This window comes from Capricornis sumatraensis, chromosome 1 (assembly GCF_032405125.1).
Source record: "Capricornis sumatraensis isolate serow.1 chromosome 1, serow.2, whole genome shotgun sequence".
Classification (NCBI taxonomy): domain Eukaryota; kingdom Metazoa; phylum Chordata; class Mammalia; order Artiodactyla; family Bovidae; genus Capricornis; species Capricornis sumatraensis.
The window spans coordinates 171,778,440-171,905,482 of NC_091069.1; the positions used below are offsets into that span (position 1 = coordinate 171,778,440).

The 127,043-nt window shown below is 38.9% G+C and overlaps 2 protein-coding genes and 1 non-coding gene across 5 annotated transcripts; 1 reads left to right on the plus strand and 2 right to left on the minus strand.

The window, feature by feature from the left end:
• Window positions 1–7,132: 7,132 nt before the first annotated feature.
• Window positions 7,133–44,254, minus strand: RABL3 (RAB, member of RAS oncogene family like 3). Of its 2 annotated transcripts, XM_068975061.1 has the most exons (8): window positions 44,209–44,254; window positions 37,858–37,949; window positions 23,081–23,210; window positions 18,505–18,619; window positions 16,538–16,688; window positions 12,243–12,314; window positions 8,964–9,002; window positions 7,133–8,370 (listed from the first exon to the last, which is right to left on the minus strand). In XM_068975061.1, the coding sequence occupies exons 1-8, from the start codon at window positions 44,252–44,254 to the stop codon at window positions 8,305–8,307; spliced, it is 711 nt and encodes a 236-aa protein (XP_068831162.1). In that variant the 3' UTR covers window positions 7,133–8,304. The 2 variants fall into 2 exon arrangements, with proteins under 2 accessions (XP_068831162.1, XP_068831171.1); XM_068975070.1 differs by lacking the exon at window positions 12,243–12,314.
• Window positions 44,255–44,423: 169 nt separating this feature from the next.
• GTF2E1 (general transcription factor IIE subunit 1) lies at window positions 44,424–78,742 on the plus strand. Of its 2 annotated transcripts, none has more exons than XM_068978440.1 (5): window positions 44,424–44,539; window positions 49,061–49,538; window positions 66,152–66,353; window positions 72,196–72,437; window positions 77,056–78,742. In XM_068978440.1, exons 2-5 carry the CDS (start codon window positions 49,091–49,093, stop codon window positions 77,478–77,480), a joined length of 1,317 nt encoding a protein of 438 aa, XP_068834541.1. In that variant the 5' UTR covers window positions 44,424–44,539; window positions 49,061–49,090; the 3' UTR covers window positions 77,481–78,742. The 2 variants fall into 2 exon arrangements, with proteins under 2 accessions (XP_068834541.1, XP_068834533.1); XM_068978432.1 differs by lacking the exon at window positions 44,424–44,539 and adding an exon at window positions 44,610–44,715.
• On the minus strand, window positions 58,178–58,318 carry LOC138093845 (small nucleolar RNA SNORA70). The gene has a single exon (XR_011146161.1). It is a non-coding gene; the product is annotated as a small nucleolar RNA SNORA70 (small nucleolar RNA).
• Window positions 78,743–127,043: the final 48,301 nt, after the last annotated feature.

Genomic DNA, 127,043 nt, shown 5'->3' on the forward strand with positions numbered 1-127,043 from the left:
AGTTCAGAGCGAAGCACTCCAGTTAAAGCCAATTTAGATATTTACTGTTGTTCCACTTAATTTCTCAAATGTATTTAGTGTTCTTATAAATTCCTTAAGAATATTATTTCCTTATGCTTGTATCCCTCTGACTTCCCTGGTGGCTCAAAAGGTAAAGCGTCTGTCTATGATGCAGGAGACCCGGGTTCGGTCCCTGGGTTGGGAAGGTCCCTTGGAGAAGGAGATGGCAATCCATTTCAGTACTATTGCCTGGAAAATCCCATGGACAGAGGAGCCTGGTAGGCTACAGTCCACGGGGTCACAAAGAGTCAGACACGACTGAATGACTTCACGTTAACGTATCCCTCTAACAAGAGACCCAAGGGTTATTTTCCAGCCACTTTTCCATGACTCCCTTGTCCTTCATCTTGGCTACTCTCCTTAGCCATGGTCAGGTATCAACTTCATGGCTAATGGCATTCAGGAAGGAAGAAACCATATATTGAGTGCTTGTCATGCCAGATTTTCCCACAGACATTACCTCATTTAATTGCACAAAAACAATCTTGTAAACCAGGCTTTATTATCATAAACTCAAGTGCAGCAGACCAGGCAGAACATGTAAATGGGTAAGGTAGGCTAAGTAAGTTTTAAAGATATATAAATGAAGTTCCAATTTTTAAACACTGGCAACTTACATAAGTGAATGGATGAATGAATGAATGAAGTCATTGTAACAGATTGTAAAAAATGCCCACAATTTCCTTTCATCCTTGTATACATGCTCCTTTGCAATGTGACTTTGCTGCTCCTCCCAACATGAGATGGAGTCTTTAACTTATCTCCTTGAATCTTACTTTGGCTAATAGCAAACATAACACAAGCAGAGGTTTGAAAAATGCTTGTGCTTTAGGATTTTCCCATTTCTTGCTACTTGAGACCACCATGCAAGCTAGCCTCCTTGAGAGTGAGATACCATCTAGACAAAGAGAGTGAGATACCATCTGGACAAAGAGAATGAGATACCACCTGGATAAAATAACTTTTGGGTCTTTTATTAGAGAGATACAGGCATAAGGAAATAAGATTCTTAAAGAATTTATATCATGTTGCCTTTGTTGAGTTGTCCAGGTACTCAACAGCCAGCACTAGTTGCCAGATGTGTGAATGAAGCAATGTGGCTGCCAGATGACTGCAGACACATATGTGATCCTAGGTGAGACCAGCAGGAGAACCACCAGCTAAACCCAGCCCAAATTGTGGACACACAGAATTGTGAGTAAATAGAATGATGTATTTTATGCCAGTAAAGTTTTGGGGTGTTTTGTTAAGCAGTGATAGGTAACTGATACAATTATGTCAAAAAAGCATGCATATAGATGTGAGTGACTGGGCTGCCAGTTTGACACCTTCTGCTTTAGATAAATGGGTCTAAGCATCTTCCAGAGGTCCCCAGGCTCCAGCATACTGCAGTAGCAGCAGAATGATTTGTGTCTGAGGTGTCAGTGCAGAAAGACCAGCCCAAAGGTGCCATGTTGATAGAAACAAGTGACAGGTTGGAAGCACACTGTGTGGACTGACGCCTGCAGACCAGGGAACTTATAGCACATCTCAGCATATGTCAGCACAGACAGCTAACATTGTGGTATTACATAAGCTTCCCTGGAATTTATATGCAAACCTGGGAGAAAGGGGGAAGGTGTAAACCCCAGCTTTACTGAGGCTAGGTTTTTTATTATTCCTGCAGTATGCAGACTCAAAATCAAAAGTGAATTCAGGAAAAATATTTCTTGCATATCTGAGTTTATGAGTACATTGGCTCTTGAACTGCTATTGATCCTGGAAGCCAGAGTTTGGTGATTAGGGGGGAAAATGGATGGGAACCAATACGAGACAAAGGAAAAGGTTTACTGCTTTGATTTTCCATAAACTTCATGTGCTCTTTCTGAATCAGCTTTAAAGGCAGATTTAAGAGGTGTTTCAGTTCTTTCCTAAGATGTGAGAGATTTCTGAAAGAGTAAGAAAGTGGTAAGAGATCCTTGACAGAATGAAAATTATTTTAGGGGCCTGAAAATATTTAAAATCGAATAAACCTATCAATTTCCTATTTAGGGGTTTTTCCCAAGTGAGTTCACTTTATTTCCTGTCTTCTGTTTTTGTAACAATAACTTAATAAAACAAGTATTTGCTTTGGACCACCATATGCCAGGTATTGTGCCATATACACACAGGAGAAATGAGGACACATCAAACAGAGAAACACATAGCTTTGATTCTATGTCTGATGGCTTTCTATTTTAATCTAATCACATATTTACTTCACAGCTATTGGGGACCTGCTAAATGCCAGGCCCTGTGAGGTGCAGGGGATACAGAGATGAGCCTGGTCCTCTAGGAGGGTGCACATTGGAGAAGACTGACCAATAAATGGGCCATTACAATGGGGTGCCTGGACTCTTCCTGTGACAAGGAAGAAGAGTCCATGGTGTTATGGGAGGGATTAGGGACTGCAGAGCTCTGACTAGCAGGGCAGGGAAGGCTTCCTGAGGTGATAGCTGAGCCAAGTCACATACAGAAAGGGATGGATCAAGGGAGGATTGTGTACAAAGACCTATTTTTACTACATTGATGGAATAGAGTGGCGTCTAGTGAGGGAAGTCTTTCACAAAGGGGAGTTTGGGCAGATATTTAAAGCAAGGGAAAGAGGCAGAGTGATTAACATTCAAAGACACCCAGTGGAAGAAGCAGGTTGTGTGTAAGGCACACACTGTACTGGGTAAGGCAATCATATACTGGACCAGAGAAGAATCACAGGACCCAAGTGGCGAGCAATAATAAAGATGCTAAAAACCAGGCAGAGGGAGAGGGATCCAGTGAATGGATGTGGGGAACAGGTGAAGTGAAGAACTTGCAAAGGACCAGGAATTGGAGACACCAGGTATAGGCCACCTCTGGATTCTGGCACAAGATAGGTTTCCTCTCTGAGGAGGCTCTGGATTCACACACACCAGGGAGTGGGAAGAACCAAAACCAAGTGTAGTGATGATGAAATCTCCACTTTCCTTCTCTGACTGTACTTCCAGAATGCTACCAGCACGTGTCTTACCCTCCAGACAGGACCCTGGAGGATTCTTCTCTAGGACAGTGTTACATAAATACTATATATTTTGATAAATACTTATTAAATAAAAGACAAAGTCTTTCTAGAAATGCTTCTTTTAATGAGGTGACTGGCTCCCTCCCACCTTAATTTATATATTCATGAATTAATAATTCTTATTTCTAGAAAGACACAGGATTCCACATCTTTTAATCCTAGTTCTTGCCTTTACAGACATAAATGCTGAGAAAACTTGTTCGCATAAGTAAGTGGTTATGAATGGAAGGGATTTTTTTATATCACTGAAATTCCTTCTGAATTAAACACCAAAAATCACACACTGATCTACTGTTAAATATTATTTTAATGACTTATCAGTTAACAACTCAGCTAGATTAATTTTATTGCAAGCAAATAATTGGAAACCTGATTTGGACCAGCTTTGTTACCCAGCTACTGGAATCACTGCTCTAACTGTCACCTTTTCACTTGGAGGTGCTTTGTCCAACTCATTTACTCGGAAAGGGTTAGGAAAATAAAAATGTTAATTATATAGACTTTGCCTGTATAATTATTTTTGATAAAAATGTTACTTCCATATTTTGATAGATTTCTTTCATGGTAAGAAGGCTTGACAAGAAACAAAGTGCCATATAGCCACGGATGTTTCTGACAAAAGCTCTTTGCTTTGTCCTCGGGAGCTATTCCTTAAGAGCTCTGCATTTTTTTTTTTTTTGTAATTGTGAGGAGTGAAACAGACAAAATCCTTAAATAAAACTAGTATTTAGAAATGCCCTTTTGTTGGCATCCTGAAGGCATTTACACCTGGGGCAATAAGCCATATTTCTATTGCACTACTTGGGAGATGCTCCTTTTCTGCCATGGGCAAAGGGCAATCGTGAATGTAGAGGTGAGAAGCAAGAACCGGCACTGAGCTGCTTCACAAGCACTGTTAATATACATTCATGTGCGAATTAGTGATCTGGAAAACGATTCCCTTAAACTATCTGTGCCTTTGTACCTTTTGGAAGAGATACATGCACACATCCCAGTTGGAAGACCACTGATCCACACCAAGTAAGTGGAAAACATTGCATCCAGGAAGCTGGGGATTGTCACAGGGTAACGAGGACGAGCGGCATGCCTAGAGAGCAGTCACTCCAGAGTGCAGTTAGAGCAGTGGTCCCCAACCTTTTTGGCACCAGGGACCAGTATCGTGGGACACAATTTTTCCACGAATGAGGCAGGGGGGATGGCTTTGGGATGATCCAAGAGCATTACATTTATTGTACACTCTATTTCTATTTTTATTACATCAGCTCCACTTCAGATGATCAGGCCTCAGATCCCAGAGGTTGGGGACCCCTGAATTAGAGGATGGAGGACATCAGAACTGATGTCTCCAAGAAGAAAATGAAACTGATAGATTAGCTGATCTATTTGATGGTACTGAGCAAGATTTTAGATCTTTGTTGATGAAGTTTAGGGGTTTCATTCTTCACCATGACTTGTTGATGACCCTGGTTAGCCAGCTGAGAAAACAAATATGGTATAAGAGAGGGGCTAGGGCTTCCCTGGTGGCTCCCACGGTAAAGCGTCTGCCTGCAACGCGGGAAACCCGGGTTCGATTCCTGTGTCGGGAAGATCCCCTGGAGAAGGAAATGGAAATCCACTCCAGCTCTCTTGCCTGGAAAATCCTATGGACAGAGGAGCCTGATAGGCTACAGTCCATGGGGTAAAAGAGTTGGACATGACTGAGCGACTTCACTTTACTTTTCATGTATAAGATGACATGGCATTTTATTAGAAATAGATATACTCAGGGGGTAGAAAGTGCTAGTAATAAAAATGGGTAGTAGTACATCAAAGATAAATATCTCCTGTTTTGTGCATAGAGGAGGTGACAATCAGGTTACGATTGCTGTGGTGTGTATAGTCTTGAGATGGAGGCATGGCTCAGCTCATTACAGGGTGATCGTGCAGAGGAACCCAAACATGGACTTTGATAACTCTGCAAAACTGGTGCCATTAGAGTCTACAATCCATGTATTCCTTACTTTTTTAGATATGAGTTTGTTTTTTTCAAAGGCTGGATTCTGAACTACCTGCATTGAAATCACCTAGTTTGCCTGTTAAAAATACAAAATCCCAGCCCTATGTCATATAATATGGTTGGCCAAAAAGTTCATTCTGTTTTTTCCCTAAGACTTTATGGGAAAAACCAGAGACTTTTTGGCCAACCCAATACATAGAATTGTGTGAAGGGGGCAGAAGAAATTTCAGTCTTTGCATTTTAAATAAACACTTCAGAGGACTTTCATGCATTTTTGAGTTTGAAAGTCATTTCTTTGAGTTCTTAAATGAAGGTGCTAATTGTAACTCAAAGTTGGATCTCTTTCCTACTCTATGAAGCAGCCCTGGTAGGCTCCAACTCTCAATTCTGCATCTGGCCAACATACTGGGGAATATGTGAGGTTCAGGGTTCTCCCAGGACTAGGCTTCCTGCAACCCTTTCTCTCCTACCACAGTAATTTAACTCAGTTTTGGGGTTAGGGAGAAATGAATTTTTTATTTCCTTTTCCTCCTTCCCCCAAAGGGTATCCACCTTTGAATTTTAATAGATATTAAATCAATGCAGACATCCTGTTAGACCTTCAAAGTTTTGAAAACAGTTGCTACCTGTGCTTTAAACCAGCATTTAGATACCCATACAAGGCCCTACCTGGGCTGGGTGCTAAAGCACACACTATTGAAATGAAGACTCATAACCTCTGATCATAGAGGTGGGTTCGGAGCTCTTCACCTCAGTCTGATGGCCCAGCCCAGCACATCAGTTCTATTAAGTCCATTTTCAGAATGGACAGAAAAACAGCAGTGTCAAGGCACCTGGATTATATCAAAGATGCCTCAAGTGCAGGGACTTCTGAGAACCTGAATAAAGCTGATATTGATCAACCCCTTTGGGAGCAGCTCTTTCCTTAGAGCACTAAAGTAGAAAGACCAACCCATATCCTTAGCTGGGTTGCAAACCAAGTAACCTGAGGGACAGATGAGTGGACAAATATTTTCATATCTGGTTGCCTCCACAGTGAGTAAGAACACTGGCTAGACATCTGAATCACAACAGGGGAAAACAAAACACTTTCTCTATTGCTAGCAATTTGTTCCATCAAGAAAGCAAGAAAATCGAAGATTTAATTAACACTTCTAAGGAAGTATTTGGTATTTATACTTGTTTATTACCTAAAAGCAATTTTTATGACCAGGTCTCAGGAAGTCTTGGCAAAAATTATGCTTCAAAAGATTCTTTTTGAAGAACTCTGGCTAGTAACATTCATTTTGGCAAACAACCTTATTTTGCTGCTACTAATACTGCAACAAACTTAGTGTAGAGTATTAAAAATTATTTTTCCTTAGGAAACTATAATTTAGGAGTCAAGCCTGAGAGCAAGAAGAAATGGAGTGGAGTACTGTTAATTTTTCAAAGTTGATCCTGAAGCCATCAGGGATGGGTTATTTTTCAATAAGGGAGAAAATATAGAAATTAGAATAGATCTTTTTCTTAATTAAGGGAAAGAAAGAGGAAGAAAGGACTATTGATTTATTTTTTAAAAAAGGAACACAGAGAACTTCAGTTGGTTTAGGTCTCTGTGTATGCATTTGGTTTCTGCTTCCTAACTGCACAGCCTGTGTCACAACATACTTGTGCCAAATTCCACATACAGATCCTGATTTACATAGCTCTCCTCCATGTCAAAAAAGAAATCAGGGCTAACTCTTGTGGGGGAGGATGTGAAGAAAGACTGGAGAATATTCTAGCTGATGAAAAGTGCTTTAAAATCCTTTCTCAAATCCCCAAAACTGCCTTACTAAAAGCACTCTCTAACACTGTGATTTTGATATCCATTTTCAGCATACCTTGACTTCCAAAGTACGGAACAGAAAGAGAATTTAGTGTTTTTTCCCTAGTTTTAAAATGAGAAGCTGAAACTGTGTATTTACCATTATTATACTTTAATATGAAACAAAATCAGGAGTGTGGAGTCTTACAGCAAAGCCAGAGAGAGAATATGTGTGAAAAGGTGTTGTTGAATAAGGCAGCAAATTACAGTTTCTGTACAACAGGTTTATATATTAATAAAGAACTGGGGCAAAGGGAATTATACAAGCAAAAAAGATGGGTAAAAAAAGTAACAATGAACAGTTATGCATATATACACACACACCACCCTGAAAAACTTTAGATTATGAAATCCAAGAATCCTAGTCCATAATTCATGTAAATGTGTTGCTGTGGAACTTATTTTTACTTCTCTCCATAAATGCATTGTTAACACAAAGAATAATATTCATAGTTTATGCACTATAGTTAAGGGACATTTTAGGAGTTGACTTTTCCTTCAAAAATAAAAATAAAAACTGAAGAGGTTGTAAATCCCTCTTGCTGCTCGTGCGCAGGTCTTAGATTTCACCCTGCCTGTTTTCAAACAGAAAAAAGTAAGAGGGTGCAGTCAGCTGTAACCTAAAGAGTGAAGGATTTAGTGAGCTGTCAATTTCTTGCAGAATTCTTCTTTACTGGTACTGCTGTTCTCTGTGTATTATTAATCTATTTATATTTAACTCCAGCTATTAGTCTGCCTCTTCCAGCCACTGAGCCATTTGCAAAGGAGAAGAGAGAGAGACAACTGCTATTATTAGGCATCCTTGTGTGTGTGATGGAGGTGGAGACAATTAAATAACACCATTTTGCTTCTTTGAAAATGACAGAGATTGTTTGGGGTGGACAACTCAGGGCTGGTTAACATAACCTTTCCCCTCAGAAGGTAAAACAATGGAGATACATTTCTGAAGTACTTAATTAAGCCTTCAGCAATGAGTGTGGGAAAATTACAGACCCATAACAATCCTCCAGTTCTAGGCAAGAGTAAATGTTCTCTGCAGCATTCTGTCACTGCTCATTTACTGCATCATTTTGACATCTCATGTTTCCACAAGGTTTTTATATAATGTATAAACAGGGAAAAAGGTGAAAAATAGAATGAGGACCAAGTCTGGACCTCCCACGCTGTTACTTCCCTTCAGTTTTCCATTAAAGGGTGAGGCTGAAGGGTGGCATTTTTAAGATGATTTCATTAAAAGGCTGAGACAGTAATAATCGACACAGGAAGAAGAAAGCTGTGAAAAACTGCCACTGCTTGCTCACTCTTCCAAAGGATGAGTGTCATTCAGTCATAATGTAAGCTCTTTAATGTTCCTCCCCCAAACCTTTTTCGATCAGGAAAGCCTGGAATCTGTAGGCAAGAAAGATAATCATGTTAGGACTCAAAACAGGCAGAGTTCAAATGCTAATAGCCTTTAAAATGTTTTCCTTATTTTTTGTTTCTGTATATTAGGCTGTTGTTCTTTAAAGAGCTATCTTTTTGAGGTTTTACTCAGAAAACCACAACAGATTAAATAATAAAAATAAATTCTACTAAATGAAAAACATTTGCTGAGCAATTGGTGAGTGTCATCTAAATCAGACAGGATGAAGGTGAAACTCACAATATTCACCTGCTGGACTTTCATATGAATTATCTGCATTGTGATAGACTATGGATATGTACCTTTGCCGTCTCAAGCAAATTATTTCCTATTATTTTATAATGTAACTTTATCTCTGGATTCTTCTTGTTTCTAAGACCCTTATTTTCCCTTGATCTGAGTTTTTCTTCTGTATTTAAGAAGACAGAAGAAAGTCAGTTGGTTGGGCCTGCAAAGTACTGCCCCGTCACCCCAACTTCTTAAAAAAAACCTCAAAAATGAATTTGGAAGTTAATTTCAGATCAATCAAACCTTTCCACAAATTAAAGAAATCATTTTATCAAAAAAGATAGATACAGACCTGATTACCATCTCTTAAGAAGTATCTCTTCTCTATAACCTGTTAGAAACAAAGATATTAAGGGCTTAGCATGTATACCTTGAAAAAGCAGTAAGCGCACTGAACACTGATGGCACTAAAAGGTGTACACCCAAGTTAAAAGTCGTTTCAATAGCAACAGACATCTACTACACTGAGTGAAGCCTGGTGCTAATGGGATCAGGATTGTGGAAGTATTTTTATAAAAACCTGTCTCTAGTTTCAAAAAGTGTTAACGATAGGTCAAAAGATAAATGAACAAACAAAAACAACTAAATAACGAGAGAAAATGACATGAGATCCCATGCAATTCCCAGTGTAAATCTGGAAATTTGGCTGCAAATTTGGTTCAAAGCTTTCTAGCAGTCAGCCCCAAAAGATACCAGACAGAATCCATAAGATAATTCACTCTGCTGTATTGCAGAAACCAACACAACAGTCTAAAGCAATATCCTCCAATTAAAAAATAAATTAAAAAAAAAAGGCAAAGCACTTTTGCTACTACAATAGCACAACTATTCTTTAAAGAGGTCTCTGTCTGTATACTGTAGTCAACTGCCATATCCCTCCAGTAACCACAGTTGTAAATTCTGTAGGTCCTTAATGGAGACAGATGACACAATATCAAAATCGGTCAAACAATTTCTTACAGACTTAATTCGCACCCTTAATTCAGCAGTTTCAGAACTATATTTGGTCAGTGGGAGAAATAAGGCAAAATCCATCACTATTACTGAAAAGAAGCCTTCAAAACATATGCCTTAATATAATGAATTTAAGAGTACCACATGTCTATATGATGAACGCTTGAGAAACTGCAATGTCAACAGAGGCAGTATTATTTTCTTTACACAGAGCTGTTGTGATTAAGAAAAGTTCAGCAGATTAGAATACAGATTATTTGGAGATTAAGAGATTAGAGTCTAGAACTATGAAGCTAGGAATCTCTCCTGAATAAAGCAGAGTATCTTCTTCCAGGCCTGTACCAGCTTGCTCCCACTGGCCTGACAGTCATCTCACCTGGATTCTTTTTATCTTCAAGACTATGGCTCAGTTACTTTGAGCCACAAGAGATTCAGGGTAAGGTGGCATTCACTGGCCTCAAAGGCAGAAAAGCTGGTTCGTGATTTGTATACATCTAAAATACCTGACCCCACAAAAACTATGACAGAACTGATTCTCTTTCTTCTCTCTAGGGTAGGACAGGAAAATTCTATTACTCTAGAGTGGAGAGGAATTACTATTAGTGAAGGGAGTGTGGAAGAGGATTAGATACCCTCTTGGAAAAGAAATCCTGTAAATTCTGGAAGATAAGATGCAGAGAAAACTGGGTGAAATTTAGCTGCCAGGGCCCTTGCTTTCAGCCAACCACTGCAATCTGGAGGTCTGGCCAACCTCTTAATCCACCTATCTTTTGTTGTGATTTAGGAAACCAAAAGAGGAGTAACTTTTCCCTTTTGCTCATAATTCCCTGCCCTCAACTTGTGTTATTATTCTCCTATTAAATCTTGCTCTCCTCTTAAAACCAACCAAATTCCCTCTAATCTCTTTAAGTAAAACTTTGCCTGACAACTTGAATCACACTGGCCTATAATCCATTGTTTCTCTGGGATATAACTTGTCACATTTTATTTTTTTAATTTTAAAATTAATACATGATTTAAGTGACTTCCCTGGAGGCTCAGAGGTTAAGACTCTGTGCTTCCAGGCAGGGGGCATGGGTTCAATCCCTGGTGGGGGAACTAAGATCCCACATACCATGAAGTATGGCCAGAAAGTAGGAAAAAAATTTTTTTAAGTAAAAAATAAAATTAATAAATTATTTAAATTTAAGACAACATCCTGTGGGATCTTTCCATGTCAGATACAGATCTATTCATATAAGATGTTGTTCCTAGGGGACACAGATGGTATATGTCGGTCACGCAGTTGTGTCTGACTCTTGATTCCATGGACTCTAGCCCACCAGGCTCCTTTGCCCACAGAATTCTCGAGGCAAGAATACTGGAGTGGGTAGCCATTCCCTTTTCCAGGAGATCTTCCCAACCCAGGGATTGGGCCTGGGTCTCCTGCACTGGCAGGTGGATTCTTTACTATCTGAGTCACCATGGTGGTCATGGATCTAAACCAAGTAGGAGCTCATATGTTTTAACTGTGAAAACAACGTGGAAAGAAAATTTGGTTCCTTGCAGTGCTTCCTACCATTTTTTTTCAGTCATGGCACATTTAGAGAATACTAATATGTGTGTGTGACTTGGGGTAAATGGTAGAGCCAGTCCAGGGGCCTTGGCTGCTCTGAGAACTGAGGGGATCACCATTTCAGTACACCCGTACCTTTTCTGCCACACACCAGTTGGGAGTTTATGCAATGAAGCAAAAATTTCCCAGTGGTCTAATTTTAAACAGGGATGGGCTGTGGGGCCTATCTTATGTTGACCTATTGGACAAAAGAGCCAAATATTTAGATCTCTAAATAGCTAAAAGAAAAGACTCATAAAACAGAGCTTTGAGGAGGGAAATTTTTTTCTTGGGAGATTTACTTAATATAATATAGAAATCAATCTTTTTTCAATAATAATATAGAAATACATCCTATTTCACTTTACTGCACAATGTCAACATTGGGTGAACAGTTTAACTTGTTCAATATTATATACAATGCAGACATATGGCCTTGTGAAGGAAAGACAAACAGTGCTCTAATTTACCAGTATGCTGAATCATTCTACATTTTCCTTCCAGTTCAGGACAATAAGATGATGCTGGTAAGAGTCAATTACTGGAATGCAAAGGTTTCTGATAGGGAACATTAGGGAATCAAGAAGATGACAGAGCCTTAAAAGTAATAGTAACATTTATGTGGGAGAATATTAGTAGCTGGGTGAACAAAATAATTCAGGACTTTAAGCAGAATCTCCTCAGTTTAGTGCGTTTTATGGGGGCTTGAGAGTAGTCAATGAGTACAAAGAGAGCTAGAAAATATGGAAACATAAATTGTTTTAAGGAGGGAATTCAGTACCTTAAAAAAAAAACTATTTGAATCTAGTAGGTTTCATCCTTCACTTAGAGAACACTGGTGATAGAATAAACACGTCACCAGGTGTTGAGCAATTATACAAACAGATAAGAGAGATCAAAACAAGTATTATTCAAGCTGTGAAGTTCAGGATGAAGGAATAAAAAGACAAAGCATTCTGCAAAGAATTTAAACTCTCATGGTACATAAATTAAGTTTAAAAATAACTTAATTGAAGCCATTACCTTATCAAAAAACCTACTGAGCTTGACAGCATTGGAAGAACCTGCAGCTAAGTACCGTGGATTTGTGCAATCCTAGGAGATAAAACGTAAGATCCACAATTAAACGTTAGGAAACATAAGCTTTTTGTTAGTCATTACTATTCCTCTTGCACATTTATATAACAAAATATTAGCCATCATACTCTCAAGTAGTTTGTCAAACTATGATACACAGAGCAAAAAGGAAAGTGCTAAAGGAAGATAAGGCCACTTACTCTTTGTTATTTAGGCAATTTTAGAGGACACTGAACCAATGTATTCATCATCAAATAATTTCATAAAGAAAGACAGGATTGGTAATGTCTTACTAATAACAAAACCAAGATACTACTTACGTGACTTACCTATATTTACCTTGAAAAGCAGAAACAGAGCTATCAAAAATAAATAACACTTCACTATTTAATACAAGTTATTTACCAGTACTCAACTAACCTAAGTAGTATGAAGTTCTTAGGAAAAGTAGGAAGCATGAAAATAGGAGTAAAGGAGTAACAGCTGCCAGGGGTTTCTCACTCACTGAATGCAAGGCACTACATCCTTGGTGGGCCACAATAGATATACTTGTGATAATAGTAAACAACAGATAATAAGTTTATTTTAAAATATCATTATTATTTTTAATAATAATTAAATAAGAAACAACAGATATTACTAGAATAAAAAGAGGAGAAAATAGGGCTCTGAAAAGACAAAATAATCTGAAATAGTATAATGATAGTACATTGCAATGGTTAGTAAAGACCTTAAATGGTTTACTATCCTTTTCTTGGAAATCCAATGTTGAATTGCTTTCACTTGTCAATACTGACTTGCCACCTCAATAGACTGACTACTTCAATTTTTACCTCAAATGCCACTTAAGACCCAACCATGGGGATATGATACAGGCTTCTTTGCAAGAACAATATTTAATTTTTCAGTTATAAATCATCTGTGTTCCTTGGGACCTAATTATTTTTGGATTTATCCTGACTGTAATTTATTTGTAATTTATTCTGATAAATACCCACATGATTCCTTTCCAATATATTTTATAACAATCATCTATTTTACCAATATACAACATTTCAAAGCTCACATTTTAAATTTTGGCTAGAAGCTAAAATACATTTTCCAAAACCACAAAAGAAAAAAGAGACAACAATAACTTTTCAAAGACGGTAGAGTAAAAGAAAAATCAGAGGTCTCAGAAGCCAGCAGGCTCTGAACATGAGTATCTATCTCATATCTCTAGATTGTGTTATACTGGTTAGGTTACAAAACCTTTAAAGTTAAGCTTACTAATTTGTGAAATGGGGATAGCAATACTCATCTCATAGGATTTTTGTGAAAATTAAAGGAGATAATGCATGCCCAGGACTTTCCTGGTGGCTCAGATGGTAAAGCGTCTGCCTACAATGCAGGCTACAGTCCATGGGGTTGCAAAGCTTCGGACACTACTGAGCGACTTCACTTTCTTTCATTAACATAGCAGGTACTGAAATATTAGTTTCCTTCTTTCTTCATCCCAAGAAAATGCCATCAGATTGAATTTTTAGACACAAATGCACTTAACATAATAAAAGATAATTCTATATACGGATTAAATAGACTGAAATATTGTGTAATCCGTTGTATTTGAAATAATGTTTGAACATTTATATAGTAGCTGGGGCATATAAAAGACAAACCTTAAGTAGATATGTTTTACAAAACGGATATTGATTACATAATCGTCAGACTGTTAAAAGACTTCAGAGGTGATTCCACATAGAGCTAAAGTACTAAATACAAAAACTAAATCAAACATCAAACAAAAAACAAAACTTCTCCAAAACTTAATCCAACAATTTCAAGGTGATCAGGCTAGAGAAATCCTATAGTTTTAGGATGAGAATTTTAGATCTCAAAGAACTATAAACTATCTGCTATTGATCGTGGAGGTCAAAGCCTGAAAACTAAAGCTCTAAATGCTTGCCTAAGCTTGAGAAAGAAATCTTAACTAGGGAAGATGCTTCAGAATGATCACTTTGAAGTAAACACGTAGCAGAGAAAAATTTGTGCTGGACACAATAAGCCTGGTGGTGATTTAGTTGCTAAGTTGTGTCCAACTCTTGCGACCATGGACTGTATCCTGCCAGGCTCCTCTGTCCATGGGATTCTCCAGGCAAGAGTACTGGAGTGGGTTGCCATTTCCTTCTCCAGGGGATCTTCCCAACCCAGGAATCAAACCTCGGTCTCCTGCATTGCAGGCAGATTCTTTTCCGACTGAACTATGAGGGAAGCCCACAACAAGCCTGGCAGGATTTAAAACAATAAGTAATTGCCTCCCTGTTTATAATTTAAACAATTTGCCTTCTCTCCCCAACACAAGATAGCTTTGATTCTATCTTTGGGGTATACAATTATGTTAATTCTTACTGTTTAATAATGTTAAGTAAATTCATATAGGAACCAAAGATGTTAGCATTAATACTGTTAAATCAGTTTTTACTTGAGACTTTATATATACTTGCTGAGTCTTTTTGATTACTGTCTCTTTTTGAAAAGCTTATCTAATTTTCCTCCTCATTTTTTTCTTCTCTGCATCTTCAAGACCCCCTTGTTGTTTCTTCTGTGCTCTTGAAAGTGTACGCTGATAGAAGGCTTTAAGTATGTTGTATGTGAACACTGTGGAGACCACGTGTGCCAAAGTACCACTATTTGAGTACCTTTACATTTTGTTAACAATTAAAGATGGCCCTGCCTTTGCAAGTATAATTCGAAAAGCATATAGCTAGGTGATTGTCATAGAAACTCACAGGCACGGAAACAGATACATTCTAAAATGCATTAAAAGTAATTGCTGGAACAAATTAAGCATATTCAATGGTAAATTTCCCTTTGGAAACCATGTTCAAAAAAAGTAACCTCAGCGCTTCTTCAAGAAGGACATTATGTATTCTATGTAATCGGAATTCTCTGGACTGTGATGGTCCAGTCCTCACTACCTAGGACATAATGCTGGCAGCTGAGGAAAAAAGGCACCTCCACTGCAAAGCAGATTGTTAAAAAAAAAAAAAACCAAAAACCGTGGAATGTCAGGCAGAAGCTAACTCAGTTATGGGGGCAGAGGTGGGGTTGAACCTAGCAGCGTTCACCGATGTTGAATCACAGAAGAAGGGCTCAGAATAACCTGAGTCATTTGCTAACATTACAGAATCCAGGTCCTTCTGTCACACGTTATGAATAAAAAGCTCCAGTTGTAGGGCACTTATTCAAAAATTTTTTCAAATACTGTTGGTAATATGAATATGCAGTCAGGTTTGGGTACTTGGTGATCTAGATGATTTCTAACAACTCTTTCAGATCCAAGATTCTAAACGTTAGTTGAAGGATAATTAAGTGGAAAATAGGTTTAGTTGTAGAGTACAGGCTCTGGAGTTAGAGCAGCTGGTTCCACCTGTGTAACCTTGGTTTAGTTACTCCTCTCTGCTTCTAGTCTTCATTTTTAAAATGGAGATATTTATAGCACCTATCTTCTAGGATTGATGTGACGATGATGCATGTGAGACAATGTACATAAAAGTACTAAAATAGTGTGCCTGGCACTAATAAGTGCTTAATAAATGTGAGCCACCACCAGCACGGCTGAAATACCAGTACACTGACATATTGTAGAAATCTTACTTGTGAACAGTGACATATAAACCATGACTGAAACTGCTGGCCAGGATCACTCCCTCAGCAACACTAACTGGCTTATATGAGAACTTTCCTAGCCTTTTTGAAGTCTAGTTTTAATTGAGCTATATATCTCAAGAAGGGACGCAATTCATGGTATATACATAAATATATATAAACTAATGCTTATGAAGCACTCCTAGTTTACAGTTTGTAATTTTCTCATTTATATGTCTGTTTCCCTTTAAGGTAAACTCTCAAGTTTAAGAAGCTAAGAGGCTTTTCTAAAGCAAGAATAAACAACGCACAGTATCAGTGACCACTCTTTGTCTTCTTAGTTATTTTGATTTTGGTGTGATTTTTAAAGATCTTTTCAAGAAAAAGCCTGTGACTTACATTAGAACAAAGTCTGAACATTGCAACAGATCAGCACACAAGGAGGCTGTGCCCATCTCATAATTTGTATGGCTCTAGTCTTCACTACTGTTTGGATTAAAACCCAAATGCCTGATTCAAATATAAAGCTTCTTCTCTGAGTATGTAATTTGTGAAGTCTTTGGTTTTGCCTTTTCCCGATAATAAAACAAGCATGCATTAGTGAAAATACACACCAAATTGATCTCTTCTGCATTGAAATCCTCAGCCAGGAAAGCAGTCCTAGTTAAAACTTCATGACGCTTGTTTTCATGAATCTGATCCAGTTTAGTCCCTATTACCAACAGTGGGATTTGGTTATCAGCAAACTGTTCCCGGTCATAATCCCTGTGATAAATAATAATGAAGAGGTGAACAGAATTTACCTTTTCTGATGCAGATGTGTAATATTTAAATGTAACTAGCTTATACTATTTTACATATACATCACTAACTCTTGCTCACCCATCACCTGTAAACCTACTTTTCTCCCAATTTCTTCCACATGCCTGTTCATTTTTCAGTCTTCAGCATCTTTCAAGTTCCAACTATTAATTCAACTACTCAAAATTTGTCCCTGGGTCTTTACGGACTACTTGAATAAACTGAGAGCCCACCAGGTATATGAAAGTAGGTTGACTGACTTCTAAAACTCTGTCTTCTAAGGCTAACAGCTAAGGAATTTTTCTGAGGAGATATAGAGAGTGGATTCAAACCTCAGTGGATAGAAAACCCAGAAACCTAGCACGCAGTCAAGCCTTTTGGCAGAGGGGAATGCCAAGCTTCTGGGTACCTTCTGGAGTACACATAAGCTTTATATCCACCATATTTATTTCTGTCTGTGAATAGCAAAGAAAAATAGATCATTTCAGGAAAATAAGAAACAGGAATGCTGAGGCCAGAATAAATCACCCATAGCTGATGCTACCCTGGGGAAAGATGGATTCAACAAATGGAAAGGGAAAGAAACAGAAAACAGCTTAAATGTAAAATGAATAGTAAAAGGAAAGAATTAAGCAACAAATAGTTGTCTGTCCTGACATGACAGCCATGGAGTCACAGGACAGGCAGTAAGAATCACTTGGGGTTGGTGGCCTTGGGTCACTCTATTACTGAAAGGAACATAGAGCCCAATATTATTCAGTTAATATAAATTCTACTCATGTATGAGAAATAAAACAGATTTGGATTTCTGACATATTATAAGCTCAGTTTATAACAGTCAGCAAAATCTGGTTGCAACACCGTATGTTAGTAAATCAATATTGCATAACCCAACCAATACAAACCAGGTGAGCATAGCTTTTTCCTTCTTTTGGTATTACTTTTCTTTCTCTTTAAATAATCTAAATCTTGTGTGTATGTGTGTGCAAAATTACCAAATCTTTTTGCCCTTCAACCTTACAGAGCCTCAATTACTGTTCAGCCTTGGAGCACAATTATTTGAACTATTTTACCTCCCATTTCATAAAAATATTATCTGTTCTCTCATTTCTTTTTTAAGCTTTCCTTTTCGCTCATTTTCTTTCATTAAATCTTATATCCAATTTGAAACTTGGTAATGAAATCCTTTTTTTCTTTCTAAATCATTAGGTAAAAAACAAATTAGGAATTTTATCATGAATGGATAAGGCTGATAACACCTTAACATCAAAAGAGACAGATAACCAGGTTTTCGTATTATACGTACAATACCACTTTGGCAAAAACAAAAAACCTTGCATCTTTCAGACTACTGTATTTATCTACCATTTTGGAGAAGATAAGAATTCAGAAAAACAAATAATTTGGAAATGAGACACTCAGATACAAAAGTCATCCTCAACTAAACCCTTACAACATTGTAACTAATTCAAAGTGAATCACAGATCTAGAAGGAAACCAAAAACTAGAAAACTTCTAAAAGAAACACAGATTAGGCAAACAATTGTTATACGTGATTCTCAAAACACAATATATAAAGGAAAAAAAAAGAGAAACTAGACTTCATCAAAATGAAAAACTATTGTTTTGTGAGAGATACTGCTAAGAGAATGAAAAGACAAACTGCAGACTGGGAGAAAGTATTTGCAAATCAAACATCTTCCAAAATGGTTATTTTGGAAGGTACATTCTTGTGACTGCTATAGCATTTCAAACCAATTGTGAAGTAATTTGGGCTTACCCATTTGTTACCAAGACTCCAGTTGGCACCAAATCCCTATTTAGAGCTTCCAATGACCAACGGTACAAGTTTTGGGATGACTTCTTATTTGTTAAGTCATGCACTAAAATAATACCTAAAATAATCAGAGAAAATAATGTCAATACTTTAACATTTCCTCTTCATTTCACAAGTGTCAAAGCATTAGATTCCTTAATGAATGCATTCTGGTATGACTAACAAACACAGACATGATTATTTAAAAATTTCCTCTGTAAATTCTTGCAAATAATTAAATTTTTTTCTTTGTCAGTTCTATAACTAAAAAAAAATTTTACAAGGGCTGACAAAAATTTCATTAAGCTTTTAGAATGTCTTTTCCTCCTTCATTAAACACTTAATGAGTGCCTACTCTGCCTGGTCCTAATTACAGAACTACTTCATCAATAAAAAGAATCAAAACTACTTTAAGTATATAGGAAATTATATTCATTCAAAAAGATTATTTTTCTACACTATGCATCTGTCATAGACATCATACATACACCTATTATTTACAGTCATTAAAATATTTAATAATAAACATTTATTTAAATGGTATTGATTTAATTTGATACAAATTCCTATTCTTTAGCTGACAAGATGTTTTCTTGTAGGTTACCTGGACCTAAACTTAAAAGTCTAATCATTTAGTTCTCTGAATTAATGCCTAGCTATGTAAGCTTGCTCAATCTATAAGAGATTTAGTTAAAACACAGGAAAAGAAATATGCCATAAGGAGATAGGAAAAGATAGTTAAGAAGTATGAATAGTAGAAAATAGATGGACTTTCTAGAGATTGAGAAAAACTTTAAAATATAATGAAGTTGAGAAGTACAATTAAATAGAATCAGCTAAGATCCTAGACAGAAAGGCAAAGCAGGTAATTATGATGCAATATATACAATAGAGGAAATGTTTTAATGCCTAGTGAAATTTAGAGTATCATCTTGTGGTCGAGACTACATGTTTTTAAATAAACCCCAACTCTTTCAAAAGCAGAGACATTACTTTGCCGACTAAGGTCCGTCTAGTCGAGGCTATGGTTTTTCCTGTGGTCATGTATGGATGTGAGAGTTGGACTGTGAAGAAGGCTGAGCGCCAAAGAATTGATGCTTTTGAACTGTGGTGTTGGAGAAGACTCTTGAGAGTCCCTTGGACTGCAAGGAGATCCAACCAATCCATTCTGAAGGAGATCAGCCCTGGAATTTCTTTGGAAGGAATGATGCTAAAGCTGAAACTCCAGTACTTTGGCCACCTCATGCGAAGAGTTGACTCACTGGAAAAGACTCTGATGCTGGGAGGATTGGGTGCAGGAGGAGAAGGGGACCACAGAGGATGAGATGGCTGGATGGCATCACTGACTTGATGGACGTGAGTCTGAGTGAACTCCGAGAGTTGGTGATGGACAGGGAGGCCTGGCGTGCTGCGATTCATGGGGTTGCAAAGAGTCGGACACAACTGAGCAACTGAACTGAACTGAACTGAACTGAACTCTTTCCTATATTACCCAGATTCTACTGTGAAGAGAGAATGTGAAACTGATGATTCTCCCATCTTCAAGATGTAAGATATGTAAATATGAAAAGAGAAGGACATGAGAGTTAGAATTATTTGGCTCCTCTAGGTTTTACAGACACTGTACAACTAAGGTGCTTGCACAAGTTATAGCTGACTAGTCCCAGGTCGCTTAAGTTAAATCTGCGTTTCTCCTGGCATCTGGAACAAATAGAGATCTGACACTGGCCCCCTGGTCCAACTGCATTCACTCTACCTTCCTCAATGAGGGGCTCTAATACACATTAAGGCAACAAGGGCAGACTGAAAAAGGAATAAAGAGCTACTATTTAAAATTATAGCTAATATTTATTCAGTATTTATGTACTACATATTGTGCTTTCCGTGTGTCATCTAATTTGACTTTCAGAACAGTTCAATGAAATAAGAATTATTATCTTTATTTTACACATGTGGAAACAGGCTCAGAGAGGCTGGTAAGTGGGGCAGCCAGGATTTGAAATCAAGTAATCTGACAGTAAAAACTGGAGGAAAGCAGAATAAAGTCACTTCAGGGCAAAGGAATGGCAGATACTTTCTCCTCTCCTTATTTCCTAGGTATAAATACAAACATATGAGTGGGTTTGGCTGGGAGAGTGAAAAAATTACAAAGCCCTAAATGAGTTATTAGATGTTTTGAGGATCTCTATTTATGGCTTTTGAGTTTTTAAGAGCACTGAGCACCCTCTTCCTTATGTCCCTTCTTTCATTTGGGCTGAGAGTCCATGCTTTGTAGACTATGAGCTAGAAGGGACACAGTGAGGCCCACAGAAGTCAGGGTAACAGCTGATCAGAATATGTGCTAAAACTGAAAGCGAGAGACACTTTACAGGTCTCCTTTAGGGATTATCAGCCTCAATCGTCACAGTGGGAAGAGGTAGGATATTGAGGGAAGAAAGTTATTGCTAAGAACAGACTGTGTATTTGAATGGAATGATCCTTATGCTCTGTTTCTTAGAAAACTAAGGATGGTAGATTGAGTAAAGAACCTTGAATGCTTCTAACAAGAGAAATGTTCCAGAGGTAGGCTCAAAGAACTCAGAAACCAATTTTTCTCTTTTTTAAAAAAATTAAAGTATCATTGATTTACAATACTGTGTTAGTTTCAAATGTACAGCAAAGTGATTCAGATATATTTATACACATATACATATATATATGAGATTCTTTTCCATTATAAGGTCATTACAAGATATTGAATATAGTTTTCTGTGCTATACACTAGGACCTTATTATCTATTTTATACATAGTATTTGTATCTGCTAATCCCAAACTCCTAATTTATCCCTCCCTACCTTTCTCTTTGGCAATCATAATTTTGTTTTCTGTGTCTGTGAATCCCTATTAAGATTGTTCTTAACAGGGATTATTTTTTAAGAAGCAGGATTGTATCTCAGTCTTACCTGTAAAACTAACACAGGGTATATGAAATTACTTCAATAATATTCAAGGAAGACACAAATCACTAATGGATAGTAAGTATAAAAAAGATAACCAAATAAATATGGATTTAGATGGATTTCTTCAGTACTTACTAAGTTTACAACTCAGAATTCCATGAAGTTTCTAGGATTTGAACAGTCCTTAACTTTATTATTTATTTATAATTTTTATCCTAATTCTTTCTAAAAAAGATCAAACAGCAAAAGTGTCATTTATTCAAACTTCTCTTTGCCAAATCAGATTGATACCAATGTTGACAAGTCATTTGACCAATATAATAAACCAGGCCTCATTTCTTTCTCTCCTGCTCTTTAACATTAAGTCACCTAACACTATACCTGTCTTATTTGTTTTTTCACTTACATACATTCTATTAATACATGCTATTATCATGTACTTTATCATGTATTATGATATCATATATTAATGTCACCATCTTTAACTCCGAGAAGGCAATGGCAACCCACTCCAGTACTCTTGCCTGGAAAATCCCATGGACGGAGGAGCCTGGTGGGCTGCAATCCATGGGGTCGCTATCTTTAACTATTTTGTTTCATTTATGAATATTTTGTTTCTTCAGTTAGATTGTGACACTTTCAGATAGAATTCTGAGTTAAATGTGACACAGGTCTGATACAACTAACACAACTCATCCTGTAATCTATAGTACGTATCCAGTGACAAGAGCCTTCTCTACTTTTTGTAGTATCTACAAAACCTTATGATATGGGAGATAAGACATTGAAAGAGGAATATAAGTAATGAAGATGGTACTGAATAATTACAATGCTTACCTATTATTGAATAAGATCTAAGTATAGTATAAATGAAGCCCAATTAATAAATAAGCATCTATCAGAAAGGAAGGGTAAGATGCTAAATCTGTTGGTAAATCAATCAAAGAGAAGCTGAAATTATATTTCACAGTAAAAAAAAAAAGAGATAAAAACTGAATTTAAAAAAGATTAAAAAAAACAACTACAGGTAAATCACAGGTGCCAACAGTTTAGTTCCTTGACACAAAGTAGGCACTCTATGAACTGCAATCATGTCTTATTACACACTTCTATCTGGAAGTCTGCTCCAGGTATTTGTACATAACTGGATGAAATTTCTGCACCCCTGAAAACATCCTTAGGTAGCTTTTATAATTACATAGGCCTCTCTCTAAGGAGCAGATGAAAGAATTCTCAGGATCTCTGTGACATCTGGCTTAGACCATGAGACTCCTAATGGTATATACTCAGTTGACTAAAGCAACAGCAAGCACTCCCAGGGAACAGTGTTTTGAAAGTTCCATGTTTTATGTCGAGTACCTAAAATACAATTTTATGTCTCAATATTTAGTTTATGACAATAATGTAAACAGAGGCACTTAGACAAAGCAAATATCTAATGTTCTGAAATACATAGTCAGAATCTAGAAAATACAAACTGGAATGTGTTATGCAGATTTAAGAGCTGTGACTATACTATATCTTTCTTAAACTGAGTCCAGCATTCCACATCAGATGATCTGAGACCACTAAAATATGGTAAAAATAAAAAAAGCTTTACCATTTACAGAGTTGTAGAATACTGCTCTTGTGCTTTTCACACTGCTGGCACTGCCCACAGAGCCTCCAACATCCCATAATTCTATATAGTAGGTCTTCTCTTCTGGAGTTCCTTCTTTGTAGTCATGAACCTAACAAATCAATCCATCAGAATAATTATTATAGCCACTAAGAAAACTGGTAAGCCTCCTCATTCCAGCTTAAAGCACTGGACCTTTCCATATCAGCAGCTTAACCTCTGACTTTGATTACCACCTCCCGTCTTTTCAGCTTCTCCCTACTACTCCAACTCTAATGATAATTTCTGACCCCAAAGGTTCCTACAGTTCATTGTTCCTAACATCTTCCAAAGTTCTCCCTTCCACTTCCAAATCTTCACTTCCTTCCTAACAAAGCAAAAGTTCCACTATTTGTCATTTTTGTCACTCCTTCCCCACCCCACAACATAGTATTCACCAAACATTTCAACCTTGATTACATCCACCTTTTCCTGTATTCCATGTCTGCAACTGGATATAATGTTCAGAAAAATATAAATTCAAGCTAACTGGATTCATTTTAAATTCCAGTCTACCTTTGAAGCTGTCCTTTAGTCAGTTCCATAGTTGATTTCTACTTTTCCTCTCCTAGATAACTATTTCACACTTACTCGTCTTTTTCAAATTTCCAATAACTCTCTCCTATCCTCAAGCACAGCTAATAAGCTTGCTTCCCAAGACAGAAGCAATCAGAAAAGAATGTCTACAACCTGCTCTTCCCTTATCTATCTACTCTCTGCATCTGTACCCATATAATCTGCTTTCCTTGCAGCTCTTATAGATAACTGTCTGTGTCCCTAAGGCCAAATCCCCTTCTTAAGCATGAAATCCCATTTCTTCTTTCTTATCGAAGAGGTAGCTCTATCAATTCTCTTTTTCATAATCAAAATTTTCCTATCTGTTGGATAATTCCCATCATCAAACATGCCATAATTTTTCCCATCTTAAAACTTGACCTCATGTCTTCCCTTAGCTACCATACCACTTCTCTATTCCTTTTTATAACAACAGCCCTCCAAAGAGTTGTCTCTTCTCAACTGTCTCTGGTTCTTTTCTTTACATTCTTTTTTGAACCCAGTCCTGTCATACCATTTGTCCCAATCACCCCACTGAAATATTCCTTATCAAGGTCACTAATAGTCTCCATATTGCTAAATTCAATGATCAATGAACAGTTTTCATCTTACTCTACTATCTGATAAAACTAGTCACTCCTCTTTCAGTACTTTTTTCACTTAACTTATAGGATATCATACTGTTCTGCTTTTCTTCCCACCTCACCGTCTAATCCATTTCTGTCTCCATTTGGGTTGTCCTCATTTGCCTACCCTCTAATTGTTAGAGTGTTCCAAGGTTTAGTTCTTGAGTCTCTATCAACATCTGCTTTTTTGACAATATCATCTAACCTTATGATTTAAAATGTCATAAATATGTCGATGAGCTTCCCTGGTGGCTCAAATGGTAAAGAATCCGTCTGCAATTTACATCCATGCTGGATCAGTCCATTCCACCTCAGACTTATCAGTCCATATCACCAGACTACAATTGGGATGTCTAAAAGGCACCTCAAATTTTACATATTTAAAAATAATATCTCAATCTGCCTCCCACACCCATTCTTCTCCCATTTTCTCTGCTTCAGTAAGAGGCAATTCTAGCCTTCTAGTTAAGATTGAATTCTTAACTTAAAACTTAACTCCTGTCACACTACATATCTGATTGTCAGAAAATCCTGTTGCTTTTGTCTTAAAAATATACCCAAGACCCATTCATTTCTCACCATCTCTACTATTAACATCCTCAAAGCCTCTAACCATCTCTTTGCCTGAATTAATGTAATCATCTCCTAACTGCTTTCCCCACTGGAGTCTCAGTGACTCACTTTCCCACCACTCTCTGTTTGTTCTAGTGTGATCATTTCAAAATGCAACTTAGATCATATCCCCCTTCAATTCAAAACTCTCCAATATCTTTTACTTAGAGTAAACTCTAAAATCTCTCTCTCATGGTCTAGACTTTATAAGCATTTATTGCTTGTACCATATTATTACTCAGAAATGAAATCTGATATACAGCAACCTTATCTATTAGAATATAAACAAGAACCAGATTATAGCATGATGGTTCAGGGGTGTACATCGGAGTCTTTCAAGAATTTGTCTGTTTTAGAAATATACATGCCAACAAAGGCAAAAAAATAAACAAGTGGGACTGCATCAAATAAAAGAGCTTCTATACAGCAAAGGAAACAAGCAACAAAGTGAAAAAGCATCCTATGGAATGGGAAAAAATATTTGCAAATCATATATCTGATAAAGGGTTAATATCCAAAATATGTAAAGAAATCATACAATTCAATAGCAAAAACACCCCCAACAACCCAATTTTAAAAATGGGCAGAGTTTTTCAAAGAAGACAAATGGTCAACAAATACCTGAAAAGTTGCTCAATATCACTAATCAGAAGGGAAGTGCAAATTAAAGGATTGAGACAACACCTCCTACCTCTTAATATGGCTGTTACCAAAAAGACAAGAGATAACGAGTGTAGGTGAGGATGTGGAGAAAAGGGAACCCTTGTGCACTGTTGATGGCAATGTAAACTGGTTTAGCCACTATGGAAACAGAATAAACATTCCTCAAAAAGTTAAAAACAGAACTACCATCAGTTCAGTTCAGTTCAGTCACTCAGTCGTGTCCGACTCTTTGCAACCCCATGAATCGCAGCATGCCAGGCCTCCCTGTCCATCACCAACTCCCGAAGTTCACTCAGATTCACGTCCATCGAGTCAGTGATGCCATCCAGCCATCTCATCCTCTGTCGTCCCCTTTTCCTCCTGCCTCCAATCCCTCCCAGCATCAGAGTCTTTTCCAATGAGTCAACACTTTGCATGAGGTGGCCAAAGTACTGGAGCTTCAGCTTTAGCATCATTCCCTCCAAAGAAATTCCAGGACTGATCTCCTTCAGAATGGACTGGTTGGATCTCCTGGCAGTCCAAGGGACTCTCGAGTCTTTTCCAACACCACAGTTCAAAAGCATCAATTCTTCGGCGCTCAGCCTTCTTCACAGTCCGACTCTCACATCCATAACCCAGCAATTCCACTTCTGGGTATATAGCCAAAGGAAATGAAAACAGGATGCTGAAGAGATTATCTGCACTCTCACATTCTACTGCACAACAGCCAAGACATGACAACAATTCAAGTGTCTGTTAATGGATGATGAATGAACAGAGAAGATAGGATATAAAACTGTGGGAAGGGAACATTCTTCCATTATTCAGCCATGAGAAAAAAGGAAATCCTGCTATTTGCAACAACATGGTTGGATCTTGAGGGAATTATGCTAAGTGAAATAAGCCAGACTGAGAGAAAAAATAAAATACTGCATGCTATCACTTATATGTGGAATCTGAATAAAAGGCTAAACTCATAGAAACAGAAAACAGAAAAGTGTTTGCCAGGGGTTGCAGAGGTGGGGGAAATAGGGAGAATTTGGTAAAAAGGTATAAATTTTCAGCTTTAAAATAATAAGGTCTGAGGATATACAATGTGGTGAGTGTAGTTCAGAACACTCTACTGTATAATTGAAATATGCTAAGAGAGTAGAATGTAAATGTTCTCAACAAATAAACACGTGAGGTGATGGATGTGTTAATTAACTGGATGGGAGGAATCCTTTCACAATGTATAAGAATAAAGTATATTATCACAATATACACTTTATCTTATAATTTTGTTAATTATATCTAAACAAAGCTGAAAAAAGTCCTTAAAAAAAAAAAAGAAGAAATATACATGCCAGACTTACTGAATCAGTTACTTTTGGGTCCAGTCTTTGGCATGCATAATTTGAAAATTCTCCAAATGACTTTGCTATAACCCCTAGGAATTAAGAATCACTGATTTTATAGAAAGTTGAAACTATTTTGCTATCAGGAGGCCCGACCATACTCCTTGACTGTTACTGATAATCCCTGATATCTCTGAGTCTGTTTACTTGCTTATAAAATGAAAATGAAGAAGTTATACTATGTGTATCAAATGTCTTTGAAATAAAAAGTAAGACAGTTGAGTAGAATGAACTGGGAGATTGGGATTGACATATATACACTACTGATACTACGTTTAAAATAGATGATGAGAATCTACTGTAGAGCACAGGGAACTCTATGTTCTGTGGTGACCCAAATGGGAAGGAAAGCCAAAAAGAGATGCATGTATACATATAGCTGATTAACCCTGCTGTAACAGTAGAAATTGGGCTTCCCTGGTAGCTCAGCTGGTAAAGAATTCACCTGCAATGCAGGAGACTCCAGTTCAATTCCTGGGTTGGGAAGATTCACTGGAAAAGGGATAGGCTACACACTTCAGTATTCTTGGGCTTCCCTGGAGGCTCAGATGGAAGACCTGAGTTCGATCCCTGGGTAGGAAGATCACTTGGAGGAGAGCATGGCAACTCAATTCAGTATTCTTGCCTGGAGAATCCCACAGATAGAGTAACCTGGCGTACTGCAGTCCATGGGGTCGCAAAGAGTCAAAGACAGCTGAGCAACTAAGCAGAGCATAGCACAGAGTAGAAACTAACAACATTGTAAGGCAGCTATACGCCAATAAAAATTAATTTTAAAAAGATAGCTGAGCAGTTAAAATATATATCATAAAATACTTGTACTGTATTTAACAGAATGATTCATACTTTTTACTTATTCACATTTTTTAGATCCAAATCATTTTGTCCAAGGAAAATTTTAAATAAACAAGATATTCTACAGATAGCCACAATGACATTAAGAGAAGACAATGATTAGAATGGCAACAAAGAGGATAGGAAACACAAATGACAATAGCAAAATCACAGTAGTTGTGGACCACAGTGGATAACAGAAAGTAATTCTGTAGAGTGTGATAAAAGTTATCACTATTTTGCAATTATATGGCATAAATAACAGATAACAAATGATCATGTTAAATCATCAATAAAAAGATTAAACTACATGAATTCTGTTTTTAAAGCAAGAAATGTTTAATACATTTGATCAAGATTTCTAAGCACAAGCACTGAAATGAACAATATGAGATATTATAAGGCATATCTGGTATCAAAAAGCTCAACCACTTTGATGAAGCTCTCTTGATCCTGCCACCTTCCCTGGCTCCAAAACCAACCAGGGCTGGTTAGGTACTCCTCCTATTTGCTCCCATAATATGCTGCACAGTTCTATCATTTCACTAACCACACTGTCATTTATCTGCCAGTATCTCTTCTATTAGATTCCTGAACTTAAGAGCAGGAACTATATTATTCAACTTTGTAAGCCCAGAACATAGCATAATACCTAGCACATATTAGATATCTGGATATGCTTGCTTAAATCAAGGAAAAGATTCAGGGTGTCTCATCCTCTAAGGTTTTATTATATTCTGTTTATTATTTTACTGAATTTCAGTGATTCTCAAGTACAGTTCTGAGAATAAACTAAATTAGAACCAATAGGAAGGCTTATTAAAAAAATATATTCTTGGACAACTCCTGATGCTTCCGGGGTGGGGCTCAAAAAAAAGATAGCTCCCTAGGTGATTCTGATACATAATTAAGTTGGACAACCATTTAAGTACATCACTTTTGTCTCTAATGGTATTTCAAATGTCTAATGTTGCCTCCCCTAAATGACTGTAACTCCTTCCATAACAGCCACCATGTAACACAATTTCCAGGTAGCATGCCCTCCTAGCCTTGTAATGTACCAAGCCTGTTAGACAGTTCCCTTCTGGCAGTATATACTCCCAAACTGGACTGACCTACTCATCTATACTCTTCACCACAAAATACTTTCCTTAATCAATCTTTTCATGTTTCCTTCCAGAGTTAGAAGAGAAGATGCCCTTCTTTCTTTCCAAACTGCTGAATTAAACTAAGTTTAATTTACTTCAAATGTAATGAGTCCTAAGAACTTTAAACCACAGCTTGCAGCTATGACATTGAATCTTTTATGTGGGTGAGTGATCTCCAAGGGAAAGCGTGACATTATAACAAGTATTGCTCTTGACACAGTAAGTGGTACCTTGCTGCTATACTAAGAGTTCAACACGATGGAGAGTAATGCCAAACTCTAAGAAATGTGTTTTATATTTAAATCAGGTCATCAGGGATCCAATATTTAGTCATGACAAACTTTATAGCTACAGAAGGAATGGTTTTTCTCAACAGGCAGCAACAGTATGTGCTGACCATTAAACGGGAAAAGGAACCATACTGTAACTTTGGTCCTTCTCATTTATTCACCTCTTTACTTTTTATTGGCCTTCCCTGGTGGCTCAGATGGTAAAGCGTCTGTCTACAATGCCGGAGACCTGGGTTCGATCCCTGGGTTGGGAAGATCCCCTGGAGAAGGAAATGGCAATCCACTCCAGTACTACTGCCTGGAAAATCCCATGGACAGAGGAGCCTGGTAGGCTACAGTCCATGGGGTCACAAAGAGTCGGACACGACTGAGCGACTTCACTTACTTTTTATTGGAAACCAAATCAAGATCAAGTATAATAGATTTTGTCTCATTTGAAGAGTTTATTCATTGTTTGTAATTTTTAAAAAGAACAAATTTAGTAAAGAAAATGATACATACCAGGAAAGAGCAGTGTATGTTTTAAATGTTCTTTAATAAGTTTGGTTTGATATGTGTGCCTGTAAACTATTATTAAAGACAGGCAGGAAGGTAGGAGTCTTAGGAGACAGTCGGGAGAAAAGACAGAAGGATAGAAAAAAGTCAACAATGTGAGTGTATCAGGGGAACAGGAATTGAATTTGCTTCATGCTTCACAGTGTCCGATACCCAGGAGGTATGCAATATATATACTGAACAAATGAATGCATGAATAATATTATGGAGGTTTCTGCTAACTGTTTTGCCTTCAGCCAAGTGCATTTCCTCTATTAAAAAACCCCAAAACCTTCACTTTCCCCTTCTATTCTGTACTCACTTGCTCCTTTATTTAACTTCTAAACTTTGTGAGAGATTGATTTAAACCTCTGTCTATATTTTCTCTCTGCCTACTCACATCATTTGGTTTCTATTAACCTTCCACTGCATTTTAAAAGGTCAACACTAACTGTGTCATTACCAAATACAGTTTTTCCTCTCAGTCATTATCTCTCTATACTATTTCACACTAAAAATCAATCCCTTCTTCACGAGAGTCTTGTCTCTTTTTTGCTCTTGTGGTTTTTCATCACTTGGTTATCCCTCCTCTCTCTTCCTTTCTCTGACTCTGCTTTTCACCATCAACTCCCTAAATATACCTCAAGGCTCTCCCTCAGCTCTTCTCTTTCTAAATTTTCCTTTCTGAAAACCTCATCGGCTCTCATGGTTCAAGATTATCCCACAGAGATGATTCCGTCTCAGAATTCTCTCTTAAGCTTCAGCACATCAAATGCTTTCTCGGCAGCTTCAGGTGGATAGCTCATAGATCCCTCCATTCATCATGTCCAGAGTAGAATTTCCATTTCCTTCTCTTTCACCTGTAATATATATCCCCCTTCTTAAGGAACAGTCCAGCTGTCTGTTGCCCAGGCTACTCATTCAATCATTAACACTCAGTATAATTTTCTGTTCCTCACAAGCACTTCACTTTTTCTCATCAACTGCTGTAACACTTATATTCTATTTAAGAGCTATTCCACAGAACTTTCTGTGATGATGGAAATGTCAAATATAATAATTACCAGCAATATGTGAATTCTGAGCACTTGAAATGTGGTTAGTTCACCAAGACAACTAAACTTTTTATTTTAGTTGATTTAAATTTAAATCTGCACATGAATCTAGTCATTACTATATTTAACAACACCAGAATACCTTTTTCTTAATACCATTCTGGAATAAAAGGTAGTACAGAGTACACAAGCTCTTGAACCAGACTGTCTGCGTTGGAATTTCATTTCCATTACTTTCTCGCAGTGTAACCATGAGCAAAGCAGTTAAGACTTCTGGGCCGCAGCTACCTCATGCGTCAGATAGGGAAGCTCACAGTATCTACCTTGACAGGTGAGCATTAAGGGTCATGGATTAGTATATTAAATAGGTGCCTAGTCAAAGTAAGCACTAAAAAAAAAATGTTAGCCATCATCTCAATAATACTATTATTTTAAAGATCATTTATATAAACCCTTGGCCCACCTACTAGTTCCCACCTCATATTCTTAGTGTTAAGAAGACTGCCTCTAAAAAATTTTTTTCTCCCTACTGCTTGCATATTGTTATGCTGCCCAAGAGGAATTCAATAAATATTGATTGTATGCAATGTGTAAATTAGAGTTAAAAATCCCATTAAAATAAACTAGAAATGATGAATCAATTTCCTTATTTATACTTTGTGAAAATATTAAATTCTGTAAGTCTTATTTTCATAATTAAGCACAGCCATGCATTATATTGGTCCCATTAGACTTCGGGCAACAAAATAAGAACACAGTAATGAATGAAGGATACCACAAAATAAAACTTTTCTCCTTTTTTCCTTCAATTCAGTTATGAACACCTCTGCAGTGCATTCTAAATCCAAAATGTTAATAATTACTGAGTACATACTTTCGATCCCTGGGTTGGGAAGATCCCCTGGAGAAGGGAACAGCTACCCACTCCAGTATTCCGGCCTGGAGAATTCCATGGACTGTATAGTCCATGGGGTCACAAAGAGTCAGATATGACTGAGCGACTTTCACTTTCACTCACATACTTCAACATCATTAGCTTCACCCAGCACTTGAAATTAAACAATTATCTTATCACCTTTACCATCTCTATTTTTAGCTGGCTCTTAACAGATGTGAAATGAGCTAAATGGGGCAACTGTTTTTAAGAGTTCTGAAGAGTGTATATTTATGGATCCTTACTGATTCTGGACATCCTCATCACAGGTTTGAATAATACAGAGGCTATAATTGCAATATAAAAGCTGCTAGAGAAGAATGTGTTCTTCCAAGTTATCTGGGTAAGTCTTACTAGATTTAATCATTTTTGCTGGAGGGAAGAACTGTTCTCTTTGTTATAACAACAGTCAAAATAATTTATATGTCTATCAGAACTTTCCTTAAAATTATTGTTTAAAAATGCCTTTTACTTACGCTGTCACTCAAGAAATACATTTTTCTCAAAGAAGACAGATCAACCAGCCCAATTCAATGAAGAGTAATAAAAGCAAGGTCATTTTCAGCCCCACATGCTCCACTCTTCCATAGTAATACAATTCAGGCCAGCCTGGCTTTAAAGGAGTCAGTAACACACTCATTCCTGGAGAAGGAAATGGCAACCCACTCCAGTGTTCTTGCCTGGAGAATCCCAGGGACAGAGAAGCCTGGTGGGCTGCCGTCTATGGGGTCGCACAGCGTCAAGACACGACTGAAGTGACTTAGCAGCATCAGCAACACACTCATTCCAGTAAAATCTGTCACATTATTCCACGACACCATCTTCATCTACTATAGCCTTTATTCCAGACTCCCTTTGGGTAGTTTTACATCTTCTCCAGTGTTTTCTGGAACTATGGAGGGAGTTCAAAACTCAGCAGTCTTTCATTAGCTAACTCAAGGAAACTTGAATTTCACTTTCTTCAAAAGCAGAGGTTTCTGAAGGAAACCTAACTGTATCCTATTTACAAGAAATACACTATAAACATAAGGGTATAGGAAACATAAGAGATAGAAGTAAGATATACCACAAAACATTAACTAAAAATAAGTTGGTTTATATAATATAGTATTATTAGCTATAGTCACCATGTTGTACATTATATTCCCAGAGCTTATTTATCTTATTATGGGAAGTTTGTACCTTTTGACTACCTTTACCCACAATAACCCTCCCCTTTTTCCACCCCTGACTCTGGCAACCACCAATCTACTTTCTGTTCCCATGAGTTTGTTTTTTTCCAGATTCTACAAGTAAGTGTGCTAATATAGTGACTGTCTTTCTCTAACTTAGCATAACTTCACTTAGCATAAAGCCCTCAAGGTCCCTTCTTGTTATTTCAAATGGCAGAATTTGCTTCTTTTTTATGGCTGAATAATATTTCATTGCATATACATTTTATCCATTCATTCATTAATGACACTTCTTAAAAATTCTCATGAAAATAAGAAAAAAACCTGTTACTATGTGAGGTGATACATGTTAAAAAAGACATTGTGGTAATAATTTCTCAACATATCCATGTATCAAGTCATTATGTTCTACACCTTAAACTAATGCAAAGTCACATGTCAATTATATATCAATAAAATCGGGGGAAAAAGTGGATTTAGCTGTTTTATTACCAGACAAAACAGACTTCAAGGTACAATGTATTACTGGATACAGAGAGGATATATCATGACGATAAAATGTTAAATCCTTCAGGAAGTTTAAACAGTCTTAAATTAGTACACATCTAGTAAAACAACCTCAAAATATATAAACAAAAAATTGGCAGAACTAAAATGAGGAATAGACAAATCCACACTTAAAGTTGGAGATTATAATTCTCATTCCTTAGCAATTGATGAAACAAGCAAAGAAAATCAGTTGGGATAGATAAGATTTGAACAAAAAGATTAACAAACTTGACCTAATTTATATAGTTAGAACAATGTGTGCCAACAGTTATAAAATTGCATTCTTTTCAAGTGCAAATTAAATATTTACCAAAACTGGCATGAAGCAAATGTCATCAAATTTCAGAAAATGAAATCATATATCGTATGTTCTAAGCACAATGAAAGTAAGTTAGAAATCAATACTTCAAAGGTAAAAAAATTCTCAAAGTTGGGAAATTAAGTGGTACATTTCTAAACAACCTATGAGTCAAAGAAGAAATCATAATGGAATTTAGACAGTATTCTAAACTGAATGATAATGAACAAAAGTTCAGAGAGGCAACTAAAGCTGTGCCTAGACAGAAAGAAATTTAGAGCCTTAGAGCTATAAAAGGAAGCCTGAAACAAACCCAACAAAACAACTACCTAGTGCAAGAAGTTAGAAAAAAACACAGCTAATTAAACCCAAAGAAAGTATGGACATCATAGAGAAAAGAGCAGAAATTAATAAAATAGAAAATAAACATGTAGTAGATAAAATCAACAAAGCCAAAAAGTGGTCCTTGATAGACTCTGGAAAGACTGACCAAGAAAATAAGAGAAAAGCCACAAATTACCCCTATCAGAAATAAAAAAAAGAAATATTATTACAGATCCTACAGATAATGACAGATGACAGAGGATATAAAAATAATTTTTTTTGACAATTTACACAAAATAGATAAATTATTTAAAAAACATGTTACCAAAATTGATTTGGAAGAAATATAGTCATTTTCATATTTTCTTTAATGTTATTTAAAAACTTCCCACAAAGAAAACTTTAGGCCTGGCGGTTTTTAATTGTGAATTCTTCCAAATACCTAGGGAAGAAACAAAACCAAACTTACGTAAAGTCTTCCAGAGAACAGACACAGAAATAAAACTTGCCAACTCATTTTACAAGACTAGCATAATCCTGATACTAAAATCCCAGAAGGAGACTATAAGAAAGAACGGTGATAGGCCAATGTTTCTCATGAGCTTAGATGTAAATATTAGGGGAAAAAAAAAAAAGAGGGCTTCCCTGGTGGCTCAGACAGTAAAGAATCGGCCTGCAACGCAGGAGATCCAGGTTTGATCCCTGGGTCGGGAAGAACCCCAGGGGAAGGAAATGGCAGTCCACTCCAGTATTCCTGCCTGGGAAATCCCAGAGACAGAGGAGCCTGGCGGATTACAGCCCATGGAGTCGCCAAAAGTTAGATACAACTGAGTGACTAACACACTAAACATACTACATTTGAAAGAGTATTAGCAAACTGAACCCAGTAATATTATGAAAAGAATGCATCAAGACCAAGTTGGATTTACTCCAAGAATGCAAAGTTCATTTCACATTTAAAGATCAATCAACCTAACTTACCATAAGTTACAAAATAAAGAAGGGAAATTATGATTACCATGCAAAAGCACCTGATAAAATCCAACACCAGTTTTGTGATACAAACTCTCATCAAAATAGAAAGAGAAGGTAACTTTAATCTGATAAAGTATATCTACAAAAAGTCCTATAGCAAATACCATATTTAATGGTATTACATTAAAAATTTCCTGAGACTGGGAATGAGACAAAGATGCCTGTTAGCCCTGCTTCTACCTAACCGTGTACTGGATGGAAATTTAGCCGATTCAATAAGAAAAGGGGAAAAAACCCCAAATAAGACAAAACATAAATTACATGAGCAGACTGGGCTCTAGATGGATAAGAGGGCCAAGTGGAAGCAGGGAAGAAAATTGAATTTTAAGTTCAATTTCAACTTCAAATTGTAAAGCACTAGACCGTAACTTCACATGTTTTAAGCTTCTCTGATCTTCCCTACAAACCTGTAGGCTAGATAAAGCAGGTATTATTAACCTTTAGTTTGGAAATGACACACAAGGCTCAGAGAAGTAAACTGATTAGTGTGTCTCTCTTTAAGAAGCAAAGGCAATATGGGGACTGACCAAGGAAGTGGGAGTTCAAATTTAAGTTTCTTTTCAGTATGTCATGCTTTCTCAAGGAAAAGGAGCTAGAAAAATCCAGAGGGAAATCATGCCCAGAACTTACTACTGGGTGTACCAAACTTAAAGTTGCCACTGAACTCATCATCTAGAATTTCTTTTTCTTTCCATAGCTAAGAATCTGGGAACATGGTAGGCTGAAACGACACAGACAAGTCCCTTTTGACTTTAACTCATAGAAAGGCCACACAAAATATATATATATTTTTTAAATAAAAAAGAGAAGCTCAAGAGAGAATGAGTGAGAGAGAGAGAAAAAAGGAAATTTCCCAGATGCTAGAAATGAAGAAAAAAACTTCAGAATGTAAAGTGGGAGCTGACCAGATTCAGATATAGTTTCAAGGGTTGGTCCCCAGAGTTAGAGTGCCCAGACAAGAACAGGGATCCATTTTCCAGCTTTCAAAGCGAGAGTATATGTGGATGAGTGACAAAGGACAGATTCGCTTCTTAAAATGTGGACCCTTCATGAGCAGCCCAGTCAGTGAAAAAGAGTAGGAAGAACAGTTCACTGCATCAGGAAAGCGGGAAAAACTTTCTGTCAGGGATCCTGTAGAGAGCAGATGAAAGATCTACAAAAAATAAACACCATAACTGGATACTGGGGGACTTTATATTATTAAGATGGCATGGACATTCCAACCCAAGAAATTACAGGGACCACTGAAATCTCTGGAGCTCTACAGAACAGGAACAAAAAGGCATTGTACTCTCAAAACATAAAACATAAGACTTCAAAAGGGAAGCAGGAAAAAAAATTCTGTTTGAAGATGTGGTCATCTTCAAAGAGTTACAAACCATACAGGAGGTACATTTCCACGAGGCTGAGTCAGCATATATAGCAAGCAGATCTGCCATCCACCCAGAAAAAAGAATAGAATGCTCCAAAGAAACCATGAAATATTATGTTGAAAATGATTAAAATAAGAAACATAATGAAAGATCAGAATATTTTGAAAAATTTTGACATTTGAAAAAGAACCAAAGGAACAACTTGAAATTAAAAATTACAGTTACTGAAATTAAAAAAATTGAGTGGATTTACTAAAAAATGGATTAGACATAGTTGAAGAGATTCTTAGTTAATCAGAAAGTGAATATGAATACATTATCCAGAATGCACCACAGAGAAATAAACAATAGAAAACACGAAAGTGCAATTAAAATATGTGAGGACAAACATCCAGCAGAAGTTCAAAAGGAGAAGTTAGAGGGAACAAGGCGAGGCAAACAGATAACAGCTAAAAATTTTGAAAAATGAAGAGAGACATGAGGTGTACAACTTTTGATCAAGATGACTAAAAACTAACCTACCCCCATATATAGGTCAGCAAAACTACAGAACATCAAAGATTAAAAAAAAATTTTTTTTTCTAAAGCAACTAGAGAGAAGAAATTATCTTTAAAAGGAATACTTAGGCTGAAAGATTTCTAATCTTCAGCAACATACATCACAGACCATGGAACAACAGGTGCAATGAACTGAAGGAAAATATAATAGCTGTCAATCGAGCTAACTACTATTCCCTCCTCATTTATTTCTTAACTCAATGGAGAAAGGTATGCCAGCGTAAGAGGGGCTTGGACAGGACTAGCTGGAATTAGCAAGACCAAAATATCTGGAAGGCAGTTAATTCAGTGGAAACAGCACTTGTGTTTCCTAAATGTGAGGTGGAACAGATGACCTAGACATAAGACTCCAGAAGCTTTTGTCTTTACACTGTATTTCTAGCCAAAGTTGGCTATCTTAGTGGTAAAGGCTTAGGCAGAATTATTTATGGAGCACATTAAGTGAGCTCTAGATATATAGCACAGTAATTAAAAGTGAAGTCTCTGGAATCAGGCTAATGAGAATCAAATCTTGACTCTGCTTCTTATGAACTGAATGAATTTCATCAAGTTACTTTACTTCTCTGTGCCTTGATTTTGGTAGCTCTATTTCACAGTTTAAAAATGACGAAATAAGCAAAGAAATGTAAAACATTGGGCATAGTATCCAGCACACAGTAGGTATTTAATAAAGGCTAGTTATTCTTATTATTTAGTCTTGACTACAGGGCTGTAATCTGACCACAAGTTTGAAGAAGTTATCTTTAATATGACACTGAAAAACTAAAATATAAGAAACACATACTCTGACATCTACTGAGCAGCCCACAGTCCACGATGGATTTCCCAGCACTTGATTCTGGCACAGGAGATGAACTAAGGAAGATTTCCCAACACCTGTAAAAGATACAAGCACTCTAGTCATATAAAAGACATGCTGAGAAGACTGAGAATAAGCAGTAATAACGTTATGCAAAGCACAGTTGTTTAAAGGGTGTTCATACCATACCGATGATTTAATAAGCTTCGCTGATAGAGAAGATGGTTAACAACACTGGTTCTCTCAAATTTAGTATCAGGATCCTCTGAAGGACTTGCTAAACAACATAGAATGCTGGGTCCTGTCCTCAGAGTTTGCAATTCAGCAGGTGTGTCATGGAAGCCAAAGATTTGCACTTCTAACAAATTCCCAGGTAATGTTGAAGCTACTGATTCAGGGAACTCACTTTGAGAACTATTCATCCAGGGCAATTTCAAATTAACTAATCCTTTTCCTTTTGAATGATTTCATCTATCCAGCTTATTTTAGAATTGTAGACTCTTACACTTTAGAGGTAATCTCCTCTATACTGACCACCAATGCAGAGGTCCCTTTCACAGATCCTGTTAGTTGCTCTTTTGGATTGGGCTTGAACACTGTCAGTGACAGGGATTCACCATTTCACAAATTCATATTTAGATACTTCAGTTCTCCCATACAGTGATCTTTGGAAAGCAGTCAACCACTTGGCTTAGACTTATCTTTTGGAAAAGAAGAACAACTTTCTCCATCTACATTATGGCCCTTTTTCTTTACAGGCAGCAGTTTTCTTTTTATTGAAGTATAGTTGATGTAAAATATTATGCTGGTTGCAGGTACACAACATTTAAATACATTATAAAATGATCACCACAGTAAGTCTGGTAACCATCTGTCCCTATACAAAGCTATTACAGTACAATTTGTGATATTTCCTATGCTGTAGAATACATCCCTGTGACTTATTTATAACCAGAAGTTTATAACTCAATTCCCTGTACCTATTTCACCCCTTTCCCCACAGCTCCTTTCTAGCAAACACCAGTTTGTTCTCAGTATTTGAGCCTGTTTTCATTTTGTTTTGTCTTTTAGATTCTATTATACATATAAGTGAGATCATACAGTTTGTCTTTCTTTGTTTGACTTATTTCACTGAGTATACCTTCTAGATCCATTCATGTTGTCATAAATGGCAAGATCTTGGCTACTGTCAATAACGCTGCAATGAACATAGGGGTGGATACCTCTTTTCAAATTAGTGTTTTTGTTTTCTTCAGGTAAATACCCAGAAGTAGTTGCTGGATCATATGGCAACTATTTTTAATTTCATGAGGAGCTTCCATAGTTTTCCACAGTGGCTACATCAATTTACAAGTACACCATGAGTACACGAGGTTCTCTTCTATCCACATCCTGGACAACACTTGTCATTTGTTGCCTTTTTGATGACAGTCATTCTGGCAGGTGTGAGACAATATTTTGTGGTTTTGATTTGCATTTTCCTGATGATGAGAGATGCTGAGCATATTTTCATGTGTATGTTTTCTTTGGAAAAATGTCTTTTAAGATACTCTGCATATTTTTTAAAATTGGATTTTTTTTTATATTGAGTTGTATAAGTTCTTTACATATTTTGGATCTCACCTTATGGGATATGTCATTTGCAAATATCTTCTCCCATTCAAAGGACAGTATTTTCTTTTATTATAGATTTCCTGGGTTTAGGATAATATAGTTACTAATGTTAGGGCTAGTATTTAGAGATCTGTAGGACGAGGAAAGGAAATGAACTATCCCATGTACGTCTGTGTGCAGGGTTACTCATTCAACTAACACATTTCAGGATGCTATTATAACAAGCACATCTGGTGAGGCCTCGTGTGTCACTAGTTGTTATAAAAGATAAAATATCTCTTTGTGTGCTTTATTGCGTATGGACCTATCACTTTTTATAAGTTTTATTTTCAGACTATGTAGAAAGTATAGAAAAAAGAAGAAAAAAATCACCTGAAGAGCACTTCTGTCAGCATGCAGATTTAATATCATAAGCAGAGTTTTTCTATAAGCAGGTTGTTATTGTGAACATATACATGTGCGTGTGTGCTCAATCCCTCAGTCGTGTCCGACTCTTTGCGAGCCCATGGACTGTAGCCCGCCAGGCTTCTCCGTCCATAGGATTTTCCAGGCAAGAATACTGGAGTGGGTTGCCATTCCCTTCTCCAGGGGATCTTCCCAACCCAGGGATGGAACCCAAGTCTCCTGCATCTCCTGCACCGTCAGGCAGATTCTTTTACCACTAGCGCCACCTGGGAAGTGCCCTGGTAGCTTAGACGGTAAAGCACCCGCCTGCAATGCAGGAGACCCAGGACAGATCCCTGGGTAGGGAAGATCCCTGGGAGAAGGGAATGGATACCTACTCCAGTATTCTTGCCTGGAGAATCCCACAGACAGAGGAGCCTGGCGGGCTACAGTCCATGGGCTCGCAAAGAGTTGGACTGAGTGACGCAATGCAGGTACTTAAAAAAAAAAAAGAAACATAAGCCTTTGCTTACACAGCTGGTTTTGTCTGAAATATTCTACCCAGCCTCTCCTTCTAGTTCCCCTCTCCCACTGGCCTGATGAATTAATCTTTCAAGACTCAGCATCATTCTATATAAAAAGTCTTTTCATATTCCATACAGGCAGAACTAAGCACATCATTCATCATCCTCTGCAACTCCACTTTTCATGCTCCCATAGAGCACTTAAAATGCACTATTATATTTGCTTGTTTAAATTTTATTCTTGCTGCTTAATTTTAAGTTCTTTGAGGCCTGGGACTGGTTTTACTTATTTTTTATTTCTAGTACAAAGAATAGGGTCTCGATTAGTACTTCTTTATTGGCTAAAAATTTCCATGTTCTTACAGAATCTTCAGAAACATTTTTAATGTCTCCAAGTTCAGAGAGTAGACATAATGATTTATTTAACCATTTTCTCATTATTAGATATTAGGGTGCTTTGAACTTTTCACTATACTAAGAAAAGGTTTGTTTAGACTTTTGTTTAAAATTAAAAGTATTTTGTTAGTATACCTTCCAAGAAATGAAATTAACATGTAAAAGGAAACCAACATTTAAAGTTCTTGATATACACTGACAACTTGTATCTGGTTACTCTGCCACCAGCCATATACACAAGCCTGCAGGTCTTACTGCACCTCAACAGTGTGCAGTTGCTTTTTCATCTTTGTTAGTCTATAAGAGGAAAAAAGTGACATTTTTGTTTTAGTCTGCGTTTGTTTACCTTCTGGTAAAGATACACATTATGATCATCTTTGCAAGCCAGTTGCTTTTCCTCTCTTATTAATTATCTATTGACATGCTCTACCCATTTATCTACTGGGTTTTAGTGACCTCTTCATATAGTAGATGCTCATGTAATTGAACCAAACATATTCTCAGATTTCCCTTTCATTTATTATTTTTATATAGAAGCAAGGAAGACTTTTGAATACTCAAACTGAGCTTTGTCTTTTATTCATCGCATTGCGTTTGCATATGCCTTTAGGGCATATTGTTGATTTTTGTGTTTGCAAGTAGGCTTGTTTATGTTGGAGGCACATAGCTAGGCATTTAGTTATCAGCTTGATACAAGGCTTGAATTTCAAGTTAAGTTTAACTCTGTCAGAGTAGACATTTCTATGCAATAATATTGTGTAGCTCTCCATGAATTAACTTTTGGGTATTTTCGGTGACAAGAGTTAGCTAACACGGGATGCACTTTACACAGTAAGAACAACTTAAGAGCCAAGAATAGTGGCTAACTTTAAGAATCTAAGGAGGTTCTAATTCTATGTTTTCATCAATAGAACTAACTTAGATCAAAAGAATGCACTTGATTTGCTGGGTAAAAAAGTTCAGTATAATCAAATAAATGCCAGGGCCAAACAGAGTTGGTAATGTGTTAAGATCATTCCTTATACCAAAGGAACAAAGAGAAAAGAGTATGTGCATGTTAGATTTTCAGGATTCCTTACTCAATTATCAAGTAACTCTACAGGATACAAACAGATTTCTAAATCCAGTCATTCCTTTATATATTTGTGAAACCCTCAAAATTTCACAGGAAAAATAAGCCTTTATTCAAAAATAAACTTTGAAGTTTAAATACAAAGGCAGATGAAGTGTAAAAAGTATATACTAATCTGTCAGATAGCATATCACTTAAAACGGAACTATAAAAAGACAAGAACTGACTTTGCAAATAAAGCCTAACTTCAGTGAATGTGTGACAGGATCAATCACTTTTCTGGTGGGTATGGCTATGTCTTCTGTTTTACAACTAAACTATAAGAATAATTTTAAAAAGCTTTCTATTGATAATTGCCTGATCACATTTCCACATTTAATAGAGCAGCCAATTCAACCCTGCTGCATAATGCCTTGATTCCACAGATATATCCCTACCACTTAACTCACTGCTTTGTGTAATAGGTGTTTAAAAATTGGGGTAGGGGAATGGACAGTTTGCACAAGATGTCAGCATGAAGGGGTTGCTACATGCAGTAGCAAGGGAATTAAAAAATGAGAGAGAGCACCCACTTTTACGTGTCAAGCTAAAAAACTAAAGTTGACATAAACTGGATTATGTTCACAGGGTTTCATTATGCAACTTTCTGAAGGGAATATTAAATAATTCTCTCTGCAAAATATTTTGTAATACAAAATAATCTTCAGGTAATCTGAAAAGGTACTCAAACTCCTCCCCATGGCAATTTTACTCCATTTGGTAAGGCTCATTTTCAAGCTCTTTGGAGTATGTCCTCTCCACCTCCAAGCATCTGACACAATGTTTTTGCTCATAGCAAATATCCAAAGGTCAACTTAGAAAAGTACATCTATGATATGCACCAGGCTGCCCTGGTGGCTCAGAGGTAAAGAATCTGTCTGCAATGCAGGAGATGCAAGAGATGTGGGTTTGATCCCTGGGTCGGGAAGATCCCCTGGGGTAGGGAATGGCAAACCATTCCAGTATGTTTGCCTGGGAAATCCCACGGACAGAGAAGCCTGGTGGGCCACATACAGTCCATGGGGGTAGTAAGGGTCGGACACGACTTATCGACTAAACCACCACCACCACCACCTCCACCACCACCTGAAAAGCAAGGTTGTCATCTATTCCAAGTTTTTTCGAAGATTAGGAATGGAGGCTAGGAGAAACAGAAAGATAGTGAAGGGGAGAGAGAAACACAGACTTCAATTCCAGTTCTCAAGTGCCCAAGGTAAGAATTTTAACACTAGGATTAAGCTGGGCTCAGCATTGTTCTAGCTGCTTCACAATATGGCCTCTATCTTAAATTTTCTATTTCTTACAGCCTAGATCCAACCAGTCCATTCTAAAGATCAGTACTGGGTGTTCTTTGGAAGGAATGATGCTAAAGCTGAAACTCCAGTACTTTGGCCACCTCATGTGAAGAGTTGACTCACTGGAAAAGACTCTGATGCTGGGAGGGATTGGGGCCAAAAGGAAAAGGGGACGGCAGAGGATGAGATGGCTGGATGGCATCACCGACTCGATGGACATGAGTTTGAGTGAACTCCGGGCGTTGGTGATGGACAGGGAGGCCTGGCGTGCTGCGATTCATGGGGTCGCAAAGAGTCGGACACGACTGAGCGACTGAACTAGAAGTAGAACTAGCACATAATAGGTTTTCAGTTAAGATTAAAGAGAACAAAAAAAAAGAGAAGTGCAGCTGAAAGTAAAACAAGACTACCACCTGTTATTTTATGAAATAGTATCGGTTGGTGTTTTAGCTACGTGGACTTGCAGCTCAAACCAGTTCTGTCACTTACAAAGTAAAAACCATAAATCATACATCTCTCCACCTCGCTTTTATCATTTGTAAAATGGTATAACAGGCCTGATCTCGGGATTAAATGAGTTAATACCTGCAAAGTTTGGAACAGTGTCAATAATACTTGGAACAGTGTCATTCTTCCTACTGAATGTTTGATTTCTTTAATTAAAATCTCCCAAAGGCATCTGCGCTTGTCTCAGCCCGGCGCTCAATTCAACACTCAGTATCTGCGCATCTTTTAAAACAAAGAATCACTGGGCTGCTGTCACCCTGGAAACCGACGTAGAAACCTGCGAAAGCAGAGAAAAGGCCCCGGGTCCGCGGCCCCCACCCGGACGACGCTGCCGCTCCGTTAAATTGAGCAAAGTCCTCTGGGAAGTGTAGTTTTAAGACTTAAGAAGGAATTCAGCCACGAGCCGAAATCAGTTAGTCGGTGGCTGGATGGAGGAAGAGTGAAAGGGGAGGATTTTCGGATAACTCAAGTGTCGGGAGCCCCAGTGTTGTGTTAAGACGCTCACCTGAGTCTCCCAAAACCAGTACCTTCACTCGATCCAGGGACGCCATCTTGTCATCGCCTTCCTGAGGTTAACGCCTATTCCGGGATTATAGGCCAATCAGAGCTGGGTTTGAAAGGCAGCGCCTTCAATGTTATTGGCCAATAGGAGCGTGACTCTTGATTGAAGGCCTCACTGTGCCGATTGGCCCTCCTAGTTGAAAGTAGCGGGTGGTTTCTAAAGCTGGTCGCAGGAATAAAGCGTTTTCTTTGACGCGCAAGTGGCGTGGCTCGGATAAGCCGGTAGTTGAGGCGCTGAGGGAAGCTGTAGTGGGAGTGTTCGAGGATTCGCTTTGGTAAACCTTGTTCCCTGTTTCTCGGTTTCCTGGCCAGGCGCCGCCTCTTAGGGTGCCTTCTCTTTTTCGCTCCTTTCTTAGCTATCCTCCTCCCCCTTAGCTACTCTCTTGATTCGATTCTCTTCTTGGTCTTCCAAAGAACCATTGACCGCGGAGCGGCCCATGTGCGACCTCGGGTAGGACGGGCTTGACTGCGCCGAGTGTGTCCTCAGCTGATAGAGTCCTAGGGAATTTAGGGTGTCGGGGTGTCACAGTGGGGAGGAGGAAAACGTTACCGGGCGCGTGGAGGCCAACTGAGCCGGAGGTTTCGCGGTATTGTGCCACTTTGTGTACGAAGGCATGGAGAGTACCGTGAAATGTGGCAACCGAGAAAGCCAGTTGGGTGTGTAAATCCAAGTTTTTCTGGAACTGGAATAGAAGTAAACTGAAATAATCTGACAGGACTCCCCACATCCACTCCTTCCATTTTTTCTTTTACACGCTGCAGTCAGCATAAGCCCTTAAAAACACGAATTTGATGCTGTCGCCTCCTGCTTAAAACCATTTGAAGTTTAAGAAGAGGATTTACAATACCCTGTCTTTTTCTACTCTGGAAGCCGCAGTAAAGGAAGTGAATTGAGGGGAAGCTGGGTAGGCATATTTGAAGAACAGGTGCTTAGCCGATCTGTTGAAAGTTTTGTGGGGCACTTGACCAGCTGTGGCACATGCTGGAAAGTCAGTGGTGGACAAGATCAAGCCCCTGGTCTCCGAGGTAGATATGGAGAAAGTATGTTCACTATATTCTCTTCACTGTGAAAAAATGAGGGGAGAGAACTGTGGGAACTTGGGAAAGGGGGCTCATTTAATCTACTAAGGGGAACCTGAGACGGTGTCTCTGAGGAAATGTCATTCGACATGTGAAGGATTGTTAGGAGAAGGGACTTTGGGCTTAGCTGTGGGGGCATAGAGAACAGCATGTGCAAAGGCCTGGAAGTGGGGAACGCATGTATGGCTGGTGGAATTGGAGAATGCCTGGAAATGAGACTGAGGAGGATAGACCAAGTGCGAAGAGTGCATTCATTTCATCTTTGTTTCTCCACCTCTGTGCCCAGTGTTTGTATGACTGTAATACATATGGTTCAAAAACAGAACCGACTTACCTTTGGGGCTCTGGGCTGGGTAGGGTCATAGGTGAGGCTGAGAGGTAACTGATGAACTCTGAGGCTAAAAAAAGAGAAGCGTGGGCTGGTCCCCAGAGGTCACACACTCAGAAGTTAACAGAGGCCAATCCAACTCCTTCCCTGTTTAGAAGTGTCAACTGCTCTTTGTTTCTATGTGGGAACATGGTCACATTTTCCCCTCAGATGTTTCCAATTTTCAAGACTCTGAAAATTGAAATGTGAAATCTCATGATTTTTAATTGTTGACCAGTAATTCAGAAAATTTTCAAAACGTTCTTTAAATCAAGTGATGTGGTAGATGTTGCCAGTTTGAGACCTCTGACCTCAGTATTATGAAATCCAGAGATTGAGGAGATTCAGCATAATTAGGTGAGTAGAGGCGACTTAGCAGGAGCAGAGGCAGTTAGGGGAGAACACATGGTCAGAAAGGAGGATTTTAGAATGTAGAGATTTTGAACAAGGTGATTCTTTGCTGAGCTCCAGTTTCATTTGTCCACTTACCTCCTGGGTATCTTCACAGTAATATCCTGTGGTATTTCCTCAAAGACAAGCAACTAACACTGATTGCTTCATTTCTTCCAAATCTGTTTCTCTTCAGGTGGTAATGTACTTCTCATAGTAGTACTTTTTTCTTCCAGTTACAGTGGCTTAAAATGAATAGCTGTATTTTATTGTTTAATAGGTATAATGTTTCAGTTTTACAGGATGAAAAGAGTTTGGAAGTGGTTGGTGATGATAGGTGGATAACATGAAGAATGTATTTAACATTACTGAACTATTACTTAAAAATGCTTAACTGGTAACTTTTGTTATGTATATTTTATCGCTATTAAAAAACTGGGGGGAAAACCCCAAATAGCTATTTAAAATTTTAAAAATACTCGATTTCCAGTATATTATTGGGGCCTTTTGATTTTGTTTCTCTAATAAGTTTCATTCATCCTGTCCTCTGGTAATTTCTTCTCTTCTGTACTATAAGTCTGATGACTATAGCTTTTAATATCAGTACTTCCATATGAATTGTCTCATTTAATCTCACACATCAATGCTATGAGGAAGGCACTGTTAATCTGATGAAATGGAGGCTGAGAATTTTCCAGGGTCATAGGCTAAGAAATGGTGGAACTGGGATTCAAAGCCTAAATCTATTGAAGTCCTCATGTCACTCCCTTTTTCAAATCTTTAGTGCACCCTGTGATGTTTCAGGCAAAAGTAACAGACTGAATGATAAGTAGTACAGGGTTCTTCCTATGTGCGATGTGCTTTGGTGGCGGTGTGTAATAGCCAGGTACCCAGTTTGTTGGTAGCAGTAGTCACGGACTTATTCTGTATATTTGTCACCTAAGGAGCTTTAAAAAAAATCAGTATGATGCTTAATCTGGCCCTCCCAGACCAGCTAAAACAATCTCTGGGAATGGGTCCAGAGTGGGTATTTTTAAATGCTCCCTGGGTGATTTGGCTTTACAGCCAGGGTTGAGCGTTGTTGGCCTGGAAATGGAGTATATGGGGTAGAAGGTCAGGGAGGGGAATACAACAGTAGGAAATAATACTAGAAAAATAGGTTATCTTCATATTTGTCTGCGATCCTTTGGTCTGTTTCTGAAACCACATACTATGTTCTGCCAGTTGTTGAGCATGTAAAACATAACCCCCAAAAGTAGGTTCAAGTACAACATATAGACCAAATTGGAAAGGAGAACAAAATACGTCTCTTAGTATATTATGATACTGCTTTGGTGTGGGCCCAGACACTTGCTTGGCATCCTTAAGCCTTGGAATGACAGAAAGCCTCAAGGACCACAAGTTTGAATCTAGGTGCTACTTTGTTATCTCATATTTATTCATGCCTGAGTATTTATAATCCAAAATAAATATTTTATTATAACTATTTCCTTTTATTTTTCCTTTATTACAGGTCAGGTATTATATCCCTTCCCCTGTATGTGTATGTTATTGGCTATTTAGAAATACCTTTATAGTACTGTGGATATAAATATATTTCTTATAAAAAGGTATTAAATCTAATAAGGTTAATAACTACTGATTTTAAATAAAAGGGTCAGGAGAAACTAGTATTAATAACAGTATGATTCCCTATTGAAACAGTTCAACAGGATGTCTGTTAGAAATTTTCTTGTAGTGTAGGGACACATTAAATTGATATGCAAGCACTTTATTAACAAGTGCTTTCTAAGCACGTTGGACTTTCCTGGTGGCTCAGATGGTAAAGCATCTGCCTACAATGCGGGAGACCCAGGTTTGATCCCTGGGTTGGGAAGATCCGCTGGAGAAGGAAATGGCAACCCACTCCAGTAATCTTGCCTGGAAAATCCCATGGACGGAGGAGCGTGGTAGGCTACAGTCCATGGGGTTGCAAAGAGTCGGACTTCACTTTTTTCACTCTAAGCACATTACATTCTCATTAATTCACCACAACCTCATTGAGGCAGTTGATATTATTCTTATTTCTCAGGGAGTAAAGTGTGCCTTGAAGTTGTTAAGGAATTTGCTTAGAATCACACAGCCACAAATTCAAATCCCAGGCTCTTTAACAATCACATGGAAGTCTAGTTTATGCCGGTTTGGGCTTCTAGAAGACCGTACTCTGGGTACAGTTAGCGTCTGCTTGTCCTGCAGGGGATCCAGTATTTAAGGATATCTTGGTCTTTGTTGTTAAGAACTGTATAGCATTTGCTTATTTGGTCATTTATCTTTTCAAGGTTGGTAAAGTGGTATGTAGTTGTTCATTTCTTTCAGATTTTTAACAGTAATTTTGCCAAACCCCCCAACTGGTCATTATTTAGGTGTTTTATTGGTTTCTTATGAGTTTATTATGAGAGCATGACTGTGTAGAACATCCTACAATCTATCCTGGTAGAAAAATTTTACTCAAGAAATAAAGACGTTTAAAAGAGTATGCTAACTGCTAAGTTTCTCAGGGTTTTTTTCCCCCCAGCATTCCCAAAGATGTGTAGCTTTAAGAATAATGAATGAGACTTTATTTAGCCTTTTTGTGTTTCTCTTTCTGAAATAAAGTGGGTTTGATACAATATATCATTGTATCATTGCTGTAAATAATGTTGCTTTTTGGAATTAAACACTCTGTAGGTCATGAAAATAACCATTTAAGAAATATGTCAAGCTTTTTATGTGTAATCTTTTGTGTACTCTAAAGGAATATCTTGTTCTCTGTTACATGCTTGGGCATTATAAGTCTTTTAAAAACAACGTTTTGAGTACTATTGTGGTACTCCAAGAATACTGGTTATCAGCTACTTAATGGGTTGATTATTTTAGATTTAAAATGACTGCTTTGTCCATATTCTAGATAATTTTCTCTTTTTTTTTTTTTTTCTGACAGTACATTTGAAGTTGAAGTTTGCTGCTAAAGATGGCAGATCCAGATGTCCTCACTGAGGTTCCTGCAGCATTGAAGCGGCTAGCCAAGTATGTGATCCGGGGATTTTATGGCATTGAGCATGCTTTGGCCTTGGACATCTTGATCCGAAACCCCTGTGTGAAAGAGGAGGACATGCTGGAGCTTCTCAAATTTGATCGGAAGCAACTTCGATCAGTCTTGAATAATTTAAAGGGAGACAAGTTCATCAAGTGCAGAATGAGGGTAGAGACTGCTGCAGATGGGAAAACCACTCGCCACAACTACTACTTTATCAATTATCGTACTCTTGTTAATGTGGTAAAATATAAATTGGACCACATGAGAAGGAGGATTGAAACTGATGAGAGAGATTCCACCAACCGGGCTTCCTTCAAATGTCCTGTCTGTAGTAGTACTTTTACAGACTTAGAAGCTAATCAGCTCTTTGATCCCATGACAGGTGAGATTTTTCCAGTTAATGAATCTTTCTTTTAAGTAACTTTTTAGAATAAAGTGTATATCCTTTATCTTAAATTGATTTACATAGTTTTTAAACTGATTATATATATCATTGTGTGCTCAGTTGTGTCCAACTCTTTGTGGCCTCATGGACTGTAGCCTGTCTGGCTCCTCTGTCCATGGGATTTCCCAGGCAAGCATACTGGAGTGGGTTGCCATTCCCTACTTCAGAGGATCTTCCTGACCCAGAGATCAAACTCTCATCTTTTACATCTCCTGCACTGACAGGTGAATTCTTTACTACCAGCGCCACCTGGGAAGCTCTATAGTATAGTATAGTATAGTATAGTATAGTATAGTATAGTATAGTATAGTAAAGTGAAGTCGCTTAGTCGTGTCCAACTCTTTGCAACCCCGTGAACTGTAGCCTACCAGGCTTCTCTGTCCATGGGATTCTCCAGGCAAAATTACTGGAGTGGGTTACCATTTCCTTCTCCAGGGGATCTTCCTGACCCAGGGATCAAACCTGGGTCTCCAGCATTGGAGGCAGACGCTTTAACCTCTGAGCCACCAGGGAAGCTATATCATTATAAAAGGGAATATATTGGTGTAAGTAAGCATATAGTCATTCTTAGCCTTAATGTCCGATTTGTCATACTACTTTTAGGAGCTATTGCAAAGCATTTCTCCTTTACAAGGGAATTTACTCATCCATGGACTATTCTTTCACCCATGGCCCTTCCACCTCTCCTTCCACTCCCATCCCTTGTTTACAACTGCAGCCTAATCTAAAGGGTTTACTTTCCCTACCACTTTGAGGCTATTCTGACTTTACTGAGTTTACTTTTGACCTGTTCATTCAACAAATATTTGAGCACTTTCTTGTGCCAATCACTGCCAGACAGTTATAATAAATGCTTATTATTAGTACTTAAATACTTGGTTAGTAGAAATGCAAAGTGCTCTCAGGAGGACATAACTAGGGCAGCTAATCTGGTTTTGGGAAGGCCTCTGAAAGAAATTAAATAGCAGGGGCCTAAAAGATAAGTTAAAGTTAACCAGATGAAATAAGAGCGAGCACCCTTTCCGCTTAAGTTAACAATATATATTTAGTTTCTTAGCCAGTCATTGATGGAAGAGAATTGTCAACAAGAGTTATAAATTGCTTCATTTCATTAAATACTTAGTTTTAAGGATTTTTCTGATCAACACAGAATTTACAAAACGTGTTTTCTGAAAATACGACGTCTAACATTAACATGAGAAACTTTAAATTGCTGACTTGTATAGTTGTGTTGCTATTTGTAAATTGGAAAATAGACTATAGTTTTACTAATTACTCAGTAGATCAATCTTGTATTAAAAATCTGTAAAAACCTATAGAAAGAATCACTGCTGCTATGTTAGATCGTTCCTTTGTTATGACTGAATTCAGAAATACAGGTGACGTTTTCATTCATAGATCTGACTTTAAAATAACTTTCTAAAAATATAATCTAAATTTTTCACATATGAAATGCTTTATTGTAAAAAATATTACAGGTTTGTGAACATGTTAAGTTGTATATATATTATATATTGTACATTGTAAAGAATTTTTAAAGATTTTTAATGGGAAATAATACCAATATCAATTAAGATTATTCACAAAAAGAGCATGATGGCCTATGACTTTCTCCCTTATCTATCGAGAAGCAATCATTTTGGATGAAAAGTCATTTAAAGAATTCACATTTGTGCTAAATATATAATTTTTTTAAACCTAACTATTTACTTTGAAAGGGCTTGATTAGGAGAGGTCTTAGTTATAAGAAAATCTTAACCATCCTGAGTATTGATGAGTGTACTATAGAGGAAGATTGTAGATTATATCTGGAGCTCTTTAAAATAGACTAGAAAGTCTCATGATTTTTTTGCTGTTGACTGTAACAGATTTCTTAAAGGAGCTCTGGGTTTTGGTTTTGTGATTTTCTGCAGATGTTGGTGTTACAGTGGTCGTCTTCGTCACTCTTGACTGCAGTGGAAGGTGTTATCCAGTCCCTCAGAGGGGGTAATTTAAAGTAATATGCTTCTATTACATTTACTCAATTTGATTCTTATTTAATTTCATGAAAGTTTCTAAAAGGAAGTTATCCCACTGCTTATATATCAGTATTCAGGAGTTTGATTCATGATATCTTCAAATTTTACCTAGGGTTTGTATCTGAAAGAAATTAGTTGTAATTAACAGGTGGTTTGTAGAAGAAGTGACCTAACCAAATACAGTCAAGATTATTTGGGTGAGGGAGTTGAGATAGAGTAGGGAGCATGAAAACCTTTTATAAAAGAGAGCTAAAACTGAAACAGTTGTTTGTGGTCAGTGTGAACAGAGGCCTGTTCTGTTCACTGTATTCTTAATACAGGGATTATGGTCAATGTGAAGCTGGAGAGAAGGGGTTCAGCAGAGCAAGAGTAAGTCCCTTTACATTGGTGTCACTCATGGGAAGGTGCCCCGATCAGCCAACAGTAATAGTCAACTTAATTGGCAGTTATGTCCCTTTAGTGAAGCCTGTATGTAACACCATGATTGAAAATTGTTAATCATTGGAGATCCCCATTCTGAGAAAGTACTTGCCTTTTGATTATGATTTGGTTTTTCATTTGACCTTTTCCTTTATGGAAAGAATATGCTGATTGGTGATATTAGACTTCTCAACCTGCTTGTCAGTTTGGTTTTGTTTTGTTTTTCCACTATTAATACCTGGACACCCTCCCTTGTTCTGCTGTATATTCCCTTTAGAAATCTTGGTCTTTTCCCATCTATTTCCTTCCTGTTTTGCTCAGTATTCATTTCTCTCCCTGTCATTTTGAAGAAGACAAGAAATAAATTTTTGGTATGTGTATCAGAGGAGAAGGAGGGAAGTTTTTCTGCTGTTAATATACTCTATTTGAATTGGTACAGTTTTCATTCTAAGCTAGAGCTGTACAATGCTATTTTATTTCTTGGTTGCTGTTAGAGATTGATGGTATTTCTGACAGTGCTATCTAATGGGCTTCTATTTCCCTTCCCATTTCAACAGTTCTTAGGTTTATACACTGTGATTTATGTTAGTAAATAGGTGGTACTCAGGAATTAGATGAAGCCCTCTAGGTTTTACTTCTTCCCTGATGAAAAGTTCTTAACTGTGTATGGGCAACTCTGCCACTGGACAGAGAGTAGTGACTCCTAGATGAGTATCCAGAAATTCTGGGCTCAGGAAATTGGGTGCAGCAAAAATGGTTTTACCAGGGTTAATTCACATATAAGCCAGTGATTTCTCACTTTCAGTTCAGTTCGGTCACTCAGTCGTGTCCGACTCTTTGTAACCCCATGAATCTCAGCATGCCAGGCCTCCCTGTCCATCACCATCTCCCAGAGTTCACTCAAACTCATGTCCATCGAGTTGGTGATGCCATCCAGCCATCTCATCCTCTGTTGTCCCCTTCTCCTCCTGCCCTCAATCCCTCCCAGCATCAGAGTCTTTTCCAGTGAGTCAACTCTTTGCATGAGGTGGCCAAAGTATGGAGTTTCAGCTTTAGCATCATTCCTTCCAAAGAACACCCAGGGCTGATCTCCTGTAGAATGGACTGGATGGATCTCCTTGCAGTTCAAGGGACTCTCAAGAGTCTTCTCCAACACCACAGTTCAAAAACATCAATTCTTCGGTGCTCAGCTTTTTTCACAGTCCAACTCTCGCATCCATACATGACCACTGGAAAAACCATAGCCTTGACTAGACAGACCTTTGTTGGCAAAGTAATGTCTCTGCTTTTCAATATGCTATCTAGGTTGGTCGTAACTTTTCTTCCAAGGAGAAACCGTCTTTTAATTTCATGGCTGCAGTCACCATCTACCGTGATTTTGGAGCCCAAAAAAATAGTCTGACACTGTTTCCACTGTTTCCCTATCTATTTCCTATGAAGTGATGGGACCAGATGCCATGATCTTCGTTTTCTGAATGTTGAGCTTTAAGCCAACTTTTTCACTCTCCTCTTTCACTTTCATCAAGAGGCTTTTTAGCTCCTCTTCACTTTCTCATGCTGTACTCTGCATAGAAGTTAAACAAGCAGGGTGACAATATACAGCCTTGACGTACTCCTTTTCCTATTTGGAACCAGTCCGTTGTTCCATGTCCAGTTCTAACTGTTGCTTCCTGACCTTCATAGAGGTTTCTCAAGAGGCAGGTCAGGTGGTCTGGTATTCCCATCTCTTTCAGAATTTTCCACAGTTTATTGTGATCTACACAGTCACAGGCTTTGGCACAGTCAATAAAGCAGAAATCGATGTTTTTCTGGAACTCTCTTGCTTTTTCAATGATCCGGTGGATGTTGGCAATTTGATCTCTGGTTCCTCTGCCTTTTCTAAAACCAGCTTGGACATCTGGAAGTTCACGGTTCACATACTGCTAAAGCCTGGCTTGGAGAATTTTGAGCATTACTTGACTAGCATGTGAGATGAGTGCAATTGTGCGGTAGTTTGAGCTTTCTTTGGCATTGCCTTTCTTTGGGATTGGAATGAAAACTGACCTCTTCCAGTCCTGTGGCCACTGCTGAGTTTTCCAAATTTGCTGGCATGTTGAGTGCAGCACTTTCACAGCATCCTCTCCCTCCCCCATTTCTTTTTCCTAAAGAGTGTAGACTCTTTCCATACTTTCCGCTTAGATTCTGCCTTTGGTGTTCTGGGGTTGAACTCCAAATTTTTGATGCTTGATATGTTTAAAGTGAAAGTGAAGTCACTCAGTCGTGTCCGACTCTTTATGACCCCATGGACTGTAGCCTACCAGACCTCTCCATCCATGGGATTTTCCAGGCAAGAGTACTGGAGTGGGTTGCCATTTCCTTCTCCAATAGCTAATTTTATTAAAATGGAATAGTCTAGCTTTTGCCCAGTAGTCCCTGGTTTCAGAAACTTAATCAGACAGAACCACTTGTTTTCTTTCCTGAAATATGGGAGTCTTCTGTAATGAAAACAAATGTAGCATGGCATTAAACCCCATCAATCAGCAAAATAGCGTCTTGCGGTTCATAAATGCATATTTTAGATTTAGCAAGCCTCTGACCATGAGGATAGACTTAGCATTTCTACTTTGCAGTCTCAGCCACCATGATATTGTTAATGATGCTTGTAAGTTAAATTCAGCAATATGTTTCCTAGAAGGGAGGGGGAGACTATATTTTCTTTTTAGATGTTAAAAGTTAGATGATATGGAAATATTTTTCATTTCTAATTTAAAAATTACATAGCCATAGTGCCAGAAAAAGTTCTGAAGAGAAAAAGGTTACCTCAACACCACCAGCCTTTTGTGTATTATCTCATCTCTTGGTTTCTTAATGCAGCAACTCTCCTGTTTCTCTCTAGTGTTCTAAATGTGTTCTTAGGTGTGATTTTTCTCCCATATTTTCCTTTCCAGCCCTTTGGGGCACTTTTATTGTTCTTGGTTTTGGCTGATATAGATTGACACTTTAAGTATTTTTGTGCATATAGCCTTTTATTCTTGTTTTTAAGTTTTTCCTTAAGAGGAATTCTTAGCAATGGGAATACTATTAAAAAAAGTTTAAAAAGTTGAAAAAATAAGTAAAAATTATTGTTAAATAATTGAAATTAAGAAAGTTAAAAGTTAATAAGTTAAAAAATATAGTTTTATAACTTACGTAAAGGCATATACGAGTAGTTTTATTGGGGGTTGGCTACAATTGCTAGGTGTTTGGGTTAGAAATAGTGAAGCCCCTATTACTGAATTCAACTAGAGATGGGGGGGGGTCCCATATTAAATAAACTTTGAAATAAGTTAAGTTTTTAAAGAAGAATCTTATAAATGAGTGTTTAATACAGTCTTACAAATAGGAGCTTAGAGATTATCTAGTTCAACTCATCAAATGTGTGTGTGGGTACATATACTCATGTCTTTGTTGTATTCTAGAGGATATTTCGAAGTAATAAATAAATGTAGGGCTATTTCTGGAATGTTTTAGATTGAGTGTATTGGAGATACAATAGCTTTCATGGGGATTCACCTTTTCTGTGGCTCCTTGGAAAAGACTTAAGTGTCAGAGTTTAGGATTAGTGTAAAAGAGATGGACATGAGTTTGAGTGAACTCCAGGAGTTGATGGACAGGGAGGCCTGGTGTGCTGCAATTCATGGGGTCGCAAAGAGTCAGACACAACTGAGCGACTAAACTGAACTGAAAAGAAGTCTTTAATAATTAAACTAAAGTGTTTAATGAATAACTCTTAAAAATAGTCAACAATGGAAACGGACCTCTTCCAGTGGTTAGTTTTTAGTCATTCAGAATATTCAAGTAAACTCCTTTTCTTCTTGGGATATTAATTTCTAAGTTTGGGGTTAAATCATGAGTCCCTCCTTCCTTTGTGACTGTAGGTATGCTTTTTGACTTAGATAGATCAGTTTCCTGATTCCTACATCATTGAACTTCCTCTGCAGCTCCTTTAACATTTTAAAGCTGTTAGAGTCCTGTTTTAGTGAGCCTGTTCAAGACTTGTTCGCTTGTGTCCTGCTTGGTTCATGTCTAACTCTGCATCTCCTTGGACTGTAGTCCATCAGGTTACTCTGTCCATTGTATTTTCCAGGCAAGAATACAGGAGAGGGTTGCCGTTTCCTTCTGCAGGGGATCTTCCCAACCCAGGGATCAAACCCTAGTCTCCTGCATTGACAGGCAGATTCTTTACCACTGAGCCACCAGGAAGCCCTAAGACTTGTTGCCTTCATGTTCACTAACTTCATAGAGCAGGCTGCTGTTTCCTCTCTTCATCTCTTTCTGCTTAAGACAAGATGTCTGCTAAGCAGTGTGTTCAATTCCTGAAATGCTAAAAACACAAACAAACATAAAGAGGAATCTTTCTAGGATTGCTTTGCTCAGTTGCTGATTTGGAATCTTTGCTCGGGATGGGTTCATTAGAAAATTATACTGGGAAGCTCAGAGGTGTGAACTGGGGGAGATTGGTGATGGGGCCAAACGACGGTGTTATTAGAGTAAGTAAGGAATAAGTGTCTGGCTGATATTTTAAAAAATCTGTTTAAGGGTTTGAAAACTTAAAAAAAAAAATTATCTGTGATTTATCTTTTTTGTATTTTGATACTTTTTTGTATTTACATAGGAGCAAACTTATTTGTGAAGAGTTGCTTTTTAGTTTTGATGCTGGTCTTTCAAATAGTCATATCAAAACAAGATACTTTTTTGCCTGCTCACTGTATGTTAAGATAAATTCAATTTAGGCCTAATTCAGAGAATATATTATAAACTTCCTTTAGTATTCACTCAAGTACTACACTTCAATTTATTGTTTTCTTTCCCAGGCATAGTATATTTTTCCCCTTTTATAATGAGTTCCAGAATCTAGGAATGATGCATGATTAGACCAAATCTAGATGTGTTGATTTAAGGAAAGACAGAAGCCAATTTGATTGATTGAATTGAAGTTTTGGGGGTGGAATTGTATTGTGTACATCATTAATATATTTGAGATCTTCTAAATTTAAAAACATATTAAATCTGCTTTAGTTTTTTTTTCCTTTTTCATGCAAATGAATGAATATTTTACAGTGTAACTTATATGTTCTGCAGTAGATTGCTGAAGTCTGGTTTTTCAAATTCAATTTTATTATAGGTAAAATAATTGTATAAAATATATAACTATGCTCCTCTCATGTCTGTTACTATTTTATAATAGCAATTCCTTTTTTCATGCACATACCCTTGTCCAGTTATACTGAAAAAATTTGCTTTATGAAAGAAGTTTGGAAATTAGAATAAACGGTAACTTTTTGAGACTTCAGTATTTGGTGTAACATTTTAATAGATATACCCATTAACATTTTGAGTTATAAAGGTTTTAGCAAAGGACTTGATAGTGCTTTCAAAGAATATCCCAAGGATGATTGTACAACTTTCATATATTAAGAGGGAGGTAGTTGAGTGTGTTTGGAGATTCAAAATAACATTTGTTTTCTTTCTTCTAAAAGTGAATAATTAACATATGAATGTAAACTTGTTAAACACTCAAAATATATAGACTAGAATGGCAAATCTAGTTTTTCTTCCTCTCCTACTCAACCCAGTTGCTGCTCTTTCCACCTTTCTCTGTGTTGACAATTGGTAAGTTTTATGATTATATAAAGTTTTACTTTATATACCCAAGTCCACCGCACCCTCCCTCCTCCATAAGCTAAATCTGAGAAAGCAAGTGAATTTTTCTTTTTTGACAGGAAAATAGGATGTATTTGTGGGCGTGAATAAGGAAGGGAAAGCGCCAAGGCTCTTGTGAGTGCAAGGCCCCCCATTTTTCCAGGGAACCACGATTAGGGTTGTATTGACCCCATAGCCGTCTGGAATGAGCCACTTTTCTGCCACCATGTTTTCAAATTCATCTGCATTAAACTTAGTAAATCTCTAGTCTTTGGAGATGTGGATCTTCTGGCAGCCAGGGATCTTGAACTTGGCCCTGAATAGGGCCTCAATCACATGCCCCTTCTTCTGCAGCTTGGTGCAGATAGACAGTATGACTTGGTCAGTGTGGACCCTAGTCACTGTGCCCTGGGGATTTCCAAAGGCAGTACATACTTGTCTGGGACAGCATGCCAGACATGAATGTCCACTGGAAAAGGCTGTCTTTAGGGTCCCTTAGGGTAACCCATATATGCAGCACACTTATGCAGCACACCAGGGAGGGTGCTATTTGCAGCCACTGCACATCAGACCTCCGTGGGGAAAGTGATAGTTAATGAAATATTTTTGTTATTGTAACAGCTGTGGTTATTAATGCTTGACCAACTTAGGTTCATATTGTAAGGGTATTTCAGAGCACTTATTATTAATGCATTGAGTCTTTTTTTTTGCATTATCAGTGTGTTCAGTGGCTATGTCATTTTCAGAGGCTGTTTTTGTTTCATTTCGTGTTTTAAGCAGTGCCTATGAGACAGCAAAGTGACCTTGTATTTGGGTTCCAGAGCCATGCTGGCTTCCAGTCTTGTACTATATTAGTAACTATTCCTTGGGAAAATCCTATAATCATTGCAGGTCTTTTTTTAAGGATATGTAAAATGATAAAGTCAGTCTATTCTGTACTGTATATGATTTCTCTCAACTCTTCATTTCAAAGCACCCTTTTATTTGGAGAATAGTTGACATTTTAAAAGTATAGAGAAGCTTGGGGATGTTTTATCACTGCTTTTAGAGGGTAATGTTAGTCACTTTTGGTTAATTTGAAAGCCTTAGTTAGGAACTGAAATTCCCATAGTAGCATTCATATAGAAAATATGCTCTGTTTAATTAGGCTGTCTTCAGAAACACATTGTGGCATAATGGAAAGTAATATTTAGAATTTTGGGTTATCTTATTTTCCCAAGCTCCTCAGTTTATTTTCTTTCTTCATATATACATAATCCATAAAATAGTCATTGGGAGGGAAACCGATGTCCAAATTTGATTTCTAAAATATATAATATATAGTGGTTGGATTTTTAAAGAATGGTAAAATTAATCCCAGGTCTCCTGCATTGCAGGTGGATTCTTTACTGTCTGAGTCACCACGGAAGCCCATGAATACTAGAGTGGGTTGACTTTGGCTTAGTGGTAAAGAATCCACCTGTCAATGCAGGAGGTATGGATTCAAGCCCTGGGTCAGGAAGATCCCCTGGAGGAGGAAATGGCAACCCACTCCAGTGTTCTTGCCTGGAAAATCCTATGGACAGAGGAGCTTTGTGGGCTACAGTCCATGGGGTCACAAGAGTTGGTTAGGACTTAGTGACTAAACCACCACCACTCCCCAGTAGAATATGAGCTCTAGAAAAGCAGCTCAGAAGATGACTGGCAAGATTTAGGGAGGCAGAATGTGGCAAATCCTTGGGACATTAGTTTCACTGTGTTGGAGTAAGGGCTCTGCAGCAGCAAACATTTGATCATCCTGCCTCTTTCTTTGGCCAACCTTGAGAACTTGGGCTGCAGCATAACTTCTGCTTCAGCACTGCAACATCTGTAGCATATCAAAACAGTTCAGCTTATTTTATTTTGATTGATGGATTGATTTTTTTTGGGGGGGGGTAGAAAAATGGCTGAGTAATAGTCCAGTTGCAATTAATATGTTTGGTAGATCTTTGACAGTGAACTCTAGGCATTAGCCAATGACTTACTCATTGTGTTTGTGTGAAGAAGGGAAAAACACAATCCAAATAATGTCTGATTCCTTGGGGATTTGACTCATAACGTCCTCATCCCTTTTCCTCAATTGTGATAAATTTTCAAAGCATTTTCTTCTTGTTAAACTAAGGAGGATATATAATTTTTTTCACTTTGGTTTTACTTGTACTTATTCATTGTTCCCTTGACTAAATACTTGCATAATTAAAATGAGTCCCATGTGTGTTAATGAGTAAACAGTTAAGTCAAAGACCTTGGCCAGCATAATAGACATCATCTAAATTTTCTTTTTCTGGTTTAGCAAAGGAAAGTGTTAAGTTTGAATTTTGTTGAACATGACTTTTTTTTTTTTTTTCTCCTTTTGTTCCCAGTCCTTTTTCTCCCCTCCTCCCATGCCCCAGATTCATTTTGGTTGTTACATTTATTATTTTGGGAGAAAGTTAAAATTGTATAAAACTCTTTCACTCTCCCTCTTCTTTTCTCCTCATCCGAACAAGTAGGTCTCCATTTATTTTCTTGTTTTGGGGTAATAACTTACCTTCACAAGAAAAGTCCTGAGTCATAGAATTGGGACTTTCACATACTACTGAATGGACAACCCTAAATTATAGTTTTGAAATATCTGTTTTTTTAAAAATCTTTTTCTCCCTATTTTCAATACCTGTTAATTATCTATATCTGGATATATTTTAATCATGCTGCCAATCCCAATACATTAAAACTCAGCAGAGTAAATGCCAGGCATGTGATACCCATTTAATGTTTGTTTAATACATTTTTTTGTTACAAATCTTCTCCCCTGCTCCACATTTTTTAAAATTGGAGCCTTTCCTACACATGGGAAAAGTTTGCTAAATTGTGGCTGGCAGGGATGATAGATTAGGAAAGGGATGTGTAATTCAGGATGGTACAGTGAATTTAGTCTTTTGTGTCAGAAAGATTTGTATTTGAATCTAGGCTTTGTGATTTCGTTTTTAAGCTCTGACCTGATAGAGGTTAACTCCTCTGAGTCTTTATTCCCGCATATGTTAGATTTGAATAATACTGTTGCAGATTGACTGTGATGAATACATGGGATTATTTGTAAAGTAGCTTTCTTAGATGTGTGTGTGTGTGTGTGTGTGTAGTTTATGGGTGTGTATGATCAAATATAAGTGTTTTTGAACTCGTCTTTTCCTCCTTATCTCATCATTTGTCAAACTTGGCCTAAAGAATCTTTGTAACCTTCATTTTCTCTCTGCTGGCACATTCTTTGATCTAGATTGCATGTTCTCCCTTATGTGCCTTTTTGGTCCTGTTTGAGGTGAGTGAAAGATCGTAAAGAAACTGAGGCAGCCTGGAGTAGTTAGAGAATACCCTAAGATAGGGTCTTCCCAGGTGGTGCTAGTGGTAAGGAACCTGTCTCCCAGTGAAGGAGATGTAAAAGATGCATGTTTGATCCCTGGATTGGAAAGATCCCCTGGGGAGGGCATGGCAACCCACTCCAGTATTCTTCCCTGGAGAATCCCATGAACAGAGGAGCCTAGTGGGCTACAGTCCATGGGGTTGCAGAGTTGGACACAACTGAAGCGTCTTCGCATGCACATACCCTAAGATAGCATATAAACGAAAACCTCTCTAAGCAAGGTCTCTATTTAGCTTTTGTTATGAAATATAAAGCATCCCTGGTGGCTCAGACAGTAAAGCATCTGCCTGCATTGTGGGAGAACCAGGTTCGATCCCTGGATCGGGAAGATCCCCTGGAGAAGGAAATATCAAACCACTCCAATACCCTTGCCTGGAAAATCCTGTGGATGGAGTAACCTGGTAGGCTACAGTCCATGAAGTCGCAGAGAGTCGGACATGACTGAGCAACTTCACTTTTCACTTTTGCTTTGACTTTACGAAATATAAAAGCTAGCTTTCAATTCTTGTTGACCTTGAAAATTAGCACCATACCCTCTGATTTTACCAAATTCTATCTCTCAAGGATTTCTCTTGCCTTGGGTTTATACCTTAACTGTTTGTGCTTCTCACTCTCCTTAATCTCTGGATACTCTGATTTACTTTATGGCTTCAATTATCATCTATATGTTGTCGATTGTCATATCAAAATTTCTAATCTTAAATTGCACTTTTGAGCTCTCAGAAGTTATAATGCTGCTGCTGGTAAATCACTTCAGTTGTGTCCAACTCTCTGCAACCCCATAGATGGAAGCCCACCAGGCTCCCCCATTCCTGGGATTCTCCAGGCAAGAACACTGGAGTGGGTCACCATTTCCTTCTCCAATGCATGAAAGTGAAAAGTGAAAGTGAAGTCCTGCTCAGTCGTGTCTGACTCTTAGTGACCCCATGAACTGCAGCCTACCAGGCTCCTCCGTCCATGGGATTTTCCAGGCAAGAGTACTGGAGTGGGGTGCCATTGCCTTCTCCGAGAAGTTATAATAAGTTGACTTCTAATAAATCCATTTTGAAGGGCAGTGGATTCAGATATCTAAAGCAACTTGATAGCTTTCTCCCACAAAGAAAAACAAATTTGTTCTTCCTCTTTGTTTTGGTAAATAGTATCCTTGTTCAGTTAAGTCAGATCTTTGTGTTGATGTCCATTAGTCAGAGACCATCAGATATATGCTCACAGTAAAGAAAATCAAGTTTTTTGATGCTTTCTGCAGTAAGAAAGCCACACACCATAGGGAACCATGTGGTGACTCAGCATGACTTTGCTAAACAAACTTAGAGAATATGGGCTTTTGTTAGATAATTTTGGGGAGGATTCAGGTAATTGGAGAAGATTTGCTGTGGATTAGGTACTGTCAAGAAGTGAGGCTAAGGGACTTCCCTGGTGGTTCAGTGGTTGGGACTTTTCCTTCCAATGCGGGGGTGCGGGTTCAAGCCCTGGCTGGGGATCTGGGATCCCACATGCCTTGTGCCTAAGAAACCAAGGCATAAAATAGAAGCAGTATTTAACAAATTCAATGAAGAGTTTAAAAAAAGATAAGAAGTGAGTCTACTTCTTTGATTGGATATCTTAATAAATCTTATCCCAGAAGTGAGATGACCAGGCTGAGGCTAAAACTAATTGGTAAAGAAGCAGCAGTCACTTGTGTTACCTAGAATTTTCTTTTTTAGTGGTTGTGCAGACCTTGCCTTTATCTGTATTCAGACAGACACAAATTGACTTGGTTTTGCCTCACTTCCATCGTGGTTTCAGAGAACCTTTTATCTGATGTTGGTGATCTGTGGATTCCATTTGTCAGAAAAGCGCCACAATCTAACATATGAGTGCTGGGCTACTTCTTAGCTATGAGAGGCTGTTTTCTCTTTTTTATTTGTTTGGAATAGATGTAGATGATGAGATAGCATATGGATAGCAGGAAGATGGATTAAGAGTATTTAGACAGGGTTTATGAGCAAAGAATTTACATGTGATTGGATATTTTATATATATTTTATTCTGTTGGAAATATATCAGTAGAGACTACTATTAATGTTGAAGCAGAGATGTCTAGATGGTTTATTCTTTATTAGGGGAAGTGGGGTTGAGGGTGGGGTTATATATCAATCATATATTAGGCTTTTTAAAAGGAAATGTTTTACATATTTACTATGTGCCAGACACTTAAGTACTTAGGTGATCACACTTAAGTGATCTCTCTTAATCTCTTGGGTTGATTGGGTTAGAAAGGAAGGATGGCTATCCCTGGCATTTGAGAGTCAGAACCAAATTGGAGGTCTGAGTTGGGCCAGTGGTATTAAGTAATGTTTAAGAGTATGAGTTTCATCACAATAGGTTGGATTTGAATCCTGCCATCACCTCCCAATTAGTAGTGATAAGATTTTTCGAAAGTTTCCTAACCTCTTAGAATCTCTGTATTGTACAGATTTAAATGAGCACTAATAATAATACCATCACTTAGTAAACACTGGGTATATAATAGCTGCTGTTACTGCGTTTCTCTTGTTGGCTGTGTGCCTTTGGACAAATCATAAAACTCATATCCTCAGTTCTGACATCATTTTACAGGGTTGGTATAGGGATCAAAAAGTGTACATGGAAGTACTTTAGAAAGAAAGCACTTATATACAATAAAATAGATGTTAATGTATATTGTCTCTCAAGTGTTTGAATTTACTTGAAAAGTAAAGGATTGTGGTTGGGTTTTGATGTTTCTGGATCAAGTTATTTGGATCGTGAATGTTAGGATGAGAAATTTCAGTTTGATGCTGTGGACTTTAGAGGTTCAACTATCAGACAGATTTCAGAGCAGGAGGATGAGATTAAGAAAACAGTGGCCTAGGAACTTGGAATTGGAAAGACAGAGCCTAAAGGTTCAAAGACCAGATCTAGGAAGCTAAATTTCAGGCTAAGTAGATAATGGTGCCCCAGATAGGTGAAATGATAGTAGAAGTGAAAAATCTGAGGTATTTCTAAAGAATTACAATTTAATTACAAGTTGAAATTATAATTAAGCTGAAGTTGAAGCTATAGATATAAAAACAACACAGGCTTCTTGAACTTTAAATTTGAAAATGGATTGGTCTCATCTATTCCAGTTGAGCTATTTCAAATCCTAAAAGATGATGCTGTGAAAGTGCTGCACTCAACATGCCAGCAAATTTGGAAAACTCAGCAGTGGCCACAGGACTGGAAGAGGTCAGTTTTCATTCCAATCCCAAAGAAAGGCAATGCCAAAGAAAGCTCAAACTACCGCACAATTGCACTCATCTCACACGCTAGTTAAGTAATGCTCAAAATTCTCCAAGCCAGGCTTTAGCAATATGTGAACCATGAACTTCCAGATTTTCAAGCTGGATTTAGAAAAGGCAGAGGAACCAGAGATCAAATTACCAAAATCCGTTGGATCATCGAAAAAACAAGAGAGTTCCAGAAAAACATCTATTTCTGCTTTGTTGACTATGCCAAAGCCTTTGACTGTGTGGATCACAATAAACTGTGGACAATTCTGAAAGAAATGGGAATACCAGACCACCTGACCTGCCTCTTGAGAAATCAGTATGCAGGTCAGGAAGCAACAGTTAGAACTGGACATGGAACAACAGACTGGTTCCAAATAGGAAAAGCCGAGTACGTCAAGGCTGAATATTGTCACCCTGCTTATTTAACTTACATGCAGAGTACAGCATGAGAAACGCTGTGCTGGAAGAAGCACACGCTGGAATCAAGATTGCCGGGAGAAATATCAATAACCTCAGATATGCAGATGACACCACCCTTATGGCAGAAAGTGAAGAAGAACTAAAGAGCCTCTTGATGAAAGTGAAAGAGGAAAGTGAAAAAGTTGGCTTAAAGCTCAACATTCAGAAAACGAAGATCATGGCATCTGGTCCCATCACTTCATGGGAAATAGATGGGGAAACAGTGGAAACAGTGTCAGACTATTTTTTTGGGCTCCAAAATCACTGTAGATGGTGACTGCAGCCATGAAATTAAAAGATGCTTACTCCTGGGAAGGAAAGTTATGACCAACCTAGACAGCTTATTAAAAAGCAGAGACATTACTTTGCCAACAAAGGTCTGTCTAGTCAAGGCTATTCCAGTAGTCATGTATGGATGTGAGAGTTGGATTGTAAAGAAAGCTGAGCGCCAAAGAATTGATGCTTTTGAACTGTGGTGTTGAAGACTCTTGAGAGTCCCTTGGACTGCAAGGAGATCCAACTAGTCCATCCTAAGGGAGATCAGTCCTGGGTGTTCATTGGAAGGACTGATGTTGAAGCTGAAGCTCCAATACTTTGTCCACATGATGTGAAGAGCTGACTCATTTGAAAGACCCTGATGCTGGGAAAGATTGAAGGCTGGAGGAAAAGGGGACAACAGCGCATGAGATGGTTGGCATCACCTACTCAATGGATATGAGTTTGGGCAAACTCCGGGACTTGGTAATGGGCAGGGAGGCCTGGCCTGCTGCAGTCCCATGGGGTTGCAAAGAGTCCGACTGAACTGAACTGAGTTAGATGTAAGTAGTAAGTTTGAAGAAATAGCCTTAACGGCAATGTACAGAATTACTGGAGACTTTCGGTTTTAGGTATTTATTTGGCTTTCCCCATAATGTAGACTCAAGTGTATACAGTGTGAAAAGAAAAGTGTTGATTTTAGGCTACAGGTCTCAGTGGAGCTGTAAAGAATTTGATTTTAAGTTAAAATAAGTATAAATGTGTTAGAAATGTTATGATTAAAATCTGTTTGCTGTAGTTAGGGGTGAAATTACTTGAAATGCTTCAAAAAAAATGATAGATGAATAGATATATGATAAATCAACAATAGAAAAATGTTAATTTTAAAATCTCGGTGGGCACAGAGATGTTCACTGTAAAATTCTTTAATCTTTTGAATATTTTTGAAAGCTTTAATAATAAAATGTTGGAAGAAGAGTGGAGATATATACTGTTTGCTAAAGGCTAGTCTTTGTGTGCCCTGACTTAAGACTTTTATTTTCTCTGTAGGAACTTTCCGCTGTACCTTTTGCCAGACGGAGGTAGAAGAAGATGAATCAGCAATGCCTAAAAAAGATGCACGCACACTTTTGGCAAGGTTTAATGAACAAATTGAGCCTATTTATGCCTTGCTTCGAGAGACAGAGGATGTAAACTTGGCCTATGAAATACTTGAACCAGAACCTACAGAAATTCCAGCCCTGAAACAGAGGTGAGTATAGGCTCTGTACTCTTACCAAGAATACCTTTAAGCTTGCCGTTTTTTTAACCGCCTGAACTTTGGAGAACAGGTAAATAATTTACTAGGAGACTAAAAACTATAAGATTAAGTGAATTCTAAGCTCTGTCACACTTGTTGTATTAACTTGTGCCTTTGATGAAATTTGTTGGTACTAAATGCGGAACAGTGTGGGCCTTAGGAAAAAATCTTTAAATAGGTTTGATTTTAAGTACTCAATCAGCTTGGGCCTGCTGCAACTCTTCTAATTGTTGGTTAGTCCCAAACTGGTTCTGCCTCTTGGGAAAATCTGAATTTTTGCCTAGTCAAGTTCTGAAGCCTGAAGTTCTTTAAGAAATACAGCAATCACTTTTTAAATTTGTATTTGAAGCATTCTAACCACACTTTTCTTGCCTTCCTTAGCTTTCAGTGCAACTTTCTTGAGAGTGAAGTATAAGTGGGTGTTACCTATGGGTTAATACTTCTTTCTATGGCTCTCTGTTTTTATCAGTGTATCCTAATGTTTGAATTGTAGAGGCAGCCTTCATTTTGTCATGCCGTAAAAAGCAGTTTATCTTCTTCTTTGAAAAGCATAAACAAGAATTGAGATCAGGGAGTGCTCTCCTATTATACCCTTTTTCTTTCTTCTTTCCAGTTTCAAGCTGATGGCTTAGAGTTTATACACATCTACTCCATTCCACAGAACCCAATAGTCCAGATTGTATGGATTTTGGGAGCACTCTTAGTATTTTATATTCTCTGGTACAGATGTTGCTGAAAAGCCAGTTATGGGCAGTTCTGAGCAAATTGAATTTCATTTTGGTGGCTAAAAACAATCTAATTATATAGAAGATTTTGTATCTATACAAATCAATGTGAATTTTCTTTCCTAGCATATGTGTCAGTTAGAATGCCTCTATCTGTAATAATAGAACACCAATTAGAAGTAGCTTGAACAGTAAGAAAAACATTCTAGCAAAACCAAAAGTCCTTAGGTAGCACAGCTCAGAATTAATTTCACAGCTCAATTATATCTTCAAGGATCTAGATTTGTTCCATATTTACTCTGCTGAACTCAGCCTGTTGGTTGTCCTCTTGGGACCACCAGGGGAGCTAGCTAAGATAGCCATGTCTTTCTAGGTATCACATATAGATGAAAATGTTCAAGTGCAGAAAATGGGACCATCCCTTCCTTGTGTCCTGTTTAAGATGGAAGAAAGCTTTCTCAGAGGGCCACCTTCATCCTGCTGTATCCACCAATGTCGCACTGGCCAGAATTGCTTATTTGCTTATTTCTAAACCAGCATCTCACAAAGAAAATGAGATCACATGATTGATGCTTAGACTGGTTAAGGTTTACCTCCTAGGACTAAGTAAGGTCCCAGAGTCCTTTGAAGCAAATAGCCATCAGTACTTGAATAAAATAGATAAACAAAGGAGAGGAGCCATAATTGATAGGCAGCCAGCATCATCCACATTACAGATAGCCTTTTCTTACTGGCTGTTGGTCTCTTATCAAGAATTTATTTGTTATATCTTTTTCTGCGCATTTAAATAATACTGCAACCCTGTCAGAATAGCCCGTGAGGGAAATTTGTTTTACAAAAATACACATTTTAAACGTATGGGTTATTTTATATTGAAGTGTTTTAGACATTTTCTCTGATTGCTTTCTGTACAGTGTATAATATTAATACTGTTTGTGAATTATACTTGTGTTTCCTCCTCTAAATATAGTTTATTTTGTTTATTAAGATCCTTCCCCACTGTAGTAATGTTCATTCACCACCACCATTGGCATCCTACCTCTATTGTTCCACACTTACCACAGTCCACCTCCCATTCCAGGACCTTTACTTAGGTATCCCTCAGTCCATGCTGGCGATAAGTCTGAGCAACGAGAGAGGCCTAACAGCAGCTCAGTATATCAGATCACCTGCTCCTCGTTAGGAGTGATGGAAATACTAATCAAAAAAGAGGCCACTCAACAGCTTGGTCAATAAGAAGAAAGGGGGAAATGAAGGCAGGCAAGAAAGATAAAATGGGGTACTTGGACTTCCAGCCAGAACAAAATACAATTGCTTCTACATAGTTAGGAACAAGACTGTTAAGAGCTAGGTTAGAAGGTGTTACTCTGGCTAAGGTGGCCTCACCAGCATTTGACAAGCTCCACTGCTTGTATCCAACATCCTGGAAGTCGTGTTTATTTAAGTTTTCTGTACTGTAGGCTTTATTTCAGAGCACAACAGTTTTGTAGTAGCCACCCTGCCCCAGCACAAGAAAAGGAAAACATCAATAGAGTGGTGTGGGAGTACACAGACAATAGTAATGCATTATTTTGTTTAAAAAATTGGTGGCATGATTGTTTGGCTCCTATAACCAATTAATTCTAGTTAATCCCTAGAACAGGAACCAGAGGCTGCCTCTGCAAAACTGCCAGTAGATTTAACCCAAGAACTACTGATGAACGGTTCCAGCCTTTCAGCAAGTCGACCCACTGGTGATATTTAGTTTTTCTGTCCTTCCTAAGTGGAATTTCTTGCCAGTAACCTCTCCTTTTCCATCATATCTTACTTAACACTCACCTTAAAAATCTTTAAAAATTTAGTTTTGAAATAATATTCTTCCCTCATCCCTGAGTAAGAGTTATATCTTTTAAAAATTCTACAATTGTTTAAGTAATGTAAAAGGATTCAAAACTAAATTGTCACTTTGGTCATCTTTAAGTGAAATGTGTACATTCTCTCCATAGGAGAAATTTAAGCATGCAGAAGAAGTAAATTCTGTTTTCTCTCACCTGGATTTTCTTTAGTGTCACATTTGCTGATGATTTGACTGTATATTTGGTGAAGATATAAATAAAATCTGTGTAGTCAATTCTCCATGCTTAAAAATATCTTTTAAAAAATTCTTCCAAATTTAATAATTTAACTTGTGGCCAAATCTTTTCTGCCTCAAACCAAAATAAAACCAATCTTCAGTTTCTGTAATGGAGTAATGAAAACAAAAGACCTTTTAAAAGTAGTCTTATATTCACATTCATTTGAATTGTCCTACCGAAAGTACTGAACACTTACTAACCTTCAGAAGATAGTCTTCAGAGTTAATGCTAAAGATACAGCATAGATGACAACTATGTGTTCAAGATGATATGGAGAAATAGTAGCTTCAGAAAGACTGAGTGGATCATTTAAGATTCTGGGTGAAGGAGCAACAGGACAGGATGGAGTTGGCCAAGTCAGAACTAGAGAAACATTGAGTGGGTGGAGAGAGACAGAAAAGGCATCTGGCTAACTCAGGGAGATGCATGTGGGCGCAGACAGGCTCAGCACAACAAGGTAAGACTATTAGCTGAAGATAGAAGAGACATTAAAAGGAGTTAAGGAGACAACTGGGTGAGAGAGGAGAGACTCAGAATGTAGAGTAAGCATAGAAACATGAAAACACAGATCAGGCTAAGAGAGAAGGGAAGACTGAATGCTTGAGAGAGACCAGCTTTTAAAAAGATGACTTACATCAGACTAAGTAGAGTCATATTATAGTGAAAGCAGCAACACAACCTTTTAGAAGACAACATGGAAGAGAGAAAAGGAATGAAGAAGAACAGATATGGATTAAATTGAGATCGACATTGTAAATAATGCAAAAAGTAACATTAGAATGAATGCAGAAAGGAATAAAAGCTAGAAGGAAACCAGTTATTTGCAACTGTAACATAAGACTTTAAACTATAGCAAGACAGGTAGATGGATTGGGTACAGAGAGATGCCTCGTAGGCCTAAACTCAGAGTGAGTGAGAAGATAACTAATAAGTTTGTGGGAAAGAATGATGTACAAAGCAGCCCTGGTATAGCTAAGGACAGTAGTTAGAAGGCATGGATTAAGTGACCAGATCAGCATGGTTTGTACAGCTAGAGAGGGTACATTTATTTTTTTTTTTTCTTTTGAGGGAAAAAGTGGCAGTGGGTCTGTAGATATCCAGAGGCAAGGAGGTATGAGATGAAACCAAGGTTACCTCCAGAGAAACATAGTGTTCTCAGGAAGAGGTGTAATGAGCCAATCAGATACACGGACCACAGTATATATCAGTTGCTCAGTCATGTCCAACTCTTTGCAACCCCCATATATATCAGACAAGTCTTAATTAAAGGTGAGACAAAAAAGTTAAGCAGATGTAAGTGGGCCCAGGAAGAAATGAGGAGCAATGGAGTAAGCAGACAGGAAGGAGGATCAAAGAGAAGGAAAAATAGTGAGTGGCGTCTGAGAGAAGTGGTACAGAACTTAAAGACAAATGAAGTATTGCTTAGGCTCAGAACGAGAAAGGGTACTGCACAGGAGACAGTTCAGGATCCATGGGAAAATTTTAGGGAAAAAATAGCAGAGAAGTTAGAGAAATGTGGAGCAAGGGAATCAGTAGACATGGAAAAGAACACAGCAAAAGGTATGGAGAAAGATATAGGGCAGGTACTAAGTGAGCAGGTAATTCATGAAACATGGAGATAATTTATGGACTAAAACAGAGTTGTCTAAACAGAAAGGGAGGGAGAGTCATGCATAGATGTTGATGCAGAAAGCATCAGTAGCAGGCAAAGAAAGATAAGGTGTGAGCTTAGACACAGAAAATCAGGTATATTCAAAAGAGTTTGGAGCAGATTGAAAGTAAAACAAGCCGAAGGAGCAGCAGAAAGACTAAAACTTAACAGAGATGAGGAAACATTAAGTGACTAGAGAAAAATAAGGAGTGATCTGGCCTGAAGCATGGGTCTTCCCTGGTGGCTCAGTGGTAAAGAATCTGCCTGCCAATGCAGGAGACACAGGTTCGATCCCTGGTCCGGAAAGATCCCATGTGCCACGGAGCAGCTAAGCCTGTGGGCCACAACTGTTGAGCCTGCGCGCCCCAGCTACTGAGCCCACGTGCTGCAACTACTGAAGCCCTCAGGCCCTGAAGCCTGTGCTCCGCGACAAAATAAGCCACTGCAATGAGAAGCCCTTGTACTGCAATGAAGAGTAGTCCTTGCTCACTGCGACCAGAGAAAAGCCCGTGCAGCAGTGAAGACCCACCACAGCCAAAAATAAATACATTAAAAAAAAAAAAAAAATCATGGCTGTAGAGGTAAAAAGCTAAACAAAATAAACTCAGAAATAGATTATGGTTGCCATGGAGTAGAAATAATGGTTGGAGCTGGATATGGAGAGTCAGTGTAGGTGCAGAAATGGAGAGATACAACTTGACAGAAAAGAGGCCAATCTCTGCATGAAGATTTGCCTTATTTGGTGAGTTGCAGAAAAACATTGATTCTGAGTTGAAGTCTGGCTTTGTAGAATATTTTTTTAGTTTCTCATCACAAGAAAGACAGGGAAAAGCCTATAGAACTACTTTGAATTTTTCTGCATTCAGCTGAAAAGATGCTTTTAAAAATATAACGTGTTTTGTTTTAAAACAAAGTTCTCATCAAAGATTTTACTGGCAGAGAGTTTTGCCAGACTAGTGTCTTTAAGTGGTCTATGTTACTATATCTTTCTCTCCTCTCACTAAGTATATTTATTAATCTTAATAAACATCTTAAGAAACATCTTAATCTATCCAACCTCAAGCATTTGTACACACCAGAGGATTCAGAGTTTAAGGAACTTAAATATAAATATGATGTGTTCTTCTAACCAATGTAAGCTTCACCCAGAGGTATAAGAACAAATTCTCAGAATTATTAAAGCATGTGTACATGATCACATTTATATGTAATGCTTCAGTAACCACTTCCCCAGCTGCCCTTCTTTTCCTGCACTAAGCCTTCAAGTTTTCTTCTTTCTTTCCTCCTCTGATCTTTTTATGTAGCAAGGACCGTGCAGCATCTGCTGCTGGAGCTGCTGGCCTGGCAGGTGGGCACCACCGGGAAGCGTGGACCACCAAGGGTCCCTCCTATGAGGACTTATACACTCAGAATGTTGTCATTAACATGGATGACCAAGAAGATCTTCATCGAGCCTCACTGGAGGGGAAATCTGCCAAAGAGAGACCTATTTGGTTAAGAGAGAGCACTGTCCAAGGAGCATATAGTTCTGAAGAGATGAAAGAAGGTAAGAGTAGAAGTTAGTAAGATGAATATGTCTTGAGTTCAGTAGAAAATAAACTTGACTTGGTAAGAAATTTTGCCTGGGCAATTCTTAGTTTTATTGAAAACCATTCCCCATCTGTTTATAGAACAATTGCCTTATAGCAGAAAGTAAATTGAGCAATAAGCAGTAAAACCAACCAGTATTCTTGTATTATCCTTTAACTTAATTGAAATAACAGAGACTTTTTAAATCCCTGTTTTTAGATTTGAGAAATTATCATTGTTTTGTCTTAATTTCTTGCAAAAGTACTCTTGTATGCAAAGTGGCCAAATTCATCTCTTCTTTAATCTTCTGTTGCCTTTTTACATGCATTTTTATTTCTTTGAATTGGGAGCCTTAACTATATACTAGCCCAAACTTTTTATGTTGCCTCCTCATAAGTAAAAAGGAGTTGTGCTGCTTGAAATACATAAAAGATACCACATGAATAAAGAACAAGTATCTCACCATCCAAGAAGATTGACAGAACTTTATACCAGAAGGTTTTAGAAATCTCTGTGAGCCCTGAAGTGTTAACAATTGCATAATAATCAGAAGTTTGAGAGCTGCACCTTTTTACTTTATAAATTTTAGTCTCAAATTACTGGATTTAGAGACTTTGGATGATGATGGTTTAGGAGTAGGTAGGAAACGGGAGGCTAAAACTGGATAAATATTACTCAGAAACTGGGAAACAGGGGTGAAATAGGGAGTCTGTACCTCTAATCAGATTTCATTAGTATTATAACCTACCTGCCCCTACTCCTAGGTTATGTATCATTGCCAGTGTATCACTGAGTCTGGTTCTTTAATGCTGAAGAATCATCAGTAACTAAAAACCACTTGTTTACTTTTTTCCTAACCGCTTTCTCCTTCATAATTAGCATTTCTTTTACTAAGAATGTATGCTAAGAATTGTAAGAGTAATGTGGAGTTGGGTAGTGATGGTAAAAGCAGGTAATGCCTCTAGTGTGATTCTCTTTAGTTTTTTAATTCCAACTGGAAAAAAATTTCCCTTGGTAGTCATACTTCAGTCTCCCTTCTTCCCATTGATTACCTTGGCTGTGATGTTTAGTTATTTTGATGCAAGTTATTTTAGATTACATCGTAGTTAGTCTGTCAACTATTTAATGGTTTGTTTTCCCCGGCTTGGCTTCTTGCCTATTCTTGAAGCAACAAGCCTTTTTTTCTGTGAACTTAGTAACAAAATCGAAGGAAATAAAGCTATTATTAGCCAGTGTTATATACAATTAGGCTCATAAGTTTAACATTCAATGTTTATAATTCCTAGAATGGTGGAATTTAAATCATAAGGACTTTAAATAAGTCATCTAGCCTTGGTTCCCTTTTGTGAATATTTCCTTCTGTGTATAAAATAGTATATGCGTTAGGTCTAAATTTGCTCTCATTAGGTTTTGTGATAGTTGAATAGACTCTATCCAGTGAACTGTAAAGTGAGTCTTATTTGTCCTACACTTTATTTTCCGCAGAGTTCAATTTACTTTAATATCTTTAAGAATTTCAGAGACTTCAATCATGTCCTCATTACTTTAGTGATAATTCTAATTCTTTTCTACTCTCCTTACAAATCATTCTCTTCCCCCAAGTCATCTCCACCTACATTTTTTGTCTTATTTTAATTGTCTTTTTCTGGACTATCTCCAATTGTAATATACTTTACTTGAGACCTAATGACCAGAACAATACATATTATTTATGAATGATTTATCATTAATTACTTGAGTTTTATTTCAAATATCCTTCAGATTTTACATGACTCTTATTGCTTTGGTTCTGGAAGCATATTAAGACAACTTTAGAATTATTTGCAGGAATTTTTTTTCAGATCCTCTCCTTCCCTTTATGTGGTAGCTTAGATCAGGTTTTTTAGTATATTTTAGGTTATTTTTCGCTAGGCAAATTTTCTTATACTATGCCAGTACTAAAATAGATCTAGGGACTTAACCTAGTGGCCAGGGTTAAGACTATGCAATCCCGGTGCAGGGGGCATGGGTTTGATCCCTGATTAGGGAACCAAGATCTCTCTTGCTGCACAGCAGAGCCAAAAAAAATTGTTAAACTAAAAAAAAATCCCCCAAACTCAGCAGGTTTGAAAAACAAACTAGATCTGACACTCTTATGCCCACTTATTCAACCTTCAGCTCTTCCTATATTTTTTTGGTGTTAGTTTGGGCTTTAAGTACCCAGAATCGCTTAGCCTCATCAGCGAACTTGACAGTTTCCCAGTACACATCTTCTTTGTAATCTATAACTCTGTTAAATAAGACAGTTCCTAGAACTGGTTTTTCTGCTTCACCATTTAGAGATTTCATATATCCTTATTTTTTGTCTTCTGTCTATAACAGACAATTCCTTTTTTGCCTAAGTCTCTCAGGAACCTTGTCAGAAATCTTTTAGACATGACTTCATTTAGTTTTGGCTTGCATACATTACTTGTCTTTTTTTCCCCTTGAAACACTACATTGGCAATAAGGACCCTAAGGAGGAGGGTCAGCCACCGGCACTATTTTTAAATAAATGGTGAAGTGTGATTTTAGTTCTCACGTCTACATCCATGTTATAAAAAACTTGTTTTCTCTGATCTAAACTTTTTAACTTCTCAATTCCTATTTCCTTTTCTCTTTCTTATATGTCTCATCTTGTGAGTTCTATCTATACGTTGTAAAAATGTCCAAGATTACAACTAATTCATTCTCATATGTTAGTGAGAAGATGCTTTCACTTTATCCATGGCCAGAATTGGGCATAGCAACCAACGCACCCCAGTATGCTTGCCTGGAGAATCCCACAGATAGAGGAGCCTGGTGGGCTACACTCCATAGGGTTTCACAGAGTCGGCCACAAGGAGTGAAGCAACTTAGCCCACACGGGTCTTCTCTTGATAATGATAATGGATAACACTAATCTAAGTGCCAGACCTTTGCAGATATTCACTTAATCACCCTGGTAATCCAGTGAGATAAATACTATTTTCCACCCTTTTTGTACTTCAGAAAACTGAAGCAGAAAAAGATGAAGTAGCTTGGCCAAAATAACACATCTAATGTTAGGATTTGAATAAAGGAGTCAGGTTTCAATCAACATTTATATTTGGTATTATTTTCAGAATACAGGATGCAGGTATTTTTCTTAAATTCTTCATTTGTAATGTGTACACAAAATGATAGGAAGTGTGTGATGGGAGAAGTATCCTTTCTGATACTAGATTCCTAGATAAAGTTCAAAGTACACTTAATTTGCTTCAGGAGAATAAGCTGCCATTTATTTACTCATTCATCAAATATTTATTCAGTACCTAACAAGCAGTAGGCACTATTCTGGGTGCATGGGATATATCACTGAGTAAAAAAGGTAAGTATCTATTATGGAGAACTGACATTTGTGGAAAGTAGATGACAGAGACTAGACATGAAGTACTATGTTAGAAAATAAATGCTATATGGAAAAAATAGAGCATTAAGAATATAGAGGTAGGGGTGAATTGAAAGAATGTAAAATTTGAGTAAAGACATGAAAGATGCAAGAGAGTATAGGTGGCTAGAGGAAAGATATCCCAGGCAAAGGAAATGGGCAGTGGAGAGGGCCTGAGGTAGGAGTGTGTGTATGGTGTACACGGGGAATCCGATGGAGGCCACTGTGACTGGAGCAGAACGAGCAAGGGGTAAGTAGTGGGGCAGGAGGGGTTCAGATGATGTGGGACTTTATAGGTTATTGTAAGGCCTTTGGCTTTTGCCCCAAGCAGGATGAGGAGCTTTATTTTGATGTCCTGTTATGCCAGCTACAAATTTGGTCCTTCACAGACATTATTTCATGTTCTTAACCAGAGCCCTAGAAACCAAACACTTCTATCATCCCATCTTATAGAAAAAGGTACCGAAGTTTAGAGACTAAATAACTTGCCCAAAGTGTTACAGCTTGCATGTTGGATGAACCAGGGTTCAGATCCAAGCTATGTCTCTTAAAGCCCATGTGCAGGGACTTCCCTGATGGTCCAGTGGTTAAGAATCCACCTTGCAATGTAGGGAACATGCATTCAACCCCTGGTTGGGAAACTAAGATCCCACATGCTACAGGGCAACTAACCCTGTGTGCCCAGTGAAGATCCCATTGTGCCCCAACTAAGACCTGATGCAGCCCAATCAATAAGTAGATATTAAAAAACAAAACAAATCAAAACAGACCCAGGTACAGTTGACCTTTGAACACAGGGATTAACCTAGGTATAACTTAGATTCATAGTTCCTTCACGTCCATGGATTCAACCAACCATGGATCATATATTACTGTAGTATTTACGGTTAGAAAAAATAAGTAAATCCATGTATAAGTGGGCCTGCACAGTTCAAACCTACATTGTTCAAGGGTCAAGCTATACTTATGGTTTATGTTACTTAAGCTCTAGTTTGTGAGAAACATTTTGAATGTCTTTTGGACAGTAGCTCAAAAAAATGAAACCAGCTAAATCTGTGTTATCTTATATTATCCTATATTTAAATATATTAAGCTTTTATATTTTATTAGCTGTAAAGGAGTGCCTTTTTTATTTAAGGATATTGACTCTCTGATTTTCTCTTTCCAGGCGGCATAGATATAGACTCATTTCAGGAGCATGAAGAAGGCCACGCAGGGCCAGATGATAATGAGGAGGTCATGCGAGCGTTGCTTATTCATGAGAAGAAGACCCCGTCTGCCCCTGCAGGTTCAGTGGGGGCGGCTGCTCCCATGACCGCTGCCAACGGCAGTGACTCTGAGAGTGAGACCAGCGAGTCAGATGATGACTCTCCACCCCGTGTGGCCACTGTGGCTGCACATCATGGGGAAGAGGATGAGGAAGATGATGAATTTGAGGAAGTAGCAGATGACCCCATTGTCATGGTGGCTGGCCGTCCATTCTCCTATAGTGAAGTGAGCCAGAAGCCAGAGCTGGTGGCCCAAATGACACCAGAGGAAAAGGAAGCATACATAGCAATGGGACAACGCATGTTTGAGGACCTCTTTGAGTGAGCTTTCCCTACCTTTTCCTCCTTTCTCTAATGCTCGTTTCAAAAAGAGATTTCTTACCTTTGAAGAAATGTGTTTAATGGCTTTCTGCCCCTCTTGATGTAAAGCAACTGTTAATCTTGTGCAAACAATAATGGGAGAGAAAGTTTGATTATTCTATGCCAGAAACTTCCCCCACAAGGTAGGTTAGCTATAAGCATTCCCTTTCCTATTACTACAGTATTAATATTTTGCTGTATTCCCTTATCTAATCTTTCTCCTTTCCTTTTTAAGACACATTTTTCTCCCTTCTGAAATGAGTGTGACAAGTCTATAAGGTAAATTCTTCCTGTCTGCCTGTAAGAAGCCCATTATGATAGGTTACAGTTTCACTGATCACATCCTTTTTATCTGTTCTGACCAAGCATTCTTAACAGCCCCTGATATTGCTGCCAACCAAGCACCTTCACAACAGGCAAGTCATTGATGTAGGAAAAAAAATCTTAAAGCTTCACATTGCCGCATGGTTGAAGATGGAGTCATTGTATAAGGGGAGATGAGAGTATGTGTGGAAGGAGGATGGTTATGCCTATATCTCATGATTAATATGTAACACACCAAAATTGGTGTATTTAGAACTGACTTGACTGACAGATGTTGTTTTGCTTACTGCCTTGTGGTTTGTATATTGGATAATAGAAAACAGAAAGTGTGTTTGGAAAGTCTTAGGAATAAATTAGAGAAAAAAAACGTGGGCTTAGGATAAGGAGTCCACGTAAAGTATTGAAGAGTCGAGAGCATTGGAAACAGTACCCTTTAAAATTGTCTGAATTTGTGCTGAGACTGGTACCCTTATTTTTTCAGTTCTTCCACAGTGCTGTAAATTGTTTAAAGAGGTCATCGTAGCAGAAATCAGCATATAACAATTGATTTTTCTCTCAACCTTTTTGAAGGCCTTCTTTGTCTCTTTTGATTCTTGTCAAGCATGGTATTTTAGAGTGCATCCAGTATATTGTTGAGCATTGTAACCTCAAGGAAAATAGTTTATTTTTGATTCTGATATGTAGCATGGAATTATTCCCAAATGCAGAACTTTAAAGAACTTTCATACAAGGGTCTACAGTTGTATTTTTTATAATATTTTCCCTTGCATTGTCATTTTTAGGTATTTATAATTTTCTAGTACATGTGTAAAGTTAAGATAGATTTTAGAGCATCTGAGCCTTGTGTGAAGTAATGTTTCATTAACCTGGGTTGTATGAATGACTGAATATTGACAATAAATCTATTTTATACTGACTGAAATTTGTTAATTTCTAGCTCTGTAACATCTTGGAGCATAATTAAAATGAATACTTTTCCCAATGAAGAAAAGTGTTTCAGAAATTTTTCTCTTATTGGCATTGTTTCAAATAGTAGATGCAGTTGTATGTGATCTAAACTTTTTTCTGGCCGTAAGTTGCCTTAAGAATGACTTTAAGTTATGTACCTTGTGCAAATAGGGCTATTCAACTTTGAAACGTTGTTTTCTAAACATTGATAGTTTAGAAAGAAGTTCAGTAGTAATCAGATGTTAAGTTTTGAAATGTAGTTCTAGGTGAACTGTGAGCTCTTCATTTCAGTGAATACTCGTTTCTTGTGGTTTTTTTCTTAATCTCACTTGCATGTTCTTTTTCCTAAAGCTACTGTTCTATTTTTCTTATCTGTTATCTATTCTTTCATCTCCCTCTTGGAGTCTGTGTTATAACCTATGACTGTGCTGAAATTGTTCAGTTGTTTTTTTTTTAATGTCTTATTTCTTATTTTCATTATTTCTCAATTTCTTTGGCTGTTCAACCCATCTTTTCCTTGAAACATTTTTTGTTTGGTATCCTAGCTATTACACTGGCCAGGTTTCTCCTTACTTTAGGAAGCCTCCATGCTTCCCTGGCCTCTTTACCTTGCCTCTGCACCATCTGTACTGACTCACAGTAACCATGGACACAAGTCTGTGTGGCAGATTTTCATTGAAGTCTTGTATTATAGTAGAGGGCAACGCATGGTCAATGGGAGGGAGTCAGCATTGAATAGTCAAGGAATATGATACACATTCTTGTTCTTAAAGAGTGTCTTTTCCATTCTCACATGTTTCATCCCAAGTAGAGTGCTGTAATATTTCAGCTTCCTTTTTCCTTCTCATCATCACCTTTTTCTTCCCAAAGGCCTTGGAAAGTTATAAATGTATTAGAAAAAATAACTTAGTTCTATATTTTATTCCTGTTCCAAGTATGACCTTGAAAGATCCTATCATATCCAAAGTGGTCTATCAGAATGTTTCCCTAACTAAGAAACCATTTTTCCACCCACTTTTCCCCCCTCCCCCCACTTTGCCACTTTTTTCTCCTCTCACTGCACTCAATAAATATTCCTCATACACTTGACCAAAGTCAGGTGATGAGTAAACAACTTTGGCCGTAGGTAATCGATCCATAGCTTTATATCTGCCGGAAGATTGCTTCCAATATATCTGCCCTTGTAGTTGAAGCCTTTTTCTCATTTAGATACAACTTTTTTTCCAGAACACCTTAAGGAGCATTAACTTTAAATGATTAAAAGAAAATATCCAATTTGGCATAGCCTGGAAGTCAGGAGACTAGGTTCGAGTCCCAGTTAACTAGACACTTGCAGTGTGACAATATTAACCTGATGTCATCTTCCTGGGCTAGTTTCTCAGTTGTCACTAATGAGAGGATTACGGTAGGATCACCAATATTCCTTTCTGCTCTGATATTTTATGAAGGTAAGTGGTAGCTAACGCATTTTAAAGTGAGGATGAATAATAATAATACAAAACAACGAGAAGAAGTCTTCTGATGTGCTACAGCACTTCAAGCCAGTTGAAGGATATTTTAATGGAAGGGCTGGTGTAGATAGCAGCTTTAGGATGTAGAATGTAGAAGACCAGAGCATAAGCAATTACTAACTAGGTTTTTGTCTTCTGGTCCTGCCAAGGTACTTCATTTCTGACCTCAATAACTGAGGAGGAAATAATTGAATATTTCATAATTCTTTTTGGTGTCATTTTGAGATGATTAGACAGTGAATGGGAATGAGATTGGGAAGAGCAGTTCCTCTTCTTTCTACCAGTTGGCTGTTTGGCTAGATTCCCAGCCATTACTACAATAGAAAAACTTTTATGTATAGTTTCTTGTTCTCCTTATTCCTGGGTTAAAAAAAAAAAGTAACTAGGAGATGACAATCAAAAAACAAATACGAAAATCTTTAGAATTTAGAAATTGGTATAATTCCATCTGCTATTTGTTCAGCATTTTGATTCCATGAAAGCTGTTTCACATTGTTATCTAGCAGAGCTATGCTGCTGCTGCTGCTGCTGCTGCTGCTGCTGCTGCTGCTGCTGCTGCTGCTGCTGCTGCTGCTGCTGCTGCTGCTGCTGCTGCTAAGTCGCTTCAGTCGTGTCTAACTCTGTGTGATCCCATAGACGGCAGCCCACCAGGCTCCTTTGTCCCTGGGATTTTCCAGGCAAGAGTACTGGAGTGGGGTGCCATTGCCTTCTCCAAGAGCTATGCTCCTATCACTTAAAAATTTTTCTTTTTTAAATCTCCTGGGGAAATGAGGAAAATTTTCAGAAAGAAACTAGAACTATGACACTAAACTTACTGTCCTTTCTATTGGCTTTTTATATTATAAAAGCAAAATAAACTGTAAATAAGAAAAGTACAGGTATTCTTAAAACATATAAAGCCGAATGGGTTGAAACAGGAAATGCCTTGAAACTTTGCTTCTTCCTTTGAAGAGCTAAAAGGAATGAACTAATTCTAGTGGATCCTTAAGGAAAGGAACAAGCACCTTAACCTCTCTTCAGAAAGATCTTGCTGTCCTTCTGAGTACTAGAGGCTGCCATTCCTATTCCAGTTGCAAAGCAAATAGGTCTCTAACATGACCCAGTTTCAGCAATCAACCCACATTTCCCATCACACGAAAGTACATTATCATTTACCTGATGTAAATAAGTCTGAGAAATTTGTGTGGAAACAAAGGCTAGTGCCGGGTGCTAAAGTGCCTTTAATCACATTAAGGCATGTAGAATAGTTGTACAATTTGTTGTTGTTATATAAATATATTATTGGAAAATTCATCCAATAAGATATATATATCTCCATATCCTTTGTTGACAGTGTGTATCATCCCAGACCTTTTCTAGACCTTTCAAAACAACATACACTCATACCCACAAATACACTGCAATGCCTTTTAAGTGAATACAATCATATACACTGCCCATACATACATTGCTATTTGTTTTTGAAATATCTTGGAAGATCTTTCTATATCTGTATATTTAAATCTGATTCATTTTTAAAAATAAGGACTAGGTTGAATTGTATAATTATGTGGTGGTTTGTATAACAGTTCCCTTCTCAAATGGCATTTAGGTAGTGTCCAGTTTTTCACTATTAAAGTGCTATAATGAATTAGCCTTATATATCCTTATTCTATATTTCTATAGGATAGAACCATAAAAGAGAAGTAGCAAATCAAAGGACATGTCCATCTTAAACTGTTCAGTTCAGTTCAGTCACTCAGTCGTGTCCGACTCTTTGTGACCCCCTGAATCATAGCATGCCAGGCCTCCCTGTCCATCACCAACTCTCGGAGTTTACCCAAACTCATGTCCATCGAGTCGGTGATGCCATCCAGCCATCTCATCCTCTGTAATCCCCTTCTCCTCCTGCCCCCAATCCCTCCCAGCATCAGAGTCTTTTCCAGGGAGTCAACTCTTCTCATGAGGTGGCCAAAGTATTGGAGTTTCAGCTTCAGCATCATTCCTTCCAATGAACACCCAGGACTGATCTCCTTTAGAATGGACTGGTTGGGTCTCCTTGCAGTCCAAGGGACTCTCAAGAGTCTTCTCCAACACCACAGTTCAAAAGCATCAATTCTTTGGCGCTCAGCTTTCTTCACAGTCCAACTCTCACATCCATACATGACCACTGGAAAAACCACAGCCTTGACTGATGGACCTTTCTTGGCAAAGTAACGTCTCTGCTTTTGAATATGCTGTCTTGGTTGGTCATAACTTTCCTTCCAAGGAGTAAGTGTCTTTTAATTTCATGGCTGCAGTCACCATCTGCAGTGATTTCGGAACCCCCCAAAATAGAGTCTGACACTGTTTCCACTGTTTCCCCATCTATTTCCCATGAAGTGATGGGACCAGATGCCATGATCTTTGTTTTCTGAATGTTGAGCTTTAAGCCAACTTTTTCACTCTCCTCTTTCACTTTCATCAAGAGGCTTTTTAGTTTCTCTTCACTTTCTGCCATAAGGATGATGTCATCCAAATCACTTTTCAAAAAAACTGTTGGAGAATTTTAAGCAGGGAAACAATTTGTAGCATTGCTGTTGGGTTGGAATTGAAACCTGGAGATTATTAAGGTGATTTCAGTAGTCTGAGTAATAGAGGGCTTCCCTCATAGCTCAGATAGTAAAGAATCTTCCTGCAATGCAAGAGACCCAGGTTCAATCCCTGAGTTGGGAAGATCCCCTGGAGAAAGGAATGGCAACCCACTCTAGTATTCTTGCCTGGAGAATTCTATCGACAGAGGAGCCTGGAGGGCTACAGTCCTTGGGGTCACAAAGAGTCATGACTAAGCGACTAAAACACAACACACACATAAGTCTGTGGGGATGGAAAGAGGGGACAGGTTTAAGAAACTTTGGAGAGGTGGCATTAATGGACTTGGTGACTGTTTGAATATGGCACTACCCTGGATGAAGCTGTCTTCTGACTGAATGGTTGTTCCATTTATCAAGATTGGAAATACAGGAGGGAGAGCAGAGTTTATTCTTGTTTCAGCTCGCATAAATGGCACCATCATTTCACCTACATCCTCACACCAAAAGTCTAGTGGTTGGTCATCACATCCTGTTCATCAGCAAGTCCTGTCAGACTCAAAATATAATCTAATTTATATAACCTAAGTTTGAAGGTAGAGATGATAGGACTTGCTAATAAATCGAAAATATATTCTAAATCTCACCTCTTATACTTCCAACACTACCAGCCTACCCCAGGCCATATTAATACCTCCCCCTACCTGCACTTAAAACACTTCATTGACTGTTTCTTAGAATAACATCTAGACTAAACTCCTGACCCTTTTCTGTAGGTCCTAAGAGATCTGGCCCCTGACTACTTTTATGCGCACATCTACTATTCTTCCTGTTAACTACTGTCTAACAACATTGACATTCTCTGCTTTGCAAATATGCCAAGGTTTTTCCTGCCTTAGGTCTTTGCCCTAACTATATTCTCTGTGTAGAACTTTCTTTTCCATGCCTGTCACTTTTATTTCATTCTCAGCTTAAATGGCACTTTCTCAGAAAAGCCTTCTCTTCTCTTAAAGTAATCTCTTCTCCCATTCATGGTGATATTTTCCTACTTTATTTTCTTCATAACAATATTGCTGTATACAGTCAACCTGTTTATTTTTTTATGTCTCTCAACTCCCCTCCCCCCCCCCACCCCGCAACCCCAAAAGACTAAGGACAGAATACTAGCATGTGCAGTTAATTCTGGCACGTGACAGGCTCTCAACAAATGTTGAATAGATGAATGGACGGATGAATTGGCACTAGGAGAACATACTCTTTTTCTCTACCAAGGCATATCATTTTGTTCCTGCCTGAATTTTATTTGTATATGTATTTCTTAATCAATTAGTTATGTTTACTTGTGGTTCATGGTACCTAGGACTGTGTCCTTAGGGTAGCAGAATATAGCTTCTTTAGTGCAACCAATGAGACGCCTAGAAACTTTAGTTCTGAGGAGCCATTTGCTTCAATGTTCGTGGAAAAGAGAACTTAGTGAGTATTTTGTCTAGGACCACCCTGTCAAATAAAGTAGCCAACTAGCCACTTGTGATAATTGAGTACTTGAACTGTATCTAGTCCAAATTAAAATGTGCTGTAAATATGAAACACATACCTAATTTTGAAGACTCAGTGTGGGATTAAAGAATGTAAAATACCTTATTAATAACTTTTATATTGATTATTTGTTGAAAAGATAGTACTGTAGATATGCTAGGTTAGAGGAAATATGCTATTAAAGCTAATTTAACCTGTTTCTTTTTATTTCTTTATATGGCTATTAGAAAATTTTAAATTGCCTATATTGCTAACATTTGTAGCTTGCATTGTATTTCTGTTGAACAGCACTAGTCTAGGACATTCTCTTCAGGTGCTAGAATTATGTATTGTACTTAGTGACGATATACATTTTTCCTTGTGTACAACTTTTTGACCTGAATGCTGTGCTCATGCTGCCCTCCTCCCTATCCTCTGCTAGAAAGGTAGGCTTCGTTTTGTTGGTAGACTCTTTCTCTTGGGAACAATAATGAATTTTGCTTCTGGTTTAATTCTTCCACTTTCATGGGTGAAAATGATTGGGATGAGGAGTTTTTTTTGTTGTTGTTTTGTGTGTTTCCTGAAGTAGGATGAAATATTAGGGATGACATCAGCAGTAGAGATAAGGAACTGAGAATTGTTGACTACCTAGACCAAGTTTGTGATGTTGAAAGTGCTGCTGACTTCTCGGTAAGTGAGAAACCTGAGCATCCTGTGAAGCCACGCCAGAGACAGAGGAGCTCAGAGCCAGTCCGAAATTAGAGGAGTTGGAAGCCCAAAATGGTGCTGTGTATGCGTGATCTTAATAGCAGTGTATGTGAGATTGCTCATGTGTTTGTTTCTGTCTCTCCCCTTGCTAGAATGTAAGCTCCCTGAGGGCAGAGGCTTTATCTTTCTTGCTTACTGCAGTATTCTGGCTCATATCCCTGACTCAGTATGCCCGGCACATAGTAAGTACTCATCAATAAATACTGAATGAATAAACAGTTATGTTTATCCAGGCCAGGAGTAAGCCATGGCTTATTCAAAACACTGTTTTCCGTTTGTATATCTAATCATATACCTAATGTCTGTGATTCTATTTTGTATTAATTATCTTCCTGTTTGGAATGCTTACAGATGGTGAGTGCTGATCTACGCAGCAAAGTGCATTTTTCCCAGCAACTGGTGAAACCACCTAACCAAAATACATCTAACAAATGCGTCTAACTAAAGAGAATTTGTTCACTTAGTCTGTGTTAAGGTCATTCTTTACAGAAGAAATTGTGAGGAGCCAAGATCGTGGTATTTCTTCAACTGGAGATTTTATTTATCTCTTAATAAATTAAAATTGATGATTCCATGGTTTCCTTCATGATATCAAAGACCCAGCTTCCTTCTATCTTTATAATGAGTCTTTCTTTTTTGAGGCAAGTGTTTGTTGCTTTGTGGTTCCGTAATGGCCAATACTTCGTCTTTCTACATACATCTTCAGGTAGAAGTGAGGGAGTAAGGCGATAAAGTTATATAACAGCTGAGTCAGTATCCTGCTCCCTTTTTAAAAAAATTATGGTGAAATTCATATGACATAAAATTAATCATTTTAAACTGAACAGTTCAGTGACATTTAGTTTATTCACTATCCAGTTCCAAAACATTTTCATCACTGCAAAACAAAATCCATCCCCATTAAGCAGTTGTTTTCCTTTCTCCTGGGGAAACCACAGCCCTTGGCAATTACCATTCTTCTTTCTGTCTATGGATTTATGTATTCTGGTTATTTTGTATAAATGGAATCATTCAGTATGTGACCTTCGTATCTGGCCTCTTTCACTTAGTATAATGTTTTAGAGGTTCATCCATGGGGTAGCATGTGTCAGTTCTTCATTCCTTTTTACGACTGAGTAGTATTCTGTTGTGTGTGTATGCCACAATTTGTTTATTTATTCAGTTGTTGATGGGCATTTGGATTGTTTCAGCATTTTGGCTATTGTGAATAATGCTGCTGTGAATATTCATATACATGTATTTGAGTACCAATTTTCAATTTGAGGGGCCTATAGCTAAGAGTGAAATTGCTGACTTTGTGATAATGTCTATGTGCTGTTTCTTTTTAGCATACCACCTTCCCAGCACTGTGTGCAGTAATTACTGGCACTCACTGGGGAGTAGACAGGGCCTTGTAACCAAGATGTCTGTTTTGGAAGTGAGAGTCAACAGAGAATATTCAGAGCTCTAGGGTCTGTGACCAGAGCAACAGCTACAGAGCGCCAAGTAATAGTAGGTGTGCGTATGAAGTAAGAATTGAAGCATCCTGGATTTTCTTTTGTGAAGGAATTAGCTTCTCTGCATTGACCTTTATATCCTTTCCTGGGTTTCAGACTTTTAAGTCATAACATAGACTTATTCTGGCCATCTGAGTACTCACCTGGGGCTGTGGTCTCTGTGCTCCATCCAGTTCTCTGTCACAGAGCCAATCCTTTAAGTTCAGGGTCATAGCGGACTAATGTCTTCTTTTGGTCAAGCATGAGGTGAAGCCCTTTTCGTTTGAACATGCTTGGAAGTGTGCCAGTATCAAGGGTGGTGGTGATGGTAATTGTTAAGATCCAGAGGATGAATCCAGAACTAAATTGCCTGTCACAAGTATTTGCTCAGTATGAAGTCAGCTTTAATCAGCCCTGTTCCACCAGCTTCAAAAATGGGAGGCTGGCAGCTTTTCATTTCAGTGTAGTGACCTGCCTGGGAGGTCTAAAGAATGATTCTGACAATGTTCCAAGAGAATCCTTCCCTGCTGTTATGTGCCTGTGTGCAGGTATAATGTGTATGTAGGAGGGTAGAAGAAAGGCAAGACAGGGTTGGCCTTTCTGTTTAGTAGGTGGGTGGAGAGGACTTGGCGTGCTGTGTATGTCACTGACATATCACATCTCTCTGACAGGCTGTAACTTTAGCAACTTTATGGATAATTTCTTTATTGCTTTTTCCACTGAGATTCATTAAGCTATCAAATTATGGCAGTGATAGGGAGACCTCTGCCCGTGTCTCCTGTGTTAGTCTAGTTCCTTCAAGACTGACACAGTCCTTTTCCCTCCCTCCCCCACCTCAGCAGTTAGCAACAAAAACACCTAACAAGCAAAGAATCATTTGAAAGTCTGTGACAGTGTCTACTTTTGTCTCCTAAACTACTGTTTCTCAAAGAGTGTATTGGGCCACTTTGGGAATTCTTAAATATATTCTCAGTGTTTTGACCAACAGATATCTGTGATCACCATCTGTCTCATTACACTACTTCCCCATCTCCCAAAGTGCACTTGGTAAATCCCTTTTTTAAAACTTGCTATGCTGCAATAAATGCTACTCTCCCTCTGCCTCAAATCCTCTCTTGATGTTCTTCCCTCCTCTGTCCTGTGTCCTCTTCTCCACAATCATCACTTCAGGAGCAGGCTTCCTAAGCCTGCTTCCTATGGTGGATGTGGGAGGTTTTCATTTCTTCTCCCACAGTGTGCATTTCTCCCCCACTCTCCCTCCATGTGATTCAGCTGGGATGGATGCCAGTCATAGTGACTGATTCAGAGAGGAGCCTACGATCCAGACCAGGTAATGAGAGTTACTTCAGGACTTTGGTTGAAACAAGAAAAAGGCACTGCCTTTTTCTACTAGGGTTACTAAACTGGTAGAGTATAGCTGGTAGCAGCTGGGGACAATCTTTGTTACCATTTGAGGAGAATCTGCCTGAAAATAGAAACAACACAGAGGAAGGTAGACACTATAGAGATGGAGAAAGAGTGATTTCCCATCACAGTGCTTGAGCACCTTAATCTTACCATACTTGAATCCATTTTTACCTTTGTAATTATTTCTATTATGTGGGTCAGTATGTTTAGTTTTATTCTTTGGCCAGTTTGGGTTGAGGTTTCCCAGGTGATGGAGTGGTAAAAAATCCTCTCGCCAATGCAGGAGACTTAGGAGATGTGGGCTTGATCCCTGGGTTGGGAAGATGCCCTGGAGAAGGAAATGGCAACCAACTCCAGTATTCTTGCCTGGAAAGTTCCATGGACAGAGGAGCCTGGCAGGCTGCACTCCATGGGGTTGCAAAGAGGCAGACACGACTTGAACATCTGAGCACACAATTGGACTTGGGTTTCTATCCCTTGTAATTGAAAAAGTCTTGACTTAGACAGTGCCCATCAGCCCACTGATATCTATACTTCATCTTCACTTTGTTATTCCCACTGTCATTCAGTTGGAGATAGTCTCACCTGTATTCTAATCACTCTCAACTCTTCCCATCTCTGTTACAATCCCATACATACATTTATGTGGGGCTTTGTAGTCTACCATGGGGCTCCCAAAGAAAGGCAAATGTCAAAGAATGCTCAAACTACCCCACAATTGCACTCATCTTACATGCTGGTAAAGTAATGCTCAAAATTCTCCAAGCCAGGCTTTAGCAATACATGAACCATGAACTTCCAGATGTTCAAGCTGGTTTTAGAAAAGGCAGAGGAACCAGAGATCAAATTGCCAACATCCACTGGATCATTGAAAAAGCAAGAGAATTTCAGGAAAACATCTCTTTCTGCTTTATTGACTATGCCAAAGCCTTTGACTGTGTGGATCACAGTAAACTGTGGACAATTCTGAAAGAGATGGGAATACCAGACCACCTGACCTGCCTCTTGAGAAACCTCTATGCAGGTCAGGAAGCAACAGTTAAAACTGGACATGGAACAACAGACTGTTTCCAAATAGGAAAAGGAGTGCGTCAAGCCTGTATATGGTCACCCTGCTTATTTAACATATGCAGAGTACATCATGAGAAATGCTGGGCTGGAAGAAGCACAAGCTGGAATCAAGATTGCTGGGAGAAATATCAATAACCTCAGATACGCAGATGACACCACCCTTATGGCAGAAAGTGAAGAGGAACTAAAAAGCCTCTTGATGAAAGTGAAAGAGGAGAGTGAAAAAGTTGGCTTAAAGCTCAACATTCAGAAAACGAAGATCATGGTATCTGGTCCCATCAGTTCATGGCAAATAGATGGGGAAACAGTGTCAGACTTTATTTTGGGGGGCTCCAAAATCACTGCAGATGGTGACTGCAGCCATGAAATTAAAAGACGCTTACTCCTTGGAAGAAAAGTTATGACTAACCTAGATAGCATATTCAAAAGCAGAGACATTACTTTGTCAACAAAGGTCTGTCTAGTCAAGGCTATGGTTTTTCCAGTAGTCATGTATGGATGTGAGAGTTGGACTGTGAAGAAAGCTGAGTGCCGAAGAATTGATGCTTTTGATCTGTGGTGTTGGAGAAGACTCTTGAGAGTCCCTTGGACTGCAAGGAGATCCAACCAGTCCATCCTAAAGGAGATCAGTCCTGGGTGTTCTTTGGAAGGACTGATGCTGAAGCTGAAACTCCAGTATGACTGGTTCTGGGTTCTATTATGGCTTTGGCCCCCCATGCACATTTGAGAACCTCTTAACTGTTTCAGCTCTTCAACATCTTTGACAATCCAAGACCTCACACAAAGCTCCTCAAATCATCCACCATCCCTACGTATCTTCCTGATAATGCATTTTATGCTCCCATGGCAGGGCTGGGGAGCGTAGCCACAAAGATGCTAATTCATGCCCTGGCCCTGCTGCCTATTTCCATCTAGGCCCTTCCTGCTGTGCAGATGTCTAGATGGCTACAGACCTACAGTGGTTGCTTCTCTCTCCCTCAGCCTTTGCCAATCTGTTCATGATCTTCTTTTCTCCACTTGTTTGATGTCTGAGATCATTTTGCCTTTATATAACTTCTATAGTAAACATTATCAGTTCCATGCTTAGCATTCATTGCTTCCTTCCTAGTAGTACCTAATTTTTGCTAAGAGATCCCTTTCCCAAGGAGGTACATGTGCTTCAGGAGAAGCTAATTCTATAGTCATCTGTACAGTTCCTATATAGTTCCTGTATAGTCATCTATATAGTCATCTGTACAGGTCCTGCTTGGGCCAAGAGTAATCGTAGTAGTGATTGTGCATGCATGCATGCTTAATCATGTCCAACCCCATGGACTCTAGCCCACCAGACTCCTCTGCCCATGGGATTTTATAGGCAAGAATACTGGAGTGGATTGCCATTTCCTCCTCCAGGGGATCTTCCTGATGCAGGGATTGAACCTGCATCTCCTATGTCTCCTGCATTGGTAGGCTGATTGTTTACCAGTGAACCACCTGGGAAGCCCAGTAGTGATTGCTCAGTTCAGTTCAGTCACTCAGTCGTGTCTGACTCTTTGCAACCCCATGAACCACAGCACGCCAGGCTTCCCTGTCCATCACCAACTTCCGGAGTCTACCCAAACCCATGTCCATTGAGTTGGTGATGGCATCCAACCATCTCATCCTCTGTCATCCCCTTCTCGTCCTGCCCTCAATCTTTCCCAGCATCAGGGTCTTTTTGAATGAGTCAGCTCTTCACATCAGGTGGACCAAGTATTGGAGTTTCAGCTTCAGCATCAGTTCTTCCAATGAACACCCAGGACTGATCTCCCTTAGGATGGACTGGTTGGATCTCCTTGTAGTCCAAGGGACTCTCAAGAGTCTTCTCCCACACCACAGTTCAAAAGCATCAGTTCTTCGGTGCTCAGCTTTCTTTATAGTGATTGTAGCTCTTCACAAATATTCCAGTTTACTATATACATAATAGAGTTGCATTTCCTAGATTGTTTTAGGTAGGTGTGGCCATGTGACTTGCTTTGGTCTATGAAATCTGAATAGAAGTGATATATGTCTTTTCCAGGCAGAAGCCTTTAAGGGCTAGTGTATGATTCACCAGGTGCCCCTCCCAGATACTGCTAAGTCGCTTCAGTCATGTCTGACTCTGTGCGACCCCAGAGGCGGCAGCCCACTAGGCTCCCCCGTCCCTGGGATTCTCCAGGCAAGAACACTGAAGTGGGTTGCCATTTCCTTCTCCAATGCATGAAAGTGAAAAGTGAAAGTGAAGTCGCTCAGTCGTGTTCGACCCTCAGCGACCGCATGGACTGCAGCCTTCCAGGCTCCTCTGTCCATGGGATTTTCCAGGCAAGAGTACTGGAGCGGGGTGCCATTGCCTTCTCCGCTCCCAGATACAGTGATTGCTAAAGCATGTGTCGAGATGAAGCCTCCATCAGCCTGGGTCCCAGGGTGACTATTATGGTAGAGATCCCCCAGCCGACATACACCAGCATATAGTTAGAACAAGAAGTAAATGTTTGCTGTTATGTCACTGAGATTTGCAGTATAAGCAGGACATTCTAACTGATACAGTAATCTCATCTGTAACAGTGCCTGGGTCAAAAACCTAGTCTAAGCCAAGCCAAGTGAAAGCTACTCAGGTTTTTCCAACTCTTTGTGATCCCATGGGCTATACAGTCCATGGAATTCTTGAGGCCAGAATACTGGAGTGGGTAGCCTTTCCCTTCTTCAGGGGATCTTCCCAACCCGGGGATCGAGCCCAGGACTCCCTCATTGCAGACAGATTCTTTACCAGCTGAGCCACCAGGGAAACCCCATCTAAGCAAAGTAGTCATGGCATTTCTTGGTCAAGAAATTGGTTGAGAAAAATGCTGTGACTCACTTGGTACACTGAAATGAGAAGGGGATTTGCTGGGGCCTTTAGCAAAGAAGTTTCTTGATTTACAAGAAAGCTACCAGAAGAGGTAAATTCTCTCTTCCTCTTGATGTTATGTATAAATGTGAAGCCTGTAGTTACTATAATTACCTTGCTACAGGGATAAAGCCAAAACAAGGGAGAGTGGTATCAAAAGAATCTCAAAGAAATGGTACCAAAACCCTGATGGAATCATAACTGATCATTACTCTTTGTCTGGAATTTTTTCAGTTAGATAAGCCAGTAAGTCCCTTTTACTATTTAAGCTATTTGAGTTGGATTTCTTATATATCTCCACAAAAGTAACCTAACAGTTGTAACTTCCTTTCTTAGTTCTTATCTTTACTTCTCACTCATTTATGTAGTATCAGAGAAATAATAGCTAATGATAGTTCATGTATAGAAGAATTATGTGTCTGGCACTATTCTAAGTGCTTTCTAGACAGATTCTGATTCCATTTCAGAATAAAGAATATATGTGTGAGCTCCTTGAGAACTCTTTTCTTATTTATATCTATTTCTCCCACAGTGCTGATTTGGTACAAACAGATGCTAACCAAATATTGAATAATTGAACAAATATAAATTGAGTTTTAGTCTTACAGAGTTTGTAGTATTTTTGACCATCCAGGTCTCACAAACCTGAAAGACTGAGACCAACACAAGACATCATAAATTCTGTTAGGTACTAAACCGAAGTTCCAAAAGGCATGTTAAAGGCTATGAAGAAAAGATAGCATTATTGGGTGAAGGTTGGGAGTGAAAAGCTTTTGAAGAAAATCAGATTTGTTCTTTGAAAAAACAAAAGCAGATACGGATAAGCATAGCAGAGTGGGAGGGTGGATATTAAAGTTAGGGTAACAACAAGCAAGAGTATTGTGTCAAGAAGGAATGTGGTGTACTGAAGAACATTCGGTACCTTCAATTTAGGTGCTCAATAAATGTTAGATATTTTTTCTCATCATGAGACAATAGAGAGCCTTTTTCCCTTGAAATATTTGATGCGAGCTTGATATAAAAGAGATGTTATGGCCACTACTCTACTTATCTCCTTACCTGCTCAAACCCTTTGCACATAGTAAGCAGTCACAGATGTTTGTAAAATTTCAGACATCCATTAATGCACTATTTCTCCTTAGAGAGGAGGTTGTCTGCTAAGAGGGCTTGTCTGCTAAGCATTCTACATGTCTTCTGGCTCTCTTCACTCAATGCTGGGCACATACTGTGGCACTGTCGGACCTTAGTTAAATACTTGATTGAATTGATTCAAATTATCTGGCTTGGGAAGAACTTCTTTACCTAGTGAGCCTGGCTTTTCAGTACATCAACACTTCATCAAACCCCTGTCAGATCAGATCCACAATAGGGTATCTTAAATGCATGCTATTAAAATACTTAAATAGAAGTCCCATCTGTTTGAATAGATTGAGCCTGATGAATCAGCCAGAGAGGTGGGAGGCTGATCCAGCCAGACATGAACCAATTGGGTGGGGAACAGGCAGCTCTGTCTCCCTTTGCCACCCCAGAGTGCTTATGCCAGAATGTACAGATTTATAAACAGAAATCAGTTAGCAAAATATGAGGGCTAAAGCATGCCACAGGGCAGTGTCTGTGGGCTAATCAACAGAGATCTGGCTGGAGCCCTTCGTCCCAGCTGCAGATCATGCTGAAGGATGTGTCAGAGCAGGAGAAAGAGGAGCCCAGGGACTTGCCCCTTCGATAATTCTTGGACCTCTGGAATCTAGATTTTGTTTTCATGCAATTGTAGAAAACAGCTTTATTTTGGGAACTGTCACTGGTAAAGTCAGCAAGGACTTAAAGACCTATGATAAAATACAATGATGGAAAAGTGTTGAGGAAGCTGCCTTTTTATTCCCCAAGAAGGATTTTGCACAGACATCCATCCCTGATGAGGTGTCATCAAGCCCTCATTTCCAAATGGTCTTGGCTGCCAGAGTCCTAATTACAATCAGCTTCTCAACCCCACTGTCTCCCTTTTCCCACCTCCCCTGATATACCCTGGATGTGGATCATACTCTTTGATGCTGCATTAAAAAAATAAAAGTTTTTTGGGGGTCACTCTTCACCACACCAAAATACATGTTAAAAAATATTCTTTCTGAAGCTCCATTCCTCTGATAACACTTAAGACATGAGGCCTTGTGCACAATAGATGCTCAATAAATAGTTTGTTCAATTAACATGAATCATTTCTCAGTTTCCTGCGCTAAGAAGAAAAAAATGTGATGTGCTTTCTTATTATCACCACTGATCTGATTTCTCTTCTGTTCTCCTGTCAGCTTTGCCCCTCCATACCCATGTCCTTAACCCAGCTGTGCATATACACATGGGAACACAGTCCCACTCTATCCCATTTGGGTTAGTCTACTGCTTCTTTAAGGGTTTTTTCAGAGTATGTTTTTTTCATTAGAGGAGAAGTTAAAAGAGTATAAATCAGATGTTCTGGATTCTGGTCCTAACTGGACCATTTTGTTTGGATCTAAGGTAAGTGAATATGTACTCAGATTCCTCATCTCAGATATAGTAATAATAATAATATATGACTCAGTCACCTCCCAGGTTGGTTCAGGTGTCAAATGAGCTAATATATATGAAAGTCTGAGAAAGAGACAAAGTACTTTAAATGACTCTTACTGTAAAAACCTAACCACTTCTGAGTTCACGTACCCAACAAAACACACACAGTATCAAAAAAAGTATAGGAGAGGCCCTGTGGTTGAGATTCTGTACTTCCACTTCAGGGGGTCCAGGCTTGACTCCTGGTTGGGGAACAGATACATAAAAAAAAAAAAAGTCTTCCATAGTGTGTCCCCCTGGGAAGTGGGCCCCTTCTCACTTTCCTCCTCAGGAGAGGCTAACTGGCTGGCTTCCTGGACCCACATGGGATGCTTTTACTCTGATGAATTCAATGGGGCCTAGAGTCAGGCCCTCAGCTTTGCAGCATCAGAATTCAGTTTCGGCAGAAACTCTGAGTTGATCAGCCTCAAGATGCTGACTCATGCCCACTCACAGGAGACTGATAAATAACCAGAATGCCCGTTTATTAATTTACAGTGGGGAACATTTAGCCTGCTCTGTACCTTTGCTCCCTATAGACCAGTTGCAAGGGAAGAGGAAGTATCAGAAGGTTGCTCAGTGAGCAAGGAACTTTGATAAAGGGAGTAACATCAGGCTCTGCTCATTTGGCTTTGCTATCATAAAAGGAATCCACCCTCCAGAAAGTCTGATGTTTCTGACACCCTGGCAGGCACCCAATTCTAGAATTTTGCTTACATGAGTCAGAATGTGCCAAGCATTCCCTTTGCTCGATCAGCCCTCTTCTGACCTACACATTGTTATTTATATATGATGATCCTTTTCAGACCTCCTGCAATGGTTCCCAGAGCCAGTCTGCTAGCCAGGCTGGGGTTTATTGCCACAACAGCACCTAGAGGATTTACAAAGAAAGATTTTTTCCCCCTCAACTAGAAATTCTAATTTATTGGCTCTGGAAGGGCGTAGGAATCTGAATGTTTACAGGATCCTGAGTGACTCTGATCATTAGCCAGGTTGGGGAACCACTTATTTGGCTAAGAATCTATACTGTCCCTTTAAGATGACTTTGCATATTCTGATCTGATCTGTTCTGAACTGATTGTATAGGTTAACTCTGAGAACAGAATGTTATTTCCTAGGTCTCAAGGGCCAATCAGTGTTGCATCCTTGAACCAACCTTCCTTCTTTCCTTCCTTCCTGTCTTCTTTCTTTCTTTTCTTCCATAAATATTTATAAATACCCAATGCATAAGGAAGCTTACCAAGAGAAGATTGTGGCAATCAACACTTCAAGCGCCAAAAGCAAAAGCTGTTTTTAGGTGATAATAGACTTTGAGGATTAGGATATATAATCCCAGTGGATAGACCACTCTGAGGCCAGCCAATGAAATCAAGGCCTGACATGAAACAATCCAGAGACAATTTCCCTGTGGTAAGTAATGCTGGGTCTTGGTATACTTCCTGAGCTGATGTCCTCTAGGAAACAACCTTGTGCCCACAAATGGCCCTGATGGAAACTCTAAGGACCATGTATCCATCCCACTTACGGCCAAGAAAACACGTCATCGTCTTTCCTCTCAAACATGGTTCTCATCTTACCAGCACCTGGCAGTGGCTAGCTTCCATAAGAGTACCAACATCAGGGGAATCAAATGAGCATCATCTAAGGAGGGGTGCCAACAAGTGATGGGTATCTCAATATACCAGCCATTTTGTGTCCATAGTTGATAAGCCTTATGCATCACAAAAGCTACTGTTAAGGGTTAGTATTCCCATTTTCCAGATGAAGCAATTTAACTTCAAAGAGGTTAAATGAGTTGCTAAAGGTCGTACAAGCAGTAAGTGGTAGAATTGGGATTAGAATCCAGGCCCACTCAGTCTCCAAGTTCTATGCCCCTTCCCCATGACCCCATGGTGCTTAGTAAAGAGGGATGTGTGTGTGTGTGTGTTGTTGTTTTTTAAGAAGTTTTGAGCATAAGATTCATTGTGCTATAGCTAATACTTAAAATTTCTCTCTACATAATAATGTATATATGTATAACAATTTATGGGATTCCCAGGTGGTTCAGTGGTAAAGAATCTGCCAGCCAATGCAGGAGACACAGGAGATGCAGGTTAGATCCCTGGGTCGGGAAGATCCCTGAGGAAGAAATGGTAACTCCAGTATTCTTGCTGGGAAAATCCCATGAACAGAGGAGACTGGTGGGCTATGGTTTGTGGGGTCACAAAGAGTCGGACACGACTGAGCACAACAACAAAGCACCATACCAATTTAAATATCGATATATATAGTAGCATCCAAGTGGGCATTTGGTGATGCACTAAGTCTGATTCCTTTCTGCTATCGCTGGGGACAGGATTGGGAGTCAGGATACCTGATTATAGTCCTGGCTTAGTCATGTACTCACTGTGTGCCTTGAGAAGCTCCTTTTTTCCAGCTGGGCCTCAATTTTTTCATCTAGTCAGAGGAAGGTGAGACTAGATCTAGGGTTGAACTAGAGCTCTAACATACTAGGATTCTAAGAATCTGGTGACAACAGTCACCATCTTTCTTAATTATTTTTATATCAAAGCATAGCAATTGAATTCTATAAAAAAAGAAAGTTGAACATATATATTATTGTTGTTGAGTCACTCAGTCGTGTCCGACTCTTTGCAACCACATGGACTCCAGCACGCCAGGCTTCCCTGTTCTTCACTATCTCCCAGAGCTTGCTCACACTCATGTCCATTAGTCGATGATGCCATCCAACCATCTCATCCTCTGTCATCCCTTCTCCTCCTGCCCTCAATCTTTCCCAGCATCAAGGTTTTTTCCAATGGAACATGTATATTAGAAAACTATTTTAAAATAATACATTTATTAAGACCTATATAGATGCCAGGGACTATAATAACTAATTTACAGACTTTTGATTAATTCTTATCACATCAACTATTTTTATTTATTCATCTCTCAGGAACAGAGAGAGAAGTACTTTGCCCAGGGCAGCATGGCCAATGGGTAGAGAAGCCAGGACTGAAATCTAGAACTGATTCTACAGCTCTCTCTCAAATGTGGTCCTACCCTCTATTCTCTTGTTTTATGGCTCCCATAAATGGTATGATGACTATATAGAACATTTCTTAAAGTTCCATTTGACATTACCCGACCTTGAAATATGAGGAAAAAGCAGCCCACACCATTGTAACAGAACTTTCCTGGAGACTTTTGTTATTGTACGATTCTCTCTCCCTGGGAGGGGGGCTATAAAAGTCAGACTGAATATGGGTTTAGAGAGTATGTTTTCATTTCAACTGTATGAGAGAAAACATTATACTGGTCAGCAGACCCTGGCTATAAAATTGGTTCTATTTGTTAGCTTAATTAGTATCCTTTGTTTTCCTAATATTAAGCTCATAAAAGTTAGCCCCAGTTCCTTTGACTGGGTCTGAATAGGAGGAAGTAAATCAATGAAGGAAAAACTCCTTCTCTGTCTGTTACTGATCCTGTGGAGATGAAAAGAAGAGAGAGGAAGAGATGGTTACTGGCAGGAAAATAGAGAACTATCAAAGGTTTGGGTCTTAGACAGACTGGGGTGGATGCATCTGACTTCCATCCTCTTTAAATGATGCCTCGATACCTACCTGTTGCCTCTGATCTTCCTGGACAGGAAGTCAGGTGGCTAGTCTGAGCAATGGTCTAGAAAGAGCCATAAACACACCAGTCTAACCCTAACCCTAACCCACCCTATCAGCTTCATCTTCATTAGGGATGATGCCTGAATCAAACCACAGGAGTGTCCAATCCTGGGACCAGAGATAAGAGAACAGGGAGGAAGACAGAGGTAGCGTCCCTACTTCCTTCCATTGTCTTGCTCACTACCCACAGGAAAGGGTTCTCTTTCTCTTGTGTGCCTTGAATTACATGTCACACAGGTGGGTTGGTGAGAATTGAAAAAGGCTGTCTATAAACTGCTCAAACTAATTTAGAAGTCATTCTGCAACATGTACTCAAGTCTACACTTTCAGTAATGTCAGAAAATTTGCTTTACTTTTATATCAATAGGTTATGGCATTTTTTACTAAACATAAGAGTGACACAAAGCTGAAAAGTAGAACCACAGAACCAAATCAGAATGTAAAATTGTCTAGACAGTCTAGAGTGTTTTGTCTAACTCAGTAAGTTAAAGTGCATCAGAAATAATTGCAGAATTCTACATTTAGGCTAAAAAAAGAAAACCAGCTCTGCAGGATGGAGGAGATTACCTGGACTGTGTTCATTCATATAAAAGAACTGGGAACTTAAATTAACCACAAGTTGAATATTTGCCACCACTGCGATGTGTCTGCTAAAGAAAACCAACCCAACCTTTGACTGCAAGAGGGGAAATGAGGTGGATGACAGGCAGCCCTGGTCCTACTGCAGTGAGCTGTGGTCAGACCGCACTGAAGTGCTGGGTTCCGTGGTAGGTACCACAATTCTTGGGGGAGACTGACCAACTAGAGCAATGGCAAATAGAATGGTGAGAGTCAGAAAATCAGAGTTGATAGAAATGGTCATATTTAGCCTAGAGAAGAAAAAAAAAGTCAACCAAAGGAACAGCCCGATCATTGCATATATTTCAAAGGCTCTTATGTGACTGGCAGAAGGAATTTGTCCTTCCCTGTCAAGATGTGGAGCAAGGCTAAGGAATAGAAGCTAAAAAGTCAGAATTCAGAACTATTTAATAGCTGAGCCACTGTCCTAGAGAGGGGGGGCTCCCAGATTCTAGAAGTACCGTGTTGCTAAGGTTACCTTTGAGGAGAGCTTTCCATTAGGCAGTGGGAGGTGAGAAGGGAGGAAACATTATTTATTTGATTTATATTCCCTACACCAAAGAGACCACCATTTTCTGTTTTCCCCCAACGGGATTCACTTCTCTGATTTCACATGATATTTCATATTTTTTTTCTTCAGCCTTAATTTGGGAGCCACTGACATCTGCTGCAAGTCCAGGCTTGAGGGTTCAAGTCTTGTGACTTTCTGAGCAGGGACCACCACTTTGGAGAACCTGAGTCTCTTAGGAATTCTCCCCACAGTGAAACTTAAGCTCTTGTACTCATCCATTACCTCAATAACAGAAATCCTCACTTTGCTTTTTGAACATATGTTAGGCAATAATTGTTTCTGCTGGAGAAATATTTTTATTATTTCATATATTATACTTTCATTTCTTTGAGTTTCATTTGGTGATTCTTACACACTTTCCCCCTGCTTTTAAAAATGATGAACAGACATTTGATAATAGATTAATTTTAATTTGTTACATGAAAGAAAAAAAAGATGAACAGGAAGTTTCTACTCTGAGGCTTGACTGTGTAGTTAAGATGACACCAGGAGACTTTTCACTGTAAGTCATCCTTTTCACTGTAAAGTCATCCCCAAAGAGATGGACCACCATAATACCTTCATTCTTTTCCTCACTGCTATTCCACTAGAAAAGGAAGGCAATCATTCTTAAAATCCTCAGTGCAGGAGCTTAGGAGAGTTTTAGCCCAGATTTCTTTTCAGGAGAATAGTAGCTTGGCTTCAAAACCTTGGAATAAAAATAATAATAAGAACAATACTGACAACAGCAATAATACTTTCATAGTACTCACTATGTGCCAGGTGCTATTTAAGCATTTTATGTAATACAATAGTTTTCACAATAACCCCATAGTAGGTGCTATTATCTCCATTTTGTCAATGGAGAAAATATGTTATGGGGAAGTTATGTAACTTGCCTAGGGTCGTGGAGATAGCAAGACTATGTAACTGAAAGTTGAGCTCATGAGTTCTGGCTCCAAAATCCAGGCTCTTAACCACCATACTAAATATACTATTATGCCATGTACCCTTTCATTTTTAGAACAGTACAATTTCTTAAGATAAAGTCATGACTAAATTTCTAGTTTCAACATCTTATAATCTTTATTTAATGTGTACTTTCTCTGTTATAAAAATAATATTGTTGCAGCTAAGAGTCCTGACTTTAATGCCAGCTAGACCTGAACTTAGACGCAGGCTACTCACTGATAAGTTACTTAATTTCTTTAGTTTCCTTATATGTATATCCATAGATTTTTAAAGAGGATTAAGTGAGATAAAATATGTAATGTGCTTAGCAGAGTACCTGGCCTAGAGTCAGTACTCAGGAAATGTTAGCATTTATTAATATGTATTATAATCAAAGAGTATAGCAAGGCTGAAAGTAGAAAGAAGAAAAAAATTAAACCACCCAGAATTCCACCCCTTGAGCTATTTTCGTTTTGTCTTTTATCTGTGTGTAAGAGAAATTAATTTTTTGTTGTTTATATTTCTGAGCGGAGGTCGTGGTAGCTGTTTGCCAAGTCATGATGGGTGGTGGAGAGGAAATTTGGAGGTAGATGTTAGGGTGTATGTGTATGCAGAATTACTGGTATAACGCAGGAGGTAAATGAGACTCCCTGCTGTTGCTGCTGCTGCTAAGCCGCTTCAGTCGTGTTCGACTCTGTGCGACCACATAGACGGCAGCCCACCAGGCTTTCCCGTCCCTGGGATTCTCCAGGCAAGAACACTGCAGTGGGTTGCCATTTCCTTCTCCAATGCATGAAAGTGAAAAGTGAAAGTGAAGTCACTCAGTCGTGTCTGACTCTTCGCAACCGCATGGACTGCAGCCCACCAGGCTCCTCCATCCACGGGATTTTCCAGGCAAGAATATTGAAGTGGGGTGCCATTGCCTTCTCCAAAATGAGACTTCCTAGGGGACAAATAACTTAATCTCTGAATTAGACCTTCTGAGCAGTTCCTGATAAAGACAGAGAAGGAGCCATGGAGGGCCTCAAGATTTAGAACTACCCCGTCAGAATGGACCACCTTTGTAAAGTCTTTATCAGTTCAGTCCAGTTCAGTCGCTCTTTGTGTGTCCTTCTCTTTGCAACCCTGTGGACTGCAGCATGCCAAGCTTCCCTATCCATAAACAACTCTCGGAGCTTGCTCAAACTCATGTCCATCAAGTCAATGATGCCATCTAACCATCTCATACTCTGTTGTCCCCTTCTCCTCCAGCCTTCAATCTTTCCCAGCATCAGGGTCCTTTCTAATGAGTCAGCTCTTCACATCAGGTGGCCAAAGTATTGGAGCTTCAGCTTGAGCATCAGTCCTTACAATGAGTATTCAGGATTGATTTTCTTTGGGATTGACTGGTTTGATCTCCTTGCAGTCCAAGGAACTCTCAAGAATCTTCTCCAGCACTACAGTTCAAAAGCATCAACTCTTTGGTGCTCAGTCTTCTTTATGGTCCAACTCTCACATCCATACATGACTACTGGAAAACCCATAATTTTGACTAGATGGACCTTTGTTGGCAAAGTAATATTTCTTCTTTTTAATATGCTGTCTAGGTTGGTCATAGATTTTCTTCCAAGGAGGAAGTATCTTTTAATTTCATGGTTACAGTCACTATCTGCAGTGATTTTTAGAGCCCTAGAAAATAAAGTCTCACTGTTTCCATTGTTTCCCCATCTGTTTGCCATGAAGTGATGGGACCGGATGCCATGATCTTGGTCTTTTGAATGTTGAGTTTTAAGCCAGCTTTTTCACTTTCATCTTTCACTTTCATCAAGAGGCTGTTTAGTTCCTCTTCACTTTCTGCCATAAGGTGGTGTCATCTGCATATCTGAGGTTATTGATATTTCTCCCTACAATCTTGATTCCAGCTTGTGTTTCATTCAGCCTGGCATTTCGCATGATATATTCTGCATATAAGTTAAATAAACAGGGTGACAATGTACAACCTTGACATACAGCTGTTGAAGCCTAGCTTGGAGAATTTTGAGCATTACTTTGCTAGTGTGTGAGATGAGTGCAACTGTGCAGTAGTTTGAACATTCTTTGGCATTGCCTTTCTTTGGGATTGGAATGAAAACACCTTTTTCAGTTCTGTAACCACTGCTGAGTTTTCGAAATTTACTGACATATTGAGTGCAGCACTTTCACAGCATCATCTTTAGGATTTGAAATATCTTCCCTGGAATATGTTTTTATAGCAGTTCTCAATTTGTTGAAAGTAATAATAAGTCTCCAAAAGCCAAGCCTTAGATACTCATGCCAAGAGACACTTATGTAGCCTTTCATCTTCTCCAAGTCATTCTTCTCTGCACAGTTCCTCCCGGGGCCAGCCAAGGGGGCCTCTTCTGTCTTTCTCTGTCTCAAGTCAGGCTCTTAGACAAGTGGGAGCACACACAAACCAAGTTAAATTACATTAGGCAATAGTCCTGTGAATGCTTTATTAGCAGTGAATCTGGACCAGATAGATTGCTTCCCTGAGGGTTTGCATTAAGGACAACCACGAGAAAATATTAATACCTGACCAGACTACGTTATAGTCACAGCTAATGTTTCTGAGGGATAGTTTAGGGGAGAATTGTACTTAGCACTAAAATCCAGACACTGGGGCTACTATTTAATAATTCACTTTGTTTGCTAATTTTTTTTTTGCACAAGTTGGATATCTTAGATTGGCTTAAAAGTGACTACTTATCCATTAAGTAAATTCATATCTTAAAGATTTCAGATCTTTTGTGTTGCTAGAATCATAACTTAATGAGAAAGATTAAGGGGTAAAAATAATATAATAGATCAAGGGCCTCTCTAGTTCTGCGGTTAACCTTTGGGGGAAAATTTCCCCCCAAAGCTGCTTCTTCCTCCCACCTATGCATAGATTTTTCAGCTGGGTCTAGTTAGCCATGATTACCTCTTGCTCTCACTATGGGAACTAGTCCTTAATTTGATAGAGACTGTTAGGAAAGGGGGAAAAAAACTCTGGAAATTGCAGATAAAATTTGAGCACATCTTAGGTGATGTTCTAAAAAGAAATATCTCATATAAATCTTTTATAGGCATTTAGTAGAAAGTTGTTCAGGACGCCCCCCAGCAGGTGCAGACACTAATTGAGCGGGTAGGAGTGAGGAGGGGCGGGGTTTAGAAGGAGAAGCGGCTTCCCAGGCAAAGCCCGGATGCAACGGCAACACAGGCAAAGGTTAAGAAGGAAAGAACACAGCTTTGGGTGTCCAGAGTCGGGTTTAAAGTGTCCAGAGACTGAGGCTGTGGCCTTGCCAGGGCACCAGTGTGGGAGATGGTGGTGCGAAGAGAGGACTGAAGAACTGCAAGTAACCGAGGAATCCAGACTTAGAGGAACCTTTAGGGCATTCAGACGAGGCGTTCAAAGGAAACTCTCTCTGAATGCGTTTCAGGGTTGTTTGGCTCCTGCGTCAGTAATTTTGGGCTTCAAGTTTAAAAAAATCTGTCAAAAGTGTAGATTAAACAAGATGGATATGTACTTTCCTCTCAAACAACCTAAAGTTGGAAACTTGGTAGTCCAGAGCCGATCTGCAGCACCGCAACGTCGAGGATGACGCTTATTCCTTGGCCTGCAGTTTTCCTCTTCAGGACTGCGTCACCGGCGGGGTTTCTGCAACTCCAGCCTTCACACAGGTAGGAAGAGGGAGGAAGCGGGGAAGAACCAAATAAACGCTTATCAAGAGTCAGTCAGTCCGCTTTATAGGCTGTTCTCTGTAAGAATCCCCACTGTGATCCCTACTTATATCTTTTAACCCAGTCTGTTTTACTTGACCAGTCCTAACTAAAAGAGAGACTGTAGAAATAGGAGTTTTTTAAGCTTGGTATTCAGTTGTTTTTAAATAAAATTGGGTTTTCTTAGTAAGAGAAAAGGAAATTATGGATATTAAACATAATAATCAGGCTCTACCACAAACCCCAACCATATGACAGAAAAATTATTTCTAATTCCCAGTTATGTGTTGAGTGAAGCTCTGAGGTGTTCTCTAGATGTCCTTTCACTGATTCTGAGGAAGAACAAGACAGTTTGCAGACAGCTGTTTCCAAAAACAAGTTAGAATGAAGTCAGTTTAAGGACAGATAACAATGCTATTTAAAAGAGATGCCTGTGAGAAGGCCTGGAGGAAGTGTTAAAACATCATAGTGATTACAGTGGTGGGTAAAGTGATGGGATTATTACTTTCCCAGTTTTCTGTTATGCATTTGTTGTATTTTCCACTTTTTTAAAAAGAAAATTAGAGGATTTTCTGTTGAGTTCTTTTTTTACTGTTTTGATACTTCTTTTAGAGGGAAGGCGTTTGGGCCAGGCTGCTTAAAGTAAAACATATGTCCAACGTGCAAACTAAGCCAAAAGGCCGCAAAAATGTGTTTCAGAAACCAGACCAGGGCATTTGAGATTGCCTTTGCATAAACATTTTGTGTGTGTGTGCCCTTGCATAAACATATTGTGTGTGTGTGTGTTATATTGACTCCATGTCATCTGTAAAGATGCCATAAAGAGCTGGCAAAAGCCCCCAGGAAGGAAAATTAGAAAATGAGAGAGCTGCCCTAGGAGAGTAACTGAAGAACAGGCAACAGCCAGAGGCCTGTTGGAAGGGGGACCTGGGTTCTAGGTCTTTCCTCAACCCTGCCTTTAACTGGTGGCAGGATCCTAGGAAAATTAATCTATCTTGTCCTGGTTTTCTTACCTAGAAAATGAGAGAATAGGACAAGATGATCATTAAATTTTTTTTTTTACTCCTAAATAGTTTTATTTTATGTTATTGTGCAACAGAGAGAGAAAACAGAACTATTTTGCAAGGTAAGGGTAAGGAGGAATGAAAGTAAGCAAGTAGTCTTCACATGGGAACAGGTTTAGCATGCTGACTGCAATTCCAGCACTAGGAGGGGTTCCCCAGGTGTACCTTGTTGTAGCCATCCAATTAAAATTCCTGAAAAAAAGGAATTACTTTTGTAATCTAAGCCAATAAAATGGACTAATTCCTTGAGAAAAATTTTAACACAATTTTTTTTTTAAACAGCATTAATTCCACGATTCTCTTAACCTTGCCATACAGTTTTCTTTAATATCTCTTCTTTCAAACTCCCAGTCCTTTTCTCTTGAAAGCTCCACAGGTCTTCCTGTCTTAAATTTAGAAGCATCCAGGGGTCAGTTTATATTACTTTGTGGATGATTTTTAATTAAAAAAAAGTATGTACTTTTTATTGGAAAATTTAGGGTATGCATCTGTGTCTGTTTGTGTGTGTATATGCAAGGGATTGCTATGGCTCTTCTGAAAGATTGTCCTGGAAAATATCTTATAATCTAATATACTGCTCTAATGAGATTGTTTTTCTAATGCAAATGAGGCCCGGAATTCAGCAGAAGAAATGGAGCTTCTCTCCCTGCACTACCACACTAATTATACTTAATTTGTTAACACAGCTCTTCTTTGAGCAAAGTTTTGCTCCTTCTTCTTTCCACCAGTAACTTGGGGATCAGGACATAAAAGTCTGGTTCTTGGGTGGGTGGGGAAGTCAATGAGCCAAATGTTAAGGGAGACAAATCAGAACAGTACATATTTAGCTGCAATTTAGTGGAAATTAAGGCTCTTCACCTTCACTGTGGCCTCAGTGCAGCCCCCGCTCCTTGGTCCCTGTGAGCCTTCATGGTTACTTGGATCAACATAGGAATTCTAAAGCCTCTGTACTAAGTCCCTGCTTTCATTTCCTTGGCACTGATATTCTATGAAACTCCTCTTTTAAAATCGCCCTTCACTGTGACAGAGAAAACCCTTTCCAACCGTGTTCCATAATCCTACCCTCCAGATCCAGAGAAAGAGGTGCCTCTCTATTTAATGTCTGGGGCCTTCCCTGGTGGTCCAGTGGTTAAGACTTTGCCTTCCAATGCAGGGGGTGCAGGTTCAGTCCCTCATGGGGGAACTAAGATCCCACAGTCCTTGGAGCCAAAACACCAAAACATAAAACAGAACAATATTGTAACAAATTAAAAAAATTTGAGTGGACTTTAAAAATGGTCCACGTCAAAAAAAAAAAAATTCTTAAAAATGTTAATGTCTGTAATGTATACTCCTCCAGAGTTCCCAGAGACCATACCTTTGGGTAGATCTGAAGGAGCTGGGCTATCCAGCTCTCGTTAAGCCCAGACTTGGCACATTATTGAAGACTACAAAAGCCTGAGGCAGAAAAGTCTAAAGGGCAGTGTAGGTCTTCATTAAAAATTCTCAAAGACGTGGAGAAGGGATATGTAAAACTTCCTTAAAATATTTTGTAAACTTCTCACCTTTCTGAATCCCACTTCCTTCTTACCTGCCTCTCTGTTTACTTACCCAATCTTTCCCTCTGGGAGTCAGCTTCATCTTCTAAGTCATTTGGCTTGCGTCAGCTTTTCCCTGTCCCCTCCTGATCACATGGCACAATTAAGGCTCAAAAATTAGCTGTCCAAGAAAATGTTCTTTCTCTTTAGAGCTCAGGGGTGATACTCATCATTCAACATTATAGAATAGAGATAAGAATCATACCCTCATACAGTTCTTGCAAAAATTAAGTGAGATAATATATCTCATTAAGTTCTTAGAATAGTAACTGTATGTTGTAAGTTCTGAACACATTTTAGTTCCTGTTATTACTAGCTGTATTTTCCTGGCACATTACATTAATTTTTTTTTTCCTTTTCTAGCAATTCCCCATTTGCTCCTGTTCTCCATCCTAAACTATCTATATTGACCATTTCTGACTTTTTAAAAATTATAAGTTTTTTGAAATATAAATTATCTGCTTTCACTTTCAAAGTGCCTATTACTCCTCAAGTCCTTGATTTTTAGAAGGTAATAGGAGAAAAAATACCATGAAAAGAACTTTCCTTCATAGCATGGACCGTCATGGAGGTACACCAAGTGGCCCTCCCATCAAGAGTTTGCTCTGGAGTTTTAGAGTATAGCTGACTGTCTTCTTTCAGTACCTCCAGGATCTGCCCCAGCTTTCTAGCCAGGCCACATGCCTTATATACAGGCACCTGCCTTACAGAGGTGTTTGTCATACATGTACCTGCCTTATAGAGGTGGTAGTTCCTCCCTCCCATCACCCTCTGGTACTATCAGGCCAGGAGGAGTGGGCTTGAGTGGAGTTTGAGAAGAAAGGAAGAAAATTTTGGCAGAAGGTGGGGAAAGGCATGCATATGGACATGGACTGTGGTTTGGAGCAGAAATGTATAAATTGTGTTCAGGGAATAGTAAGGTGGTTACAACAAAGCGAAATGTATGAAACAGAGCAATGAAATAGGGGGGTATGGAATACTATAATCAGTGATGAATGATGGCTAGCCTGGAGGTAATTGGTCAAGAGCTTAAGGCAAATGCAAAATTGTCTAGATTTAATGCACGGAGCAAGAGTATGTAATTCAGGCTTATAATTATTAATAATGATAATTGGTCTTGTTTTTGGAGGGCTTACTATGTCTGAGTTATTGTGCAAGAACCTCCTAAATGGTCTCCCTGAATTTCTTCTTGTTCTGCTAATTCTTATGTCAACAGAGCAGCCACTGTAATTTTTAAAAACTGCAGATCTGATCATGTTGTTGACTCCTCCCTCATCCTTCTTAAAATTCTTACTAGTTTCTCTTCATTCTGAGAAAGACCAAAATCCTTTCCACGGATGACTAGGTCCTGCCCAATCTGGCTCCAGCCTTTTCAGCTTCAAATCTTATTCTCTTTTGGTTCCATAACCCAAGTCCTGCCCTCTCCTGGCAGAGTGCTTTCACAGATGCTCTTTCTTATCCTAGACAGCTCCTGCCAGTACCTCTTGGTCTGGTTAATGCGGCTTTATCCTCTACATCTCCATGTAAAGGACACATTGCCAGGGAAGTCTAAGCTAGGTTCTGCGTTAATCTCTCTTGGAATTTTCCTTCATAGCATGGACAGCCGTGGAGTTACACCAAATGGATCTCCTGTTAAGAATTTGCTGTGCAGTTGTAAAGAGTATAGCTGACTGACTGTCGTCTTTCATTGCATCCAGGACCTGCCCCAGCTTTCTAGCCAGGCCACGTTCTTCCAGGTAGCCCCAGTCTAATGACTAGACATAGTGTGTAGTCCTAGTGCCTGGTCATTCTTGTCCAACATGGAATTCCTCTAATGGGCAACCTTTGTTCCTAGGTCCCTCTCGACGTGGCTGAGCCTATGAGAGATCTGCTTTGCAGTCTGAGACTCTTCTGCCCAATTCTGCTTCCTCTGCCCTTAACATTTCTCAAACATTAACCCCCCACCCCCTACCAAATCTCTTATGCTTATAATTCTCTTTGCAGCTGTTCCCTGGAGGACCCAAATGACACATAGCACTTTTTAAAGCTTTTTAAACTGATATATTTATTTGTATGATATCTCATGTTTGCACCACACTGAAAAATTCGTGAGGGGAAGGTCCAGTTTTGCAAAATTGTATGCTTAGTTATCTTCCAGAGTACAAAAAGGCACTTAAAAGCTATTTATGACAAGAAAGTAAAGCATTTTTACATGCATTATTATCTCACTAATCCTTTGAGAGTGGTTCTATTTTTGTGACATTTTGAAGATGAGGAAGCTAAATGAGAGATTAGCCCAAATTTGGATCCAGGTGTGTCTGATGTCAAACATCTTCTGAACTGCTGCTTAATTCCTTTTTGCTCAGGTGAAAATGAGGATCAAAATGATTATTCAACTAGGGCCCTTGGGTTTTTACCTTGCGGGGTCCTTGATCCATCAAATATTGTAAGCTTGATTTGAAATCTATCTTGCCAAATTAATCTTTGTATTTCTAACAGTGATTGACACTGAGAAGTACTCACTCCATGTGCAGCAAACTGAATGGGCAGCGGAGGGCAGGGATGATGCTTAAAGATGATTCTTGCCACCTCTGTAGATACCAGTAGAGGAGTGTGTCAACTCTATGGATTCTCAGGAGGAATCAATGTCCAGGACTCTGGAGCACAATCTTCTTTGACCACCATTCTTGTCCCCCCAGGCAGTGTCCCCTGCAAAGTTTTCATTAAAGCTGCAAAGAGAAAATAGTGCACCTGAGAACCAATCAATTCTTTCTTGCCTTCAGAGTCATGATGTACTTAACGCAGCTAAGAATAAATGATTACGGCAGAGCCTGGGAGGAACCTTCGAGAAAAATTTAGCCAATTTATTTCACAGGGGGAAGAAATCGAGACCCGGATAAACTTTGCTTCAGAGAGAGTCATGCAACCCCCTATTGCTGGGATGTGGCCCAGGGAGAGAGGGATGGAATGAAAATGGGGTTCTAGAATAGCAGTACTGTGCAAGAATCGGTATTTCCTAGACAAGCCTGACTTGTGAAAATAAGATATACTCACTGGCAAGAGAAGTGTAATTGCTTGACTATAGATTACCTAATGTAGTTTGGATCTTATCATTGCAAAGTCTGAGCGAATCTGAGTTCTCCTGCACTGCTTCCTCACATCTTTAATTGTTCTGGCCTAGAGCAATCACTGCTTTCTTTCAAGGAGTTCTTGCCACTGTGCTGACATTGAGTGTCTCAGTGTGAAGATTTGTGCCTTTCTGGTGTTGTTTTCATCTTTTAAATTAAAAAGGAGGCAAAAATAGATCCTGCCAAAGGTCACACCACCTCAATGTTAGGACCAGTCTCTCTTCATTTACAAAGGGATGCTCAGCCTAGGAGGGATGGACCAGGTAGCCCTGGTTCTCTTCCAGCTGCTGGTCCTCTCTGGTGCCTGTCAGCCTGCCAGAGCCAGTGCCGCAACTCTCTTAGTGCCCATCATTATCCTGGTTGGCAAGGAGGCCCTGCTGGGTTTGGAGAGGGTCAGGACACAGGGCCAGCCAAGATGAGAGGCCACAGAGAAGAAGTGAGGAAAAAAGTCCTGGGGAAATGCATCAAAACAATGCTGAGAACACAACTCTGGCTATAGACTAAGGATTGGCAAGAAAGTGAAATAGCCCCGTTCAAGGTCAGAGCAGTGAGGACATTCTCAAGTTGGAAACTGAAATCAATTCTCCTTTCCTTTCAGCCTGGCAGCTGAATCTGGTGGGTGCCTAGGAAGCTAGAACACGAAGAGACAGCCCTGGCAGCTGCATGAGCAAAAGGTGAAAGGGCCCACAGACACAGGGCCGGGGCCAGACAGGAGCCATCCTTTGACTCTTGTCATGGGTCCCTTGCTAATAAAGGCAGAGCCACTCCATGGCCCATGAAGGGCATTGTGGGAGTATCTATTCTTGTGGGCTCTCATTTTCATCACAATCGGTTTTCCATGTGTTTGTTTTTAAAATAAAGGAATCATATGTCCTTGTAGCTAAGACCATGTTTTGATGAGAGTGGGGGTGGGAAGAGGCTCTTCTTCTACCATGAGTTTTAAAATTCAGGACAGGAAAGCTGCTGCCCTTCTTACCAGAATCAGTTCTTGCCAAGACAGGTTCAAATGTTTTGGATCAATGGAGCAAGAGGAAGGAGGTGGGGGGAATATGGAAAAATAGAGCTCCTTTTCTCTCTTCTGCTTCACTGCTTGATGGGTACATAAAGGTGAATGTTTAGGAGTTGAGAAGGAGGCAAGGGAAAATAGTGTCCAGAGGAAGAAAAAGTATCAGGGAAAGAATTTTTAAAGAAAAAATAAAATCCATAGTTTGAAATTTTTAGCAGGAAAGACACATTTTTCACACAGATACAATTTACGTAGATCTGTAAATGAGCAAATAAATTGAGAAGGAAAAGGGGAAAACAATGCAGTGGCCAGAACAAGGTCTGCTGGAGGCAGGTCTGCTAGCTGCTGTGATAGAGAAGAAAGAGAAAAGATGTGTTTGGAGTGAATTTTCACATTTCAATTCAACATATACTGAGCACCTAAATTAGGTGCCAGGCATTGTGCTGGATACTGGCTATTCAGAAGCCTCCATGATAAGAGTTATACCACTAAGGAACTCAGATTCTGGGAGAGAAGAGAGATCTGTTCACAGACAATCTCAAAACAAGGCATAATGTGACAGATTCAGTCGAGGTACAAGCTACATGCTACAGAAGACAGATGAGTCTGACATGAATTCCAGCTAGCAGAGCACAGAAACTGTCACAGAGGAAGTAACATTTGATCTAGAATGTGAAAGATGAGGTTTTTCCCCCTTTTCACTGTGCTTTGATGTTTTCCTTATATGGAAAGGTAAATTTATTAGCTTAAGAAAATTAAATCTCTCCATTTTGCATTATAACAACTTCAGGGACAGCATGTGAGATGACTCGTTGGATATGTTATTGGTTTTTTTTTTTTTTTTTGGTGGCAAAGCAAGAGATTTTATTGGGAAAGGGCTCCAGGTGGAGAACAGTAGGGTAAGGGAACCCAGGAAAACTGCTCTGCCATGTGGCTCGCAGTTTGTTGACTGAAAAAGTACGCGCTACCTAAAAGTTGAGAGTTATGTTTTATTCCATGAAAATTTTTAGGACTTAAGCCTGAGAGGCAGCATCTCAAGTAACCTGAGAGACCTTCTTTGAGGATGGGGGACAGGGGGGAGAGCTAGGCTACCTACAAATTTTGCAACAAAGAGCAGGAAGGTTGAATGTCAAAAGTTTTTTCTTTTTTTTTGTTAATTAAGGAAAACCAGATACCCCAAGTTAAGAAATTTAGAGCTTTTCTATGTATGGGAGGATGCAAGAGACCTCCCACATAAGTCATTCCTTTGATAATACACCTCAGCTATGTAGGGCCAGTATCCTGTGTTTTTCACATCCTGAGCTTCCTCAAGGTTCATCATAGGGAGTGGCTGCAGTTTGATGGCTGCTAAATGTCACATATTCATTCCTTCCCGAGTACCCTCAGTTCTCACCAGCTCACCTTCTGATGGTGGCTGCAATTGTTGATGATTGTGACATCCTTTGTTTACTGATATGGCAAGAAATATTCCATTTCTCATTACCTATCAGAGGTGAGGTCCAGACACAGTTGCTCCAATAGCCATGCAAAGGATCTAATGGAAACAAGAGAATTCAGAGTCTAGAGAACCCAACTAGCTACAATGAGTAGAAACTTCTCCAGGGCAAAGGGCAACTCATTATTTAAGAAAAGCAATTTTGCCCCTCCCTCAATAATATGCAACTATTGCATTCTGATTATTATACCTCAGATCATATTTATAATCTACTTTTTTTACATGTGAAATTACTTTAAGAACATAGCAAGTATTTAAAGTTAGAGATTGGACTGCTTCACTCAGATGTTTTAACCAGGGTCTGCAAACTTTTTCTTTAAAGATCCAAATAGCAAATATTTTCAGCTTTGCAGGCCACGTGGTCTCTGTTGCAACTACCAGTTTCTACCTTTACAAGCATGAAAATAACCAGAGGCGCTATATAAATGAATAAGCATGACTGCTTTCTAATAAAACTTTATTTACAAAAACAGTGAGCTGAATTTAGTCCTGATGGTGCTGCTAAGTTGCTTCGGTCCTGTCCAACTCTGTGCGACCCCATAGACAGCAGTCCACTAGGCTCCTCTGTCCCTGGGATTCTCCAGGCAAGAGTACTGGAGTGGGTTGCCATTGGCCATAGTTTATTGACCTCTGCTTTTAACCATCCGGAGAAGGCAATGGCACCCCACTCCAGTACTCTTGCCTGGAGAATCCCATGGACGGAGGAGCCTGGTAAGCTACAGTCCATGGGGTCGCTAAGAGTCAGACACAACTGAGCGACTTCACTTTCACTTTTCACTTTCATGCATTGGAGAAGGACATGGCAGCCCACTCCAGTATTCTTGCCTGAAGAATCCCAGGGACGGGGGAGCCTGGTGGGCTGCTGTCTATGGGTTTGCACAGAGTAGGACACGACTGACGTGACTTAGCAGCAGCAGCAGCATTTAACCATCAGTTTAATCGGCTCTCCTCAGACTCTCCCACTTCTATAGCATGAAGGGCAGAGCAGATATCAATTAAGAGCATAGCCCTCCTTTCCAGCCCCTCATCAGTATTTTCTGAAGAATAATTTCCTTTTTGTATTTTAAAATCAAAGCATTCTATTCTATCTTCTAACCGAAATTTCCACCTCCATTTTTTCTACCTCTAGCCAGTCATGTCTTAATAGCTACATGGATTAATCTTATGCCTAGCAACAGCTGTGGCTAAGCTGCTCTGGAAACAGAATTTCCAGAGCTCTATCCTGCACTGTGGCATAGATTGCCAGTTGTTAGCCTCGGTGTTTATTCTTCTTTCCCTAGTAATATAACCCTCAATATTACTTAGGCATATAGCCACCCAGAATGCAGACACTTTCCAGTTTCCTTGTAGCTGACCATGACAAGGTGATTAGGATCTTGCTAATGTGAGGTGAAAAGAAATATTGTGCAGCACCTTTCAGGAAACCATTTTAAAAAGCAGTTGATGGGTGTCTTCTGCCTGTCTTCATCCTTTCTCCATTATTCCACCTGGAAAATTGATATGATGACCAAACTCTAGCTCTTCTCTTTGTCCAAGAGGGCAGAGACTTTATCACAGAATGTCAAAGCAGTGATGTGGAAAAGGTGTTAATACTTGAAGACTGTAGATTCTCATAGCAGCCCCAGGCCACCTTACTTTGACCTGATCCAGAAATAAACTTTTGCCTTGTTTAAGTCACTTGCAGCCATACCTAACTGTGATTAATACCTTGCTTTAAATTTTTAAATAAGGAAAATGTTTTTGAAATGAAGATTGAGATGAGTTTCACTGTAGGTCTTAAAATGACTATTTTTTAAAAGCAATAAAGTTTTTAGTCTTAAATCATTGAATATTTATGATTGTCAAATGCAGAAGAGAGCACAGGTATCTCTTTGAATTTATTGGAAGTTTATATGATAGCTTGTAAATGTTTTGCTTCTTATGAATTCAAATAACAAAGAGAGGCAATGGAGAAACATTTACTAATATCCTGGAATCTGGAGCCTGTTTGTTCTCTCAACAACACTGTTAAAGCAACGGGGCAAAGGTTATGCTGCTGCTGCTGCTGCTGCTGCTGCTGCTGCTGCCAAGTCGCTTCAGTCCTGTCCGACCCCATAGACGGCAGCCCATCAGGCTCCCCCGTCCCTGGGATTCTCCAGGCAAGAACACTGGAGTGGGTTGCCATTTCCTTCTCCAGTGCATAAAAGTGAAAAGTGAAAGTGAAGTCGCTCAGTTGTGTCCGACTCTTAGAGACCCCATGGAGAGCCTACCAGTCTCTTCCATCCATGGGATTTTCCAGGCAAGAGTACTGGAGTGGGGTGCCATCCCCTTCTCCTATGCTACTGATATTATAACCAGGTTAAATGGACACCATCAGAGTGCTGAACTGAGAAGTACCTCTTAGAAGAGCTAAGGGTGTACATCTTCTACAGTTCCTTGTTCCTACTTGCACTCCAGGCTTGCAAACTGCAGCAAGGTCTGCCCTCCCACCCTAAGCTTGCACTCTAAGGCCAATTTTGTTGGAGGAGGTAATCAAGAGATTGTGCCCACCTGAGAGCTGGACCTGTGCATCAGAAGCTCCTCACTCCCTCCCCTGTCCTTGGAATGTTGGTTCTGCCCATCATTCCCACAGTGGGAGCTTTTCCAAGGACACAGCCTTGAAAGAGTAATGTCTTGTTGAGCCATCTGGATTGGATACATGACTAACCAGGTTAAAACCTCTATATGAACTTTCAGATCCTGGCCAGAGAGGTAGGAGAGCATGGAAATCTACTTGTTTTGTGGCTATTCAAGGTAAGTCTCATGAGTAAGTGCCCTTGCTTATTGAAACTGCCATTTATCGATCTGGAATGTGTCGACTAAAACAATAGTCACAACCTAGAAATTGAGAATTATGTTTTATGTGGTGGAAATTCTTAGGACTTCAAGCCCAGGAGACAGCATCTCAAGTGATCCTGAGAGAACTTTTCAGAGGAGGCTGTGGGCTGTGGGGAGGAGTCAGGTTATATAGAAGTTTGCAGCAAGAATATCAAAAGATTATTGTTAATTAAGGAAAACCAGATATCTCAAGGAACTTAGCACTCTTCTATGTATGGGAAGATACAAGCCTCTAGGCTTACTAAAATTATTTCTTTTATATGCACCTCAGCTCTCTGGGGGCCAGCACCATGCTTCTTGATTTTTTTTTTTTACATTCTTAGTTCCTTGTATGGAGTGACAGCAGCCCAGCCTACAACTGTTGAATCACAAGTATTGTCTCCCTTTTGGGTGCACTTCAGGCTCAGAAATTCACATTTGGAGGCCCCAAATCGCTGATGGCTTTGACATCCTTGTTTACTGATAAGGCAGGAAATACTTCATTTCACAAAATGATCTACCTGTTTCTTTGGTCTCTCTTTGCTCTTTCCAATCAGGTGCCACTTTGAGAACCAACACAGCTTCTTGTGAGATAGAAGTATATAAAATAGGACTAGGAAACCCATAGCTGTCAGCTGATTCTCTCAACTGTTTGGAGAAAAGCTTATATTTTGCTCACCAAGCAGACTGCCTGAGTTTTGATTCTGCTGTAGGAATTCGCTACGCACAGAAGCCCCACAGAGCAGTCCTTTTCTACAATTCTCCAATGCTGGGCAGTGTAATTTGTCTTTTCCTTCTTTGCACTCAGTATGGATGTTCCCTGACATGTTGATTTGTAAGACACAGGACAGAGGCAAGAAGGTTACAATGGCTCTACAAGGTTATACACAGGCCCTGTTTTTCTTTGTCTGCCACTAGCTGGGCAATCTGGAAAAAAAGATTGCCTCTTTCCTGCTGTGCTTTACTTGAGAAAATGAAAAGTAATAAACCCCTCTTCTTTATTTTTATTCCTCATAAATGCTCTAACGCAGGGACCATCAGGTTCCTGAAAGATTTATCTTTTAGGGGCTCAAGGTATCCCAGTCCATGGCTTATAATTCCAGCCTTTCCTCCTCAAACCGTACACTTCCTCCTTTTCATACAAAGATGGGGAGATGCTACTGTTCCTCACCCTGATTGTAGGCCACAGTCAGTGCTACACTTTCCTCGGGACTAGTATTTGACACCCCAATGCTGGTAACAATTTCAGGTTTAGTTCTTTCACTTGTGAGGAACCAGAGATAAACGAGGGGACTGGCCATTCTAAGGATATACTTGGGCTGTCAGTGAGGCTAGAAATCTGGTTGGAGTCAAAGCAGATCTGGAGACAGGCTGCTTTCTCCGGTTCTCTCAAAGACATCTGGCTTCCCTACGTGACTTTCTTTTTGCTCTCTGGATTGGCTTTGTCTTCATTCATTCACCAAATACTTATCACTTACCATATGCTGGGTACTGCTCTAGGCATCAAGAATACAGCAGTGAGCAAAACAGACAGAACTGTGGAGTTCAGACTTGAATGGAAAAAGACAGGAAAAAAACACAGGTAAATGAGTAATGTCAAGTAGCAATACATACTATGAAGAAAAATAAATCCAGATAAGAAGACAGAGAGTAGCAGGGTGCTATGTTATAATAGATAGGATAGTTAGACAAAGCCTTTCTCAGAGGTAAAATTTGAGCACAGATCCAAATGAATTGAGAGAAGGAGCCAAGTGGGGGAGGGTGTTCCTGCAGAGGAAATGGCAGGTATGAAGATCCTAAGGCAAGAATGTGCTTGGCCAGCGAAAGGATCAGCATGGATATTAGCTGTGGCTAGGTTGCTGAGAGCAGGGGGAAAATTCACAAATAACAGGGTTGGAAAGAGGTATCCTGGAGCCAGATTATGTCGGGCCCCATGCTGCTGCTGCTGCTGCTAAGTCTCTTCAGTCGTGTCCAACTCTGTGCAACCCCATAGATGGCAGCCCACCAGGCTCCCGTCCCTGGATTCTCCAGGCAAGAATACTGGAGTGGGTTGCCATTGCCTTCTCCGGTCAGGCCCTGTAGGGCATGGTATAAACAGTCGTGATCTGATTTACAATTTACAAGTGTTACGTGGAGACTAGACTGTAGGGGAGCAGGAGTGAAAGCAGAGAAGCCAGTCAGGAGGTGAATATAGTAATCCAAAGAGAGAGGATGACAGCTCAAACCTGCTACTGCTGAGAAGGTAGGAATAAATTTTGAAGAATTTGCTAGTCCATTGGATATTGCCTATGAGGGGGAAAATGAAAGCAAAGTTGACTTAAATGTTATTTTTTGGCCTTAGAAACTGGGTGATGTTATTTTCTGAGAAGGAAAACAATGAAAGAAGAATAGGTTTGAGTAGGGAATACCAAGATTTTGATTATGGTAAACTTTTTTTTCTTATACTGGTGAGTTTATTTTAATCTCTGAAAGCATCTGTCAATTTTCAACGTCATTTCTACAGCATACAAAGATAGTAAATTTGAGTAGGTCAGTTGAGATACTTGGGGCACAGTGGCAAATATAATCTGGAATTAGAGAAGTTATAATTTTCATGATCTTTAACAAGTTTAGTAATTTAAAAATGAATAAAATAATAGGAAAGTACTTGACTCGCACTCACTTTGTGTCAGGCACTGTTCTAAGTGCTTTATAGTCTACTAACGCAATCCTCGAAATAACCCACGAGGAAATAGGCATAGAGAGATGTCTGACTTGCCCTGGATCACACGACGGAGCTGGTATGGAGCTAGTGTAGAGGCCTATGTAGCTGGTTCCAGAGACAGTGCTCTTAGCCATGTTGCTCTACTACCTCATGCGGTTTTGTCCTTTAATCTATTGATATGGTGCATTATACACTGATTTTCATGTGTCAAACTACCTATACATTCCTGGGATAGATCCCATTTAGTTGTGATGTATGATTCTGCTTTTGGGTATTTTGTTGAAGAATTTTGCTTCTGTATTTGTAACGGATATTAGTCTCTATTTTTCTTTCTTGAGGTTTTTTTTTTTTTTTTTTGGTCTCCTTTTGATATTACTGGCCTCATAGAATCAGTTGGGAGATAATTCCCCCTGTTCTATTATTTGGGAGAATTTATGAAGTGTTGGAAAGCTGGGCCTTTCTTTTGGGAAATTTGTCAATTATTAATTCAGTTTCTTCACTTGTTAAAGGTCTGTTCAGATTTTCTTGGTGCTTCCCTGGTGGCTCAGAAGGTCTTTCTTTCTTTCAGATCTTCTACTTCTTAAATCAATTTTGGTAGCTCATGTCTTTGTAGGAATTTGTCCATTTGCATCTGTAATGTGTATTTTACTGGCATACAATTGTTCATAGTGTTCCCTTATAATCCTTTTTATTTCTATAAAGTCAGTAGGAATGCTGCCTCTTTTATTCCCTATTTTAGAAATGTAGATACTTTCTCTTTTTTCTTGATAAATTTTACCAAAAACTTGCCAATTTGTTGAATTTTTCAAAGAATCAACTTCTGATTTTATGTATTTTCCTATTATACATTTCACTTATTTCTTCTCTGATATTATTTCTTCCTTCTACTCGCTTTAGGTTGAGTTTTTTAGATTCTTAAGATAGAAGTTTAGGTTATTGATTTGTGATCATTTATCTTCCCCCCCTGCTTTATTAAGGTATAACTGACAAATAATTGTATTATACTTAAAGTGTACAATGTGATGATTTGATACAAGTGTGTATACAATGTCAAATAATTCACCCTATAATGTTAATTAACACATTCATCACCTCATGTGCTTAATTTTTTTGGTGAGAACACTTGAGTTCTACTCTTAGCAAATTTCAATTATATAATGCAGTATTAATTGTAATCACTACATTATGTATTAGATTCTCAGAACTTATTCATCTTATAGATTAAAATTTGTACCCATTTACCATCTTTCCCCATTTCTTCGACCCCAAGCCCCTGGCAACATTCACTCTACTGTCTGTTTCTATGAGTTAAACTTTTTTTTAAAGACTCTGCATATTATGATAGCATGCAGTATTTGTCTTTATCTGTCAAACTCATTTATTATAATGCCCTCCAGGTTAATTCATGTTATTGCAAATGTCAGTATTTTCTTTTTTGGGTCTGAATAAAATTCCATTGCGTGTGTGTATATATATATTCACCACATTTTTGTTTTAATCCATTCATCCATTGATGGGCACTTGGGTTGTTTCCATACCTTGACTCTGGAGGATAATGCTGCAGTGAACAGAGAGTGCAGACATTTCTTCTGTATCCTATTTTCATTTCCTTTGAATATATACCCAGCAGTGGGGTTGGTGAATCATATGGTAGTTCTATTTTTAATTTTGTGAAGAACCACCATACTGAATTTCCAGGTTTTCTAACACCATTTATGGAAGAGATTATTCTCTCACCATTGTATGTTCCTGACATCTTTGTTGAAAATTGATACCATATATGCAAGGGTTTATTTATGGGCTCCCCAGTCTATTCTGTTATGCTATGTTTCTGTTTCTATGCCGATACCATACTATTTTGGTTACTATGGCTTTGTAATGTAGTTTGAAGTCAGGAATTGGCTATTTGGAGCTTTTTGTGATTCAATAGGCATTTTAGAGTCCAAGAAGCCTGACCTTCAGGCAGTGTCTAGGGAAGTCAGGACATTAGACATGCACTTTAGGCTGTATCAGATAAACTGGGAACATTGTTTTCTTTGCTACTAATTCTGCTGAACCAGAGGGAATAGTTTCTGGGAGTGCTTATGAACCAATAGAGTCACCTCTTGGTTTTGTGTGGTTCTGGGGAACTTGTGAATACTAAGCCCTGATAGCTCTCAGAGCTAAGTGGTTTGAGAACCATTCCCTTGGGTGGCCACTTTAAAAGTTAGGGTCCTAGATGTGTGGACCAGATTCTCTCAGGGAGAAGCTGGAGGTTTGGTTTTACTGCTGGAGTGAGCCAGGGAGTTACAGCAGGAGCATGCCTATTCAGGCTCCTGGAAGGATTCTAGTCAGCTTCCATAGGCAGGCTGGTTAGAAGCCAGGACTTCACGCAGCATCTGGTGAAACATGCAGTCAGACCCCTTCCAAGAAAAAAATGGGAGATAGGCCTTTCGCTTGTGTGCCTGCTTGAAAACTCCTTTTAAAAACACTAATATAACTCCATGGGACTTGTGAATACCAAGCATTGTTGGCAATCAGAGCTAGGTGACTTAAAGGCCCATTTCTCAGATAGTACTCAGAATTTGAGGTGCTAGATATGGACACGCTTTTTCCAGGTAGAAGCTGGAAACTTGGTTGTGTTGGAATATGCAAGAGGAAAAATGTGGGTAAGTGTTTACTAGCCCAGCAGTTCTTTTGGGTGCCTGGGAGGATTCCAGTAATCGCCTAGACATACATGTACTGATTAAAAGTTAGCCTCTCAGGCACCAGTTACTAAGGTTCACATTAAACCCTTTCTGGGGAGCAAACTGGGAGATGGGAAATTTTGCCTGCCCCTTCTGTACATATGGATGCAGGGAGAGCTCATATGCATGATGAAAAACTGCTTTTTTTGGAATTTCCTGGTGGTCCAGTGGTTGTGACTCTGTCGGTTTACTGCCAAGGATCCAGGTTCAGTCCCTGGTGGGGGAATTACAGTCCTGCAAACCATGTGGCATAGCCCCAAACAAAATTAAAATCCCAGCTTCTTTGTTTGCTAAAGTCCTGTAGGACTCATGGATGAATGCAAGCCAGATTGGTTATCAGAGCTAGGTGATTTGGGCACCTGTCCCCAGGTGCTGCTAGAACCTGCCTACTGCTACAGGAGACATAAGAGACAAGGGTTTGAGCCCTAGGTCCTGGGTCTGGAAGATCCCATGGAGGAGGAAATGGCAACCCACTCTGGTATTCTTGCCTGAGAAATCCCATGGACAGAGGAGCCTGGCATGCTACAGTCCATGGAGTCAGAAAGAGTCAGACACACCTGAGGCAACTTAGCATGCACCTTGAAAGTAGTTGCTAGTTGGTGACAGAGGACACCCTTAGGTGGCAACTGTAAAAGTTGGGGTGCTAGATGAAGAAACTTTGGGCAGGTTTCTTCCAGGAAGATCCTGGTGACTTGGTTTTACAGTTGGAGAGAGACAGAGAGAGAAGGTAGGGAAGGTGCCCACTGCTTCTTTTGGGCTCTGGGCAGCATCTGTCAATACATAGATGTAGGCTTATTAGAAGCTGGACCCTCGGGTAGCAGCTGGTAATCGGATAGAAGAAGAAAAGAGTTATAATTTTAAAATACATTTATAATGTCTTTTATAATTACCTAGGTAATTAGCTTTATTGGTTCTCTCTCTTTTTTTTTTTATGTGGATTTGAATTATTGTCTCATATCCTTGATTTTAGCCAGAAGGTCTTCTTTTAGTATTTCTTTTAAGGCAGATCTATTAATGATATATTTTCTCTGTTTTTGTTTATCTGGGACTGTCTTAATTTCACTGGTTTTGAAAGAAAATTTTGCTAGGTGTAGCATTCTTGGTTGACTGTGACTTTCTTTTGCTACTTTGATTATATCAGCTCAGTGTCTTCTGGCCTCCATAGTTTCTGATAAGAAATTAGCTGTTAATATTATTACAGCTCCCTTGTACATAATAAATTGCTTGTCTTACTGATTTTAAGATTCATTGTCTTTGGCTTCCAACATTTTTATTACAGTATATTTCAGTATGAATCTCTTTAAGTTTATCCTTTTTGGAAATTTTTGAGTATTGATTATGGATGTGCAGATTAATGTTTTTCATCAAATTTGGGAAGTTTCTGACAACTATTTCTTAAAATATTGTTTCTCACCTTCTCCTCTCTCACTCCCTCTTTGCTCCTCCCCCCTATATCCCCCCTCCCCCTCTATATCCCTCCCTCTTCCTTGAAACTCCTGTTACGCCTATGTTGATATTTTTGATGTTCCTATGTTGATATTTTTGATGTTGATATTTTTTACAGCCTTCTGACACTTTATTTCTAGAAGCATATATACATTCTATTTTCTCTGCAAACTGGATAATCTTGACCTATCTTCAAGTTCATTGATTTTTTTTTCTTCTGCCATCTCAAGTTAGCTGTTGAGCCATAGTACTAAATTTTTAATTTCAGTGTTGTACTTTTCACCTCTAGAATTTATATTTGCTTTTGAAAAAAATTATAATTTCTATCCCTTGGTGTTTCCTATTTTGTAAGACATTCTTATTTTCCTTTAGTTCTTTGAACATACTTATAATAGCTTATATAAAGTCTTTGCTTAGAAAGTCCAATGTTTGGGACAGTTTCTATAGATTGCTTTTTCTTGTTTCTTTGCATGTATCTTAATTTTTTATTAACTTGGCATTTAAAATAATATAATGTGTTAATTTTGGCCATTGATTGCCCCTCTTTCTCAGGGTTTGTTGTTTTCCCCCATATTATTGTTATTGCTTCTTGTTTGTTTAGTAACTTTTGGCAGTCACAAACTGGCACTTGCCATGGATGCTTGCCATCTACCTCCACAAGGATTAAATCATGTGCCGCTGTACTTGCTGATCCTCAACACACCCTGAAGGAGTTCAGTGTGGAAAACAGAAATGAGGCACTCTGTGCTTTGGGAAACTGGCAGAAGTCTTTAGATTGTTAGATATTCTCAGGAGCTGATTTTATGAGGCCAATTCTTATATCTCTTCATTTCTAGAAAAGCACTAAAATCCTTCAGGGTGATGATTGTTTCTCTTCACTAGCAGAAACTTCATGAGACCAGCAGAAGCTTTCTACAAAAAATATGTGCTTGGTTGCATGTATTCCTGCTTTGCCAGAATCACATACATACTGTCTTTTCCCATTACCTCTTTGAAACAGTTTCTCAGAGCTATCTGAAGTGCTGTCTCCTGAGCTTCAGTCCTCATAATGCCCCAAATAATATGTAACTCACAATCTCATGTTGTGCATTTTTTCAAGTTGACACTTTTCTAAACTAATTCTGTCAATTCTACATTATTTACTATGCTTCATCATTAAAGTCTCTGCTTTGTTATCTTAGTTTCAACTAATGATTGCACAGTGATTTTCTTAAATGCTTTGAATTAATGTATCTCCTAGCCTTTGCAACGGAGAAGGCAATGGCAACCCACTCCAGTACTTTTGCCTGGAAAATCCAATGGACGGAGAAGCCTGCTAGGCTGCAGTCCATGGGATCTAAGAGTCGGACACGACTGGGCGACTTCACTTTCACTTTTCACTTTCACGCTTTGGAGAAGGAAATGGCAACCCACTGCAGTGTTCTTGCCTGGAGAATCCCAGGGACGGGGGAACCTGGTGGGCTGCCGTCTCTGGGGTCGCACAGAGTCGGACACGACTGAAGTGACTTAGCAGTAGCAGCAACCTTTGCAAGTGAGCTATGTGTGTGTATTGGGGCATACCTTCAACTCCCTGGCAGTTCACAACTCTGCTTTATCCCTCACTTCCTATTTATGTAGAACCTCAATGTTAGCCGAAATCAATATACTAGAACCTTCTCAGGCCTTTTCTGCGCATGTACAGAGCCTTGTGCATGTGTGTAGCTTTCTAGATTTTTAAGAATATGTTGCAGCTTTTCAAAGCCCCCTAAGGATATTTTATTCCCCAGCTTTTCTTCTTAGGTTTTTTGACAACTTCTTATTTGTCTCAGTAATTATCTTCCCTCCAGAAAGTTGTTTCATTAAACAATCACCATGAATTATTTTTGAGAGATGCCCCAGGGAAAAGTCTATATATACTGAATGGGCTCTGGGCCAGATCAAATAAAGACCTGTGAGTTGGGGGTTCCAAGGAGATATCAAACAAGTACTACAATGATAATTCTCTCATATAGGAGTATTTCAAATCAATTTTGAATTTTTTTTTACCATTGGCCATTAGGCTGATTTTCACAGCTATTGTGTTCACAAGGCTGTTAATATTGAAGTCTACTGAGGAACTGAGAAGAGGGAGTTGGGAATAGGGCAACTTAAAACTCATCATCCTTACCAAGATTTGTCCACTTTTCTTAAATAAATGTTCTCAGATTGTAGTAAGTATGGTTAATTTACAGAGTTCTGAAAAGTTGATTTCAAATATTCTCTTTGCTAGTGTTCTGTTTGCTTTTATGGAGGAATGGAATTTTACTCTTATCATTTCTTATTCCACCATTCCAAAAGTGCTTCTCTTGAATATGTTAAATTTGAATTATTTATTAGCACAAGACAAGATTGCAAAACTAACAGCATGTAATCTAGAATCAGATTTGTTTGGTTCTGCTAATTTCTAGCTGTGATAACTTTTGCCTCACTTTCCTCTTCTATGAAGGGAACATGTGTGTGTGTGCTAAGTCTCTTCAGTCATGTCCAATCTGTGCAACTTTAGGGATTGTAGCCTACCAGGCTCTTTGGTCCATGGAATTCTCTAGGCAACAATACTGTAGTGGGTTGCCATGCCCTTTTCCAGGGTATGTTCCCAACCCAGGGATTAAACCCATGTCTCTTATGTCTCCTGCATTTGCAGGTGGGTTCTTTACCATTAGTGCTGCCTGGAGAGCCCAGGAGGGAGTATATTATTAGTAACTATCTTATAGAGTTGTTGAGATATTACAAGAGTTAATTGCAAGTAAAGCATGTAGAATAGAGATTGGCTGACTATGGCTTATAGACCAATCTTGCACACAATTTTGTTTTTCAAGGCCCCCATTATATCTACTACTGTGGGCAGGATTCCCTTAGAAGAAATGGAGTAGCCATCGTAGTCAACAAAAGAGTCTGAAATGCAGTAATTGGATGCAATCTGAAAAATGGCAGAATGATCTCTGTTTGTTTCCAAGGCAAACTGTTCAATATCACGGTAATCCAAGTCTGTGTCCCAACCAGTAACGCTGAAGAAGCTGAAGTTGAGCGGTTCTATGGAGACCTACAAGACCTTCTAGAACGAACATTCCAAGAAGATGTCCTTTTCATTATAGGGGACTGGAATGAAAAAGTAGGAAGTCAAGAAACACCTGGAGTAACAGGCAAATTTGGCCTTGGAGTACAGAATGACGTGGGGCAAAGGCTAATAGAGTTCTGCCAAGAGAACGCACTGGTCATAGCAAACACCCTCTTCCAACAACACAAGAGAAGACTCTACACAAGGACATAACCAGATGGTTATGAAATCAGATTGATTATATTCTTTGCAGCCAAAGATGGAGAAGCTCTATACAGTCAGCAGAAACAATACTGGGAGCTGACTGTGGCTCAGATCATGAACTCCTTATTGCCAAATTCAGACTGAAACTGAAGAAAGTGGGGAAAACCACTAGACCATTCAGGTATCACCTAAATCAGATCCCTTATGACTATACAGTGGAAGTGAGAAATAGATTAAACAGACTAGATCTGATAGAGTGCCTAATGAACTATGGACAGAGGTTTGTGACATTGTTCAGGAGACAGGAATCAAGACCATCCCCAAGAAAAAGAAATGGAAAAAGGCAAAATGGCTGTCTGAGGAGGCCTTACAAATAGCTGTGAAAAGAAGGGTAGTGAAAAGCAAAGGAGAAAAGGAAAGATATACCCATTTGAATGCAGAGTTCCAAAGAATAGCAAGGAGAGATAAGAAAGCCTTCCTCAGTGATCAGTGCAAAGAAACAGAGGAAAACAACAGAATGGGAAAGACTAGAGATCTCTTCAAGAAAATTAGAGATAGCAAGGGAACATTTCATGCAAAGATGGGCTCAATAAAGGACAGAGATGGTAGGGAGCTAACAGAAGCAGAAGATATTAAGAAGAGGTGGCAAGAATACACAGGAGAACTGTACAAAAAAGATCTTCATGACCCAGATAATCACGATGGTGTGATCACTCACCTAGAGCTAGTCATCTGGGAGTGTGAAGTCAAGTGGGCCTTAGCAAGCATCACTACAAACAAAGCTAGTGGAGATGATGGAATTCCAGTTGAGCTATTTCAAATCCTGAAAGATGATGCTGTGAAAGTGCTGCACTCAGTATGCCAGCAAATTTGGAAAACTCAGCAGCGGCCACAGGACTAAAGAAAGGCAATGCCAAAGAATGCTCAGACTACTGCACAATTACACTCATCTCACATGCTAGCAAAGTGATGCTTAAAATTCTCCAAGCCAGGATTCAGCAATATGTGAACCATGAACTTCCAGATGTTCAAGCTGGTTTTAGAAAAGGCAGAGGAACCAGAGATCAAATTGCCAACATCCACTGGATCATGGAAAAGCAAGAGAGTTCCAGAAAAACATCGATTTCTGCTTTATTGACTATGCCAAAGCCTTTGACTGTGTGGATCACAATAAACTGTGGAAAATTCTGAGAGAGATGGGAATACCAGACCACCTGACCTGCCTCCTGAGAAACCTCTATGCAGGTCAGGAAGCAACAGTTAGAACAGGGCATGGAACAACAGACTGGTTCCAAATAGGAAAAGGAGTACGTCAAGGCTGTATATTGTCACCCTGCTTATTTAACTTCTATGCAGAGTACAGCATGAGAAAATGCTGGGCTGGAAGAAGCACAAGCTGGAATCAAGATTGCCGGGAGGAATATCAATAACCTCAGATATGCAGATGACACCACCCTTATGGCAGAAAGTGAAGAGGAACTAAAAAGCCTCTTGATGAAAGTAGAGGGGAGAGTGAAAAAGTTGGCTTAAAGCTCAACATTCAGAAAACGAAGATCATGGCATGTGGTTCCATCACTTCATGGGAAATAGATGGGGAAATAGTGGAAACAGTGTCAGACTTTATTTTTTGGGGCTCCAAAATCACTGCAGATGGTGATTGCAGCCATGAAATTAAAAGACACTTCCTCCTTGGAAGGAAAGTTATAACCAACCTAGACAGTATATTCAAAAGCAGAAACATTACTTTGTCAACAAAGGTCCATC

Coding starts and splice junctions, on each gene's coding strand:
- RABL3 (XM_068975061.1), bottom strand. CDS start 44,254: ATGGCGTCCCTGGATCGAGTGAAGGTACTGGTTTTGGGAGACTCAG. Junction 16,689..18,504: donor GGAGTCTTGGTAACAAATGG/GTAAGCCCAAAT, acceptor TATTTATCACAG/GGATTATGACCGGGAACAGT. Junction 8,371..8,963: donor TCTTAAGAGATGGTAATCAG/GTCTGTATCTAT, acceptor TCTTGCCTACAG/ATTCCAGGCTTTCCTGATCG.
- GTF2E1 (XM_068978440.1), top strand. CDS start 49,091: ATGGCAGATCCAGATGTCCTCACTGAGGTTCCTGCAGCATTGAAGCGG. Junction 49,539..66,151: donor GCTCTTTGATCCCATGACAG/GTGAGATTTTTC, acceptor TTTTCTCTGTAG/GAACTTTCCGCTGTACCTTT. Junction 72,438..77,055: donor TTCTGAAGAGATGAAAGAAG/GTAAGAGTAGAA, acceptor TTCTCTTTCCAG/GCGGCATAGATATAGACTCA.